Genomic DNA, 144179 nt, shown 5'->3' on the forward strand with positions numbered 1-144179 from the left:
TTGACAGAATGAAACTGGAAGTTTAGCCGGGCGGTGGTGGCACATGCCTTTAATCCCAGCACTTGGGAGGCAGAGGCAGGCGGATCTCTGTGAGTTTGAGACCAGCCTGGTCTAAAATAGCTAGTTCCAGGACAGGCTCCAAAACCACAGAGAAACCCTGTCTCAAAAAANNNAAAAAAAAAAAAAAAAGAAAAGAAAAGAAACTGGAAGTTTTATAAGGTTTATCACGTAAATAAAATAAAATTTACCCGATGCCTGTTTTTATAAAACCAGAGACAAATGCTCACAGTACAGTCATTTAATAATATGTAAGAAGAAATTGGTTCATAGCTAATTGAAAACGTTTTGTAAACTGATGAGCATATCTTTAGGTGGAAGTGCTCCTGACAATAGCCTTTTGATCACTTTCTTAGGCATCTGTTAATGTGTGGTAGTCAGAGGAAAAACTCGTGGAAGCAGATTCTCTCTGTTCTCATGTGGGCTCCTAGAGATCAAATTTAAATTGTGTGTTGTAAGGAAAAATGCTCTCACCTGATAAGCCATCTCTCCAGTCCAGCTTGAAAGTTTTAAGTGGGAAGTAATATATCAAGTTTTGTTTGTAACCACTTAACTTCTGAGTAAGCAAGGTTGTGGATTTTTATTGTTGGTCAGAAAAAGGTGTCTCCTCTTGGGATTCAGTGGTAGTTATATGTAATACAGTTTTTTTGTTTGTTTGTTTGTTTTCTTTTTAGAGACAGGGTTTCTCTGTAGCTTTGGAGACTGTCCTGGAACTAGCCCTTGTAGACCAGACTGCTCTCTCAAACTCACAGAAATTCCCCTGCCTCTGCCTCCTGAGTGCTGGGGTTAAAGGCACGCTCCTGGCTGTAATACAGTCTTAACTGCTTAACTTGAGAACAATATGTGTTCTTTACTTCAATGATATATTGTGATATATATGGAGTAATGAATGACCTTTGGTCAATTGAAAGTTGACAGTTGAAAGGAGTTTATGTTTCCACGGATACCGGACTCTTTCTGGCCTTTTCTTATCATTAAAACATCAATATTATAATGTTGTAGCTTGAACTTCCCCTGATAAAAGAATGAATTATAAATTATGTAACTATATAATAATTTCAAAACTTTAAGGCAGAAAAATGCTATTGTTCCTCTAAATCATTTCACTTTTGTATTAAAGCTCCCTGAAAATAAATTATTAGCTTTATATTCAGACACTTTCAAATATGCTTTGGGCTGCTTTGAAAAGAATTCCACAACATTGACTGACCCATTCTTTGACAGTTAGGCAGTTCTTTTGAAAATAGGCAAGTCCCCTATAGTGGAAGAAATAGGAAGCATATTTTCAGGTTGAGCCAACAGAATGCTGTATGAGTTGTAAGTTTATCACCTACTTATTTATTCACTTAGCTATCAGTCTCTAAAGACATTTGAAGTAGTAGATATAGATGAGGCAAAATGGAGAGAGATTAGGGAAGAAATGAACACTAGCCCAGAGTCAAGGAACATCATATAAGCAATGAATACACAGAGAGGGATTGTATAAGAACTTAACGGAGAGAGATGAAGTGGTACAAGAAACAAACTTAGAACTTTTAAATAATACTGAGTGGTAAATAACACCAAGTGCCCCAAAGAATTCCAGTGGGGTAAGTAAGAAAGAGCCTTGGATTTCTGCCAAGGACATCATAACCCTATAGACTTGAACTGTATAGTAATGGAAACATAAAACAAGGGAAAGAAAATACTAAGCAGTTCAGTGCTAGTAATTAAGCAGAAAATGGAAACGTTTCAGTCCCTGCAGTTTTGTGGAAAACATTTTTTTTTACTTAGACTGTTGGAAAGGTTTTGAGTCTTGTCATCAGAAGCATCAGAATATGGTACCAAAGAATTTCAGATTGAAGGATCTTCTTGGATTCCTAAAACTGTGAATTGGACTTATGTACTGTGTTCCTACTTCTATGTATGCATACCTATGAAAAAGTTCAACAGTGCAAAAGACTGGGGATGTGTTTCAATGGAAGGACCTTTACCAGGTAGACAGGAAGCCTTGGATTCAATCTTCACTGTAGGCTCAGAAAATGCAAAGAAAGTTTAATATTTAAATTAGTACAGGAAAAGATTTAGACATAATGAATAAAATAAAAGGATAGATGATTCTAAATTTACAACAAAGTGTTATAATAAACCATATGTGACTATTACCAAACAGCTTATTATATATATTCAACTTATACTTAAAAGACTTAGATCTTTGGAGCTATGACTTTGGCATACCAGATGGACACCACACTGCTCTTGTTCTTTGCTATAACCAGACAGGGGTCTTTGAGGAACAGGGCTGTGACACTGTGACTATTGATTTAAGATAGTGACTGGAAGACCGAAGGATGGCAAGCTCTTGCTGCATAAGGGCATGATCGTTCCTGGGGCTGGATAGACAAGATTTCCTCAGACTGCCCTGAAAAGTAACACTTTACAACTTGCAATTTGTTCCTATCTGGTAGCAAGCCATGGGAAGAGAAACTGCAAAGATGGTAGTGGCCCCCAGAGCCCTTGTCCAAAGAAATACTCAGGATAATGCCTTTGTTTTCAGATAATTTGTAGATTTTGAAAATGCCTTGACTTCAAATCTTAAGTCAAAAGATATGTTATTTTGGAGAAAAGGATTTGTTTTTGTTTCTACAGGAAGTGAGAGGCTGTAGATTCATTCTGGGTTAAGAAAAATAAGGTTTGATTAAGGAAGACCCCCTAAAAAATCTCCAATGGGAACAGATGGCCCAGATGATCCAATGTTTAAGAGCACCTCTGAGTTTTATAATCAGAACAGCCTCAAGACTGCCGACTGAGATGATTCAGCCTCACAGAATACTCTAGTCAGGGCTTGACCATAATTCTAAATTTTGTTTGGGTCCCCATAAGATTATCAGCACCCCAAGCCAGCAAGAAGTAGCCTAGAAAACTATGCCCACATTCCCCAAAAAATGGATTATAGATGTTTATCTTTGTTTAGTGTGTTGGTTACAAGTTGGTATGGATAATGGTCAGGAAAAAAGCTATATAAGAGAGATTAAATTCAGGGTCTTGTTTTGAAAAGAAAAAAGGGGAAATGCTATGGGATAATGCTCTTGTACTTTGTAAAAATTTGTTACTCTTATTGGTTTAATAAAACATTGATTAACCAGTAGCCTGGCAGGAAGAATAGGCAGGGTGACCAGACAAAAAGAATTCTGGGAAGAGGAAATGCAGAGACACAGTCATCAACCAGATGCAGAGGAAGCAAGATGAGAATGCCTTACTGAGAAAACATGTACCAAGCCACATGACTAAACATAGACAAGAATTATAGGTTAATTTAAATTGAAAGAACTAGTTAATAAAAAGCCTGAGCTAACAGGCCAAACAATTTACAATTAATATAAGCCTCTGTGTGTTCTTTGGAACTGAACTAAGACTGGGAGAGACAGAAACTCCTGTCTTCAAAAGCACAATTTAGTGTTCCAACATTAGATCACTTGAGGAAATTATGATTTATTTTTTAATGCAGAGTGCTCCGATGCAAAAAAATTTCTAGTCACTGGGACATTTGTTCCAAAATGTGCTGGGGTGATAAATATGAATAAGGTAGAAGAAAATGCTAGCGTTACTCCCAAATGTAGTATGTCTGCTTGCTAATAGTATCTAAAGTAGTCAACTAAGTTATCTCATGAAGAAAATTATTGTTTCTTTATTCATTGCCACTATTATTATTACAATTGAAATTCTTAATATGGCATAGATTGGGGTTAACATTATTATATATTATTATATATATGCTATTAAGCAAGTCACCTCAGGTCTTTTAATTGAGTTGGAAACATTATTAAAATGCTTTCAAAGAAAATAAACCTCATCCTGTCTGAATATTTGAGCAGGATTTCCTAGGAGAAAGGGGGCATATGCCCATCATGGTCTGTTGTGATTTTCTCTAGGACTTACAGATGAACTCTGATGAATACAGCACAGAAAAATATTGGCTGGATTATTTTTCTTCAGTGTTTTGATTGGGGCATTATAGTTAGCTAGAATGCTGTTGGTGAGGACAAATGGGCACAATTATTAAATTTTAGACTATGGAAGACAGAAATTGCAAAAAAATCAAAGAAGGTGTCTCAGATGCTTGCTTACACATGGGTAATTTTAAAATAAAAACTTGTTGGAGCAAGGGATATTAACTTATTATATGTGAAATTATGTAGCTTGCTTTTAGGTAAAATTCATGATTTTACATTAGTTTATAAGACCATGGATTACAATGTAGAGTTTCCCAAATGTGACCATAATTTCTCTTCTCTTAGCCATGCCAACAAATATTATGGTGGGAAAAAGAAAGACTTTATTTTGTTCCCTAAGAAAGGTTATGCAGATAAAGAAGACATTGGTGAGCAGAAAACATTAATGAGTGACTTCTTAGAGTGGAGACAATCTGCACAACCAATGCTTTTTATATTCATTCTATAGGTGCTCATTGACTGCTTACTCTGCAGCAGACGTGCAAGGCGTGTTACAGCAGAAAATTTCTAATTGAGTAATAAAAGCAAAGAAAGGGTAATATTTATGGTAATGAGTGCTATGTGAAAAGTTAGGCATAGCATGTAGAGGGATGGGTGGTAGGTGGTGGTGGTGATGGTGGTGGTGGCGGTGGTGGTGCACAGCATGCTATAGAAAGAGGGCTGCTGCTCCTAGGAGTGGATTTAGTCCTGAATGGAAAGATAATCCCAATTTGCTGCAGGGAACATTAATGGCACCATGGGACCCTGACGACCCAGATTCTGAGCAGGGAGAGAAAAACTGTGGAATCCATGTGGCCAAGAGCACTGAGCTAGGGACTCAGTGAAGCTGGAGAGGATGGGGTGTTGGGGTCTGGTCATGAAGACCATGGTTGAGAATCTGGAGTATTTTCTAGTCTCGAGAGAAACTACTGGCCTATCTCAAGCTGAAAAAAGTGACACGTTCTGGCTTAGAGTGAAGGTTCTCTTGGGGGTATGAGGTGAAGTACTCCATGTAGGAAAGTGTATGGAGATATGCAGGTCTGGAAAAAGAGATGCTTGTGTAGACCCAAAGGTGAGAAATGGCCATATCAGCATCTTTGGAGGCACAGCTGAAAAGTCTTCCTGAAGGATCTGATACAAAGTCAGAGACATAAAGAATGAGCAGGGACCTTGGCTCTAGGCCTGAGTAACTAGGTCAATGATGCAAAGATGGCAAAATTTAGGCTTGTTCCAAATGAGAAAGCAAGGACAATCCCATTAATAGAATTAGAACCCCTAAACTTCCTTAAGGTTGTTTTTATAAAGTTGCTTCACCTTGATAAAAAGAAAACATTAGCCTTTCAACATTTAATTATATAAATTCTTTCACTGGAAAAATGGGTGGCAGACAAGTATATTTGGACTAAAAGTTTCTCTTTTGCAAGGTTATTGAGAACATAAGTAAGAAAGACAAAAATAGTTCATAATGAGATATAGATTTATATATCTCTACTTCATAGCAACTGCAAAGCTTTTTGAGTATGTTCTCAACAAGCTGTTCTGGGCTAAATTAGACAGTGTTTTCAGTAAATACAAAGGAGTTTACTTATACTTTAGAGGAGAAGAAAACAACCATTTTTTTTCCCAAGGAGAAAACTAAACTAGCAAGGAGGGAGCCTTGCTTGCCCTTAAAAACAGAGCAAGCTATTGTCATGCTGAGTTATATGAGGGAAAAGAGCCTGCGACGCTCTCCCTTTACAGAAAACTTATGAGCAAATTATGAAGTAGTGACTGGAGTTAGGCACAGACAAATACGCTTTTGGCAATAAATATTGTGTTATGAATATATCGATGCTAACAAGAGACTGGACTTCGAAAATAATTCTGTATGGTATTATTCAGGCTGGTAAAGAAACAGTAAACATTGTTTTATTGCCGCAGAAATCTATTCTTGTAATGACTGTTACATAATAGGAGGATGGGGAATAATTATGAGTATCTAAAAATACAAGTAAATTTCCTTAGTGTGAAGCAGCTTCATGACATGCGGGCTGCAATAGTTGTTGAAATTATAATCTTGAATGTCATACAGGGACAGTTGACTATATTGTAGGTTTCTACACTGCTTCTTTATGATAGACATTGAACTGTTATGTCAGTAGATTGAAGTAGGGGATTTGAGCTGATAGATGAACTAACTATACAACCTTTTGTAATGTTTTCTAGGTCAGTGTTTACCTTTTTCTATATTTTATCGGTTTTAGATACATAATCACTTTTTACTCTAGGACACAATAAAATAACATGGGAATGGGGTTGTAGTTCAGCAGTATAGTCTTTGTCTAGTATGCACAGAGCCGTAAGTTCAACATTTGGGAATAAGTATAACCACTTAGCTATTCACAGGCATATGGATTTGTTTGGTTTTTGCTTTTGTTGAAGATAGGGTTTAGCCAGGATAGTTGAGATGGAGGAAGAACCGAAATGAGAGCAAGGAAAAAGATATTTTGGTTGAGGGAACCATTCTGGGGACAGCAAGAAATGTACACTAGAGAAATTCCCAGGAATCCAAAAGGATGACCACAGCTAAGACCTTAAGCAATAGAGAAGAGGGTGCCCGAATTGGTTTTGCCCTATAGTCAAATTAATGAATATCTTAAATGTTACCATAGAATCTTCAACAAGCAGCTGAAAGAAACAGAGGCAGAGACCCATAGCAGAGCACTGGACTGAGCCCCCAAAGTCCAGCTGAAGAGTGGGAGGAGTGAGATTATGAGCAAAGAGGTTAAGACCATGATGGAGACACCTACTGAAACAGTTTACCTGAGCTAATAGGAGCTCACCAACTCCAGCTGGACAAGGAAGGAACCAGCATAGGACCAAAATAGGCCCTTTGAATGTGGGTGACAGTTGTATAATTTGGGCAGATTGCAGGGCCACTAGAAGAGGCACCAGAATTTATCCCTACTGCTTGTACTGGCTTTTGGGGAACCCATTTTCTTTGAACGGATACCTTGCTCAGCCTAGATATAGTAGGGAAGGTCTTGGATCTTCCCCCAAAGCAATGTACTAAGCTTACTCTCTCTCAGGAGTGAATGGGGGTGCGGTGAGGGGGAAGGGGAAGGGGAAGAGAATGGAAGAAGGGAAGGTAGTGGGAGCTGATATTGGTATGTAAAATAAAAAGATAGTTTATTTTCTTTTCCAATGAAATAAAAATTAAAAAAGAAGATAGGGTTTAGGTATCTAGCCAATGATCCTCCTGCCTCAGTGCCTTGAGTCCTGGCATTTTCATTTTGTGCCCCCTAAATTTCTGATTTTATGAGCTGACTTTAAACATAAGCAAATAAACCCTGTATGATCACAGATTCTCAGTGAATCTACTATAGTTTGGTTGTCTTAAAGTTGTTATAAATGCAGCTGAAGAACTCAGTGCTCACCTTAAAAATGACAAGCAGATCCAGTGAGGTGGCTCAGAGACCAAAAACATTTGTTGACAGACCCGAGGACTCGAGTTCAGTACCTAGAACCCACAAAACGGAAGGGGAGAATCAACTCATGTAAATTGTGTTCTGATCTATAAACTTATGCCATGACCGGCATGCATCCTTACCCACCTCCAGCAAAGAAGCCAACAGACAATCAAATGACAAGGAGCAGAACTGTAAGCTTTGCCACAGTGGACTGTTAGCTACCGAAGAGGCAAGGCTTGGTCATCCCTAGACTAAATGCAGGCACTAGCATTTGTTTTGATCACCATTATTGGCTGTGGTCGGAATGTATCCACAGATTTAGAAGGCAGAGAGTGACTTCATATTACAGAGAGTGACTGTATATTATGAGAGTAACTAGTTCATTACGTGTCTGTTAACTGTTCTCCTCATCAGGAACTATTACCACGAATTGGGATTTCAGTTTTCATATATGCCCATTGACTAGGTTGGTACAGAAAGTAGAATTTGTATGTGAATTCAATGGACTTCTCAGGCAGGCAGAGGCCATCTTGGGTCTATTACAATAATGCTACTTGGGTTGAATTCTTACTCAAAAACTATTCCCATTTTTCAAATCGTAGGTGTGATTTATTCCTATCAATTTCATGTTTGTTTTCCTACCTTTTGATTCACTGTAAATATACAATAAAATGACTGACAATTCAGGAGAAAATACTGAATATAAGTTTTATTCAATTTCCTTCTCTAAGAAACCTTAGCAAGTTCAAGCTTCTTTGCATTCAGCTAAATTTACAATAGTGATAAATGTTTAATTAACTCACACATTTTATGCTTGCAAAAAGAAAGAAATTCTTAGCTGCCTTTCACCTTATAATATTATGTATATTCTAAAGCCAGAACTCAATAAATAGACACATTCAAATTCAACAGACAAAAATTTGTCCCCGTATCCTTTTTTCAAAGTAATCGTACATTTTCTCAAATACGAGGAATCAAATATTTCCATCTGGCCCGCCTCCTGGGCCAGGTTAGATGAGGGACTCACTTTGATCTGTCTCAGTCAGCAGCATTATCTGTTATACAGTAGCATCACCTGGGTGGAAAAGTAGGTCTGAGGTGAGGCGAGTCGCTCCTCCGAACACACAAATACAACCTGGCTGCTCTCTCTGTGCTTTGGGAGGACCTGATACAGTGGAGTAGTTTGCTTAAAAACAAGAACATTCTGATTTTCATTTGAGGGCCTCAAGTAGAAAACGTGCCGACCTCAATAATTACTGCCAAATAAGGAAATGCTGCCAAGCTTCAGAAGACGCCAAATGGCCAGGGCAGCCAGGGCACACCATACCAAAGTAAATCTTCAAGGCAGTGCTGACTTGAGAATAGAGCATGAATATGGATCGTTATAGCAATGTGCCCCTGCTTTCTGGTATTGGAAAAAGGGACCTTGGGGAAAGAGAGCCTGAGGATACTCATAGGAAATGTGGAGCAAATTTAGGAAAACCAATCACAATTGTAGTTCTAACGAATATGTGACTCCTCATAAAAGGCTTAACTAACTAATTGAAGGATATGATGGTCTCAGATCGGGAAGCTGTGAGCCAGCCTGTCTTACAGAGTTGCTAAGGCAACTTAGAAGGATTGAATCGGGTACTGTGGGGCAGATTTTAAAACAGACCTGGAGGAGGTAGAGAAGGAGGAGGAACAGAACGAACAAACAGCTGGTATTAAACGGTAGCTAAAGGCAAAAGGCTGGGGCTCAGCTTGTGAACAGTGCTGATTGGGCCCACTACATGCGGAGCCTTTGGCATTTACAAATGAGGGAATTTCAGCAAATTACTGGTTAGTCTTGCATATATTCTAGACGAAAGCATGTGAGAAGGCAACGTTGTCTATTGAATGTGGAAAGACGGTTCATCTCTGCATTATTGTTGCTATTCTCCATTGTGAATGACTCCACTAATTTCAACCATTTTTTCCTGGGCGCTCATAAGAACACTTGACTGCAAGCAGACATAAAGAATTTCCGTTTAGAAACTAGCTTGTACTGAAGCCACAAAGGCAATAAAAAGATAATTTAATAAGTGCATTGTGTTCTATCTCACCCCTCAAAAGTTGAAATCAACTGTTCCAATCGGCTAGCATAAATCTCTAACTTGTAACAACTTTTTTTTAAACAATTTCCATTGCCAAATTTTTTTTTAAAAAAGTCTTACTCAAATTCACTTCCTTTTTTCTCAGTTTCTGCAGGCTCCATGTACCTTTTGTATGGCACTCTGTATACAGAATATTTTTCTAAGGTTTTAATTTAAAATAGCTGATATTAAAGTTTGTTTATGAAATACTAGGCTGTGATTATTTCAAACATCAAGCATATTTTTTCTCGGGATCATTTGTAAACTGTTCCTCTTGGGTGTGTGTCGTATTTCAATTAGCTAGCATTGTAAAATGCTTGACTCTGAAGTGTACCTCCCCACGGACTCAGGAGAGAAGGTTTGACTCCCAGTGGGTAAATCTGATTAAGAGGCTACTGGATCATGAGGACTCAAACCAAATCAATAGCTTATTATACTTTTGGAGTAGCAATTTGATAGCATTATTGAATTTATAAATTTATAAATTATTCAATTTATTGAGAACTTCAGAGGTAGGATCTTGTTTAAAGTAGCTGGTTCCTGGGAGGCATATCGTTTGGACTAAATTTGGTGCAGGGTTTCTCTCTGTCTTGCTCTTTCTCCGCTTCTTAGCCACCATGAGTCGAGCAGTTTTGTTCTGCCACGCAATCTGCCAGGATAGTCTGCCTCCCCACAGGCTCATGGCGGAGAAGAAGCCAATTATAGACCGAAGTTTCTGACACCATGAACTGAGCTGCAGCAAAGCCATGATTGGAAGCTGTTTTCTCAGCTGCTCGCTTGCTGGGGCAGAAGCCTGACTACCTCTCTGTCTCCACGAGAAGGAACTGCAGCCGACACTGCTCAGGTGACCTTGAACCAGAAACTAGATAGCCCAGACACTCAGGGTAAAACCAAATACTATTGGTCTTTTAAAAAAAATCTATTTACTTATGTATCTCTCATATATTACACCCCTACTATAGTTTCCCCTGCCTTCTCTCCTCCCAGCCCCTTACCGCCACCTTCCTTCTACCCCAGATCCACCCCTCCTCCATGGGAATGTAAACTCTCAGCCGTTTTATACTGCCCAGATTTACGGTATAAGGTATGCATTTCCTTATTTGAATGGGTCTTAAATCTACTCAGAAAGCAGATGGTTATACCCATAACACTAGTGATAATATTGCACTCACAGACATGTCTTATAGGTCATTATTGTAATTCAGTGTTTCCAGCTTGATAAGACTGTTGACGACTTTTCTTCCTAACAGCCTACATAGCACCTTCCTGTACTATGAAAACTAGTTAGCAGGGAGGAGGCTTTATGATCAGTATCAACTTGAATTCTCCATGTCCTGTGGCCCAAGTGCATGGTTTCTTTAGCAAGAGAGTCTATCAAGTTTTGGTGGGCAACCAATAACAACGACATAACCTGTATGGTTTTGAGGGTCTACAGGACATGCCTGACCAACTTGAGGGGAAATTAGTCGCACATAGTACTGGGTTTCTATCTGTAAATCTGTGGTTGCTGGGAGGAGCATTTATCCCCTGTGTAAGATAACTCCAATAAACTTTTATAGGAATATGCACATATATATATCTAGAAAGCTTATATCATAATAGATTTTTGTATATTTGAAACATCCTTACTGTTATTTATCCTTCTCTAAGTCTCTACTATACCCTACTCTTCATTGCTTTTTTCACTTAAACTTCCCACCCGTTATCCCATTGCCCTACACATCGCTCGTGTTCTATTTCCCCTCCCTTGAGATTGTTTTCCTGCCCCTCTCCACCTGTGATCCTTCTCTAATTTCCTGGGGTTAGTAGGTCATTTAATCAAACACACAAATCTGAAAATCCAACGTAAAGAACCACACGTGAGTGGGAACATGCAATGCTTATCTTTCTGGGTCTGGGTTACCTCACTTGTAGTTTTATTTTTCTTTATAACTGAATAAAATTTCATTGTATATGGTAGCACATTGTTTATTCACTTAACAGTTGATGGATGTCTGGACTATTTCATTGCTTCAGCTATTGTTAATAGAGCAGATATGAACATGAATGAGCATTTGTCTCTATAGCAGGAAATAGTATCTTTTGAGTACAGTATAGTTGGGCCATATCAAAGATTTATTTTGCGATTTTTAGGAAACCACACGCACATTGATTTCCATAGTGGTTATGCCAATTTGCAATTCCAGAAACATTGCATGGAGGATCCCAACTCCTCACATCCTGGCCAGCATTTGCAATCTTTCTTAATCTTAGCCATTATGATGAGGAGGATAATAAGCCTGATAACAACTTTTTAAAACACTTCTTCTTCTGAGAACTCTAGTTCCATCACCACTTTTTAATTGAGATGTTTGTTTTCTTAGTATTTAGTTTCTTGCATTCTTTCTACATTCTAGACACTTTACACTAATCCTCTTTTAAGTGTGCAGCTGGTAAAGACAATTTTCCAGTTATGCAGGCTGCTTTATTGTTAAGTGCTTGAACTTTCCTTGGGAAAATGCAGCAGATAAGGAACTCATGGCAGACTATGCCGTCCAAGTCCAATTTAGTGAGCCAATGAGTTTTTCTGGGATTCCTTAGGGGAATGTGGGTGAGGTATTACTTGTAGGAGCAGAAATCATTCGAAACGCAACTCTGTCATTAAAGCCCATTCCAGTATGGGTGATGACTCACCCAGCTGGGAACCTGGAGCCCACTATGCAGTCTCGAGGCTCCTCAACAGTTTGGAGAGAGTCCTTTTCAGGGGCTTTGGCTGGTCTGAGTCTCTGGAGCCCTTTTTTTAAAAAAAAATTATAACTAGATGAATTTACCAATATTGTAGCAGGGTGATAGCCTTAGAGCCAAATGACGACATACCTCCCATAAGGGGTTGAAGGAAGGATTGTTAAAGGTAAAACCACAATTACTTAATTTTTCTGTGGATTTGCAACTCTGTGAGAAACTGCCTCACTCCCCTTGCATACACACATCAGTAAGTGAACTACAAAAACCAGAGTAAGCAATTAATCATTTCACAACAGTTACACCATTCTGGAAAGGACACAAGACGTCAGGAACTTATCTTTCAGGAATTTAAGTCAGAGGAAAAAGCCTACTATAATGGGTACCTGGTACAAAATGGAGTTTCCTTAGCCATCACATTCCCCACTGGCTCTAAATCATATGAGTCAAAACAGTGATTTGATCTGAGCTGGGCTGGTTTCTGCTTCTTCCAAGCACCTTATCTGTATCTGTTCTCAGCCTTCTTTGTAGATCACTTTTCTTCTCTCTGAAAGACATCCAGCTTCTTTTTGCTTATTCTGGCAGGGCGGGGCCTAGTGAATCTGGTCAGTTTTAGGAACTTCCTGAAGCTTTTTTGAGTTGTTTACCTTTATGCTTAAGGTGTTTCCTGCAGGATGGAATGTTTCGACCTTAAAGGAAGCTTTTATATAGCACTCTTTCATCAGCTTTCTCTGCAGCATAGACGTTACCTAATCTCTTGAAGTCCCACCTGTGGGCTGTTGGTATTATTTTCTGGGCAGCTAGGGTCCCAGTCAGCAAGTTCCTCCTTGAGTTTTTATCCCATAGCACGTTCCTTACTCTTTCTTCTTGTACTTGCAGAGTTTTGGGTCTGCAATGAGATCTTTGTCCAATTTGAATTGATTTGTGTGCAAGGGAAGAGAGGATGATCAAGTTTTGTTGTTTTATGTGTATATATTCAGTTTCCCCAACATCATTTGCTAAACATGCTGTCTGACCATTATTTTTAAGGAGCAAGCTTTTAGAGATCATGATTACTAACAAATCAGTGCGAATTTTAATATTTTGGAAGAGTGAACTGGATGACAGAGTAAATGATTTATTTGAGGCATAAGTTTTATGAAAGTGAAGACAAACCTTAAATTTTTCTTATGCAGCAGAAATGTCTTCTTGGGCTGGAATGTGTGACAGTGATATTTATAAACTATGAACGGATAGAGGTATATTAGTCTAGTGGAAATTTTCATAGGGGGAATCAAAACAGAGAATATTATATAATTTAAAATCAAAATTAGTGACAGAGACTGAAAAGGGTGAATTCTGAAGTCTTGGTGAATTTTATAAGGCCTCGAAACAGAAATTTGTCCATTTGAGCATACAAAATATTTTCATTACAAATATATTCCATGTTTCTTTTTATTAGATTCGTTGCTACTTCATTTTAAATCTAACTAAATTTGCAACATAAACTCATTTCATGTAAACTCACTGAGGTTATTCAATTACTTTAAATACATTGTAGTTTGTAATGAAACAGATTTCATTTGCTGCTTTCTTGAAATAATGATCAATAAAATCTAACTAAGTACAATATAAAACATCTTTGGAGTAAGACTGATGCATGTGTGAGTGTGTGTGTTCTATTCATAGATCTGCAAAAGCAAGTAAATAAATGACTAAATAAAATTCTATAAACTTTAAAAAGAAAATATGACTCTTCAAGTATCCTCCCTTGGAAAACAGGCCAGAATAACAACATTTAGCACCATTTAAGCAGCAGTGGTATGTTCATAAGTGAAATACTTATAATCTTTGGGTAATCAAAAAGAATTGCCCTTATCTTCCTAGGTCATAACCAACAAAAGCCCATTGCTTGTATTGACAGATTTGTCAACATCTTTCTTTGGATGGGGAATACCATGTGAGCATTAAAGAGATGTTTGAGTGAATCTAGCTTTGGAAAGAGAAGATACCAAAGAATGCAATTCTTTGACTGTTGCTCTAAGGTAAAAAAAAAATTACAGAAAAATAGTATACTAAGTAGATCAATTTAGACCCTTTATGATTTTCATAACTCCTTTGCCCTATAATGAAAATCTTGTGAAGTTACTGACAAGGATTGAAATTAGGAAATTTGATTTCAAAACTAAATAAACAGATGTGCAATGATTATAACACTGGAAAATTCTTTCTAGAATTCCATCCTTCTAGCTTTGCCTTAGATGTGGGACTTATGACAAACCAGAAATGGTTATGCCCCATAAAGGCTGCAACCTTGGAGCTCCCTGTCCAACTTGTAGGCACTCCACTGGAGAGTCTCCTCTTCTTTGACATTTAATGTTTTATAACATCAAGGAGTGGCCTTGTAATCTTGGAAATCCTTGATCCCTTTAAGTTTCCTTAGTTTCCCAAGTATTTTAAGGAGGAAATGATTTATTTATTTTTACTTTTAATATTTATATATTTTATGAGTATGAGAGTTTAGTCTGCATGTTTGGATGGACATGAACATCACATGGTGTATGTGGATGTCAGAATAGTGTGTCAGGTCCCTTGGAACTGGAGTTACAGATGGTTATGAGCCATCATGCAGATGCTGGTAACCGAACCAAGGTCTTCTGCAATAGTAAAGAACGCTCTTAACCATTGAGCCATCTTCAAGCTCCTAGGAAGAAATGCTTTACTTGGAAAAAAAAATAGCCATCCAACACCATGTCATGAGTAGGTCTAAAAAGATGCCCATACAAAGAGCTCATGCCTTTGGCCAAAGGTCACATGATGGACTTAAAAATAGGCCTCTCTAACTGAGTCTTAGCATATCTGAAGATCTGGATATTAAATTGATTGTACCCTCATTACAGATCTTGATGTAAAAGTACCCAGAGAAATAATATCTGGGTTCCTGGTTCACAAGAAACAAATGAGATGAAAAATATTCATGAGTCAAGTCACTATATTCTTTTGTAATTTGTTAATAAAACCAGCAACTAAAATGAAAGAATTATCTGTTGAACTGTTCACAAAATCTCCATTTACCTGCAGAACTGTAGGAAAACATTAATAGTAATTTATGACTAGGTCTTTTCCTTGCAACTTGTCTTAAATGTAAAGCCAAATTATTTAATACAAAGGTATAAGTTAACATTGTTAACATAGTGCTTTTGCTCTGGATTACTTCCTCAGATTAAAAATAGAAACATGTCGATCAATCTCATATTTTTAGGTGGATGGGCATCAGCTTCAGGTCAAAGTGAGCCATCAACTGTGTAGATTTTGTCATCTTTATGGGACTGTGCCTGCACTTTCAAATGCACTGAACAGCTGCTCTCAACATCAGAGAGTTTGAGCTTGACACCAACTTTGCTACTTCATAACTTGGCAGATTTGGGCAAGTCAACTGTCTGCACATTCCTTTTGTCACATACAATGAAAGGGGACTAAATCATACATTTAAATGAGATATACAAAGAAGAGTCAGCACGGGTGATGAAATCCATGGCCAGAAGAAAATAATACTTAATTTCATATTTTCAAGGAATTTTCTCAAGGAAATTTCATCTCCCTTGTTTTTGCAATTGTTTGATTCTCTGAAGGGTGATTGGGTGTCCTGCCAGGCACAGAGGGAGCATCTGTGCACTCATAACGAAGATGCACACAGTCCAGTCTAGTGCTCCCTCACGAAGATACACCAAAGTCACATGCACACTAAGTGTGGAAGCACCATGTCCAATGAGGAAGTGACAGTTTAGTGTAGCTATTGAGTGCTTGAAATGATGCCAGTCCTGATTGGGAGGAGCTGCAATTGCAGACCATTTCTTAGCTATCAGACAGCATTAAGAGAAGGCAAAATGTCTCCTTAAATATTTTTGTAATGTTAATACATGAAAAAATGGTTTTTCAACACATTGTGTTAAATAAAATGTGTTTTTAAAACTATCTTCATTAATTTTTTTTTATATTTTTTTTATTTTTTTTATTGAGAAAAGGAAAAAAAAAGTTTTCGCCTCCTCCCAGCCTCCCATTTCCCTCCCCCTCCTCCCACCCTTCTCCCCCACCCCCCACTCCACTCCCCCTCCCTCTCCAGTCCAAAGAGCAGTCAGGGTTCCCTGCCCTGTGGAAAGTCCAAGGTCCTCCCCCCTCCATCCATGTCTAGGAAGGTGAACATCCAAACTGGCTAGGCTCCCACCAAGCCGGAACATGAAGTAGGATCAAAACCCCGTGCCATTGTCCTTGGCTTCTCAGCAGCCCTCATTGTCCGCCATATTCAGAGAGTCCGGTTTTAGCCCATGCTTTTTCAGTCACAGTCAAGCTGGCCTTGGTGAGCTCCCAATAGATCAGCCCCACTGTCTCAGTGGGTGGGTGCACCCCTCGTGGTCCTGACTTCTTTGCTCATATTCTCCCTCCTTCTGCTCCTCATTGGGACCTTGGGAGCTCAGTCCAGTGCTCCAGTGTGGGTCTCTGTCTCTATCTCCATCCATCACCAGATGAAGGTTCATAGTTCATTATTTGCCTTCATTAAATTTTTAAAAGTGTGGTAACTAGAAGTTTTATACGTAAACATATGACTCACTTTATTATTTCAGAAAACCTTCCCGTGGCTCTAAAGTTGCTTAAGAAAAACAGCTGCGTGTCTTCCTCCTTTCCTTCTTCGCCTCCACCTGTAGTCAACCCCAGCCTTTTCACGTCTGTCAGTGTTTCGGTTAGAAGTAACTGTAAATTTATCTCCAGATAAAGTGAGGTTTTTGTTTGTTTGTTTGTTTGTTTTCTGTTTAAAGCACCGTGCGTTGACTTCATGTTCAGAGCCCCGCTTGAATGGATGACTTACGGTCAGGCTCTCTCTTCCGTCTTTACACTTTGTTGGGGGCTGGTTCCCACCTGACAAACGGTGGAACAGTGAAGCTCTTTCAGCACAAGCTTGGGTTTTTTTTTTTTTTAATATTTCTTTTCTGCTTTATTTTCTGTGTTTTTCACGCACAGTCACACCCCTGAGTAGTTTTCTGAAAGTCATCTAAGAACAGCAGGTGTGTCTGGTGCTTTTGTGGTTTCATCTCTTTTGGGAAGTCGCTCCATAGCCACGGGCTTTGTTTTCAGTCACACTGGGTGCCCTTTTCGTTCATCATGGTCTGGGAATCCCGTCTTGGGGCCTTCTGGGGTTCCCCTTCCCGTGCGGGCACTGTTTGAATCATCTCTTCTGAGCACCAGCTCGAGCCAGGACTTCCTCTTTCCAGGTTCGCGTATTCCTTGTGATGCTGCACTTTTCCCAATGGCTTCGAGAAGAGGCCAGGGACGGCAGGTGTTGGTCGTTATTGTTTGTTTTAAGATTCATTTTTATTCATGTGTAGATGACTTTTTTGGTATGCATCCGTGTGCATACTCATGAATATCAGAACAGGGCTTCTAATCTCTTGAAGCCTGGGTTGCAGACAATTGTAAATTATTAATGTTGATACTGGGGACCTGAACTCAGATTCCCCTGAAGAGCAACAAAAGCGCTTAACCTATGAGTCATCTCTGGCACCCTGAGGGGTATGGTTTTGAGACATGTTGCATTTGCAGATAGCTGTCATGCTTGTTGGAGCATGCCTGGATGAAATGACACTGAATTTCCTCTTTTTAATTTGAAGCATTTGTGTAGAATTTTTTTATAGTAATGATACTATTGAAACTTCCAATCATTGTGATTCCTTAGACTTTTTCTGATATTTCCCCCTTGCTCTGGAAGTTTCTGTTTTTCATTTTATTGCCAGTGTTAGAAAGCCCAATATGATGTGGATTGGGTCCACTTTCAAATGAAGGCCAGTCTTTATGTCTGATTATGATTTTTAAGCATTCCGTGCTTGTAATCTCCTTTCCTCTTATGACACCACCATGACTCTTCTCTGACCACTGCCCAGACTCCACACCACCCCCAGTTTTTCTTCCTAGGTCCAGTTTACATAGCAATGAGTATCTGATTATGTCCTCAAGCCCAGTTTATATAGTTTATTCTCCCTTCAGTTTGTCTTAATCTACTGATTGTCCCAGTTAATTTATTTCAATTGTTATTTACTTATTTTGGAAGACACTTCTTTAAAAAAAAAAGTCTGCTTAAAATATTTTGATAGTCTTTTTCCTAAACCATGATTTAAAATTTTATCTTTTATATACCCAATTTAGGTTTATATGTCAAATATATTTTATATTCAGTATCGAATGATTTCAACGTCTGAACTCATTGATGTGACCACTGACTTCTATGTACTTGTCTGTGGGTGATAGAAATCACAAAAGTTTAGATTCGTAAATTCCCTATGAGAACTCTGGGGACCAGACGGGGAGAGCATTTACAGGGACATTAACCTATCAGTAAAATGAGATTTTGTTGGGGGAGACATAAACATGATTCCAGGCTTGCATCACCTAGTTTGTTCTTATTAGGCCCCTTTCCTCCACGTTAGCTAAAACGTCAATTAGACACTTACTGCTTTAGTCACAAGTATTAAGAGGAAATTTTGGGATCCACGGGAGCCTTTCATGGAACGCTTTAACACAGTCATGATGCAGCAGGACACTGTTAGAAATGTCCAGTCTGTCCTGGATTTGTCTCATGATCTAGCACGTGTTGGAACTATCACAGTCCGTGTTTATCAGTGGTTTTCTTCATGGTTCTTTAAAACAGTAATGTTCGCTTCTCCTACATGGTTTTCCTGCTTGTCTTACCTCATTAGAGAAAACTTGTGAAGACCCAGCATAGATACGTGGGAATTTCTCGGTCAGTTCTGCATTTGCCCTCTTTATCTTAGTTGCTTCTTCATTGCCCTCTGACCTTTAGGCAAAGCTGATTTTCAGTTTCTGCTTTGTTCTTTCTGTGTCAGAGAAAGCTTGCAATCCTCACCTAGGTGGCAGAAATTCACAAGTATAATGAAACTGGGGATTCCCAGATTTAAAAAAGAAGAAACTTCAAAAAAAAAATGAAAGGAAAACTTACCAAAAGAAGTACGTTCAAGGCTACTCAACCTTTGCTGCCAAGGTGCTCAACAGAAAATCACTGTCATTAATAAGCCTTATTTAAATACCTAACTTATTTAGTTATTGCACAACAGCCTCCTAGAAATGATGACTTATAGCCTCTGAGTTGTAAATAATAGGATGTTTTTCATCTGCTTAGATGAATGCATAAAATATTTTCAATAATTTTAAAGACACCTAAAATTTTCTCAGTTTTGTATTTTCTTTTCATTGTTACCAGTTTGTTTTGGGACTATACCATTGACTATGTTGTAGATTCAAACTAAAAACAAAAAAAATGATATAGCGACTATTTCATTTCTTTATGTTTATTTAAAATATAGTAGCTAAAAACAAACTTTTTACTATTTGGGGGGTTCTTTGAAATTCTGTTTCAAAATTCTCAAATTTACAAAATTTTACTTTTAATATTTTATGAAATTTATATAAAATGTAGTAGATAAGAGTAATAATTTATTGTGCATTAGTATTCTGTAATTCTGTTTTTGATACCATCAGAGAAGTGCCGGAATGACTGGAAATTGGCACCACGCCATGTAGCTTGGGCCAAGTTGCTGCTAACCTCGAACAGAATGTAGTGTTACTGACCTTGGTGCTGACTGGGAGCCATGCGCAGGCTTGGGCTTCATTAAGCATAAAATATCCTCCCCCAAAATATTTCAAGTCTAGAAACAAAGCATCCAGTACTGCTAAGATCTTCATCAAAATTTCCCCAAAGCCATGTCTTCTGGTTTTTAAAGTTCATTTTTATTTATTTATTCTCATCAAAACCTGTTGTACAAACAGTCCCAATTCAAAGGCAGAGAAATAAAGTAGTTTACATAGGTGAAGAGAGGAATCACTGGGGGCTAACTTTGGAAAATGATGACAAGAAATATTTCAGTATTAAAGATCCAACAATGTGCATAAAATGGATGAATTTAAAATGAGAAACAAATCTCAGTGGCTCCGTGTTTAGTTATCACTCACTCTACTGTCAAGAAAAGAGATTCCTGTCATTTTTGCTTGATCCTGCTTGGGTCTAGGAGGGAGGCCTCCCCATAATTGGCCATTATTACTTCATTTGTGCAGCATATGGATCAGAAAATTGTCTTTCAAAATGTTTATCTCTATTATTTTCAATTATGTATATATGTGTGGCTATGGGTACGTGCACATGTATGCTGGTGCCTGGGGAGGCCAGAGATGTCAGATTCCTCTGGAGCTGAAACTGCACATGGTTGTGAGCCACCAACATGTGTGTGGTATCAAGAAAATTCTGTCCACCTGCTGCTATCACACCAGCCTTTTGTGCTTCGTGCAGTTGCTTAAACCATATAATATATTAAGATAGGAGCAAATGTGCATCTATTCTGAATTCATTATCCCCTCAAATGACAGACAGGGCTGCATAATCAACCGGGGGACATATTTAGTTCCTCCTGGGGTCCTACCAGATTGCTTGCAGCAATTCAGATGCAGTTTTTAGTGACCAAGATATGGCTTTATGAAAAGTTTAGCAGCAAAATCATCTCTAGAAGATGTGGGTTTTTTTTTTTTTCCACCTGCAAGATTCAGGAAAACCAAGTACGTACTCAGACAAAGACAATGCTGATTTTTGTACTAACACACATATTTAAGTTTAATGGGTTGTATTTATCATCTCAATAAATATTAAAGTTTATTGTTGAAAGGTAGATGAAGCATCATAATGGATTTATAAATATAAACCAAACACTACAATGTTTTTTTCCCAGTTGAAATTTTATATGTATGAAAAGAAAATTCAGTAGTAGCATTGAAGATTTCATGAAATATTTATGGGAGTCAGGTTTTGTGGAGACTATCAAAATGTTTGAGTTATGTAAATTAGGCATCACAATCGTTAAAAATATGTGTGTGCATTTAAACTTCCTGGAAAATTTTGGCTACAAATAAATATGAATTTTTCCAAAATTTAACCAAGAGTCGGTTCCAATATTTATGGTCTGTCGCTGTATTCAAAGTACAGTACCTATGCTTAGAACACAATAAAATGTGTTTAGCTTCAGTTAGATCTATAGCAAGCTTTACAACTTAACAAATTCAAGTGATCGCTAGATTTGTAACACAAGTACTTTAAGCCTTTGCATTAAGAATAAAACGGGAGCAAGGGAGGTGGTATTAAATACACAGACAGTTGCTCTGCCTGTGTGAGGACCTGAGTTTGAATCCATAGCATTCAAATAAAGAGCTGGGAGTAGCTGTGTGTGCCTCTAAGCCCAGAATTAGAAGACAAGAGACAGGTGGCAGTAACACACACCTCTAATCCCAGTACCCACACTAACTTGCCACAGAAACCAGGCAGTAGTGGTGCACTCCTTTAATCCCAGAACAGAGAGGATTATAAATGGGAGGAGACAGTTCTCAGTCTCAGTCTCATTCTGAGGTTTCCTGGAGGTAGGGTCAGATATGTTACTTTGGAGAAGAGGTTTGGCTTTTGTTTTCACAGGAAGTAAGAGCCTGTGAATTCATTCTGGGTTAAGAAAAATAAGATTCGATCAACGAAGACCCCCTGAAATATCTCCAATGGGAACAGATGGCCTAGATTATACAACATTTCAGATTACCTCTGTTGCAGTTTCTTCTGAGTTCTACATTCAGAAAAGCTTTAGGACTACTGACTGAGATGATCCAGCCTTACAGAACACTCCAGTCAGGATTTAACCGTAATCCTAAATTTTCTTTGGCTCCCCATAAGATTATCAGCAACCACAGTCAGCAGGAAGTAGCCTCAAAAACCATGTTCACATTCCCCCAAAATAAATTATTGATGTTTGTCTTTGCTTAAGTGTGTTGGTAACAGTTGTTATGGATAGGTTAGGGAAAAAGCTAAACAACAACAACAAAAAAAAAACTTTATTCAAGGCTCTTGTTTTGAAAAGAAATAAGGGAGATAAATATATCGTAGAATATAAGTGTAGATTATTGAATCTACTCTGAAAAGAAAATGTGAGGATACAGATATGATCCTGCTTTGAAAAGAAAAAAAGCACATAGATGTGACAGGATAAAAGGGTAGGTCATTGAACTTACCCTGAAAAGGAAAAACGGGAGGATATAGATACGATAAGATAAAAAGGTAGACTGTTGAATCTATTTTTTAAAAAGCAATTACCAGTTTTAAATGTTTTTTTTTACATTGGATTGGACTTTTGTGTATTGTATAGAAATTTTGTATGTTGATACAGATTTGAGATTAACTTTTTAGAACATATTGTATGTATTTTTTCTACTCTTGTTCAAGGTATTATACTTATATCGTTCCTTCAACAATGTAATGCAAATATCTAGTCCTTAAAATTATTATTATCAACTATTTACAATAATAAGGAAATATAGGGTTAATAATTAACCACCTATTACAATCAAACTTGTAGTCACGTTAGGTATGTTTTTAAGGTCAAACAGATGTATTTTAGATAGACAAGGCATCTTCAAATAATTCAAAGTTCTACTGAATATGGTATTTAATATGTTTTAGTAACATAGGCTCTTTTTTTCATGACAATGAGACATGTATGCTCCTGGCAGCACTAATCTACATCAGAGAATATAATGTAGCATGATTAATAAAAACCCAGAGACAGATATTGGGGTTCCCAACCTAAAGGTCAGAAAAACAAAACAGCCAGCCACTGAATCTTACTTCTACTTCAGTCTGAAATGAAGATCCTGCCTTCAGGAATATTTGAATAAGACCGTGTCTGACAGCTGTCTCCTCCCTTCTTATATTTCGCTCTAGGATTGGGATTAAAGCCATACACCACTACAGTACAGTTTATATGGTAAACTAGTGTGGCTGCTGAGATTAAAGGTGTGTGTCAACACTGTCTGGGCTATAAGGCTGACTAGTAGGGCTGTTTTACTCTCTGCTCTTCAGGCAAGCTTTATTAACTAAAAGACAAATGAAACATAACTGCATTTCTGCTTTTTGTCTGAAATGAAAGGAGGTTATGACTAATATAAGGTAACTATACACAAAAATTACAATAACTCTATGCACTATACATAGGCAATAAATACAACAGGAATGTCTAGTCCATTTGTATTTGACAAATTCAGAGAAAATACTCCATATCTATTCTTTCTTGGTGAGTATAAAGTCTTGCACTTAATATACTTTCTATCATAACTTGCTTTCTGTGCTAGTTAAACAAAAAAAACTCCTTTAACTATAACTATCTAGTCTTCAACTCCCTCAGAGATCCAGCATTTCCTTAACAGTGCATAAGGCTGGAGTCAGAAAATAACTCAAAATTCTGTAACAAAAAGCTTGTATTTGCACTGCTATCATGAAAGATATCAAATGTATCAAAGATTACAATGTAATACCTGAAATTTTGAAACAGGAAAAACACTTTAAGAGAAAGACATAGACTTGGATTTTCTGAATAGGATTCTAGATCTGCAGGAAATAAAGCCAACAAATCTGACAAATAGAACCTTATGGAAAAAAAGAAACAAACAAAAAACTTCTCCATGGAGAAGGAAAGTTAATCATGTAAAGTTCTACAAAATAAGAGTAACCTTTGCCAGATGCACAGCTGTCAGAGGGTGATATTTATAATATAAAAGAACTCACAAAACTGAACAAGAAATAAATATAATCTATATATAAGTGTTGTGAACAAGAATTCCTAAAAAGAAGCTGTATCTTCGGACTTCACTAATTAAAGCTATAGGGATTGTGGACTGTTTGGAATGCTGCAGGTCCAGAAGCCCAATTTCAATTTCTCTTGGTGTATCTTTCACCCCCACAAAGAGCCATTTCTTGTCCAGAGGCGCCATATATAACATCCTCATGAACAGACAAAAAGATTTAAAATAAATTGTTTTAACAAAACCATTCTGTTTGTCAATCAAAAGGCTAAGAATGAAATAGGATAGCATTTGAGGTGCATAGCTGGAGTTTCCCATCTTGTTAATATCACCTATATAACATTCCCACGAGTGTATTTTAAAAATGCCTTGATTCATAACTTTGTTTATTCTGTTACTATAAAACTCCATAAAATTACTTTCACACTGGAAAACATGGAAGTGGAATAGCCTAAATCTATTTTCCTGAACCAACATCATTTGAATTTTGGTTCTAGAATAAGCTATTTCAGAACCGCAAGTGGACTTTTTTATTTCCCAATAGTTCACATAACAAATTCTTCATTGTAGGACTGGAGAAATAATTTGAAAAGCAATAATACTTTTTTATGATTTCTCTTTGCCTTTATATTTGGGTATATTAAGTGTTACCGCTGGACTTCTGATGCATAGTTTACTGTTATGCTCAAATCTGTGAAGTTCCCGCAAAAGCCAACAAGGAGACTGAGTCCCATATGTAAAAGCAAGACCCTTTATTTTAATCAAGTTTGCAAACTCGATCTCTCCGCATGCCTAACATATTGGAATAACCGGAGAGCTCCGAGCTCAGTTAGAATTGGGTTTTTATAGCAGTGAAGGTTGGGGTGAGGGGTTTCTGAGATGTAGAACTCTTGATTGGCTGACATTTGTCTAGGTGTGTCCTGTTGAATGTGTGCTGGCAGGTGATTCTACCTACAGCAGTTGGAACGTTAGGCATTTCCTTTGAATGGTCTGTTCTTGGGCGGTGGTCGGGTAATCTCAGTTTGTGGTTCTTCCTGCGACCAGGTATTGTTTCAGGGTAAACTACTGAGACTCAGGTCTCTTATTAAATTTATGGATGGCTGAGTTCTACTCTGGGAGGTTGGAAGTAAAGAACTTCTTTTGGGTGATCTGCCCATATTTAGCTTATCATGGCTGGTCCCTACATTTACCGTTTAGTGTAGTGGTTTGCTAGACCTTGAATTAAATCTTTCTTTCCTTTCCATTTTTTCTCTCCCTCCCTCCCCCCTTCTTTCCTTCTTCTCCCTCTTTCTTCCTCCCTCCCTCCCTCCCTTTCTTTTGCAAAACCTCACAGAGGCTCTACCAAAACGTCCAGGCCCTCTACCATTGCAGCAAAAGCTAAAAATTTCACCAAAGTTCTATACTGTGGCTTAATATTTGTATCGCTTCATACTGCTGTGGAGGTTCACAACAAGCTGTGATCTGCATGAGATCCAATTAGGAAGCCAGTTCATTTTTTACAATTAAGAACCATTTGAGAGTTAGCTGATGAATACAAACGATTTGCTTAACCAAATAAAATACTCACAGGGCAACAGTCACTTACAGGATTTTTGTCCTTTCTGTTTAATATTCATGAGTGGTGATCCATGCAAATGTTTTCTTTGAAAGCTCAAGAAATACTAATTAAATGGAAGTTTGGGTCTTGCATCTGCAGAAACTGTTTTCTGACAGATTTCATTGTAAAGATGCTTACCCAGAATGAATGTTCCGACGCCTACTCAATGTACTAGCCAGCACTGCTTTCCCAGAAACTCAATCTCCGACTGCGTTTTCCATGCTGACAGGCAGAGTACCTTGAACAAATTCAACAAAGCCCATCTGGTATCAGAAAATATTTGCTTGTTCAGCGCAGAGATTTAATATCTATGAGGGGTTAGGATTTACAGTCTTGCAGCTGACGATTCTCCATCTCCAACCAAACTATGTATAAGATAAGCATATGTTTGGTCTCTGGCCCCAGTTTCTAACACAGAGGTTCTAAAGTCCTCATGAATTCTGAGATGAATAGGGTCCTAGGATCATTCCGTTGCTATAATGTTTTGTCTTGATCCTTGCTTCTTTACACGGAAGTTTCTAAGACTATCTGACTCTCTAGAGTGACATCTGTCTCGATGCCTGCTGGCTGAGAGCCACTAAAGTATTCTCAGCTTGTGGAATGATCACTGGAAAGATCAAGGATGAGTTAGAAGGCTAGAACTTTCAGTCCTATACAAAGATCTGTAGGGAGTGGAGAGGGCTGAAGACATACCACTTATAGCCAATTATTTAACCAGCCATGCCTCTATAAAAGCCGTAATTAAGCAAAGCCCTGAGATAGATTTATTAATCCACAAGGTTTGTACTGGGAGCCAGCGTTCTTTAATTACATAAGGACAAAAGCTTCTGTTTAAGACCCATCTTGACCTCATTCTATATATCTGTTTGCTTACTCATTTGATTGACTTATAATGTTCTTCTTGAGCCAATCAATGTAAGTAAAATATCTCCCTGAGTTCCATGAGCTGTTATAGCAAATTATCAAACAGGAAGTGGGGGTCATATGAATCCTTACTTTGCAGCCAAGTCAGACAGTTGTATAAATAACCCTGGGACTTGCTACTTTGTAACTGGGAAAGAAGTGGACTCCAGATTTGTGTTACCAAGCCTGTAATGTTAGAAGTCTCCAAAAACTTAAGAAGGCTACTATCAGAATTGAATTAAGTGATAGGACAATTTATTTATGGTCAACATGTTGTGGAACCAGTAGTTGTATGAAAGACCTAAATATTCAGTGTATCAGTGTCATAAGTGTGTGTCAATAAAGTTTTTTTCCTTAGTTGGTTATGTAGAAACAGATGAGGAGAGAGAGAGACAGAGAGAGAGAGAGAGAGAGAGAGAGAGAGAGAGAGAGAGAGAGAGAGAGACAGAGACAGAGAGACAGAGAGAGAGAGAGAGACAGAGAGACAGAGAGACAGAGACAGAGACAGAGACAGAGAGACAGAGAAGCCTAAAGCCTAAATAAGAGCAAATGAAAATCATAGAGACTGGAAGGATCCAGAATGTTTAATGCAGGTTGCCTAGTTTCAAAAATAATTTATTTTCCTAGGCAAAAATAGTCTCAATTATTGACTAAACACAAATATGAGTTTAGATGTTAGACAGTGTGGAATTTCTTAGATGAAGTGGGTAGCATGCTACAGAATGCTGATCAGAGATCTGGAGAGTGAGACATTTATTTTAAGAAAATAAAATTACTGGCCCCAGGCAAAATTTGAGGCAGCAATTCAGCAATTTTGAGATTGTATTGCAAAAAGAAATGGACTCTTGCAGATTTAAATTTTAGAGTCCTGGACGTCATTTAATCACCAGGCTTGGTTGGCAGTTAGATAAATGGGCTCAGTTTAATAGGAAGGTTTTAAGAACGTAAAGAAGAAAGTAGAGATGCTAAAGGAGCAGAAAGACAATATCAGGTAGAGACCAAAGAAGGCAGGGTGTAAGAAAGATGATCGACGCTTAGTCTAAGTCTCAGGAAGATCTTAGGAAGGTTTTTGTTAACAGCCTTTGAAGACACTCGTACACATAAAGAATCAGCACGAAGTGCAGAGGAGGGGTGGGCACCAGTTACAATCTCCAGGAGGCTACAGATTTAAAGATGTGCTGATATCTATCTGTAGGGACTTATTTCATTCCATCCACTCTTGATAGGCACAGCAGGTAAATTTCATATAAAAGATGATATGAATGGTGCCCATATTGCCATATTGTATGGATCTTTCTGGTGTCTTTTATGACCTGTATTTTCTAGTGTGTTGACAGCAATCCCTTTTTGCCCTCCCAGGGCATGTGGCATCTGATAAATGTTATGGTTTCAGACCTTGGAATTTTTGTAGTATTTAAGCCTGTTAGCCACCCATATAGACCCTGATTATTAGTCATCTTAAAAGCTGGGCCCCTTTCTCCACAAATAGTTGACTCTTGTTGGTCATTGTAACCGACTTCAGTCATCTTGGATAATTTGTTTTTGCAGTTTTCATCTGATAGGAGAGGCATTAAGTATGAAAACCTACTTCGTAGGCATCGGAAGTCTAGAAGAATGTTTCAATAAATGACCCGAGGAAATCAACAAATCTACAGGCAAAAGGAGCAGAGGAAAATGGGGTTCAAATAGGGGTAGAAATTGTTCTTTGGAGATCAGGCCCCACAAGCGTAATCAAAAGCAGTCTAGGCACAGAGGACCTGTCTTTAAATGCGTTTTTAGTGTGTTTCTGCCCTGCCTTCTCTTTACTCTTTACCTTTCAATGTATGTTTTGTTATTGTTGTTTTGTTTTTTAACAACTATCATGATTTGTCCTTTATTACGAGAGCTAACAGGATTCTGGCGTAGTTCAAAACTGGGCTGCTCAGTGTGGTAGTCACTAGTACCATGTAACTGCTAAGCACTTGAAATGTGGGTTAGTCTAAGAGGAGATGTGGAATTATATGACGCACACATTAGAGTTCCAGACCTCATACAAAAGGAATTTAAAAATCACATGTGTGAGAGTTTAAATTGAATATTTTGAGATAATACTTTGGTAGGTTGCATTAGATAAAACCTCATGAAACACCCCTTCCTCCTAACATGGCCTACTCTGTTGACTCTACTGGGCTAATCCTTGGATGTCTTTTTGTTTCTGAAGTTTTTTCTAGGTGCTCCAGTCTTTGCTGAAACCTCACTGTTATTTCCTAAATACGGAAATTGTGCTTAGAGAACTCATAGAAAGGGGGCATCTGGGTTTAGTCTTTAATGATTATAGAATGATAGGATGAAAGGGGAGGGGAGCAGGTCTTCCACTAAGTTCCTCACTCCTAGGTGTCAGAATCCACTTTCTCCCTTTCTGTACTCTCCATAAAACAGTATAGGGCATGATCTACCAATGTGTGTGGCTGATGAACCTAATGCTTTGACTGAGGGAAGAGCAGCTTTCATGTAAGTGGATGAAGCCATGGGACTTAGAAACAAGGCTTTCTTTAGGAAACACGTGCATTCATCTCACAGTGATGTAGAAAATCACCATACTAACATTTTTCTGTAACTTGATGACAGCAAATTTTGACATTTTGAGCTTCTGTGATGGTTACACCATGGTGACAAGATATCAGACATCTTATGATAGTTTCTAGAATGTCTTAAGCAATTTTGTTTTGTGTGTCCTTGGTTTTATCTTACATGTGATATGATTTTCCTTAATGGGCAGAAGAGAGATAAAAAGACTTCAAACAAATCCTCTTCTCTGCTCCAATGCTTATATTCCTTAAGGCAGACAGGTAGCAATCCCCTTTCTAGATTTTCTGATATCTAGATAACACTCCATCCCCCTTCCCAATCTTGTACTTTTCAGTTCCTTCTTATTTCCTGTCTCTAACTCCCATCAAGCAACATTAAGACAGACAGAAAAAAATGATGATATCCAGATATAAAAGTAGAACCTATAAAATTAAAAATAAATAGATTGTTAGAAAAATAAACAGTTAATAAATAAATAAACAAAAGAAACCATTCTGTTCTGCTCTGTTCTGTTCTCTCCATGCAACTTGTTGTCCTTCAGGCCACTTGAGTACACGAATTCACTTCACTCCTTCTCTAATAGAACATTTTTAGCATCTTAACATTTAAGATTTCCCAGAAAGGGCCGTTCAGCCACCAGATGCCCAGATGCTTGCACAGTTGCTCCAAGCACTTCAACAAGTTTTTGCATGAAAACACCATTTGATCTTTGAAGACTCCTCATGGGGACAAGCAGTGCCTGCTGAAGGATCAGAAGCTCCTGCTTCTAGAACACTTAATCCTTCTGAACAGGAAGAGGAGTGTCTACTTCTGAATACTTGTGGAGACTCAACAGTGATGTGTTAAATTCAGCTGATGTACAAATCTCAAGATAGCGAGGGACCTGAGAATGGCTCATTGTCAAAGCATAGATCAATAATTTCTCACGATGAAAAGTAAATAAAAAATGAAGTCTCAAAAAATGAAGTTTCTGCCAGGCAGTGGTGGCGCACGCCTTTAATCCCAGCACTCGGGAGGCAGAGGCAGGCGGATCTCTGTGAGTTCGAGGCCAGCCTGGACTACAAGAGCTAGTTCCAGGACAGGAACCAAAAGCTACGGAGAAACCCTGTCTCGAAAAGCCAAAAAAAAAAATGAAGTTTCTTACATATCAACCAATTAAATAATACAAGACAAACATGAGGTTGGGTCGAGACATCTTATTAGAATCCCTGCAGGTAACTGCAGGTGTCTTCAGTTTATCTACCGTGTGCTTTCTGATAGCTTCACTGAAGAGAAATCTTAAATTACATTTGTGATATATCCAATAGTATTTATGCATACATAAGTTTGTATTTTGTGGGAAATGTCAGTGTAATTGATATATAGTAATATGTTAGTTTTAAAATGCAGAGATCAATTTTAAATGGGTAGCAAAATACCTTTCCCCCACAAAACCTACATATTTTCACCATTATATTTTCCCCCATTGTCTTGGTTTAACGTTTTCTATGCATTTGTACTGTTGGCAAAGGCGTGTTCCTTATGTCACTTTTCAAGATCAAATTGGACTTTTCTTTAAAGACTAAATATTACGAATTCAGTTGATTAGGAATATATTTACAATGTAAAGGCTTTGTAGTTATAAGATATACCTGCACCTCTTGAGAAACCAATTGGGCATTAATAAAGAGAATTATACTTCATTTATTTTCAGTTGAAAACAAGATCAACTCCTTCATACATAGCAACTTTTGAGGCTACGGCTACAACCTAGCCACAGAGCCCTGGATTTGGACTGTTTGGGGGAGCAGCCATGTTGGAGACATAGTGCCCTAACCACTTGTCTGTTCTCATGTCCTAGTAGTCACGGAGTAGCCACAGTTCAAATATCTGAACTGAGTTCTCAGGTGGAGTTAATTGACCCAAAGTGATACCCAGTTAGCTTCCTATTAGGTCTGAGTTACAGGAGTTGCCTGGTCTGTTGCAATTTGGTAGTGTTAATTTTTATGACATTTCCTGCAGCATTTTCCCCCCATAGGTCAAATCCCTGCTCCAGTTGCATCTGCTCAGTACCTGCCTTGTATAGGTGATGCTCACTACCTGCTTTGTATAGGCGATGCTCAGTTTCTGCCTTGCATAGGTGATGCTCAGTACCTGTCTTATATAGAAGCTGCTCAGTACCTGCCTTGTTGATATGGCAGTGCCTATGTGTGCTAGCTACTTCCTGCCTATGAAAACTCTAGGTGGCCTCCCATCTCCTCTTTTCTGCTCCTCCATCAGTTAGTGCAGGATAATAAATGCGAGCTACTCTCTAGATCCTCTGATAGGGTAGATTTATGTATTTCGGATCCCCTGAAACCTCAAAAATGACCACCATCTCCAAGATTTGCCTCACAGAATATTCATTGCCAATGAGACTGTGCAGCTACAAAAACTGGCTGTCTTGTATCAGGAACAGGGCAGTCTTCTGATGCGTATTCTTTCCCTAATTCCTTTCCCCTGGGATTAAGCAAAATATTGGGCTTCACTTGAACCACATTCTTGCTTTATTCTTTTTGTCTATCCTGCTTTGCTTCTCTGGAAGACGTTCTCCTCAAGTGGAAGCAGTCAGATGTCCACAAATCCCTGCTCAAGCTGTCATTACGACGTGGGCTGTATAACCAAACCCAGAGTTTTTGCAAAGTCATCATTTTCTTGGCAGCGTCCCAGAAGATAGAGACTCTCAGCATCTTACTTCCTAGAAAACACAAGTGAACCACCACCACCACCATAGCAACACAAGTACAGTATCTGCTCTATCTTGGTAGAGATGTTATTTTCTTTTCCTTACCCATTTGACCATCTTAGGCATGCTCTGAGCTTCTCTCATTTTATCCATCCAAATCCAGTTCTTACTTTTTAAAGCCATCTAGCACAGTATATTCCTTTCTGCCTCTGATTAGTTTCCAAATATCTTCCTGGACTGAGGGCCAAATGTATTAGATGCCTTAGCTTCCAACAACTAATGTAGTACCTAACACTGGGTCCATAAAGATTTTGAGGCTCAAAAGACCGAGTCTTCTGTGAGCCTAATTTCTTCACATTATGAAGCAGGCAGGCAGCACATTATTTTAGAGGATGAATTCACACCATAGTGCAAGCCCTTTCAAGTTGCACTGCCGAGTCAGTCTTGTCTTGAGAAGTAAACAACCTGTACCTGATGCATATTGAGGGATAGTTCTGGCAGGAGCTGCAGAGCTCAACATGAAACTGGGCCTTTTCAAGGTAAAGAAAGTCTTCAGTCCTCAGCTCATGGGTGGTGGCCATTCTTCTGAGAGTAGTCAGTTCCTCCTCTGTATTCCAAACTGCATTTCCATTCTGTCAACTGGAAAAGGGTAGCCTCAGCTTTGTCACCTCCTCACCTGCTGGTGACTGTAGTTCTCTTAGTTCTCACACCGTAGGCTCCTTCTTTGAAATATTAAGGCTTGATAACTCTCCCTTAAACCACAGTGCCATGTCATTCGCCGGTTTCCTCCACCAGCCTCGTAAGAAGTTACGCCCAGTGACTGCTTCATTTTTTCCAGTTCATGACTTGTTTGTCATTTTGCTGTCTTCCTTACCTGGCTTGGGCTTTATGACACGTGGTGTTCAAGAATAGCAAGCATCATAACCTCGGAAGTGGAATGGCTCTTTTATTAAGAATCTCACCCCACATACCATTTTCTGTTTCTTTACTCCCACCGAGCTATCCTAATCCTCACATCTACCGGTCCTCGTCTCAGCTCCTTTTCCCGGGAGGCTGCTTATTATTTGAGAAATTCGATATTTACTAGCACCCCGTGAACGCCTAGGATTTCCTACTTCTCTTAGGCACACAAAACCATTAAATATACATCCTCACCTACAGAAAAAGCAACACACCTTAAAAACAAACTCTCCCATGATGCTCTGAGAAGAGGGGTCAGGATTAATACTTGTGATGTGGTAGTTAATGTACCTATTGCATGTTTGACTATTATATTATTCTGCATGTTGTATTACAATACCCATTTATACTACGAGATTGTGAGTTCCTTCAGTGCAAGAATGTTTTCTTAACTGCTTTGTGTTTCCTGCATGGGCAATGCTTGAAATACAGTCTGTAGCAATTTTTCTCTGTCCCCCCAGTCAACTCCCAAATAATGACACAGAGACATTATTAATTATGAAAGCTTGGCCTTAGCTTAAGATTGCACCACTAGCTCTTATAAGTTAAATTAACACGCTTATATTAATCGATATTTTAGCATGTGGTTTTTTACCTTTCTTTTATCTCGTCATGTTTATTTATTTTTTTAACCTTTCTGTATGTCTGACTACCTGCAACTCCACCAAGATAGAGAGACAGAGAATAAAACAGTACTTGGAGTACGTACTCCTAAAATCATATCTCCAATCCCCAACAACAACAAACCCAAGATTTGGGGCTGGTGAGTTAGTTCACCTGGCAAAGTACTTGCTCCGTAATTATGAAGAAGTGAGATAAATACCCAGAACCTTAAACTATTATTACTATTGTTAGAATACTAAGCTATGATGATGATGATGTATGTATGTACTTGCAATCCCAAAAATCGTGAGATAGGGATGGGGATCTTTCAGGCTCACTGGCTGGACAAGCCTTCTCTCTGAGTCTCAAGAGAATGAGAGACCCTGTCTCTGAAAACAAGGCTGCTGCTGAAGGATGAGATCTGAGGATGACCTCTGACCTCCACATGACTGTACACATACGTGCGTGCACACCTGCATACATATGTTTACCTAGGCAGACACACCACTCACACACACACACACACACACACACACACAGAGAGAGAGAGAGAGAGAGAGAGAGAGAGAGAGAGAGAGAGAGAGAGAGAGAGAGAGAATGAATCATATTTCAGTGATCAAGAGCTGCAAGCTTGAACCAGTCTCAGTAAAAAGTCATTTTTGCTGTTGTTCTTTGTTCTGGCATATTTTAAAACTGGATCCAGTTTTCTGGCTCAAAATGTATTGACTAAAGGAGAAACTGGTTGTTCATAAAGAAGAACCCTACAAGTAGATATGGTAAATGATTCTCTCGGTTATTCTTCAAAGCTGACTTAGGCAAATGTATACTTACAGAAAGGGAAAATATAGGCATTTTTATGATGCTTGAGCTTGGGATAGGAATTAACATTAACATCCGGGGACACAAATAGTACATTGGCCTTGATGGTAGAGCAGGGGCTTAAGGATGTTTAAACATTCCATCTGACCCCAGGCTTGATTCCAACCATAGGAACAAGTGCTCACTGGAATATTCATCAGGCCCTAAATGAACCATTTAGTAAATACACAAAGCACTTACACGAACTCCAGTACTGAGGGCCAGATCTGGGGAGAAAATGCTATTTAAGTGAAATGGTTGGAGATGCGGTGCACACCATCAGTACTGCATGTGGAAATATCACAACCAAGGGAGAAAGATGGAGATTCGTATTCTCTGGACAACAGCATTTTCGGTAGTGCAGAAACAGTCTAGTGAAGCCTGCTTACCACCACTCTCGAGCCTTGCAATAGGCTGCATGGTACCACTGGTTCCTCAGTTCAAATGATCATGTCTAAATCGGTTTAAAACATATCTTTCCTTTTGTTTGTGCTAACATTAATTTGAGGATTAAATTAAACTGCAGCATTTTTAAAAATTGCTTTTTGTTGTTGAATTCTCTTCCTGCAAGGGTTGGGAGGCTCTGAGGGACAGTTCATGCTGTTTTCATATCCACGTTGCTAAGGTGATTTTGCAGGATGAAAACACACTGGCAACTCTCCATGAATCTGTTTAGGAAGCATGAATGCATTTCCTGTGAAAGGAATGCCCTCCTCCATTTCCAAGTGGTTCAGCTTCAGCCTGTCTGCATCCATCTGGGGAGGGGGCACAGCCACTCTCCAGCGAACCACAAGGCCACTAGCAAATGACGTAAAAATGCTTGGAGCTATTGATACGAAATCACTCCCAGCAGCAACACCTACCATCTGTTCGATAGTCCCAATCAACTACTTAGAGAAAACGCATACGAATAGCCGTCAATCAAAGGAAGCATATGAGACTAAGATGAAGTCGTTAGAGCAAGCCTTAAATTCTTAACAAGTCAAATCGTTTAGAAAAACGCTCGGCTGTCTTTTGCACAAGTGAGGCGGTGAAAAGTGAACTCTTTTCTATTCAACAAAAAAATTCCTTATCTGCAATAACTGGGACTTCTTGGTGTTACTACGTGGAATGGGCTACAGAGGATAGCAGTCAGTGGGTATGAAGGAATAGCATGAGGAAATGGAAAAAGGCTAGAATACTCACTGGGCCACTGCTTCCCCCACACCGTTCGCAGAGCTCTTCTCAAATCCTCTGAATGACCTCTCTCTCTACCGCATCCAAAAGAGAAATCGCGATTCACCGCTATTATTTTATGGGACACCTGGAAAGAGAATAAAGAATACTACACTGTAAGGAAAACTCTTCTATCGTCGATATAAGAGGACTCAGTCTGGTGAAGGGCTTATGAGTGGCGGGCGACTCTGTGCTTAACTGTCTAAGAGTTTTCTTTCCAATAGCTAGACAGAGAAATAATAGCCTCTGTCTTCCCTCATGTCTATAATAGAACAATGAAAGTATGAACATCATAATCAACATACTTAATCTATTAATGTAGGTTCAGTAAATAATTAACATATTATTTTAGACATAAATATATTAGTTTCAATCCTTCAATGAATATGCAGAGAAAATTACCACATTAAATTTTGATGCCCTGCAATTTCTGTTTCTTGCTAATATCAAAAAACCTTGTTTTTGACAAAAAATTTCTAGCAAGAACGCATCCCCCGGCCTCAGTTCTTTAAATTAATTAAAGGAGCTCCATGTAGGTAAAAGAACTCTGACTTAACCAAAAATTTAGATTGCTTTCTTAAATTATTTGTTTTTGTTTTTGTTTTTTGAGACAGGGTTTCTCCGTAGCTTTGGAGCCTGTCCTGGAACTAGCTCTTGTAGACCAGGCTGGCCTCGAACTCCCAGAGATCCGCCTGTCTCTGCCTCCTGAGTGCTGGGATTAAAGGCTTAAATTATTATGTTTGCTAGAAGTTCATGAGTTTTATTGCTAGTTTACAATCTACAGAAATCCCAATTTTGACAGCCTTTATCCCCCACCTTTTTCCTCTTTAAATCACTCTCTCACTGATCCTCTTTCTTCTTTTTTTTTTTTTTGCTGTTGAAAATATCTTTTCTTGTAATATATTCTGACCACTGTTTCCTCTCCTCATCTTCCCACCCTCTCAACACCACACCTTCTTTCTTGCTTTAGAGGACAAACAGAAGAGTAAAAGCAAACATTCCAGAATTCAAACCAAACCTAACCAAATGAAACAAAGAAAAAAAAAACATAAGAATTGCATACATATGGACACAAAGGTCTTCAGAGAAACACCAGCAATCATCTTAAATCATGAAGCTTGACTCTGGATGCTTTTTGTCCCCCACACAATATTGAAACAGCTTCACAGGAGGCCTCAAATGCATCTTGCAGAATAGACTATAATTTGCAGTATAGATCAAGAAATCACTTTGCAAACTAAAAAGTCCTCTACAAATGGCCTTGTTGTCACAACTTTATGACTCTTTTCTATTCTTTACCTCAACTATATGCAAAGGGTTAAATGACTGCTCAGAGTCAATAACTCAGCTGTACCTATAATAAGAGAAGGCAGTCTTCGTTGTTTCTTAGTTAAGACTATTGTAGTGTAAGGAGTGCTGGGAAATTAATTTGGCAACCTAAATTAATGTGCATTGCTGCAACAATTACCTCCAATTTATTTTGGAGAAGCTAAGCAAGTACTGATTCATTTCTCCAGCCTCCTATGAGTAATCTCATTCAAAGTAAACAGCATAAATTATTCAGCCTATTTTGCATAGAAACTAACTTCTTGCTGAATGGCAAATGTCAAAGTACATTAATAGAGATGGTCTGAATTGATTTTCTGGTGACTTCAAGATCTCACAAAACATTACTTCAATATTGAGTTTCTTCCTGTATTATTTTTCAGGGAACTACCATGCATTTTAGTGTTACAAGGAAACTGGAGAGTCATCCAACCCAATCCGGACAGAATCACAGAGACAAGGGCAATTCTGTAATCATGAAGTGTTGGTATTTAGGACTTTCATTGACATTTGTATCAATCAATGTTTTTAAACATTCAACAGTTAAATCTCTTGATACTTAGACATCACTCAGTATAATCATGAGTAAGCTGTGGTTAAGGAATAAACCTTCCTGTAACAGAGGAAGAGGGGTTGAGGGACTGTAACAACAGGTAGTGGGCCATTTCCTCTATTGGTAATGTCCTGACATCTGCAGTGAATGTGACATTTGGCTACATTATATGTATATATTATATATTTTCCATCTATATGTGCCAGTTTTTGCAGGACCCAGGGCAGGTACACACCTGCCAAGACAGATTTTATAGACCAACTGGAAGGTAGGCCTGAGTCTCAGTTTACCCTGAAGCAATACCTGGTTCTAAGAAAGACCACAAACCAAGACTACCCATGCTGCACCCAGGAAGAGATGTCCCTTAGGCCAGCAAACACCCATCCCCTTTTCACGAGGGAGGAAATTCACAACATACCAACCATTATAGATAGGATCACCTGTCAGCACACACCCATCACTTTTCACCATGACACCTCTAGACAATCAGGTGTCCTAACCCTTAGGAAACCCTCACCCCTAACTTTGCTACTATAAAAACCCAGCCCAAACTGAGCTCAGGTCTCTCTGATCACTTCGATACATTGAACACACTGAGAGCCCGAGTTTCAGACTCGTGTAAGAATAAAGGTTCTTTGCTTTTACATACAGGACTCGGTCTTCTAGTTGATTTTGAGAGAATTCCATGATCTGGGCATGACAGTTTTTCCTTACATTATAAGCATATAGTTGAAAAGTCATGAAGAGAAGCTAAAGTGTATTTTCTCTTACTTGCATGAGTCTTTCAATTTAATTCTATTATCTGCATTGCAGAAGAGATGCAAGATTTTTAGATGTTAATATTAGTTATTTAGCTATGCTTATATGTAATAACAAGGAAACTGACTTAAAATAATTTTCATTAGATAATGAAGTTACTTGAAATGTTCAATAATTTAGTCTGTTGTATTCAGTCTTAAAAAGCTGCCGTAATTAAAAATGAAAATGGAACACTCAGTACCACTTAACATTTAAAAATAACGTGCAGTGCATGATGGGTTTACTTTTTTTCAAAAATAATAACAAAAATGTTCCTGTTTTTCTCCTTTTGAATAAACTCACATTAAAATGCATTGGAAGATCAGAATTTGCAATAGCAAAATGTCAGGAATAAAACTCCATTAACGAGCATGAAGCATTCACAAAAGCAAGACTAGATAGGAAAAATCTAAGAAATTAAACTTTCGAAAGAAACCAAATCAGCAGTCTATTTTGACTTATAAGCAATTATAAGCTTTTAAGATAGTTCAGTTGGATATACTTAAAACTATCAATTTGACAGTTAAGATTTGTCTTTTTATATATAGAATAATATTTACTGCTTATCATTAATTTAGAGGTCTATTTTGTTTGATTTCTTATTAAATGTCTTATTTTTGAGGGTTTTGTGCTTAGGAAAATGTGTATTTAGAATTATTACCTAATTTTATTACTTTCTCTTATTAATTTTAATAATTTTATGTCAAGTACTTTGTCAGCTTCAAATTATTTTTACCTACTGCTCTGAATTTTCTCACTTTAATTCCTGGCATTTTGTGTTAGTACACTGATTTTGACAGAGCGAAAGATGCTTTTTTTTTTTTTACTGTGCAGATTAGAAATAATATTTTATTTTAATAAAAACCAATTTAACATGATAAATACAGTTAATAAAGCAAATAACCATTGTTAACATGTGGAAAATATTTTACAGTTGTTTACTTACGCCTGAAAGATGCTTTTTATATACTAATTTCCCATAGTATCTACCTACTCAGCAGTCATAGATCTCTAATTATATATATCTAAGTCCTTATTGAGATCTTTTATTAGTTTCCTTAATTGTCTCTTTGTTAAATAAACTTTATCCTTCAGTAAATCCCTCTGTAAACACTCCTGCGTAGTCTTAATATTTGAAGAACAACTTATTGAATATGACCTCTCCCCACAACCTTCCTTTACTTTTGGAAAACGTTGCACTGGCTTCTTACTTTGAGTGCTGCTGACAAGAAGTCAGATGCCAGCTTGGCTTTCTTCCCTTGTAAACAACATTTTGTTTCTGCCTAGAAACCCAGAGGGATTTTGCTTCTAACTTTTAAAGTTCAATAATTTTACAGAAAAATGTCTCACAGTTGACTGTTATGGATTGACTCTTTCTTGTAAAAATAAAAGCTAGATCTACTCAATATATAGATACATTTTTTTTTTTACTTTCATGGAGTGTCACAAGCCGCCACAGTTTTGGGGTGACTCTTGCCGGACTCCTAGCTGAGGTGGGTTCGAATGTTCCAGGGTTGGGGCATGAGGACTAGGAAAGTTAGGTAGGAGGAACAGAGGTAAGAAAGAAGCACAGAGACGTAGGATAGTATTGGGAGGGCAGCTCAGTGCCTCCTGCATACTGAGTTCTGAGTCTCCCTGGGTTGATTTTCCATACACTTTTATGCCCTAATACCAAAAGAGAGAAGAAGGTGAAAAAAAAAAAAACTTCTTTAACATGATACAAAAAACAACCAGAACAGTTGCTTGCTTCAATACTTTGAGGCATCAAGTCGTTAATTCATGCATTCTGTTACTTAGGCAGTGAACCCACCCTAGACCAAGCATCCTGAAGGCAGTCACCCCTGGGTTAAACCTCCTAATTTTAAAAAAAGGAGCAGTAATATGCTTGAATTCTTTGAGCTTTGGTCAGTGCGGAGTGAATCTACCTGTACGAGCCATCTTAAAGTCCAAAACACCAAGTAGTCACACGCTAGGTCTGGGTGTGTGGTCACAGTTGTCAACAACTTGCTACAGGGGTTGTAGCTCAGTTGGTATACCAAATGCTGAGCAAATGCAAAGCCATGGATTTGATCTGCAGCATCATAGGAGCTGGATAAGGTAGTTCATATTCATAATATCAACCTGAAGTGTTGGGGACAGGAGGATATAAAGTTCAAGGTTATTTTTAGGCTATTATATTTATTTATCAAGCTGTAGACTAACCTGGACCACATGAAACTAAGTCTCAAAAGTCATAAACAGAGGTTATTTTGAGAAGAGAAATTACAATGATTTAACCATTGTTAAGTCTTATTATACAGGACTTTAACAACAATAAAATCTAAAAGGTTTGAACAACTAAAATAGATCTACAGAAGACCATGAGACTGAAGAAGTAATTAGAAGTCTCCCTACAAGGAAGAATTCAGAGCTGTGGCTGGAGAAATGTCTCAGTAATCCAGAGTACTTACGGCTTTTATGAAAAGTCTGCGTTTGGTTTCCAGCACTTTTCCACGGGATCCAACACCCCCTTCAGGACTCCATGGGCATGTCACACACATGGTGCACACAAAGACAGGCAGGCAAAACACTCATATACATAAAAGAATAATAAATAAATGTTTAAAAATAAAAAGGGACATCTGGGATGGGATAGACTTTACTGCTGAAGGAAAAGCAATCATCAAGAGTGTATTATAATGATACATGAGGTAATGGGATGGTCACGTTGAAGGAGGGATGGGATAGGAGAGCAAAAAAAGAGATTAATTTGATATATGTAGCCATCAGGGGTTAGGAAGAAACCTGTGCTAGGGAAATTTCCAGGAATCCACAAGAATGACCCCAGTTAAGAGGCAGGAGGAATTATATGTGCAAGGTGGGGGAGCCAAGACTTTCCCCTCTCTCCCCTTCACCCATGCTTCCCAATTTTCCCCATCCTCTGCTCTGAAAGGGTAAGGCCTTCCACTGGGAGTCCACAAAGTCTGGCATATCAAGTTGAGGCAGAACCAAGTCTCTTCCCCTATATCGAGGCCGAGCAAGGCATTTTACCATATGGAATGTGTTGTAATCTGCTGGCCTAGTCTGTTACCTGGGTACCCTGTCCCTTTAAGAGACAAGCCCCGCCCACTCCCCCTTCCACTGAGGCAAGCAGATCTCCCTTTGCCTTTCAAGTCTCTCTCTCTCTCTCTCTCTCTCTCCTTCTTCTGGAGAGGCACCTTCTACCTCTTTCTCTTCTCTCCTCCTTCTCCCCTTCCTTCTCTTCCCCCTCCAAAAATATAAACCAATGAAATGGAGAAGACAACCCAGACACAAAACTACAGCTAAAGTCACCAAACCTTTTTACAAAATGTAAAAATACAAAACAAAAGAAACAAATCACACACAAAATCTTTGACAACAAGGGATGCTGGTGATAAGTTTTGAATTCCCAGTTATTGAATATCTACCATCACTGATGTAATAAAGCAACCGAACCGAATTAATAAATACAGGTTTAACCTGAGCAAAGTGTTCCCAGGTGGCCCCAGGGGAAGAGGAGAAAACCAAGGGGAAAAGCCATTAGGTAGGGACTTTTAATGCCCTCTGGGGTTGAATCTGAGTCAGGAATGAGTTAACTCCAGGGGAGGGGCTGCACTTGACACTCTGAGGGCTGGGTTTGGAACAGGCAGCTCCAGGGTAGATGCTGCTTGGGGTGATGAGGGTGAGGTCTAGTATGCTCCCCACCCTCCATGCTGGAGATTGCAAACATCCCAGCCTTTTGGAGTACACTTGAATGCTGTAGGTCTTCCATTTAAACAGCTGCGAAACTGAGTATTCGCATGCAGAAGAGTAAGTGGGCTGGACTCTTACCTTCCTCTAGATTGGTCTTTCCTTAGAACAATGTGCCTTATCCTCTCTAGGAGTGGATGGGTAGTGGGGTGGCGGGAAGGTGGAAAAAATGGGAGGAGGGGAGAGAGTGGGAACTGGGATTGTTATGTAAAATGAAAACAGATAGCTTTTTTATTTAATACAAATTAAAATTAAGAATTATAAAGTTAAAAAAAAGCATTGCAAGTGCATGACAGGCTGGGAAAGTGGCCCCGTGGGTAAAGTACAGTTTTTAGAGGCACAAGGACCTGAATTTGGACTGACAACCACGAAATCAAGGCCAAGGGTAGCGGTATAGGGCATAACTCCAGCATGGGAAAGGCAGAGAAAGACAGATCGACAGTACTTGTTGGTCAGTCAGTCTTGCCGAAACAATCAGCTCAGGGTTCAGTGGGAGAACCTGTTTCATAATGTGAGGTGGAAAGTTAAAGATGAAGGCATCTGACATTGACCTCTGACCTCTACATATATAGGCACAGGAAAGTTCATCTTTACACACACACACACATACACACACACACACACACACACACACACACACGGAAATGGTTTAAGAAAACAATATAGAAAAAATCAACAAAATGTCAGGAATTAACACACACATTTTAATAATAACTCTGAGTATTAATGTTCTCATTTCTTCAATTAGGAGCCACAAATGCGTAGATTTGATCAGAAAGAAGGATCCATCTTTTTGCTGCTTCCAAGAAATTCTCTATACTATCATTAAGAGACAGATCTAAGAACAAAAGGATGGACAAGGTATTCTAAATAAATTGATCTAGGAAGCAAACAAATGTAGGTTTTCTAATATCTGACATAATGCACTTCAAACCAAAACTATTCAGAAGAAACAGGGAGATTGTATTTCTAACCATTTTTTCACCAATACCAGATGCATACAAGTTCAGAAAATAAATACTATTAGGTTGAAGGGCACAGACTGACCACAACATATTGATAGTGGGTGACCTCAATGCTACATCTTCACCCATAGACAAGTCAGACAAACAATAACTGGATACAGAAACTCTGGTGTTAAATAACAATCACAAATTAAATCTAAACATTAAAGAATATACTTTCTTCTTAGAATCCCAAGGAAAATTTTAAAACTTTAACTACATATTAGGACACAAAAAAGGTTTTAATGAGGGAATATTAAAATAACAACTTGTATTCTACATGACCACAATAGAACATACTTAGATATCAACAACAACAAAAACTACAGAACACAGTTAAAAATCACAGAGATTAAATAACATAGTATTAAATGATACTTGGGTCTTTGAAGACCCCAGAGGGATTTTTTTTTCAATTCTTAGAATTGAAAGAAAATGAAAATACAATATTCCCAAATCTACAGGACACAAAAGAGGCAGCTCTAAGAGGGAGGTTACAGCCCTTGGAACCTAGCCAAATCTTCTGAGACAGTTCTAATTAATAACTAATGATATGTCTGCAGGCCTGGGAAAATAAGAGGAAATGAAACCTGGAAACTATAGATAGGAAATAACCAAATTCAGAACTGAAACTAATAAAATAGTAACACACAAACATAGCAACAAGACAAATAATCAATCATTTAAGAATTAGTTCTTTGAAAAGATAAACCAAATTGACAAAACCACAGTTGAATCAACAAAAATAAATCCAGAGAAGATCCAAATCAATAAAAAGGAAATATTACAACAGGTACCAGAAAATTTCAGAAAATCATGAGAACATACTTTAAAAACCTGTTACACAAAATTCAAAAATCTAAAAAACACGGATGAGTTCTTAGGAGCATACAACATGCCACAACTAAATCAAGATGAAATAAACAATTTAAAATATCTTCAGCCAGTAATGATACTGAGGGAATTATACAAAATCTACCAATGACCAAAGCCCCAGAACCAGTTTGATTACTGAGGAAATCTACCAGAACTTAAAGAAAAGTTGACACCAATACTATTCAAATTATTCCATGAACTAGAATGAGAAGGCTTTCCAATTCTTTTTATGAAATATTATCCCAATATCAAAATTGGATAAAGACAAAATTTAAAAAAAGTTACAGACTGATTTCTCTGATGAACATAAATGTATAAATTTTCAATAAAGTGCTGACAAACAAAAAATGAAGTTCACATAAAAAAAGATCTATTTATCCTGCTCAAGTTGGTTTCATTGAGAAATGTGGGGATGTTTTGACATAGGTATATTCGTAAATGTCATTTAAAGTATAAGTAAACTAAAAGATGGCAATCATAAGACCGTTTCATTAGAGGCAGAAAAAGGTTTTAACAAAATCAACTTCCCTTCATAATAAAACTCATGGAAAGAATGGGATGGAGAGCACTTCCATATTAAAGGTTACATATAAACCTTGTAGCCAAAACCATGTTAAATGGAGAAAAAACTCAGATACCTGCTAAGAGGAGGAACAAGGTAAGAGTGTTTATTCTCTATACTCTTATTCAATATGATGTTTGATTGCTTATCAAGAGCAAGAAAATAAGAGAAGGCAATAAGAATTGGAGAGTTGGCTTGATGATAGAATGTTTGCTGTTGCTGAGGGCTCAGGTTTGGTTCCTAGCACACACATGGTTGCTCATAACTACCTATGGCTTTGGTTTTCAGGGACCCAACACTCTCTTCTCCCTTGCCTGCCCAACATACACACACATGTCAACCACTACATTTAAGATTCACAGAACTGCATGGAAAAAGGGGCCAGAAAGATTGATAGGGCCAGAAGACCAGGGCCCTGTTAAGAGAGAGTGGCTCGGAGTTGTACCTATGGAATCTTAATAATATCACCTAAATAAGACCTGTACAATGACGACACCAGTTGACAACCCAATGTGGGTGGCAAAATCTTTCAAGATCCCATTCTAGATGAAGAGCTTTTGAGAATTTTTGACTGTTAAGAGAGGGAGAAAATCAATTTTTGCCAGGGATGATCCCTGATAGGTTATCCCATCCCAAGTGATTAGTTCTAAATACAAATACATATGAGCAACACTAAATGGCCCAGAAAATTGTGTTTTTATATTCATATGTACATACATTTATATGTACTAACATACATATACATGTAACAATAATAAAAAAAAAGAAATTATCAAATGGAGAGGGAGTTGGGGGAACATGGGAGGAGTAGAGGAAGGAAAATATGGAGTGGACATTATGTAAAATAACATACTTACATATGAAATTCTTAAAAACTGAAATTAAAAACCATATAAAATTACATAGAATTTTAGATAAAATTTAGACTAAAATACAAACAATTATTGAGTCATTCACTCTTTTGCAAGTATGTTACAAAATTGCATACAGATAACTATTAGATCTTTATTTCACTCATTTTCTATTATGGCCTTTCAGTACACCAAACGTCTACATGAGAATGGGTAGGACCATGAGAAACATCTAAATTTCTAAAATGTGAAAAGAAAAAAAATAAAATGTGAAAAGATTTTTATGTTTGCTTTATGGCTTCCTTAGTGCAGAAAATTAGAATTTAAAAAAATTGTATGCAAAATATTTATTCAAACAGGAATTGTGGAAGAGCCTGATCACCATTTCTGTTGTAGTCTGTCTTCAGATTGATTTACTCAAACTGATTATTTTCCTTCAGAACAAACAGTAGTTAAAAGAAAAAATATTATTTGGATAGTACTTGTTTTTTTAACTCTTTTTTTTTAACTTATTAGATACATGACATTGAAAATTTTATTTTCTGCTGTTAAATTCAAATATTTTCACACAGAGGAACAAAGACTATCTTCATCTTTTGGTTGTCTTGGAGATTAATAAAATATGAAGAGTGATACACCAGTCAAATATATGCTTACCTTTTCTGCTCCTGCACTTTGGCTGTAGAGAATTTCAAAGGAAGCTTCTTTAGCCAACATGAGTCTCTGAGTCAGAGCCCTCAACAGTAACAGGACATCACCTCAAAGCTCTGAAATGGAGAAGCCGCCAGATGAATAGTCCCTAGTTCAGAGAGTTCGGTGCCTTAATGTTTATTCTTCAAAGTTAAAAGGAAACTATGCAGGGGAGACTGTACGTACACCAAGAAATGACACTATGATATGCATCCAGGCAGGATGAGTCAACCATCCAGTGACAATGTCATGCTGTGAAAATCACCTGACCTTTGGCAGACTTTTTTCTAAGACACACTGAATAAACACACTTTAGGGGCGGACAGGATTCTACCTCTGATATTAATGGTGTGTGCTTCTGGGTTCATGACACAACTTTGTCTCTGCATACCCCGACTGGCTGCATATCATTCTACATATCTCTTCTTTAACAAATCTATAAAATGGTAACAGGTTGTGGGTAGCTACCATGATTCTTCCTTCCTCAAGGAAACAATGTATTGGTCCTGGCTTTGTTTCACAAAAGTTTGAGTGACAGTCTCAAAACATGACACCCTCATATCTGTTTTGATGAAATCAGCATGACCTTTAAAAACATTTCCAAGCGTTTAAGAAACACTGATTTAGAGATGTCCAGTTAGAGCCGTTTCTTGTCCCTTTTGCCTCTTGTTTCTGGTTTGGCAATGAGACTTTACTTGGCTAATTACCTCTGAACTGTACTTTGACAAATGTGTATCAACAAAGTAACTTAAAACCTGATCGTGACACAGCATCTGCAAGAAAGCGGGGGATTTATTTAATGAATAAAAGGGAGTGCCTAATTGCAAAGTAAATGGAAACATGACCGGGATAAAGAAGGAGGAATTGTGGCGGAGCTGATCTGGGTAGACCTGAACACAGGACTTGACAGTTCATAGTAACTGATTCATATAAATCCCAATGTGTTCAATGAACTCCTAAATCGAGGACACAGAAAACAGAATGATGACCAGGAGAGAAAAGCCAGATGGATAATAAAGCCATTTCCTAAGAATTTCTGGGAATAACTACAGATTATAAACTAAATTCAAGCCAGGAATGCTGAATTGGACGCACAGTTTAAGACAGTTGGGGATATATTTGGCTAGTTGTCAGTATGTAGTCATGTTATAAATTATGATTCAATAAGCAACTCTCAAGATGGGATCCGGTACATAAGACACTGTAAACATTATCCATGAGGAAAATGACCGTAGAGCAGAGTGGGAAGTCCCTCAGAGCATCAGGGAGGTCTGGTACTTATAATATTAGAGGAGAAAGAGCAAGGGCATGAGAAATGTCTCACTGTAGTATAGGCCAAGGAACGACTCTTTAAAGATGAAAACCACTCAGCAGACAAGGCCTGTTCTTTACAAGATTGGTTCGCAGGGGAATTTCTCCTACCTTTAACCACCAGTTTAAAGAACTATTGGGCAATAAAGGCTTTCCTTGAGAGGTGCAGGCCTCTTAAGGATATATATTCGACTTGAAAATTTTTGTGGATCTTACAGCAACTGAAGTTATCTGTGTCTAATATAGAAGATAAATCAGTTATGAAAAATTATAAGTGATTAGGAGAATTTGGGCCAGGATTTAAGAGGGAAGACGTCAAGAAAAAAAGCTGTAGTCAAACATATTAAATGCTATAGAGATGATCAGTTGGATAAAAATGTGACATAAATGACTAGATTTGGCTCTTTCTAGCATACTGATGATCTCTAAAATAGTAAACGAAGCAGAAGGATGTGACTATTGCAGGTCATGAAGTTTATTAACGGAATATATGTGAAGCAACAGTAACACGAATACTAGCTTAAAAGGTCCCAGTGGAAGGAACAAGTTCATCATCAGACTAAGGGGAGACTTCAGCACTCTTGTTGAGGAAGAGAAATAATCAGTGAGGAGACATTAATAATGGACCAAGATCTGGAAGAGATGTTTGGAACCCAAACAAGACTGGTTGGGTGTAGTGGGTGCGGACCAGTGTCAATATGCATAATGATGATGTCTGGAGGAGGAAATCTGAATAAATTAATCACCTAGAGTGTTAATTTTGTTTGAATATAAAAGTGAAAGCTGGGTGGGAGTGTTAAAACATAAATTAGTTACCTTGGCAAAGGGAAAAAATGTCTGAGACGAGATAAAGGGACTGCCAACAGTACTAAGGATTGAATCAAGGTTGGAGACGTTCTGTGAATAAGCCCAAGCAGTACAGTTATGTAATTTTTCTCTGACTGTGTTTGGCAGCTTAGTGATTTCTGTTGAGCAAGCAGATGGTTGGATTAATCATAGGTTAGGGACTGGGACTCAGATGATCTGGAAGGAGAGGCGTTATGGTACTGAAGCACTCAGGCAAAAATTCGTTGATTGGTAATCTAGGCAATGTAGACAGATAAGAGATGGAGTTGCTAATTGGGGAGGTCACAGTAAAACCTATGAATGAAATACAAGGGTGGGTGGGATGGATGACATTTGTTCTTGAAGATCAGGTGTATAAATGCGTTTTTGAGAATAAATAGTAGAGAAAGATTGACTACAGTCTAATGTTAGTCCCTGTGTACTAGGCTAAATGGAACCACGGACTCTGTTATTAGTTTTCACTAGGCTAAGATTTATATCTATGGTTTATATAAATACACATTTACTTAAATGACAAATATGGAATGTGATGTCATATAAAAAGTGTTATTAAATGTTTCTTAAGAATCAGACTAACAAAAAATTCAGTGCTGGGCTGGGGCATGTGACACCTCCTCTTCAATTTTTGGTCAAGATGTCCAAGAGACTCTGAAAACAATGTAGGATATTGTTGTTGACCAAGGCACAATGTTATTGCCGAAGACATCATATACTTCAGAAAGAGTACTTGGAGGAATCAGGCGAGAACTAACCTGGAACCCTCCTCAGTGAGGACTAGGTCTCATTGAAGGAGGCTGGTAATATCCTGGAAGGAACTGTGCAAGCCGCTGAGGTAGAAAAGCTTGCATAGCTCTGTCCCAGAATACCCAGGTGTAATACCTTTGATTAACAACATGACCAAAATAGCAAGACATCCCTAAAGGTGCAAGACTTGACTCTAAAGTACTTATATACATAGAGAAGAGTAGCTCTACTGCTATCGAAGAAGTTTACTGCAAACTGAGATTGCTCATTTGGTTCTCAGCCACCCAGACCCAAATAATCATACAGAAACTATATTAATTACAACACTGCTTGACCAATGCTTTGGGCGTATTTCTAGACAGCTCTTATATCTTAAATTAATCCATTTTTACTAATTTGTATATCACCACGTGGCTTCCTGGAAAGGTTCCAGCGGCAGCATCTTTCTCCTTTGGTTGTTGTATGGAATCTCCCTGACTCCGCCTACTCTCTGTATACATCTCTTTCAGCCTGGCTATATTCTGCTCTGACATAGGCCAGAACAGATTTATTCATTCACCAATAAAAACAATACATATAGAGAAGGACATCCCACAGTAGTTTACTTTATCAGCATGTAGAAACCGATATAGAATATAGAACAACTGATCAAAATGCAAAGAACAACTGAAAGCAGAATGCTCAACTTCAACTGGTCCATCTACAACAACAACAACAGCCCTGTACCTGAGGCTCCGGGAGTGTCATGGGGGAGGGGCCAGAAAAACTGTAAAAGGCTAGGATAAGACTTCTTTCGAGAAAGTGCTTTTCTATATGACGGAGAAGCTGTATCCAGAAAATCTCAACAAAATGAATGTCTAAACGAGATCTACAAAACGACAGCAACTGACATGCTAACATAAATTGGAAGTGGTTTTCATAAGCCTTCAATTCTGGAAGAATTATTAAAGACAAGTAATGGCTGCTGAGAGAGAGAATATCAGTCTTCTTAGGGCACCAGATCCCTGACCTTAGACATTCCAAAGAGGTCAACCTTAAACTCATGTGAGTGACTCTAATGGACTCAGTAAATTACATTTATATACATATAAATACTATATATATATACATATATATATGCACACACTCATACACACACATATGAAGGACATGAGAGGAGCTGGATGGAGGGAGGCATGATTTAAAGTACATATCTATGAAATGCTCAGAAAGTAATATCACCTATTCCTTTTGACCATTTTAATGTACCTACAAGGAAACTAGTTTATATATATGACTTACATTATTATATAATATTTATATTATATATAAATTATATATAAATATACAGTATATATAATATTCATGTACATGCAATTAATTGGTATAATACTAGAAAAAAAGTATGTACTCAATTCATATATCTGTGGGACACAGTTGATCAGTTGGTTCTTACTGCCCCTCTGTGACTGTCTCACAGTGCCCCCTCATGCACGCAGAGGTGGACTGGGTAGGAAGGAGGTCTCGACGTGAAGTGGAGCAGAGCAGAGCAGAGAGAGGATGAGGTGACCATTGACCTCCATACCCACTACTTTCAGTGCTTCTGTGGTATTATTTTTGAGTGTGGAGATTTTCCTAGTACAATGAGCACTACCTCCTATAGCTTTAAGTCACAACACCGTAGGAAAGGGGCTTCTGAGAAATGTAGCTCACACATAAAAGAGTTCAGCATGGTTCCTAGGGGAGAATGCCTTGAATTAAAGTCGTGTAAGAAGTTGTTTTGAACAGAAGTCATTCTGAAGAGGAGCAAATTAAAAAAAAAAAAAAGACACATTGCCAAATGTTAGAAACCCTTTGGGCAGAAGAGGGCATATGCTTCTAAGTTCTCTGTTTTTTTTTTTTATAGCAATACATCAGTGTTATTACAGATATTGTTTTTTGAGTATAGGATGAAGTTTCCCAAATATTGGATCATCTGAGTTTTTAAGTGTCAACTAAAATTAGAAGGCAGTAATATTCCAAGTCTCATTCAGTAGTGCTCTGTCATTCCCATCTACTACCTGAGTAATCTTTGGCCCCACATTTGACATGTAGGAAGTCATCATTTCCTTTCCCCAACAATGGATGTAATCCATGATAACAAATCTAGACTTTCCTCTAAAGGCTAGCTCATTTCTAGGCATATAACTGCTGAGGTCTAAAGATGTTTCTTTAAATGCTACTAAATACAAATATCATGATGCTATTTGGAAACTGCAGAACTGTAGAAAATGAGAAACGGGAAAGAATTTCATGCTCACCTGATCAGGTTTTGTCCTTCACAAGTTACAATGAGCAGCTTTGAAGTTGCAGGAATTGGTAGCACTTGTACTCAAACTCAGTCTCAGGACCCATCAGGTGATTTAAATTTTGAGTGAAGACAACACGCTAGGAAATACTGTGATCTAACATGGGACACTCAGACTAGAAGACTGTAAGCATATTTGAACTGAGGAACGTGGTCCTTCTTTTTCTTGTTGATGGCTCAGACATGAAGAGGTGACGTGAATGCTGCCATTTTAGGAGAAATCTAATTGGTAGGTATCCTGGAGTGAAGGGAAGGTGACTTGTGCTTGAAGGACACAGTAGGCAAAGGAAGGAAAGATGAAGAGAAGCACAGAAGAGCAAGCTAGAGTGGATAAGGTTTCGAAGAAAACCTAATTATGGGAAACCCTGTAGAGGATTAAATCTCAAAAGACAGTACCACCATGACCATACACCATAGAAACTTCGCGGGAGTTTGATTTTTGTCCTGTAGAGAAAAGTGAAATATTTTAAGAATAATTAACTTGGTTTATGTAATAGAAAGATTTTTCTTGTTGTAGAGAATGAATTCAGGAAGGCCATCTTTGTCTCTAGGAAACATATTAGGAGCTATCAAAATAATAGGAAAGAAAGCAATCAGTGATGAGGGTGGAGAGGCAGAGAAATTTGGCATGGATTTCACATGTTAGGACAAAAACTTAAAAGCTAACCTCCGCATGTAAGAGAAAACATGCAACATTTATCATCTCTTATATGTGTTATCCCACAGAAGAGGACTTTTTCTAACTCCATGAACGGATAAATTGTTAAAAGGAGAGTATAAAAACACAAAGGAGATTGATCTATTTGTTACTTTTAAAATATCATCAATCACTTGCACAGTAGAGAAAGAAAGTATGGAAAAGAATTTTTTTATACCACCCACTTAAATCCTTATTAAATGTAGCTTTATGATACCCTAGGCCAGGAGTTCACAGAGTGTAAGGATGACATTACAATAATCCCTGTGTAGTCTTAATTGCATATTCACTACATCACTACATATAGTGGAATAGTAATTATTTAAAGTAGTTTCTGTCAGAAAAGTGTCTTTCTGACTCAATAGCATAATTGGTTCTATTCAAACATTAATTTCCACAAAGCTATAATGCTCATAATTAACACTATCAGGGCCAAGACAACATCATGGCTACGCATACCCAGCACTGCTGTTTCTTCTCATATTACTTATTTTTTTATAGCCATTGATTCTATCAACATTTAAAGTAGCAAAATTGATATTGTACTCCATAGAAAAACCAGTCCATTAGTGACATATTTAAATAATAGCATGTTGGCCATAAAGTTACTGTTTGACTAATTTTGAGATGACCTTTTGATTGTTTTAAGAAGCCATGAGTGTTGTGCATATATATGTATGTACATGTGGAGGCAGTACCATGTTGTAGAATATTCCCTCAATGCGCCTTCATTGATTTGAATAGGCTAGCTAGTCAATGAGCTTCAGGGACCTGTCTATCTCTACCTCTTTCATAATTATGGGGGTGGGAATGTTACAGAGATATGATGGGCATGTCTGGCTTTCCATGTAAGTTCTGAGGATTTGAACTTAGGTCTTTCTGCTGCACTTTGCCAAGTGAATCATAACCCCAGTCCCTAAATATCACGATTACGGTGGTTTTCGCTTTAACACTACCTAAATAGGTTCGTGTAAACAGGAACAGAAGAATGCGTTTGAGAGTTACCTTAAATCAGAATGGAATCAATTTATTTTTCAAATTATTTGAGTTACATTTGTATTTAAAACTGGCTAGTCACATGTCAGTGTAAAAGGAAGATACATTAGACATTTAAATGAATTCAGGAATCAAAATGTCACAGGACCTGTTTAGGCTCCTCATAACACATTGCTTAAAATTTGACCATGGACTGAAATCTTGCACATTTTACCACTTTATGGAAAAATATAAAAAGAAAATATGTACAATTTGATTTGGGTGGTTGGAAGAAGATAGCATTCAATCAAAGATGCTTTGACATATTACCAAGTCAAGATGCAACTAAAGCTAAAACCACACCAAAGCTATTTTAAGTAATAAATAAATCTTTTACTAGTATCAGTATATAACTAATTTTAATTTTCTAAATTAAAATTATCTAATTTTTCCTAAATTAAAATAATCTAAATTTTCTAAATTAAAATTATCTAAAGAAGAAAATTCAAAATATTTTAATCTAATTAAAATTTGCTTATAAAACCTTACTAGGTTTTACTAAATATCAACATTAGTAGAATAAGCAAGAGTCTGAAAAGACTGTTTAGAAAAAACTATATTATCATTCACAACATAAACACACAGGAATCATTATTTTTATTATCTCAGAAAGTCAAAAATGATTGGCAGGAGTTATTTTTTCTTCCCTTCTTTTTTTTTTTTAAATCAGAACAGAATCTTTTAGAACTAGAAATGAATGCTGCTCTCCACACACAAACTCTTCACAGCATAAAAGTATCCATGGAAACCCTTACCTGTTTGAAGTTCTAATATGCATATACAAGGTTATTTTCTTTTGCATTTTATTCCAGCAAGAAAACGTGAAGAGACTTAAAAGCACTGAACTGCTAGAGACATTTGAGGCTTTTGAGGACTTACATAAGAATTTTCAACACAAAGCCATTATATTTTAGTAGTTTCTATTTGGTGCAAGACCAAATGATTGCATAGAATATGTTCATTAGCAGTTATAACAAGAATTATTAAGTGTTCTATTGTATCTATGTGAATAATTTTATTACTTTGTTTAGATGCCATAGTGGATGTACATATAGGATAATTAAATTTTATATATTCTTAATACAACAAAATATCTATAATAAAGAAAACAAAATTCCTTCTTAAAGCTTCCTAAAAATTGAATTACCCCTGGATAAAGTATGAAACAAAAGTCAAAAACATAAATAAATAAAAGAATTAAGAACCCCAGCAAAGACAAGGGCACTGCTACAGTGTATTTGTTGTAAATTTAATTAGTTTTTAAGTAACCATGGAAACGCATCTCTACATTTCCAGAAAGTTTTAACTGAGGAGGGTAAACCCATTATGAATGTGGGTCCCACATAGGGTTGAATTCCTATACTGTGTGCACAGTAGAAAGCAAATTGAGTACTGGCATTGATCTCCCTCCCTCTCCCGCCTTCTCTCTCTCTCTCTCTCTCTCTCTCTCTCTCCTCTCTCTCCTCTCTCTCTTCCTCCCTCCCTCCTTCCCTCCCTCCCTTCCTCCCTCCCTCTCCCGCCTTCTCTCTCTCTCTCCTTCTCTCTCTCTCTCTCTCTCTCTCTCTCTCNGCGATCTCCCCTCTTTCCCTCCCCGCCCCCCTTCCCCCCCTCTCTCTCTCTCTCCCTCCCTCCCTCCCTCCCTTCCTCCCTCCCTCTCTTTTTTTTCCTGACTTTATAAACAATGTGGACATCTGATTTTCTGTTTTATTTTCATGTCTTCACCAAAACAAAGGACTGTAGATCCCTGCGCTTTAAACTAAAACAAGTCAGTAAACAACTTCTTGTCTAATGTTAGGTCACACCAAGAGGAAGAGGGACTACCATAGAAAACTGGCACCCATGAGTGCAGGTGTTGCTGTGGTAAACCTGACTTTGTGGCTCATAGTCATATGAAATGTGTTGGCAGGGGGAAAATGGAAGCATTTGAAGCTGTGAACCCTAAAAAGTCCTAAAGCGCTATAAACAGAGCATTAAGAAAAAAAGTCATGCTGGTAGTTGTCTGGAAAGTCAGCTGATAAAGTTTTAGAGGGAATAAAGTACTTTTCTGGGAATACAGTTAGAGGTTATTCATAGCATATTCTTGCAAAGAATATGTCTAATTTTGTTGTGTACTCATGACCTCGGTGAAACTGAATTTAAAACGTTTCAGTTAATTGTGTCTGGTAGATGAAATTCAATGACACAATAAAATGTGGTCCATTCTGTGGTTATTGCTGATTGTTCCTATTCACGTTTGCAGTGAGATAGACAGCAAGGAAAGCAGAAATGCAATAAAAATGCAATGTCTACTGAACAAAGGCGTCAGTTTAAAGTTGTGACAGTGTGCTGCAGTTGTTAAAGGGATCAAACCCATTAAACAGAAACATGCTGTTCTGAACCGGGAAAATAAGAAAGGATCCCCAGTAGCAAGGCAAGGACGCATCTTCAGGAGGCCCCCATCTACAGGAGGCTCCAACTTATGAAGACACAAACCCATGTATTAAGAGAGCCAGAACCGAGAATGCAGCTGAAGGAATTCTCTATTCAAAAATAGGCACATAGAACTAATTGTGCCTGTAATTCCAAGAGACCGGACTGTATCATGAGATGGAAGCAGAACTTGACAGCACCATTTGTGCCCTGATATTGGCTATGAAGTTAGGAAAGATGAGAGACAGAGAGGATAACAGAAGCTTGTACCGAAATTTTAGAGACCCTCAAAGGACAGTCAGTGTGTGGCAGGGTCGGAATCCCCCCAAAGCCATTGCAAAAAAAATAAAGTGAACCTTAATTTGTAATGGTAACCCTAAAATATCGTAGATGCAATGACTATGAAATGACAGTTAAGGAAAGATGCATGAGTAGAACTGAGCCACCCAAAGAGAGAGACTGTATGTGCTATAGGAGATAGAGCTGGAGAAATCAGAGTCCCCAAGCCCTCTGGAGCTCAGATTGTTCCATCATGAGCATCAAACATCTGACACAGAGCTGCAGGGTTTGATGCTAACCTTGTTGGATTAGGTTTTGCTTTGAGCTAATCTTTCTTTGCTATGCCTATTGTGTGAAGCTTTCCTAAAAATGCACGACACATATGTCTCCAGAGTCAGAAAGGAAACCTATGATAGCCCTAAGTAAAGAGTCTATTACTAAAGTCCAACTTGGCGAACTATTGAGTTTTACTGGATTACTTACAGAACTATAGGTGAAGATTACGCACAGGAACAAGGATGACTCAAGTGTAGCTCTATAACCACAAAGTTCACCCCAGCATCAGCAGTGACTCATGAAAGTCACGTCCCTGGAGCTCTCTGCACAACTGGCAAGCAGCTCAAAAGGTCCAAGGGTCTCCTCTCAGCTTGGCTTGTGCCTTCACCCAAAAGTTCTTTACTGTTTCTGTATCTTTGGAGCGAGGCCTTGTGAATCTTATAAATGTTTGATTTGCCAGGTATGTGAGCTTTGTTTACTCTGTGTCTAAAGGACCTCCCAATTCCTTCCTGGAGGGAATGTTTTAAGGTAGAGAAAATTGATACACAGCAATGCCTCCTCTACTTTTTTGTTTGTTGGTTTTCAGCACAAAAACATTTACTCTGTGCCACAATACATTGGAAGTATGTAACTTGCTTTATTATCTATTTATTGTGTGTATATGTATGTGTGATGGACTGAATTCATTCTACATTATGATGTGAAAATAAATCTCTAGGGGCTTGAAGTGGATAGTTATGATTTAAAGCAATGTTTCGGTTGTCAAGTAGATAACAGGTAGATATATGATTTCTTTTTATAGTCAAATTGACTGGATTCAGAATCACCATGGTAACACAATTTCCAAAAAGGTTTAACTAAGGACAGAGGACTCACTGCTCTTCCTTTAAATTGCTGGCAACTCAGTCACATCAAAATGAGAAATAACTAAAACATCCCTGGAATGTATTAATGATCTTCTATTTATGGTAAATTTATGGAATGAGAAAACCGATACATAATAAAGGACTACTCAAATGAAAAGGAATCAAGGATATTTGTTGAGTTTGCTTTAGTTGCTTTTAGTTTTGAGAGTCAAAGACAGACAGACGACTGGGGAAGCTTTAGTGGGAGCAGGCCAAGGCATTAAGTTCACATGAGCTGAGGCTGTAGGTGGAAATTTTTAAGGCTGGCTAACTACAAGTGCAGGTTCTTATGAGGACAGTTAGTGCAGCAAACTTGGCTTTTCTCGGTCACTCGCAGTTTAGAAGTAGAGTAGGTGCAGAAGCAGAAATCAAAGAAGCTATGATTATTCAGGTCCTGACCACTCGGGTCTGGTTGCCGCAGAGGCTGTGGCTTGGCTTCCTGGTCTGTATGATGATTGTGCCCAGGAGATCTGTTTTCATATATAGTGGTCTTCTGTTGTCCATTTTCATATCTGGACTCTCAGAATCAAAGGGTAGTTAAGTGATTTAATCCATTGGCTGCACAAGTTGAGGCCTACAACGAATTCAAAAGAGAAGCTCAACTTGGTGGACTGAGTCCAGGAAAATGACTATTAACGAATAGAAATTGCAACAGAAAGAAGAGAACATCTAAGAAATGTATGGATTACAGTTTAAGAATGACAATAGAGGTGAGGTAGACAAAACAAATTGATATTTAAGGTTTTCTTTTTTTCCTGTCTTTCTTTAGAAAATATGAGTTCCCATAAGAATCCATAGATTTATCACAGCATTTCCGACACGCTTGCTTCACTGTATTGAGAAATAGTCAAGGAGGTGGCAATGGGACTTTTACGTCTTGAGTGAGTGTTTGGGTAGCAGGGCTCTTCGCCTTGAACGCTGGCTTGGTAGATCAATGGCATATGGGTAAGGGAAGAAGCTTATCCACCATGGGACATGGAGCAGCATCCTTTCCTTTCCGGTGCATAGGACTCATCTGGAAGAGAATGAGACTGGTCCTGCAATCTGGATCCCCCTCCGTTCCCACGCCCATCTGTGTTCTGTTGGCAGCTGACAATTTGCATACTGTAATCTGTGTCTTGCCTATATATTTTTGAACAAACCATAGAGTGTCATGAAGATTTATTGATTTTACTTTTGTATAGGAAGAATCAAAAAGCTACAAGTGACAAGGGGGATCGGAAACTGAATGTGAGAAAGAAGGGTCTCCGGCTAAAGGCCACAGAGCTGTCTTCCCTGACTCCTCTCTGGCTCCAGCACCCTCTAAATAAAGAAGTTTCTGTGTGTGCTGGCCCAGCCCCACCCTCCACAGGGAAGCGGAGTGAACATTCTCTTAGTTGCACTTTATTTCCAAAGCAGCCCTTTTACTTTTCCCTTTTGGTGAAATCCTGTATGTGTGCATATACACAAGTGTGCACGTATGACTATTCTAACTAGTAGGAAATGATTGGAATTCCTGGCACACAGAAAGCACAAAGTATTGCTTGTTTATACAGTCACAGCATTTGTCCTCTTTCTATATCTCAGCTTAAGAATATTTTTATTAGACTTTCCTGGTCATATGTTCTAAACTCCAATAATTTTACTAGAGACTCTCTTTCTTGGTTCTGTTTTTCATCTAAGCGATAGGAAAGCTGTTCCGAACCTTTCTCTAACTGATCACATCATATTAAGGTGAAATTTCCTAGACCCACCCTACCTTTGATCACATTGCTAAAATAGCCAATAGAATGCACAAGAGATTTTTACACAGGTCATGATTTTGACATAACAACTCCCCATGCACACGGGAAGGGGGTGGTTCTTCCAGCGCTGATTTTTCAGTTGTCAAAGACCAGCCCCAACATAAATCATTTCTTACCATTGTGGAGGCGTGGGATAAATGAAGACACATTTCACACAACAGTATCGGGAGGGAGTTTTAGGGATCATTGAAATCCTGAAATCACCTGCGTTTATTTTTCAAACAGCTTTTATACCAGCGTTAACTGAGGGGGAAGGTAACAAAAGCATCATTTGCTTTCTGTTTCCTAGGCAGCGGGGAACGACTTAAGTCACTTCCTGCTTATGTCCATTTGGTCACTTAGGCTGAAAACACCTCTTTCCCAGGTGACCTCATCATTACAATAGAAGGAGCAGGGACATTAGCATATCCCGACCACTTTCAGGATGGAGTTGGGTTTGCTTACTATCATAAGGTCGGCAAGGTGACCACCTTTTATGACGAAGGTGCTAGATGTACCAGTTAGTCTCACAGCTCCTCCGATCACAGGCAAATGTGGAAAATGGCCTGCATTCTCGGCTCCCACATTCCATCCTCCTGTTAAACCTACTATAAAGAACTTTGCATCACAGTATTTAAGGGCACGGGGATATAATGACATAACAGAAAAGGTGATCAACAGCCATGTATCCTGTGTGCTTTGTGGAAACATGACCCATAGAGAGAAGTATTTAAATAATTGATCCATCAGTGGCTAGATACAAGGTATTAATGAAATCATGGAGATTTTTCTTCATTTGTAAAGTAGGAAAAATAATTCTTGCATCTCGACAGTTTTGTAAGGAGTTAATAGCCTGATAACGACAGTCAGTAAAGACTGAAATAGATATCTAAGGCAGAATATGTAAGGATGTTGTCATTCATTTACTTCTTAGTGTAGAAAAAAATAACTTCCTCAAATATGTTTTATCCCTTTAGGATTTTGTAGCTGTATTATTAATGCATCTGTGTGATGCACCACTCTAGGCATTACTACGAATGACTATAGGGTGACTTGTGTGCATGACTTTTGGTCTGTGGATAAATTTCAGTGAGTAAACCAGTTTGTGTAAACAGACTTCACAAATAACGGCAATTGATTTATTGTCTTAGTAAAGACATCAATACTGTTATGCCAAGTAAAGCTCCTTTTTACTTCTGAATATCCGTGAATATTGTCACCAACCGAAGATGCTTCTACCAAATGCTTGAGCATCCGTAACAGCATGCTGCTTTCTGCCATTCTGCTGGTTAGTCTGTGAGTCTCAGCGGGGTCATGAGAGGTTCCAGCTTCACGGAGGGCAATCAATAAAATTTCCCAAGACTCGTGTTCAAAATGGCTCCACGGTGGTTTAAACGCTCAGTTGACTCTTTCTTGAAATTCTAAACAGATTTTGAAGACTGTTCCCTAGATGCGCATTTTGAAGTGGGTCTTGCAAATTACTTAGCCATTTCTGCCTATAATTTTTCCCTTTTTTCTTTTCAATAGAGATAAGGCAGTCTTTTAAGATGAGAGTGTTAGGAAAAAGAGTTCTGAGGCCTGAAGAAAGCGATCGAATCCCCGGATACAAGTGAGCTCAGGTTGCTGATAATTTGCCTATATACACAGCTGATTGCAATGCACAGAGCAAATGTCTTGAGAACTAAATTATAGACCTCTGCCCTAGGTTTAAAGTTGGCTTCTGGGTGACATTTATAAGATGCCAACAGCAGTAGCCCCAGAAAAACTTTGAACACTCAACTGGTTTTGAAGTTACAACCCACAGATGGTGGGTCAATCCTTGAAGCTTTAATTTAACCAGGTTTATTACTTCCTAAGACAAAACAGTTTGGTGTTGTCTAGAACATTTTTAGACACTGTCTCATCATCCTATGTTCAATGTACCGTTAGGTTAATTATTTAAATTTTGATTTTTTCTGTGACATTCAAGAAAATGCACAAGTACTACTATGTATTTTAGGACTTTGATATTATAAAACAGTAAGCCATTCAGTAACACTTGCCAAATGTCTGGTAAACAGGATTATATACATTCTGTTCAGACTCTACATTTTCCTTGGCTAAGTTTTTCACTTTTTAGATTGTTATTCTCTGAGAAGTTTGGCACAACCTTAAGTTTTCTCTGCCTCCCCCCCAATCTCTTTACTGTCCAGCCCAGTTCAAACAGACATTTAGAGTCATTAAAAAAAATCCACATTCAGTTAAGGACTTCATATATGCAAGCTTCTTGATGCTGATGCACACGTCTGTGTCTTCGTCTTTGATGTCATCTTCTAATGAGCATGCTTTAATATCCCAATACCATTCCTCCTTTGACAACTATACTTTTTCCTCACTCATGACTATTTTTGTAGCTTGTTTTCCTTCTTTTCTACTGGTTTTCGATTTCCAGCTTGTGTCAAGTGGCTCAGTTTCCATCGCTATCATAACATAGGAAGCATGTTTTTCTTGCCACTGGGTTTCAATACCATGGAGGCTCACTTCCTGAGGGTCAGCACACTTTGGTGTGTCAAACAAACATTCCTATTCCCCTTTAGCATACAGCATTGCTGCCTCAGTCTGATCATCTATATTTTTTATTGGCTTCATCCTGAAAATGAGAGTTTTTGCGTGTTATTCTTTGTGAATTCGTAGGTTATGATTCTGAACTGTCGGAGACAGCAGCGTGGCATTGGCATGAGAGGTGCTGGACACTACAGATTTTTGTTAATAATGACAAAGCAATGTTTAGTTTAGAAATTCTAGCCTTAATGAAAGATGTTATTGAACTCAAACTGTCCTTATAATTAAATACTTGCTTAAATTTTTTATCTTCTTCATGTGAGTAATTGGAACACAGCGATAATACACCGAAGTACCAGTTCCCTGAGGCCCATCTACTTCTCCATTTTCCTTTTGCTTGAAGATAATTACAATAATCACTAGGACAAAGGTTATCTCATTTACACAGGGGTTCCTCCTGTTCTGTTAAATGACACGTTCCTATTAATAGGGATTACATTTTGCACAGAAGTGTGAACAAAATATGAAATAAGGGGAATTGTTTTGTAATATATTTTCTTGGATAAAAAGGTTATTAGTGTTCCTGTCATAGAAATGTAACATCATGAGGTGTCTGCAAAACTCTAATCTCTTTTATTCAGATCCCACTGATGGCAGTATATTGCTTGGCTAAACATCAAAACTTCAAATATTATCCAATACTGAATTGGAGTTATTGTGATTATTATGGACAAGTATTTAAAATGTTCTGATGTATTCTGACTTCCCATGCCGTTAACAGCTAAAGTTTTATCAAAATATAGAAGCCTGCTGATTTGTAGAGAAATTCTTTAAAGTGTGATTTTTGTTAAACTAATTTATAAGAGAGAGCTGAATGTAATTTCTAGTAGATACAAAAAGAATATTAGTAATCAATACAAAATTGAATTATATTCTCTTTAAATGTTAAATATTTTTGAAGATAGCACCAGATTCCTAGATTTCTCACTGCAAAAAGCCTATTGTGACAACAGTGTGGGTCTGTACCCCCAATGGTATGTGACGTTTGCTTTAACCAAGAAGACAGATGAGAAAGAGAAACAAGGGATGTTGAAAAAGTTAAAAGAAAACAGACAAACTTTAACCTTCTGCTTCAAAATCAAGCTGGCCAAATTTTAAAAAACAAGGGCATAATGGAAAATTAAACAAGGGAGAGCTGGATTTGTACATGGAACAAGCAAAACATTTTTCTTCTTTTTTGTGAGGTCCCCAAATAGCCTTACATATGCAATGAATCATGAAGTAGACAAGTAATCACTAATAAAAAGCAGTGCAGCTCTGGTTAGCAGAACTCCTGCAGTGAACCTGGATGTGGGAAGGGGTTTGCTTACTTAATTAGTAGTATATCGATTTGGCGTATATTGGCTTGTGGTTCACAGGACTGCTAGAAATTCAATTTAATTTTAATGTAATCATAGATTTGGCTCATGCTAGCCAATATCCAAGAAAGGAGCTAAAGCATCAATAACTAACATATTTGCGATTGCCTAGTAAACTCGAGCTTCCTGCTTACTGAGAAAAATCACAGAACACCAGGACAAAGGTTGTGGTCTAGTAGAGACTTGGTACCCCCACACGGAAAGTACTTTTATGTCTAAACCTTATGAACTTGCTAATTTGCAAAGTCCAAGGCTTCAACTCACAGTGTTCTAAGAAAATAGAAAAAAAAAAAAAAAACTAAAGAAGAGAAAAGACCAAAGTAGCAGTAAGAGCCTGGCCATGATAAATGCTAGAAAGGAGTTAGAGGGACTGACCTCTCTGAAGATATCCATACTGTGATTGGTATTTACTACTACAAAGTTTATCAATGTCTCAGAGAGTTAAACATGTGGGCCTAGGTACTTAGATATTTAAAAAGAGGAAGAAAGCACCTGTCTTATAAAAAAGCTTGCACATGAATATTGGTTAACTTTACTTTGAAAACATTATAATTTCATCCAACAAGAAAATGGATAAATAGATTATAGTTTATCCATGCAATTGAGGTGGAGCTAACAAAAAATTTTTCCCATTCTCTAGGCTGATAGTTCCCTCGCTGTGCAAAAACATGTTAATTATGTGATCCTGTTCATGAGTTCTGGGGCTACTTCCTGTGCTATTGGAATTTTATTCATACAGTTCTTGCCTATACTTATATTTTGAAATACATTACCTATGTTTTTCTCCAGAAGCTTCAGGTTTTAAATTGAGATCACTGATGAGCTTTGAACTGAGTTTTGTGCACCGTGAGAGTTATGTTCAATTCTAAATATGTTGAGCATCTTTGTGACTGTTGTAAGTAGAATAGCTTTTCTGATTAATCTGATTTCCTCCTTTCTTGATTGTATGCCTTATATTTATTTTTTTTCTCGACTAATTATTCTGCCTAAAATTCCTAGTATTACATTAAAGAATAGTAGAGGGAATGAACACACATGCCTTCATTTTTGAGGAAAATTTGTTGTTTTCCCCATTCAGAATATGGTTGGCCACAGGATGGCTACAGGAATTACAGAAGGTTTTAAGGCCCAGGGTCTGACAACTTCGGCTCTAGTTGTACTGAAGTTCACAACTTCAGAGTCTAGGCTCAAGAACCTTAGCAATTGTCACTACAGACTGAGGTACTAGACACACAAAACCTGTGTAAGAACCACTATTGGTGGAAACTAAGACCCATTATTATGCCTGCTAGCTGCTGGGTTATAGGTAATTGAAGTCCAAAGGGAGAGATACACTATCAAGTACCTAGTGCCATGCCTCTAGCTTGTAAATCCCGAAACAACAGATATTTAACAATTCATTATGAATTTTCTTCTTGGTTTTCAAGTCATCAATTTAGGTTTTCTATCTTTCACTTTTAAATCATTTTATGTTGTATTTTCAGCGTAAAATGTTAATTTGAGTCAGAAGCTTTATAATTCAGCCATTTAACCATTTTAATTTTGTGTTTATTTACTTTGAATGACATGGATTAGGTGCCCCTGTGTATGCACACACGTGTATGTTGAGTACCAGCAGGGCTGGAAGGGGATGCAAGACACTGGAGCTCCAGTTATAGGTCTATGTTGGTTTTGTTTGACTTCTCCTGTAGCTTTCTGAGAATCCCCGTAATAATGTACAGGGATTTTAAATAAATTATGTGGAAAAGGTTTCTATTTTAGAGCAAGAATTCTATTTGTTCATTGTCTTGAGAACTAAAGAATAAAACTCTGGGTGTTTTCAGGATTTAGTTTAGAAAAATACAAAATATTTCTATAAGAATTATTCATTTTTTAAGTTTAGATAATTAGTATATCTAATTATAATATCTGTTCACTAATTTTTTTAGATTTCTTGAAATAAGTTCAGAAAGTAGGGTATTTTAGCGAATACTACTTTCATTACCGAATTTACAGCTTGTACTTTAGTATAACCAAAAGCTTGATTTTTAATAAGTTTCACGATGTCTCTATCTAGAAGAGAACACACAGTCCATGCTGACAAATTCTACTAGTAATTTAACTTATTATTACAAAACTAATGGATTTTTGTACTTTGCATTTTTTTTTTTACTACTCTGGGACAAAAAGTCACACAGTTTAATCAAGCTTTATGTTGTTTATTAGAAACACATTAGCCTGGCTAACACTGTAATCAGCCATTTTATGGTCATTCTCCTTGAGTTTCAGAATTCCTGCTTAAGATAATGCCAGCTTTCCATTGTCAGATCCTCATCAAGATCTTGTTTCCTTCTCTCAAATGAAATATGTCTAAAAGGTTCACCTTTGGATCAGAAGTTCTCTTGAGAAGTCAACTGCAGCATCACTTAGCATTTCCCTTTCAATAGATGTTAACCATAGTCTGTCATGGTAACATTATAGACAATTTTTACTAACATTGTCCCCCTTAATTCCAATGAACCAGGAGGTTTTGTTATTGTTGCTCATGTTCATGTGTTCATGGATCTTGAGGAATGTAAACGTCTTCTGAATTCTTTCTTTTAACCAAACATTAATAGGTTTTGCAGACTCTTTGTTTTATAAGTCGGCTGGTTCTATGTTTTCATAGCATCTGATTCTCCACAGACCTTAGCACAGCTTACATTAACAACTTACCATTGCAGTTGTTGAATCCACATATGAATTTGAATATGGTAGACAAGAGTCACATGAGGGAAGAGCTTAGTTATTAGAACTCAGTTGCACCTCTCACATAGGGGCAATATCTGGCATCTGGCAGTCAAAGAATGACTCTTTGTGCTCAATTTATCTTCCAAAGGAGCGTTTGCATCATTAGCATGAACTGTCCTTGGAAGCCATAGCATATTTCCCCTTGTGCTTTTTGGTGCCAGTCTTTTATCAGTTTACCTTCTTCTGACATATTGTTGTCATCTCTTTAGTGTGTTGTGAATGTCACTGTCATTTTCTACTTTCAATGTACAGAAAATAATTTCCGGGCAAGAATTTATGTATCTCATGGAAAATAATATAATCATATGATTTTGTTCCCTATTTTAAGTGAAATTTAGGTTCTGATCTCTTAACTATATATTTTCCAGTCTTAATTTCTTTCTATATGACATTTTCAACAAGCAAAACTAAAAACCAAGCAAGCTAAACCTCTCTTGTAATTAAGAGTTAATAAATGAGATACATAGTTATGTTAACTAGATTATAATTTAAAAGGCCTACACATAAGATATGTGAAACATAGATCCATGTGTTACAATAGATAAAATATATTCCATTTTTTGTAACAATCCTGATAGAAACAGTGAAGAATAACTTTGATTTAAATTAAAATATTTCTTTCCTCCAGTTTTATCCTCACGTAATTAAAATTACCATAGACGATGTTAGTTCATGGAAAGACTTTCTTAGACAGTGGGCATTAAATTTAATGTTTTTCTGCATTTTTATGAAATTTTCAATATTTGACTTTTTCATTTGACAGTCTGTTCAGAAGGATTTAACTTTTATGTCAAGTCATCATCACCAATAGAAGAAACAGTTCTCACTGCCTTCTAGGAAATTGTCTGAGAGACTATGACTTGCACATACATTTTAGTCCTACAGAAACGTTAACTTCTGTTACGAGATTCTGCCTGCTTAGGCTGATTTCCAGATTCCTTGGAGACACTGTAGTACAGCTGCAAAGAGGACCTTACCCATGACTGCTGCTGAGACACCTTCTCAAGAGCTTGAGCTCCAGTAGTAGCCACTCCAGAGAATTAGTGCTGTCAACAAGCCTAAGAGAACTCCAGGTGAACCCACCATTCAGGAGCTATTCTCAGTCAGTAGAAGAGGAGGATCCTGTGCCCAGTTACTGAACAGAATCCTGTAATTTAGACTAACAGAATCATATGACTGGTTCACATTAAAGACTTGAGAAGTGCATATATGTAAGACTTGGGATTGGAGGAAGTAGGAGCCCTGAACGTGTTGGGCTGTGACTGGCAGAATTGTGATCCATGCACAATTATGTCCTTCCCTCTTGTGGCTATAGAAACAAATATAGAAAACTATAGAAAGAATTCATTCAATTTTGAGTTAGTTTAGACGGCTTGTCTATCATACTTGCCCGTGGTGCTTCAAAACCAAGCCTAATACTCAATTTGCCATTTTTATCATTAATAGAGCAGACTGAACTTGTATTAAAGACAGACAAAACTCAGGGACTTCAGCAATGGCAACAGCAGCTAAGAAATGACTGAAGAAGTCCAGAGGGATAGAACTGACAGGGTTAGCAGGGACAGCAACTGTCAAACGGTGACGCTGTGAAGGACCATAGACATTTTGAGAAGGCAAGAAATGGCAGAGAAACTTGGCTTGCAGAAGAAAAGAATCTAAAAAGCAGCAAAAGGTGAGGGCAGAGAACACCTGTCTGCACATTCCAGTCACTAAGAGACTCTGAGTGAGCTGCCATAGTTAAATAGCCTAGGCTGAAGAGTTTTACATTTAGACACTAGATATTGAGACTCTGAGTCATGAGCCACCAATTTCTGCCTTCAGTAACTAGAATAAGTCTCTGGCTTTGAAATTGTGAAGAGTTAATGGTATAGTCATGAGGGACTCGACTTATAAGCCAGTGGTATCATGTGATACCCTGAAGCTCAGATCAGTCAATCCTCATCTGCCTGCAATCTCCATCTGGACTTCATAAAGGAACTCCAACTGATATTTATGATAATATGAACATGTAAGAAATACTTAGTCAATCCTTAGCAAGGTTTCCCAAACATACAAAGAAAATTCCAGATAGAAAGAACATACTCAATGTTATAAAACAGTTATACCTTCTCTCTGTGGGGTGGAGATGTAGGTGTGTGTGTGCTCTAGTAGCCATGTGGAAATCAGAGGACAATTTACTGGAGTTGGCTTCCTCCTTCAACCATTTGAGTCCTGGGGATAGAACTCAGGCTACCAGGCTTGCAGCAAGATTCTTGACTTTCTGAGTTCTCCTACGCATTGCTAGGGAAGGTTCAGGATCTTCTTAGAGAACTTTTAGAGACAATGAGATCTGAGAGTTGGCTCCTCTGCTTAAGTAGAAATATATTTTTCACAGAAGAATCATTGCAAACTGATGCCACGTTATAACCACCCAGGGAGTCTTAAAAAGTCCTAAGGTCCAGGTTCCATTATAGCCTAAATAAATCATCATCCTTTGGACTGAGGCTCAGACATTAGTATTTTATAAAAGCTCTCCAAGGTACTGTCTAGATTGAGAGTAATGCTTGGAACAATAATCAAAGGACAGAAATTTCATGTAGCAAAACCAGAGGATGACTAAGAACATCTGTCTCTCGTATCTCCTAAGTCTTTTTGAAAATAGAAAAAAGTAGATGATGACAGTGATGATGATAAAGTACGTCAGTTATGAAAAAGAATTAACATCACAGCTCCATATATTTTAAAGCACTTACAAAAGAGTAGATGTAGTTAATGGACCATGGAATCATCCCAGGGAAAATTACAGTGTAAGATATTAAATAACTACAAGTTCAAGTTTAGTCAATAGAAGCATGAAATGTCACATTCTGAAAATATGGGATGAAGAATTTATTCCTAGATTCCATTTATTAAATAGTGACTGTGAGCAAACACTTCAAGACAAGGGCCGGGTTTGAGCTACCCCAGAACTATACTAAATACACAGAGAGAAGCACAGAGGAAGGAGGAGATCAGGATTTGATCTACACCAGAAAAATGAATCTAAGGCACCAGGCTCACCATAATTTTCCTTGGCATGATTTCATCCGAGACCTTGGTGTTATGAGCCACAGGGCAAAGCAACCCACCAGTTTCACTTTCGTTCATCATGCTCTCTGTTCTTGCCTCTGTTGCCTAATGATCATAAGCAAACCATTAGGACATTTTTTTGTCCCTTGATGAATATGGTCAGTTCTTCTCCCCTGCTTTAAACTTATTCAAGATTCAAAGAACCTTTGATTTAGGAAGCTTAGAACTGAACAAAAATCACCATAAAAACCAAAACACATTACTGACAAAATTAAAAATACCGTTTACAGAATGATTAACCTCATAGAGAATAAATTAACCAGAGAGAGAATCAGTTGGAGACTCAGGTATAACTTAGCACATTTATTAGGACCTGTAATTTTAAGAATCTAGAAATACATTTAAGAAAAGACAGCATCTTCAACAAACGGTGCTGGTCAAGTTGGATGGTTGCATGTAGATGAATCCAAATAGACCCATACTTATTACTTGGCACAAAACTCAAGTCCAAGTGGATCAAGGGACTAGCTTAAAGCAGGATACACTGAACCTGGTAGAAGAGAAAGTAAGAAATAGCCTTGAAATTATTGGTATAGGAAGACTTACTGAAGAGACTATCATCACAATCGCTAAGATCAACATTTAATAAATACTACCTCCTGAAACTTAAGAGTTTCTGTGTGGCAAAGGAAACCATCATTTGGACAGATGGTAGGTTACAGAATGGCAAGGGTTTTTTTTTTCAACTACTTATCAGATAGAGGCCTAATATAAAAATATGTAAAAAAAAAGCTTAAAAAAACTTGACATAAAAGGCTGTGATCTAAAATGATGTACAGATATAAACAGAGTTTCTCAAGGAAACACAAAGGGTTGAGAAACACTCAAAGAAATGGGCACCATCTTACATCATTAGAAAAATTTCAGACAAAACTGCAGATTATTATATGGAAAAAGATCTCACTAACCCCACATCAGACAGAGAACTGATCTCTAAAATATATAAAGAACTCAAGAAACTATATATTAAATTACCAAATAATCCAATCAAAAAATAGGGTACGGATCTAAACAGAGAATTCTCAACAGAAGACTCAAATGTCCAAACGACACTTTAGGAAATGCTCAGCATACTTAGCCATCAGGGAAATGCAAATCAAAATTACTCTGGGATACCACCTTACAGAGTCAGAATGGATAAAATTAGAAACACCAAGGATAGCTTGAGAAAATGTGGAGTAAGAGGAACACTCCTCCATTCCAGTGGGAATACACTGTCGTACAGCCACTTTGGAAATCAGCATGGCAGTTTCTCAGAAAACTGGAAATCAATCTACCCTCAAGACCCAGCAATACCTCTCTTGGGCACATACCCAAAGGATGCAGAGTCAAACCACAAGGACATTTGCTCAACTGTCCTCATAGCACCATTATCTATAACAGCCAGAACCTGGAAGCAGCCTAGATGCCCCTCAACTGAAGAATGGATAAAGAAAATGTGGTACATTTACACAATAGAGTAATATTCAGCAGTAAAAAAAAAAAAACAATGACATCTTGAAATTTGCATGCAAATGGATGGAACTAGAAAACAAACCATCCTCAATGATGTAACCCAGACCCAGATAGACAAATATGATATGTACTAACTCATAAGTGGATATTAAACTTAAAGCAAAGAATAACTAACCTATGTTCCACAACCCCAGAGAAGCAAGGTAGCCAGGAGAACCCTAAGAGAGATACATGGATCCCCCATTCCTAACTCAGAAGCTATTTTAACAACTGCTTGCCAAGAAAAATTTATTTTTATTCTACTGAGTCTCACTGAATAAACAAACCACACTTAAAGGCAGGTCCTGAACCCAAAAGTAGGTAGTAAACACAAAACGAACTAAACTCGGTGTGTTTTGGAAGTTTTTTTTCCCCTCACAATTCTTTGTCTGGGTATTTTTCCTCATCCTCTTTTTATTTTTGGGGGGCTTTCTGTATGTGCCTCTGTCTATGTATCAGTATGGGTTTTTGTTTTTGTTTTCTTTTATTCTGGGATGAGTATTTTCTCTTTTCATTTTTGCTAGATCAGTAGTATCCATTTGGGATGATTTTGTTTCCAGAGCATATGTGACAATGTCTATAGACAGTTTTGTGTTCTCAAGTAGGGGACAAGGTACTACTGACATCTCGTGGGTCCAGATCAGAGATGCTACTACTAAACATCTAAACGTTGATATGGCATTCCCCCCGCAAAAAAAAATTACACATCCCCAAATCTTGCCAATTTGAGGTTGAGAAACCCTCATTTACAGTGAAAATGATCACCACCTTGAGATAGGAAAGTGGATTTGAACGTCCCCACTAAAGCAGAGAGTGAAAGTGCCCAGCAACCCTATTTTGCCATGTCCACGTTCGTAAGAATTAGTCACAAGTTCAAGTATCTTGAACAAGGTTCAATTCAAGCAGATTTTAGAATCATTTATTTTCTAATTATAAAGCAGTCTGAACTAAACACTTACACCCCAGCAAATAGGAATACAGAAAATGGGCTCATGAACACAGCCCTGAGATTTTTCTCTGAGGTCAGTTATACACCACACCGTCCTTGTACTTAGCATGTGCAAACAGGTGAACCAAAAGTTCCTAACCATGACTAGAGGAGGAAAGTGCTGGGAGAGCAGTGAGACCCCAGATCCTGAACTTCTTGTAATCCCCTGATCTGAGTGCCTACAGCTGCTCTGAGCGCGAGACCTTCAGGAGTTCCTGATGGCAGGAGAGTGGTTTCTGGTGGATTTGGCTGGGGCGAGGCTATCTCTATATAATCTGCCCCTGAACACAATAAAGGGGGCATTCTTGGGGAATTCAAGGATGGCCCGTGTCGCTGTCTCTCTGTGTGTGTCTGTGTATTTTAACCTCCAGCCCCCTTGCCCGAAGCTCCCGAACTGGGTGCCAGCGCACCGAAAGCAGACATGGGGGCGCGGTGCGCGGCAGGAGAGAATGATACTTCATCTTATATATTTATAAATTGCATCAAGTGTTAACTGTTGAATTATTAGTAACTAGTATTTGTTTAGGACTAACTAAATGTATTTGGGCATTTTATATAGATCATTACATCCTGTGTGTGGTTATATAAAATAGGAACTGATCTACCTGCTTTATTAGTCTTTAGAACTGAGATCTTAAAGGATTAACCCATGCACACCCATACTTGGCAAATGATCTTCACAGTGGATAATCCTTAATATGGCACTTCACTGTTGTGGGAGAAGATGACCAACTCTTATTGCACTTAGGAGCTGTTCTTTGAGGAAAAAAATGAGATTGATAACCAAAAACCCAAGTATTCAGGGATATATTAAAAAGATTATTTTTTCCTTCAGAGATTTATTTATTTTTATCTTATGTGCATGGGTTTTTTTTTCCCTGCATGTTTGTTGCACCACATAAGTAGAGTGCTTGGAAAAATCCAGAAGAGGGATGGTGATTAGCCACCACATGGGTTCTGAGAACCAAACTCAGGTCCTCTGTGGGAACAACAGGGGTTCTTAACCACGGAGTGACCTGTCTAGTTCCCTAAAACAGGGCGTTGCTCACCTGTTTGCACAGATCTGAAAACATGGTGCAAGCCGTGGCAATACGGTGCAGAGCAGCGCGTACCAGATTCTTTTAGTTAGGAATGCAACCTGGCAAGACAGGTCACACATACCCCAACATCACAAGAATTTAGACAGGATTGGAGTATCCTTCTAGCATATATCTCCATACTATGGAGATAAGTGAAATCCAGAAGAAAAAAAAAAAAAACAAGGGAAGAATTGTTGAAGACTTGACAATGAGCTACTGTGTAAGCTTCAGAGCTTAGAATCAAGGCTGTACTTATTATCAGACATTTCTGACGTTCTTATGTATATCTTTACAAAGATTACACGCTGCTAGCAATAAATTCCACCTTATGCTTGCAGAAATCTACACATTTTCAAATTGCTTAAACCTGTCATGTTTCCTATCAACCTCATATTCACTCTTATATCTGTTTATTGATACAGAATTGTGAACGTCACAGAGCCTAGGTGACTTACTAAAAATCTTACATCTATGAGTGGGATGAAAACTTTCTTGTTTGAATTCCTGTTTCAGTAAATGTCGAAACAATATCCTCAGCTTTATTTGACTCGGGGAAAACAGTGCAGAAGGCGAAAAACAAATGCTGGCTGGAGGCCCCTGGAGCATGATTTCCAGGCCATGCTGGTCCACGCTTATCTGAGAAACAGATACCTTCACTCCTTTGATGTTTGTTTTTTTTTTTTTTTTTATCTACAAAAGGAGGGAATTGGATTAGGTGGAATCTATACTCTCGTCTAGCTTGAATATCAGTCTTACTAACATTAAGTCATGCGACTTAGGAATATGTTACAAGTCAGAGTCCAACAAAGGTAAAACTATTTTGTAATCTTAGAATGTTTTTTTAAGTAATATTAGCAAATTTAGACCTTGCTTGTGTTCGGATTTTGTATGGGAAGGGCAAACAAATTGACTTGCAGCTCTGGTCTGTGCTTTGGTATTTTGGGTGCGATTGTATTGTGGCTCTTGTCTGTTGAGAGATGGGTAGAGGCTGGAATGGAAGATGCAGCAAGGATGAAGGTGGGCTCTGCAACCCAGTAAGTGAACCTAAAAGTAAATAATTAACTTAGCTGAAAGTAGGCAAAGACTAAGAATAGACATTTCTTTACAGAGAGCATACATACACCAACAACCAAAGGAAAAGGTGCCCAACATAACTAACCACTGAGAAAACCTAAATCAAGTGTAAAAATAAGTTATGAGCTCATGCCCATTGGGATACTACTGTTTAAAGGTGACAACAAGATAGAAAATAACAAGTATTGGCACAATTATTAAAAAAAAACGGGAGAAACCAAGTACATTGTGTTGAGGATGTAAAAATGGAGAGCAGCACTGAATGGTGTTATGATGATTTCTCAAAAATTAAAAATGCAATTAATTCATTATCCAGCAAGTCCACTTCTGAATATTAACCAAAAAATGACTGGTAACATTTTTTTTGTAGAGGTTCTCTGTGCACCTCTGTTCTTTTAATTTAAGTGTCACACAAAGGAAAGGAGAAGGATGTGTAGGAGGAGGAAAGGAAGTAACTAAAAGGGGAAGAAAGAAGGAGGAGGTAGAGGAAGAAAGAAAGAGAATAAAGGGAATAAATTTGGGCACATGTTGGGCTGTATATAAACCTTGAGGAGTTTATGCTAAGTGAAATATGCTGATCACAAAAATCAAAACTATTTAGTTTCTTTTATATGGGTCCTCTGTATCCTGAGGGTGGCCATTAGACTGTAGTATTTCTACCCATCAAAAGATTGATTGTAATATATACAATAGCTTTATGTACTTATATTTTGTTTGAAAAGGAATTTCTAGCTTTCACTGGCATGCCTTCATAAAGCTTTAGTTTTCATCGAATTAATAATTCCAGGTCTTTCATATAGGAAATACTGACAGAATACAATAAGCAAAGTTTGTAAATTGGGTAGCCTATACTCAATCTTGTTTACTTCAGTCTCTTGCTCTGAAACTGTGGATCAACCAAGTTTTCCAAGGCTTTCTCAGGGGTGAATGGACATGCTAACACTGCCTGGTGACACTCTTAGGAAGAAATAAGACAACATCTACAAGGTGATTTCCAGGACAACCCTGAGAAAACAGGGTTTTTCTGACAAAAATACTGCTATTATTAATATTAGATGAGTCAAGGTGTTAATGCATAATACTTTTCATAGCTTCATAACTACATAAAATCTCCTCTGTGTAATATAATCTCCTCTAGATAGGTTAAAGTTCTGAGGAAATGAATGAGAAAATAATCAAAATGAATGATTTTGACACACTCTGTCATGACAGACCTAATGATAAGCAGATCATTGTCAATAATGATATTAAGAACTATTGAGCAGAACTCACCAGATGAAATACTTGGGAACTGGACTGTAGCAACATCAGATGAGAGCAATATACATTGTTACTCTTGATGGAGCAGTTTGGTTCCTCCTTCCCTCATTATAAGCTTCCAGGTTCCAAATATTAATGAGATTTTTTTTGTGTATCTTCAACTTGTTAAAGTCCTTGACCTTTGATATTTTGGGACTTGCAACCCTGTAGTTCATGCTAAAGATATATAGTAAATAATAGGAAGTAGAAAAAACTTTATGAAACATAACAAAGTTTTAGGATGAAATACTATGCAGGTTCTGGATCTAAGTGAGAGGCAGACATTTCACAGAGGAGTTAGGAAACGTGTAGTCATGAGCAGTTGAAAAATCTGAATTTGGGGCATGGTAGCAATTTAAGATCTATCATCTAGTGAGTAAGAACAGAGTACCATCAAAACAAAAGGCACTGTTCCACACATGTTAAATCTCTTTACTGAAATATCTATGCACAGGAGTGGGTAGTGACATTTTTTTAAGAATAAGATAAATTATTTAATATTTTTTTATTTATATAAGGCAAGTCCTTCCATAAATAGAGAGGATAAATGACCTTTTCTGGTTCCTCCTAATCCCATGTTTCTATAACTCAAAAAAGTTATTGCCGACATTCTGCCAATAGTAATGCTAAATTCATGAATCTTTTAAACATAGGTAGGTTTTTAGGCAATAATATAGACATGGTTGAAAGCCTTAGGCCTTATGTACTCAAGAGAAAATTGTGTTCCATGAATTTTTAATAAACTAAACGGTGCTATTTCTTTGTAGAAATAAGGTATGCTAAATAAGAGTGACAGGAATTCCAAGGGGAAGCCCTGGAAAGAGACAACGTTTGGCATGTTGATCTTCCAGCAGAGTTGGTGGAGAAAGTGTGGTGACTTATTATAAGAGGAGAGATTTTTTTATCATCCCCAAACTAAAGCAGCTTATATTTTACTATATCTTGCAAAAATTTACGTCAGAATTTGCAAGTCCTAACTGTGCATGCTTTTAAAGGTTTAATTAACTAACCATTGTTTTGCTATTGTATCTCTTCCTAATAGTCAAATACAGAAAATACAGATCATACTTAAAAGAAAGAGTTTACCTTGTATCAGATATGCTAAATTGTTGTGGTCACATTCTAAATGTGATCCTAAAGGTGAAATTCTAAGAGGAGAAGGGACGGAGATTCAGAGACTTGTACAAATGGGAAGGACAAGACAGCTTCGCCTTTCCCCATCCAATCTTGTTTCTGCCTCTGCCTCCCTTGCCCTCCCTCTGCCTCCTCCTAGCTTCCTCCTGCTTGTATAATCCCTGTCTGATTAGCTGATTCTCTCAAATTCATCTCTACAGCGGATATTTTGTTTTGCATTTTAAATGTTTAAAAGCAAACTGCCCTTTTAATTTAAATGTTTAATATATTTGAAAGAGAGAAAAAGAAGGGAGAAATAGGAACAGGAACAGGAGGAGGATGGGGGGTGAGAAAGACACACTTCCCTGTGAAAGCTTCACAAGGACTTGCAGGAGTCTGGCAAGGGGTGGGGGAGAAGCAAGAGGAGCTGCAGAGGGGTATTTATGGCACATATATATGAATAATCCACAAGTATTTTCAACTATGGAATCTTGAGGGAGAAGTTGCTGTGCTAGAATCACTGCTGCTAACCTGGGGAAATATGAGCAAAAGAAGACATGGACCTATTCTTTGTCGAAAACGTTAAGCTTAAGGCCTAAGTGACAATCTATAGGAAGAGAGTCCACTTAGAAAAGCACCTCCAGATTCTGGTAATGTGAGACTATGAGGGTGGGTGGGGCATGTTTACCAGAAGGGATAAGTAAGAAAGATTTCATTTTATTCATAGAGCTATTATAACGTGTATGTGTGTGTGTGTGTGAACACATACCTCACCATCTATCTATCTATCTATCTATCTATCTATCTATCTATCTATCTATCTAAACACATACCCCCCCATTATATATAATTCCAGATTATACAAAGTTCCATAGTGAGCTCAATGCAATTTTCATCTGTAGAAAACCTGATCTCAAACAAACAAACAAACAATCAAACAAATAAAACAACAAAGATATGATACCTGAGATATACTAACATCATTATTTATTGTTTTCTAAGTCTCCTCAGAGAAATATTCTGATTTTACCAATGTATTGCCATTATTTAAGTGTTTTTGTTACATCAGAAAATTAAAAATATAGATTATTAAGGTCTTGCTGTTATTTTAATGTAATATTTTTTGGACGGGGAAATTGGCTCATCAAATACAGTCAGCTATTCTCATTTGTCCAGGACTGACGAATTTCTCGGAAGGCAGAAGTTTCTGTACTAAAACCAAGACAGGTGGTTTCTTTGACATCTAATGTGAGAGAGAAACGATTTTTTAATTTTCTAACTCATCTAATATTTATTGAATGTCTTTCAATTTAAACATTCTGTATGACACATGAATATGTAATGGGTTGTTTCCAGGAAACAGGAAGATGAGGATACATTGAAGTAGCTATCAAGAGCACCCTTCTACATACACATCCACCTGCAGAGTTAGAGGTGGTGGCATATGGTCCATGATGGTCCTGTACTCTGAAGTCTTACTACATGGCCACTGTGCTTTTTAGATACCAGGATTGGCATAAAGCAGGTGCTAATGCTTGATGGTCTCTGTCCTTTGGCATACAAGGAAATAAGGAAACATCAGAATGATCACAGTTTCTATGGGCACATTCTCAACTGAGCTTCAAAGGGGGTAGTTTTAGGCTTCACACTGAGCTGGTATGTGATGCTCTTTTTTGTTCTCTGGGTCACAGATATGTAACTTCTTATTTTGTACATGAACTCACTTCTTCATATACACTTGGATATACTTCTCAGTATATACAGTTTTTACATGGTATTATGTCTTTTAACCCATTGTCACAATTAAACAATTAATCCCCTAACTGTCATTTGTGATTCTATGGCACAAACTGGTGCTTAACACAATGTCTTAAAAGAAAAAAAAAAGCTTTTTTTTTTTTTTGGAAATTAAGCTCTATATGATTTGAGGATACAAGTTTCAAAAAAGTTAAAAGAAGATAGCATGGCACATAAAAGTTGTTTCTATGTGCTTATTCAATTACAGTGTTCTTATTTAAATTACAATGTACTCTGAACTCATTCCCTCACACACACTAGGCAAGATCTCTACCACTGAGCTATTCTTCTAGTTCATACTCCATACTTCAATGCAGCTGTTTCTCATAGATTACTAGATTAGATTAAAGACTCCACATACCATTGCAGTGAACAGTTTCTTAGTTGGGCACTGTGGCGTCTTGGAATAGATGATTCTGTGGTGTGTGGAACGGTTCGATGTATTGCAAGATGTTTAGTAGCAACTTAGTCTTTATATATCTGGAGCAATGAATACCCTAGGAGCACAGCCTGAAAAGTGTTTCTGAATCCTATTACTAGTTCTTAAGAGATAGCAGCAAAATCACTTCTCATTGTTAATCACTATTTTAGTTTGCTTCTCTGCCTAGGGAAATAAAACTGTGGTAAAATGAAGGTCTATTGCTTTTCCCTCCAATCTGGTGCTGGCACCAGAGTCTGGAGGACAAGATTATAATGACATGTCCAGTACCTTAGTAAATATGAGCTTTAGTGACATGACAATAGTTCCACTTCCTGCCTCTTTTAGGATAAAACTAATCTTGACAAGAAGAAAGTAAATCTATGTAAGACATAGGACATCACTGTGCCTTAGGAATGATACTAAAACTACAAACAAATGAGAACATTAGAAGACGAATATTCCTTCTCTAGCTGTAGGTACAAAACAGAACTTGGTAAAGCAAACCCAGAGGGATTCTCAATACTTCCTACACACTAACAACCCTCTAGGCAAAGACGGTAACTGCTGCCTTGATATCTTTTGTATCTTCTCAATAGAAATTGATGTTAAAAGTTACCAGTGATGATTCTTTCTTTCTTCCTTTGTCAGAATTCCATTGCTTTTATTACTCAGAATCTCCTAAAACTATTATTGCTACGCAAGTCATTTCCTTTCTACTGGGATGAGACTCTCGGCTCCTGCTCTCAGTTGCTTAACAACTCAGTTGCTCACATTGTCACGACACTTCCTTCAGTATGTTCTGACAAGTGCATTTGTAGTTTGGGCCCCTCTTCCCACGATGCCCGCCTGCTTTTATGACACGACTAATTGCCCTATTTGGGGTTAATCTGTTAGTAGGGTCTTGAAGATGTTATTAATTTTGACAAATATGGATGAGCATGTTGAAACACTAAGATGTAAGTAACCTGCACATGTTACAGAATTGGGGCACAATTGGCAATCAGACCCAAACTTTGATCCAAAATTCATGTTCTGTTGTTCTACATTGTCACTATTTCATTGTCCTCTTAGTTATGAAAGTAACAAGAGTCTTTCACTCACATCTGTGTACTTATATATTTAGGCAACAACTTTTCATATAGCACACAAATGCACACCCATATGCATTTTCTGCAATAGTCTGCTCACTAGTTGGTAGGCAGTACAACAATATTGAATTTTAATGCATAAAGGGAAAGCGGGAACTAAAAGAATTCAAACTGTCAGATAATATTTGGAAAGCAAATCCATTCATTATTTATTCATGCATCCATATATCTACTCATTAATTCAACACAAGCATATTAAGCCAAGTATGTGGTAATTGAAGTGTTACTGACTGGTGTAGCCTCTTGTTTTTATTGTAAAACTATGCAGAGTGGGCTTATGAGAAAACCCAGGAGGAGCTTCAAACGGGTCATGAAACTACCTGTTGCTTAGCAACAGGATTTAGTCTGAGAAATATGTCTTTAGATGATTTTTTTCATTGTGTGAGCATCTTATAGTATACTTACACAAGGAGGATTGATATAGCCTACTCTGCACCTAAGCGATGTATGTGGCAGGATGCATATATGTATATGTGTGTATACGTGTGGGCATGTGCATGTTGGGAGGTATGCTATCATCTATTGCTGCAAGGGAAATGTAGATTAAGACAACATGAGATTAAATCAAATGATGCAGTTTCACAGTGGGATAAACAAAAGCTGGGTAGCTGCTGTGGGTTTGTCATTGCATTCTATTTTATAAGAAATATTTCTCGTATGAGTGGGAGTAAACTCTAAAATTTCGATGCAGGACTCAGTATAGTAAGTGCATAAAGATGTCACAAGCCCATTTATTATCAAGTGTTATGTGCTGTACATAATGAACACATGCTACAGATTTATAGGCCAGGAGCACAGTAAGCTTGTTTTCTATCAGCGTTATCACACACAAAAGTAACATGAGTTAAGATGTTAGGATAGCCACAAGGTCACTAGGCAATAGGAAGCTTTTAGCTCCCTTTTAATTTTATGGGACCATCATTGTGTCTGCAGCACATTGGCAGATCCCTATTGGATGGAACGTGGGAGGAAAATGAAAGATAAGCAAACCTTGCTATCACTCGGGAGAAGAGGGAGAGACATTTTGTAACACCTTAGAGATATACATAGGGGTAGGATTGTTGCACGAATTCAGTTACTATGTCCAGCATAGCCATCTCTATGACTCTGAGAGTAGTTAGATGGCCATTGAGGAATGTTTTTAGCTACAGTATCACATGTTCTCTGCTTGGTTCAGGTTATTTTGTTATAGGTAAAGAAAATCAGATCTAGATTAAGAGTCAACCAGAAACATCCACTTTTCTTATTTGCCCTTTATTTAACATCATTGGCTTTCATGATGAGTCCACGTAACTTTATAAGAGATCTGACTTAATATAAAACAGTTAGAATGAAAGAGAAAATGCTCCAAGATAATGCTGCTGACACGAGAAATCTAGACAGGATTCAAAACACATGGGAAATAAAAGTTGAAAACAATTGAAAAATAAGATTATATATAATAAAATGTATACTCAAAGCAAAGCAATCTTCAGTGGAGAGAGAAGCCACACTAAGGCAGAAAACACTTGCCAATAGTTTTCCTGATGGCAGATGAATATTCAGAATATACAAATAACCCAAAATAAGTAATATCAGAAAATAATAATTGAATTAAAAGTAGGTAAATGGAGCTTTGGAAACTGCAGATTTTCACATCTCCCTCCTTTCCTCTGATTCCCCAGTCTCATTCCTAGCTGAGTGGCAGAACACCGCTGCATTCTCCCTTTTCCCAATATTGCCCCCATCGTTGGTGGATTTATTAGTTCTTATCCTCCAACCTTCCTTCCCCCAACTCATGCCATTCTCCCAGCCCTCAATACCAACAGAATTCCCTGGGAATTTCCAAGTCGCTACCTGAGAAACAGGTAAGCTATTTGCAGATCTTACCTTTCCCTCCTATCTTCCAAGGTTCACAGGTTTGGGCCTCCTCAGAGAAGCAAGGAGGCCAGCAAAAAAGGCAGGTGAACTTTGTAACTTCATTTTCCCTGCCTTTCCTCCAAATCCAATACCGAGTCTCATCCCCACCTGTAGCTGTTCTTTCCAGTGGGACTTTCTTTAGATCACTAGCCTCCAAATAATGACATCCACCACAATCAAGTAGGCTTCATCTCAGAGAGACAGTAATTATTCAGCGTCTGTAAATCAACAAAAGTAATATAGCCTATACATAAAATGAGACACAAACACATGCACACACAGAGAAACAGACACACAACAACAACATCAACACACGATCATCTCATTAAATTCAGAATAAGCCTTTAACAAAATCTGACACCCCTTCATGATTAAAATCCTGGGACTCTTAGTGGTATAAAGAACACACCTAAATATAATAAAGGCCATTTACAGCAAGCCTGTAGCAAACATCAACTTAAATGGAGAAAAATTGCAAAGTCACGAATGAGCAAGGTTTTCCACCTTCCGTGTAGTATTTTAAATCTTAGGTAGAGAAACTAAACAACCTAAGGGGATCCAGGAGACAGAGATTGGAAAGGAAGAAGTCAAACAATTTTTATTTGTTGATTGAGTGGTAGTATACAGATGCAACTCTAAAAATTCCACTGGGGAACTTCTACAGATGACAAAAACTTTCAGTGAAATAGTTGGATAAAAATTAACTCAGAAAAAATCAGTAACCCACCTAAATATAAATGATAAATTAAAATAAGTCAGGGAAACAGCACCTTTCAAAGTGGCCTCAAATAATATAAAATATCTTGGGATAGCTCTAACCAAGCATGTGAAACACTTGTATGATAAAATCTTTAAGAAATTAAAGAAAGAAATCAAAGAAGATATAAGAAGATGGAATGATCTCCCATGTCTGTGGGTTGTTAGAATTAATACAGTAAAAAATGGCTATTCCACTGAAAGAGATCTACATATTCAATGCATCTAAATTTTAAAATAATTCTCAGATCTTGAAATAATTTTCAGCATCATATAGAAAAATTAAAAAATCTCGAACAGCTAAAACAATCCTGAAAAATAAAGACTACTAGAGATCTTCAATTTTACTATGGAGATGTAGTAATAAAAACAACATGATACTAGAACAAAATATGCATGCTCATCAATGGAATCTAATGAAGACACAGACATAAATGCACACACCTGACTTTTAATGAAGAAACCAGAGGAAATATACACAGGAAAAAAGGATAGCACCTTCAACAAATGGTAGTAATCAAACTGCTTGGCTGCATGGGAAAGAGCTCAAATAGATCAATACATACACCCTGCACAAAACAAAACTCCAATGAATCAAAGTCCCCCATATATAAGTACATACACTGAACATGAAATAAGAAAAAGTAGAATTTAACCTAGAACTCAGTGGCACAGGAAAAGACTTTCTGAACAGAACACAATGAACACATCAGATCAACTATTAATAAGTTGGACCTCGTGAAACTAAGAACTAACAAAACTAGATTTCAAGAAAATAAAAATCCCTATTAAAACATGGGGTACAGATCTAAACAAAGAATTCTGAATAGAGAAAACTCAAATGCCAGGGAAACGCTTAAGAAATGTCCAACACTTTTAGACACCAGGGAAACGCAGTTGAAAAGTACTTTGATATTTTATCTTACACTCTCCAGAGTGGCTAAGATGAGTTAAACAAGGCACAGATCATCCTGTTGAGGATGTGGGGTAAGGTGAATGAAACCCATGCATTGCTGGTTGGAGTGCAAAGTTGTACATCTATTTTGGAAATTAATGTGGTGGGTCCTCAGGAAAGTGGGAAATGATTTACTTCAAGATGCACTTGTATCATTCTTGGGCATACCCAAAGGGCACTTCACCCTCCCAAAGAGACACCCGTTCACTTGTTCAACCATGTTTATTGTGCGCTATTCATGATAGAAAGAAATTGAAAACAGCTTAGATGTTTCTCAAAAGATGAATGAGTAAAGAAATGTGGTACATTTATACAATGGGATATTCTTCAACTATTAAAAACAAAACTCATAAATTCTCAGGTAAATGGGTAGAACTATTTAAAAAAACATCTTGAATGAAGTAATTCAAACCCAGAAAGACAGATGTGTTCACTTTCATGTAGATATTAATTATGTCTATGATAACCAAGCTGTAGCCCATAGAACCACAGAAGTAAGGTATAGAGTAAGTGACTAGGGTGTCCAGGTAGATCTTTCTAAAAAGGGGATATAGAATAGGTAATTATGTAGTTAGGGGCTGGGAACTGTAAAAGAAGGATTGATTGAGTTGGGAAGGGAAGATGATGGGGATGAGGAAAGGAATACAAGGAGAGACAGCTAGAATTAAGAATCATTTTGTATTAAGAAAGCCTAACACAGGAGGAGCTTCTTAAAACATATTCATATATGAAAGCATCTAAAGGAAATAGTCAAATAAAAGAAGAGAAGCCCCAGCTGGAATTCTTTTGTCACCAAATGAAGCTTCCAAAATTGGCAATGGTTAAAGCTAATTGTGTTTTTAACCAAAGGATTCCCATGGGAATTCCCACACAACCCAGGCTGTTGCCAAGATTATAGCTGCTCTCCACATACTGATAGCAAGCCCCCCCCTCCTGAACACAGCACCTATCAACTCATTGAACATGGAGGAGTCTAGCTGGTGCCTACTTAGAGCCTTTTCCATCACTTGATTGTGTCTTTGGTACAGGAATATACTCTGCACACTATTAAAGCAGAAGCAATACCAACCAAATCATAAAAGCCTCCATCTGCAATGTGTTTGAAAGAACCAGGTCTTACTTGCTTAAGGTTACCTGATAGGGTCAGTGAGAAATTTATCTTAACCACGCTTAGGTTGGAGGGGTCACAGCAAGATTGAGGCTGTGACAAATTTATTGCAAATAAATTTAGTCGAAACAGAATACAATGGAGGTTGCTAGGTTCGATATCATTTTAATTGCCAGGATCCAATGACACTTGCAAGCTGTACAGGGTATACAAGATTAATGTCCAGGACTAATTGTCCTGTCAAACTTCTATATGCTTTAATGACTTCTAGAGAATTCAGAGAAACACAGGAAGCCTGAAAGCTTTACTGTCTGAAGTAGTGCCTGGGTTTCTCAGGAACTGAAAGACATACAGTAGCCCAGAAATCATGGATTTTAACCTGAAAATCCTATGACATGCATACTTCCCAAGGCAGCTAGAACAGGCCGACCGCATGATTCCCTGCAGGTCTTCTAGCTGCAGGATATGCTAGGACAACAGTAGGGCAAAGCTTGTGGCGGTAATGAACCAATATCAGATTTGACTTAAGGTTCCCCGAGATGGAACCCATACATGACACTGCGTGGGTGACCAAGAACCTGACACTAGGTAGCCCAGAGACCTAGGGCAAAAACCTAATATTATTGTTTTACTTAACAATTAAAAAAATAGCAAGAAAATGACTCCCAGTGGCATTCTACTCTACTCATAGATCAGTGACTTCTCAGCCACCATCAGAGAAGCTTCCTCCTAGGGCAGATGGGAACAAATACAGAGACACATATCCAGACATCAGCTGAGAATGAGAGACCTAGTCACACTCCTCCAGAAATGGATTGTCTCCATTACTGTAGAAGAGGAGGCAAAAAGCATATAAGAGGCAGAGGGGATAGAGGAGGATACCAAGGAAGCATGACCCTCTAAGCTAACAGGATTGATGCACGTATAAACTCGTAGAGACTGAGGAAGCATTCACAGGGCCTGCTCAGGTCTGCACTAGGTAGGTTTCTAGAGGTGAAAAGAGAAGTGGATCCATAACCCCATCCCTAACCCAGACGCTCTCTCTCTTGGAGAGCCACTTGAAAATGAAAATTAAGTTTTATCCAGGTTGTTTCACTGGGGAAAACAAACTGCTCTTAAGGATTGGTCTCATGCCCAGCAGTAGTGGCCAACAGAAAATGAGTTCAGTGATATCTTTGGGCTTCCTTGTCTTATAGTGTTGTGTCAGGGCTTTTTAAAATGCTTTTATCTTATTTTTTAATTTTAATTTTATTTATCTATATATTTTCTCTCTTTTTACCCTGTATGTACTTTGGGTATATAATATGGCTTCCAGTTTAATGTTTTATGGGATTCTTGCGTGTAAAATGAGTGTGTCTTTGCATCTATATCTGCTTCTTGTGCATTTTCTTGGGCTCTTTCCCTTCTTTTTGTCTGATTTGTCCTATTCCAACGTGTAAGTTTGTGTTTTAATGAGACGGAAAACAGGGTGGATGCAAATGAGAGAGAGGGTGAGGAGGCTGTGGGAGGTGTAGAGAGAGGAGAATCTATAACCAGGATGAATTATATGAGGGAGAACGTATTTTAAAGGAAAGGAAAAAAAGAATAAAAAAAGCAAAAAATAGGCAGATAGACATCTGTCAAATGAAGAAATACTAATAGCCAATAAGAATATAAAATAAATATTATTATTTGTGAAGTCAGATCTGCAATGGATATGATCACATCTCAGAATCATGATTTTGGTCATGATCAAAAATGATAGTAATAAGTACTAGAGGAGGATGTGAAGATAAATAATAAATACATGCTATTGATGGGACTATAAGTTAGAGCATCTATTAGCTACCAAGGGGGACAAAGGTGAAAAATAAAAGTACCATTTGATCCACATTTTCCACTGATAAGTACCATCCGAAGGACAAGAGATATCTGTGTGCCTCTGTCCATTGGGCTGTCTTCGTTATTTTATGCTGAGATGAGACACATGACCAAGGCCAACTTATAAAGGAAGGCATTTAAGCATTTAATTGCAGCTTACTTACAGTTTCAAATGGAGAGAGAGAGAAAGAGAGAGAGAATCAGTCATGGGTTTTTGAAACTTCAAAGCCCACCCCCAATGACACACCTCCTCCAACAATGCCATACATCTTAATCCTTCCTAGACACTTTCACCAACTGGAGATCAAGCATTTAAATACATGAGCCTACTGCAACTACCATAGTAACCAAGAGAGAGAATCAGCCTAGGCACCCATCAGCTTCTGGCAGAAGACTAATGAAATACATATATATATATAATCCTTTAAGGAAATATTTGTAGCAATATGGAGGGAACTGCTGAAGGGCTTTGTGCTTAACAAAATCAACCAGATACAGAATAAAGGTTCTCTCTTATGTTTTGAAACCAAAATAAGTTGACTTGAAAATTAGATAGTGATTAGTAGGGTTGGGATGGATGGTATAAGGTGGGTGCAAAAACTGTAATTGACTGATCCTGGCTTATGTGTGTATGGAAATTGCACACTAAGCCTATTAATATGAAATTATAATAACATATTAATATTTTAAAGGGGAGAATTTGAGTTATTATTTAGACTATTATTTAAGAGACATGTAGAGATGAAATTCACATTCTGAACTGTTATTTTCGGAGCTATTTGGACAAATGGAAATATTTATAGCTCATAAAACAAAGAGTCACTGATTCTTGTGGTGTGCTATTAAAATAAGCCGCAACATGGCATACATGAGACCTTTATTGCAATGATATAAAAAAATAGCTCGCATGACTAATATCTAACATTTTTGTAAGTCTTAAATATTCATGGAGTCTATATGCATGTGACTACCATAAAGTCAATGGGGCAATATGATCTACTTACTTTGGCCTGGGATTTAATTATAAAATACAACCAACAATTCACATTTTTTTCAGTAGCACATTAATGATGCTTAAGCAATTATCTCTAAGTTTTATAAAATAATGAAACATCTGCAAAGTTTTGTGATTTAGGAGACCTCTTTCACTTATAATTTCATCCTTCGAAAACGACGGCATGTTTGTGTATTGGCATAAGGTATTGTGACCATTTCTAAGACATATGTAGCTATCACGTGAAGGTATTGTAATTTACCATTTTTGACTGGCTGTTACCATTGGAAGCCAGAGTCGTAATTATCGATAAAGTCTAGGTGATGTTCTGAGTCCATTGGCCAGATACTATCATCTTAGGCCAGGTACTGGTCCTCACATTAGAGGATCGCGTGGGTCAGATTTTGCAGCCTCTCTTCAGTGACGCTGCACCTCTCTACAAACAAAGATGTCAGAATGTATTTTGTAGGGTAAGGCATTGGCTTTGCCTCAACCTGAACATTGAGATTTTCTGACCTCTTTTGCCTTATCAGGAGCAGAAGGAGAGAGAGCACAAGAAAGGAACTCAGGACCGCGAGGGGTGCACCCATACACTGAGACAATGGAGATGTTCTATCGGGAACTCACCAAGGCCAGCTGGCCTGGATCTGAAAAAGCCAGGGTTAAAACCGGTCTCGCTGAACATAGTGGACAATGAGGACTACTGAGACCTCAAGAACAATGGCAACGGGTTTTTGATTCTACTGGACCTATTGGTTTCGTGGGAGCCTAGGCAGTTTCGTGGATGCTCACCTTACTAGACCTGGATGGAGGTGGGTGGTCCTAGGACTTCCCACAGGGCAGAGAACCCTGATTGCTTTTTGGGCTGACGAGGGAGGGGGACTTGATTGGGGGAGGGGAAGGGAAAGGGGAGGCGGCGGTGGGGAAGAGACAGAAACCTTTAATAAATAAATTTAAAAAAAAAAAAGAAGATATAAAAGGAAGTCTAGATGGGAGATAGAATAGGTGAGAAGACACGAAGTTGATGCATCAATACATGGTCTCCACAGAAGACAGGTGAGCCTTTCAAATCAAGGCTAGATGACTTAGCTTATCTGGACTCAACATGCTAGGATCATTTTGGAAATGAATTTCCCCCCAGATTTCATAAATCGATTAATGCAAATGAGGCCTCATTGCTGCAAACAGTCCAGTTTTCATTGGTAAAACATTTCAGGTGTTGGTGACCACCCAATACCGACTACCACACAGGCTCTCTGGTCCCTGCAAAATACTCCTTGCTTAAGGATTCCCAGGAGTCCCTGAACAGGTTCTATATGAGGTCTCCTGCAGGGAAACCCTGTTTGCTCCCAACCTGCCTGACTGGGTTCTGTGTGTCTGCTACCCTCCTCCTATGCAAGCCACCTGTTACAAGAGACATCATTTTTTTTTCTGATGCTATTAACACATTGCCATCCACTTGGTTGTCTAAAATCACAGAGTTTTCTTTTCTGTTTTTTGTTCTGCTTTGTTTTGTTTTTCGAGACAGGGTTTCTCTGTAGTTTTGGAGCCTGTCCTGGAACTAGCTCTTGTAGACTAGTCTGGCCTTGAACTCACAGAGATCTGCCTGCCTCTGCCTCCCTAGTGCTGGAATTAAAGGCGTGCACCAGCACCGCCCAGCCAGAGTTTTCATTTCTTCATAATTTTTTAGAAGTGAAGTGTATAAGGCTGGCTAAACCTAAACTCAGTGTTGGCAGAGACAGTTCCTTCTGGAGTTCTGAGGGGAGACTGTTGCTTTGTCTTTTACAGTTGCGGTCACATGCATACCTTGGCTCTGAGACCCTTCCTCCGTATTTCATGTAGATCACTGCACCCTCCACTTTCATTATGCCATTACCAAAGGTTTTTCTGATTCGAATATTTTTACTTTAACCATTCAAAGGTCCTTTTGGTCACATAGATCCTTTCGGAAAAGTCAGGTCATCTCCCTGACTCAAGAAGCTGAACACCTGCAGAGAACCTTTACTGTTTAAGATAACACTTAAGATAAACTTCAGCTTCTAGGGGTTACAGTGTGGAAATATTTGAAGGGCTGTTAATCAACATGAAGCTGCTGACCTATCAGTACAAACTACCATTTGCCAGAATTCTCACAACATATAAGAACCCTAGAGGTGGAGAGAGAGAGAAAGAGAGAGAGAGAGAGAGAGAGAGAGAGAGAGAGAGAGAGAGAGAGAGAGAGAGNAGAGAGAGAGAGAGAGAGAGAGAGAGAGAGAGAGAGAGAGAGAGAGAGAGAGAGAGCCATAAATCCACTACATCATATCTCAGAAACACTACCTGCTCAGTCACCGTGAGAACTGCAGCTGCTATGTTTGTTCCTCTAGGCAAGAATTCTAATGCCACTGCAGGAATGGGGCGGGGTGGATCATGTACCATCTTCTCCATCTACGGCACTGTATTTCTGAATTGGAGAGTCCCACATAAAACTTCCCCCTTTTAGGATCTCTGTTCTGTAGGGGATTCCAGCTACATATTGGTACAGTCAATCTTTCAGTAGTTGTATGCCCAACTTAGGTTTTCCAGTGACTTTCAGATTTAATTCACTAATTCAAGAGTTTATTCATTTATCTTAATCTATTCCTGGGGGAAAAAACGAGTATAAGTGAAAAGCCATGGAATTGCATTAAGATAGTGTTGTGAAACTTAATGGAATACATTCTAATGTTTTCCATCCAAACAACCTAACTCTTCAGCTACAGAAAGAATAGGACACTCACAGCCTTCTTGTTTATATGTACAATGTAGGAGGAAACAGTCCTGCAGCTGGGATGGAATTTGGATGCACAGAAGGAAGCCCCTACAAAATGGCAAATAGCACTATAAGGGTAATTCTTATAAGTCCTCAAAAGAGCATATTGCACTCCAATCTAGAAGATATTTTAAATATAATTAGTCAATAAAACAATAGATATGCATTAATTTATTTATTAATTATGATTAATTTGATTGGTGTGCCTACTGGGTCTGTTGTAGGATCATTTAAGTAGTGTAATTGGAACCCAAATGTGGTAAAATCACATCTGAACCCTAAAGATTAATATCAGTTTTTATATTTATATATGGTAGAATTTATTTTAGGAGAAAACTGGCAATATTAAAATATATCAAAACTTTTCAAAAATCAATACCTTGTTACATGTGAAACACTACATCTACTGAGTACTTATGCCAAGTCAATGCATGCAGAAGTCTATAATCATACCCCTCACTTATATCAAGCTCAGCAAATCAAGACAAAGAATCCAAAGTCCCTTCAAGAGAGTATTCACTGTTCTAGTAGAGAAATCAGAAAACATTAATACTAAAGAGAAAATTCAAAAAATTATGTTTGTCAGAAGATACTGCTGAATAATTTATTTTTTTACCCCAATATGGGTTTTAAACATTGTAATATTACAAATAGAAGCATTTGTAATGTCTCTTTATGGCCCTGCTTAGGCCATCCCAGGCCTAACTATTCTTCTAACAAACACCTCAGCAGTGCTAAAGACATTCTAGACTTGTGCTTAAATATATTTAAGTTCAATGCTTAAATATATTTACCCACATTGTTACTGGGGAAATGGTGCCTGGGTCAGGGATCTGTGTGATTGCTAATCTTGATTGCCAACTTCATATGCCGGGGAAGAGGGAACCTCAACTGAGAAATTGCCTCTATCAGATCGATCCATTGGTCTGCTTGTGGGTCAATTTCTTGACTGCTGATTGTGTGAGGACCCAGCCCAATAAGGGCAGTGCCATCTCTGTTCAAGTGGACCTGGGTTGCAGGAGAAAAGCAGCGGAGCCACTAAATGGTTCAAGGGAGTGTGCCAGAAAGCAGTGCTTTCCTGGGGTTTCTGGTTCTGCTCCATGTCAGGTTCCAGCTTGATTTCCTTCCCTGACTTCCCTCAACAAAGGACTTTGTGGTGTGAAAGTGTAAGCCAAAGAAACCCTTTCTTTGCACACATTGGTTATTTTATCATAGCAACCAAGAGGAACAAGCAAGCTGGAAGAAGAGGGTCGGAAGTAATGTGTTGTTGGCCTTAAGACTGGACAGAAATCCCTATGTGTTTCTCTAAAATAAGAAAACAACATGGGCTTAAAAAAAAAAAAAAAAAACACTGCAGGAAATTCCTAGTGCTTTCTAGACTGGAATCTGAAAGAACATAACAACCAAAATAATATCTTCCTGTGCCCTTCCTATCTGACCCAAACTCTGCTGCCAGGGCATTCGGGACTGCACCCTATCTCCAGGGCACAGAGCTGCAGGGAAGGTCCTTAGAAGGCTAGCTTTGATGGTGACCACATCTCCTTAATTTTACTAAGAATGAAAGGTAGCTAAATTTAAACTGGCATCCTTCCCGTTACCTTTCCTGAAAGTCCTCCAAAAATATTTTCATAGTCTATCTCAATACTTTTAAAATCTGTTTTCTGGACACATAAATATTAACTTTTGTTTTAATAAAACATGATATCAAAAGTTACCTGGGTCTCAAGAACAAATATGCAATATTTGCTATTTATTTTATTTAAGGTAGATGACAAAACTGACTTTTCCCCTTTCTTTTTGTTTTTAGTCTTGAAAAGTCTCCCACAGGCTTTGAACATTTTAAAGCTTTCTGGCTGAAATGAAATGACTTGAGTTCTGTTTAAACGGTATTAAAATTTTAAATAATTTTTATGCTGTTTCCCAGGTTACAGAATAAAATGCTGCTGTGATTTTGTTCCCCTTTCCTGAAAGAGACTCAACTGCTAGCCTCATTTCTAGTTCTATTTACTTGACTAGTCTGTTCTATTGAGAGACAACCTATCACCAACTGCAGAATGCCGGAGCAAGATAACTGGTCTTGAACAATGCAAATGGAAGGAATATAGAATTTCTGACATCTTAAATTAATTTCTGAGAAAAGAAATATGACTAAAGTGTTTTATGGCCCAAAACAGCATCAATTCTTAGAAAATTAGTAGGAGAACCATCTGTGCTGAGGAGAATAATATTGTTTGGCTTTTATGATGGCGTAGGTGAGCAATTCAGAGTCCTTTTAAGATTATTGGACAATCTAGGCTTTTACATTTTTTTTTTTTACTGACATTAACTTTGACGGAAAATGCAATCATTTGCCTGGATTTCTCAATTGCCTGGTGTAACATTAAAAGCAACCTATTCTGAGGTTCACTCATGCATAAAATGTTTCCTGAGTCCGGTTACATCTTCTGTTTGTTTGTTTGTTTGTTTGTTTTTGTTTTTCGAGACAGGGTTTCTCTGTGGCTTTGGAGCCTGTCCTGGCACTAGCTCTGTAGACCAGGCTGGTCTCGAGCTCACAGAGATCTGCCTGCCTTTACCTCCCGAGTGCTGGGATTAAAGGCGTGCGCAACCATCGCCCGGCATCTGTTACATCTTCTGATACATTCTGCTTGTCCAGGGCACTGATGCTGGACGGTGAGCTTTCCCTGCATGGGCCCATGGTTTCTTTACCTCCTGCTTCTGAAACCCTCATTTGCTTTACTTTTCTTTGTTGCTGTTTTTTTTTTTCCCTGTCACCTTGTGCAGGAAAGGTCGTTGCTAACTCTATTCAGTGGCTCTTGTTGCCATGGTGAGGAAAATAGTACAATTCCACAGTTAATATAGAGTATCAGGATAAGGAGAATATTTCTTCCAAGCTTACATGATTTCCATTTCATTGCAGTGGCACTAAAGAGCAACGACAGACCTGCAGAAGCAAAATCTTAAGTTAGATGTAGTTCATAAGGCCATGCTATTCACTCAGAATCCACTGCTTCCCTTTGAGGAATTATTTAAAATGCTTACATTGGAGGAATGTTTTAAAGGGGATTCATACAGTCTTTTTTTTCTGAAATTAAAAGAAACTGACATTCTGTAGATTTCCATCTTCAAACCAGAACAGTCACAGAAAAAAAAAATAGTGTTGCAAAGAACCTCATTAAATCATGTTTTGGAAACAGTGTGAATTGCGGTTTTTCTAAAGGAAAATGTCTTCATCTAGCTGTCCTGTGCAGCCCCTCTATTTCACTACTACAACAGGTAATGCACATGTCCTTCCTCCCCTATCTATTACGCTTAACTGTGCTCAGTCTTCCTAGTCACCGGCTTCCCTTCACTTGCACGTCAAGGAATTCGGAAGAGCAAGTGTGCCAAGAATTTTCACAGACAGAGGGAAAAGCCCACCCATGGAGCGGAGAGTCTTTGCCACATGATAGGTTTTTCTCAGGAGGAACTGCATTGAAAATGGGCCAGGTGCTTCAAAACACCACAGTTTTGAAATGCCGTCATCTTTCACCAAAATAGAAACAAATGAAATGCCTTCTTAGGAGACAGAATTTTTTTTTTCTGTATCCCAGGCTAGGCTCTTACTATCCTTCCACCCCAGACTCTCAAGTGCTAGGATGCCACCTCACTTGGCCTCAATGCTTTCTTTGACTGAATTCTCTACTTACCGCTGTGAATTTAGTGTGGCATAATTCAATGAGCATTCGACTGTTTCAGTTACAGCTAAACATGTTGCTAAAAGGCCTAGACTGAAGAAAAAATATTTGAAAATGACAAATATCTAACGTTATACTTTAACTCCCTTTTAGGATGCAAGATCCTTTGTGAACACCAAGATTGTTAGGATTACAAATAAAGTATAATGAAAAGTTTAAGTGATGCGACCTATGCTGGAATCTGCATGCTATGTAAGGAGTCTTCTGTCCAACTCTAGTTCACTAATAAAAACAAGAGAGAAAGTCCAATGCATGCAAGGGTGTCTGCAAGAAAGGAAGTTGCCTTTCAAAATGAACAGTAGATATTCTGGCAAGCGTTGTTTTAGAAACAATATTATTAAGATGAATATGTGGGAGAAATAATAATTGCAGAGGGACCCTGATACGGATTTTCCACTTTCTACAATTTATCTTGTATAATCCTTAAATCAGCCAGAGGTGGGTGAAAAAACACGCACTTATTTTGTTTACAAATAAGGACAGAAGATAAATGTTTTGATTAAGTTCTTAGAAAAGTACTTTCAATTTCATTCGTTCTATAGGATCTCAAGGTTTATTTGCTTGCTGCGGATAAGAGAAGCAGACATTTCCCAGTAGTTTGGAAAAATAGCCTTTGGGAGAAGCAAGTTACTAATTGGGGGTGGTAGTAAATAACTTATTGCTTGGTTTTGTTTTTATGAATAATTCTTTGACTACAGAATTTTATTTTCTCAGGTGGCTGTTGTTTAAGTATGTGTCCATTCCATGTCAGGATCCCATAACATTCCAAGTATTTAACTTTTGTAGACAGTTACAGCATTTATTTGCATCTCTTAATACAAATCTGGCCCTGTTAATAAATTATATCAAATTAAGTGAGCAAACAGACTAGAGAGAGGAGAAAGGGGAGAGAGGACACTCCTCCTTAATTGCATAAAGCCTAAGGGTTGTGCACACTCAGAGTGGTCAAGGTAACCATAGGAAAGGTTGCTGTAAGAGAGGTTCAACACCAACCCAGCTCAATTCAGAAACTCTGTAGATGAGCCCAAAGACTTGCGCTGGTCCCAAGCAGGTGAAGATGGCCACTGTTGGACTCTGTGTCTGAAGTCTGGGGATTTCACTGACTTTATGAGATTATGGGCTTGCTATTGGTTCCTTTTTTCAGACCAGCATATATTCCAACAAAAGTAGACAGTTTACAGTGTGAAGTCACACTCCAGAATAAATAGAAGCAGAATCTTACAAATTTCATCACCACCTTCTAGAGAAATTTTGTAATCGTCAACCCTTTGCTCTCTAGTCTTTCATTGAGGAATCTGTGTGTGCAGATACTATTTAGAGTATGCATCAAGTGGCAAAGTAGGAAAGTTTTTAAATTTATTTTGTATGATTTGATCATTAGCATGAAAAATTAACAACCAAAAGTTTATCAAAATCATAAGTCAAGAAAATCCAGAAACATTTTCCAGATTTCAAAGTACTAATCCTTTCCAATGCGCCCCACTCTTGGAGTGTTGTATGGTTGAATGGACTTAGTTAACACCTAAGCACACCTTACAGTAAGGTCTGGAGTGAATCCCTATTGCATGTGGCAGAGGCAAGAAATGCTACGAGAAAGGAGTTTCTTTGACTCCATCAAACCCAATATACTTAAATAAAGAATTTTAGTAATATCCATTAATGTTCTGGTTTTTTGGAGCATTCTTGAGTCCATGTTAGAGCAAGGCCTCTTCTACTTACTCTCCTGACTCACCAATCAAAGATCTGAGCACAGCACTTGAGCAGAGAGGAAGTTCCAAAATGTCTAGCAGAAGAGAAGGAAAGACTCAAGGGGGGAAAAAAAAAAAAAAACCTTTGCCAGAGAGAGCTCAGCCAGGTAGACTTGGAGCAAAATCAAGTACAGTAGAAGATGCTGCTATGTAGGTGTGCTCAGAAGATAACAGTAACCAGTTTTCCTACTATCTACATAGTACTCGCTTCGGCAGCACATATACTAAAATCCTACTACGTACATACCTTCTACCTACCCTCATACTTCCTTCCTTCTTCTTTTCCTCCTCCCTCCCTCCCCACTTCCTTCTCTCCTCCCTCTTTCCCCATTTTCCACCTTTTCTTCTTCCCACCCTTCCTTTCTTTGACAGACTCCCATAGGGAGTCATGAACTAGTTACTTATCAGATATTTTTTTAATTTATTTATTTATTTATTAAAGATTTCTGTCTCTTCCCCACCGCCGCCTCCCCTTTCCCTCCCCCTCCCCCAATCAAGTCCCCCTCCCTCGTCAGCCCAAAAAGCAATCAGGGTTCTCTGCCCTGTGGGAAGTCCAAGGACCACCCACCTCCATCCAGGTCTAGTAAGGTGAGCATCCACGAAACTGCCTAGGCTCCCACGAAACCAATAGGTCCAGTAGAATCAAAAACCCGTTGCCATTGTTCTTGAGGTCTCAGTAGTCCTCCTTGTCCGCTATGTTCAGCGAGACCAGTTTTGACCCAGGCTTATCAGATATTTTTAAAAGAGATTTGTGAACTTGCTTTCAGATTTCTCTATGCTTGCAAATATCTTTCTATCTCTACATTTAAATGGCAATCGACAATAAAGGTAATCTAGGTAAATTTTAATCAAAACATAGAATTGTATATTCTAGTTAATTTAGTGATGTGTACAGGAAATCTGAAGTCAGTTTCTTTGTCTCTTTTTTTTTGATAATATCTTTTCTGTGGGGAATCTTTTCATTAGTGTGTGGTAGTGCATACAGATGGGTTTCCTCATGAGTCTCATACAAGACTAGAATATTCTTTGATGTTATTCTCCTTCTCTCTGTCTCCCAGGTTCTCTCCCTTTGTCTCCTTTATTTGCTCTAATATCATTCCCTTTATTGTCATTTCTTTTGGAATTTATTTGCTCTACCTTGTTTAATTTTGAGACAGGGTTTCATTTTATAGCCCTGGCTGCCCTGGAACTAACTTTGGAGACCAAGGTGTCATGCCACTCAGAAATCTGTCTGCTTCTGATTCTGAGAGCTGGGACTAATGTTTGTGCCACCAAGGTCACCAAAATTGGCACCAGTTTATTTTGTTTGATGTGGTGATTTTTGTTTCATCCATTTTCTCATAAGAGGTAGTGTTTTCTTCTTCATGGCTCAATGATACTTCACTATGTGTATGTGTGCGTGTGCGTGTGTGTGTGTGTGTGATACCTTATTATCTAGTAATATGTTGACAGACAACTCAGATGATTCCATAAGATGGTCATTGGGAATAATAGTCATATGAGAAATATGGATACTCAGGTGTCCTAATCACATGCTGGCTTGGATTCTCGGATTCCTTCTGCTATATACTGACAAACAGTAGGTCACAGCATAGCTCTTTTTTTTAAAGATATTATACAGAGCCTGCTTGAGCATTTCCATCAGGACTGACTAATTTATGTTTCCATTGGCCACAAATAAGGGCTCCTTGTTCTTCATGTAGCTGTGTATAAGGGCTCCGTTTTTTTTTTTCTTCACTTCTCTTATGCCGTACTTAAAATCGTGTTTTGCCCCTTGTGCTTGCAGCCCAGACCACCTTTAAATTTCGAGACAGGTACCACTCAGTTCTTCCGACTGCCTTAACCTCACTTGGCAGATCAGGCAGGCCTGGAACTGTGTCGGCTGCCCACAGGTGTCTTCTAAGAAGCTGGGAATTAGAGGCTTGCACTGCCGGGCCTAGCTATTTTCTAACCTCCCCAGGGTGAGAGAGAATGTCAGTGGGGTTTCTATTTTAATTTCCTTAGTAGATAGAGATGTATAATATCTTAAAATTTTAATTATTAGCTCATTGTGATTCTTCATATTTGCTCCTATTCTTTTCATTTCAGATTACTTTGGATATTTGGGGTGGGGTGGGGTCTTTGGTCCTCCATATGAATTTTACGGTTATATTTTGTTATAACCTAAAGAACCTCATAAGTTACCTAAAGAACAGCATAAGTACTTGAATAAGGATTGCAGTAATTTGTAATTTTTTTATGTGAATATTTTCTCAGTATAAATTTATTTAAACCATGAACAAAAAGAGCCGCTCCATATTCTGTTGTGTTCTTCAGTGTTTCATGGTTGTAGGTGTCATAGGAGAGATATTTTTCCTCTGTGGAGACTCCTTTCTTGGGCTTATTCTTAGCTTGGTTTGTTGACTGCTCAGCTTCTGTGTGCGATTGTATTGGTGGATGGGTTTAGTGTTTTCCTTCTCAGTGTTCTGTGTTAGTGTACTGAAAATCCTATGACTTTTGTACTTAGATTTTGTAGGTTTGGTTGCTGGTTTTATAAACTAAATGTACGTATTTTGTGTGGGGACCTCAGAGTTTTCCCAAGAAGACCACATGCCAATATGAATCAATTGGCTTCTTTCTTTCCTTTTTCTGCCATATTAATTTTCTCTTCCTTTACAGAACTGGCTAAGATTTCAAGTACTTCATTGAATGAGTGATTGCTGTAGCCACTCTTTTTTTACCCGTGGGTCTGAGAATGGGGAAAATGGGAAGTTAAAATTTACATTGCTCTATTTGGACACAGCTGCTACACCATATCTTCCAACTTTTCAATATGAGGTATTGGTGAAAATGAAGGTGACTGAAGCTCAAAACACTCCCGATGGGCACGGAGCCTGTGTGATCCTCTGGGGACCAGACTGACACTGAGCAAATGGGGGTAACATGCATGTCCACATGATCCCACAGGTCTGCCTTTAGGTGTAAACCTCCCCATACCTTTAAGAGATACCTACTGGTGGATATATACATATATGAGAGAATCCACAGTAGATTCTAGGATGTTTGTGCAGGAGAGTGACTACAGGTCAAATTGATTTCACACTTCTAGGATATGAAAAATATACTTATAATTGATCAGTGTAGTTACAGTAGTAGATATGCATAAGAAGAAACAAACATTGCAGAGCTCCCACGGACTTGAACATAGCATGGTGCATCAAGTTGAGGTAAGCCCCGGTTCCTCGCCCTGTATAAAGGCGAGGCAAGGTAATCCAGTATAAGGGAAAAAGTTCCCCAAAGCTAGCAAGATCCTTTTATCTTTTCCTCCTGTGTCCTGGGATTACAAGTGTGTGTCACCACACATCTTTTCATTGCGTTTATTAAGGTTATTTGACTTATAATTCTAAATAACAGTAAAAGATTTGCTATATTACGCTTTGAAAATAGCTAGGTTCCCGTTAAAATGACCAAGTTCCCAAGTATGTTGAGAATTGACCAATTATTTAAGAAGCCACGTTTTAGGCCCAATGCGTCAGTTTCGGTTGTGCCATGGTGGTTGATGACCAGCACAATGTCGCAAGCGACAATATGTCACTTGTGAGAGGCAGAAGCAACTGGCTTCCATTTTAGGTGTGATCCTGTGCTCCCTCCTCTGGATTCCTTCTGCTTACTCTGAGAGAACACAGCTGTGGTGGAGAGCAAACCTTAGGACAGGTATGTGGGGCAAAAAAAATCATAGCTTCTGGGCTTCAGCTGTGTTAGGCATCTTGGCAACCTGGTCTCAGCCTGATCGGTGGCAAGAGTTCTCAATCAATAAGGCATGACCTCTTTGGGGGTCAAATGACTCTTTCACTGAGGCCACTTAAGACCATCTTATATATCAGATATTTACATTATGATTCATAAAATTGGCAAAATTACACTTATGGAGTAGCAACAAAAATAACGTTATGGTTGAAGGTTACCACACTAATGAGCTAAGTACACAGAAAATAAAAGCTGCCCTAATGCCAGAATACACAGTTTGAAATTAAATTGGGAAAATGAGTAGCTCATTAAAGTAAGTACTAACAATAACAATAAAGACATTGGCATTATGCAATAAAATTACATAAATAATTAGGCAGTAAAACTAACAAGAAAAGTGAAAACCAACATAAATGTAAGTCCCGTATCAATACTGAAGGACATAGACTTAAAGGGGGAATTTTATACTATAGTTTTATGAGGGCATGCTAATATAAGGATATAGCTTTTCCAAATTATATAGCTTATACCTTCCTTCAAAAATCAGAATGAAATAGATTCATAATGGGATTTTATTGGGTATATTGAAATAGAATACAAATAAATAAGAAAGAAAAATGGTTGAAGGACAGATGAGAAAGTCTTAAGAAAAGAATGGTAGTAAGTAGAGGGGACAAGTCCTCCGTTGGGAAATATGAAATGAACTGCCATCTGTGAAGAATCAGCCAGGTAAACCAGTGGTATGGAACAGAAAGTGTGATGTGGAGTCCTCTGAATGAAATGTTTAGTTTGTAGTGAAGTCAACTTCAAACAAGTAGGAAAAGAACAACCCACTTGTTAAGCTGTTTTCAACAATTTTAGAGAATGTGGATACACTGTTTCAAACAATATCAAATTTTATTGGTGGAAAAACATTTTTAACTTTATTATGTTTCTGTGACAAAAGTCTTCTCATAAGGGATAGAAAACACAGAAGATGGTAAAGGATGATGGATCAATTTTTAATTTATATTCAACACATACAAGACCCAAATCCACAAGACATTAACAACTCTAATACATTATTCAGAAAACACTCAACAGAAAAATATTCCCAGTGCGTTCTCTGTTGGATAAAGCAAATGAGAGGGCACTTGAGAAAAGTATGTGAGCATACATATTTACATTGGAAATATGAGAAACGCAAGGTGTCTTTCAAAAGGGTAGACAGTGATTTATATTGTTGCATGTCGCCGAGATATGCATAAATATTAGGAGACTTGGCGGTATTTTGAAGGGCAGCATGACAGTGTGTGTAAAATCTAAACGACTTCCAATGTTTTCAACATTTACATTTGCAGAAGGCAATCTCACAGAATTATCATGTCCTCAAGGATGTTTATGCAATGGTCCTTTCTATAATATTTGTTTGCTGCAGGGAAAAATAACAAACACCCTCATTGCCCAGCCACAAGAAATGGACTTAATGAAGTAGCTGTCAGTAAGTGAAAAAATAAAATGTGACCCAAGTTCCACCAGAAAGTGAAAAAGCATGGTGTAAGAATGTTCTTGTATATAATTGTACTTTTAATATTTACAAATGCATACAATGTTAGCTGGTTCATGAAAAGTTCAGGTCTAGAATATGTCTTCATAACACAGTCTACTGAGGAGAGATCTTCAGTCATTCACCCATAGTCATACCATTGTTAAGAATCAGAATTATTATTTAAGCCCCTGTCTAAAATACCTAGAGAAATGCTTTTTATGTTCATTAGGCCCATCCATATGAGCCACCTCAATGGCATTACTTGCTTGTTTATTCTCTAATATAGTGGAGCTATTTGTGCCGTGTGCATATTTGGACTCTACAGATGCTTTACAGATGAATGGTTCATAAGACAAGTGTCTTTTTATTTTTTTTTTATTTTTTGGTTTTTCGAGACAGGGTTTCTCTGTGGCTTTGGAGCCTGTCCTGGAACTAGCTCTGTAGACCAGGCTGGTGTCAACTTCACAGAGATCTACCTGCCTCTGCCTCCCGAGTGCTGTGATTAAAGGCATGCACCACCATCACCCGGCTTTTATTTATTTATTTATTTATTTATTTATTTATTTATTTATTGGCATAAAATTACTACCTCGTTGAGCCATAGTTTTTGGGGAAACCAAAATATGTGTTTTCAGACCATGGTCATTCATTTTTGCCACCAGGATCAAACACCTCTCTCTCTCTCTCTCTCTCTCTCTCTCTCTCTCTCTCTCTCTCTCTCTCTCTCTCTCTCGTTTTTTGAGACAGGGTCTCTCTGTTGCTCTGGAGTCTGTCCTGTATCTAGCTCTTGTAGAGCAGGTTGGACTTCGACTCATAGAGATCCTCCTGCCTCTTATCTCTTTAAATCCCTTGAAGTAGAGCAGTTCATCCATTTGGCAGACAAACACCCTTCCAAGGCTCAGCTTGCCTTTTTTATGCTATGCAAATCCTTACCTGCACTTAAAATAAGCAGAGGTTGCAGGCATTTTCTTGCCAATATTTGTATTTTCCACAAAATTTATTAAAGTTAAAAATTTTTTTCCAACTATTTTCACTGTCTCAGCATTATTTTATCTCAAGACACTTCAGGGATTTCCTTTCCCTTGCGGATCTACGCAATGTCTACCTTTGCCTTTTTTAAAAACTTCACATGCTTGCACATCAGGAAGCATTCCCCTAGGACTCTGAGCTTTCTTCTTGACAGGAACTGTGGCATAATCAGAAAAAAATAGAGGAAGCTCCTCCATGCATGTCTGAAATGAATCTGACAAAGCTTTCTAATACCTGAAGCCCACTGGCCATTTTAAAATCCATTTTTTTCTTATTGGCAGTAAAACTTATTTCTTCTTGATTTGTTTTTAAGTAAATAGCCCACTGAGCATTTGAAATGCTTGCTGGCTATCAAGTTCAGAAATAATTCCACTATGTTCATCCAGGCAGACTAATAAGGTACTTCTTTTAGAAGAATGTGCTCCTAATGGATTTTTTTATAAAAAATATTGTTGGAAATAATATTGAACATAAGTGAAATAAAGATTTTGTTTTAAGCATGACTAGTTTCTGGTCATGTTAATCAATGGATAATTGATTTTAATTTTGAATCTTTAAAACCCATCATGTTTTTTATTAAAAATGACATATTCTGATTGCTTTTAAATAAATATAAAATTAGGACACATATGCTGTGTCAAAAATCACTTTTCTAAATCATTTTATTATATAAATTTCATACATAGTCTGCTAATTTGATTGTATGTAATTTTACAATTTGATAGAAGGGAAGAGATTGAATATTATAGCACAGCATACTTGGCATTGGTGTTCAAATATAACAGATGATGTTAATCCTGGACTCTACTGGCCTTGGCTATTTTGATATCATTGGTAAGTTTTGTCATTGTAAAATGATGTTTTTATAATACAGATTTCTATTGAGTTTAATTAGCAGAAAAGGCTTGACACCCATGATTAATAACTACACAACTATGTTGGTGCACTTAGGTTTCTGAACCAGTTCTGATTTGCTAGAATAATTGAAGCAATAAATGCTTGTTTTAATCCAATGAATTTTTTTCAGCAGGAGCAATCTAAGTGAGCTTTAGTTTTATATAAGACAGTGGTATCATTTGCTTCTGAATAATGTTCACCTACCAGTATATTATTCCAGGAAATTACCATAAAGACATTTCCAGAATCATTGACACTATAGCCAGACACTTCCTGCATCTTACGTTATTTACTTCAAAAGTCTTTATTCTTGCAGTCTACTAATTTTCATAAAAAAACATAAATAAAAGCCTAAGACAAGGATATATATGTATATGGTTTTGTTAGTTTATTTTGATTTGATTGGGCTTTGGACACACAAAAATGAAGAAAAATTAAATTAATTTTTGGTAACCAGAATTGTCCTGAGCAATGGTTCCTTTTATAACATGTTCATGATTTTACTTACATTAAAGACATGTTTTAGAGACATTGCTTTACTCTGGGATCATGTTTTCTTCTGTTCTGGATCGAAATGGTTCCAGAGTTAGCAATAAAGTATTCCACCTAATAGATGTGTAGATCTCTGTTGAGTGAAGACAACAGGCTGAAAATCAGAGGATTTGGGTCTTAGGTCCACGAACCATGGAAAATTCTCCTTTGTAGTAAATGGAGTAGAGAAAGAGTGCTCTTCCTGTTTTGTTTCTCCCCGTTTGCCTACAAAAGTATTCAGTGCATTAGATATGCTAAGTACTGAATGAACTATTGAGTGGAAGACACAAAATAATGGTTTGTGTGGTTCTACTATGGGGACAATGCTGCACATCATACTTCATAAACAGTGACACAACTTTTCCTTTTTAACCTTTTATTTATTATATACGGATGAACAGTAGAGCTTCTCCTATTGAATTCTAGGAGTATTAACTGCTTGAAATGCACAAAAATGTTTGCAAAGTTAAAAGCACAGCATTGGTGAGAGTTGATACTAGGGCACCCAAATGGATATATAATTCTTGATCATCCTATATTTCCTAGCATTTGGAGACATTGGTGAAGGAGATTTTGCTAAAGAAAGATGACTAGAGATGATAGTCTGGGAGAGCAGATGCTTGAAGGGCTAAAAATGCAAATACAATGGTGACAAATTTACTTTGTTGTGATCAGATGAAAACATTTGTTCACTGAGCAAATCTGTGCAAGAGCTTCCAGTGTCAACACTGAAACGTATATACAGCAAACAAATGTTTTAGGCTGGCAGGAGAAGGTGTCAAAAACACTTCAATGAGTAGAAATGCCAGTTCTACTACTAATGTTCCCAGCAAGAGTCATCACAAACAGAAACTAAGAAACAAATGACAGAAACTCTGGCTTCTGTCTCCCAGAAGTGAAGGTTCTAACTTGGGATTCTATTTTGTCGCAGTCCAGAATTTATATTTGAATTATGGACTTGAGATTTATCTCGCAGGCAAAATCTTTTCACAGTCCCTTTGGCTGGTGACCCTTGCCATTCTCTAAGTTATACCACACTTGATGACCCAGAACAGTGTTTGATAGAAGGAGCCAAACCATTTGTGTGAAGCAATTGCTAGGTTGTTTCCATGTCAACTGAAGAACCAGGTCTTTACAAGTCATGTTTTCTATTTCCTTTTATTTTTATTTTTATTTTTTTGCTAAATTCTACACTTCAAAAGCAGAAGTCATTTCTCATATACTTATGTTGTCTCTCTCAAGTTGTGACAGGTTCTTTTGTTGTTGTTTTGTAGGTATCAAATAATACATGTTGATTTTGAGAGCTCAAGAACATAGAATGTGGAAGCTAAAAAGGATCAGGCAGTTAATTATCATGTTTAATGTTCTGAGACAAAAATGCCTCCCAGCCTCTGCCACGTTTTATGGATATGGCTATCTGACTCCTTAGTGTTTATGGCCTTTTGTAGATATGAATCTCGACTGAGACCCTGAGGTATATGGTCCAGGGCACTTCAGTGAAAGTCCAAGACAAGGCCAGAGCTACCATGGGATTATTTGAGAAACACTTTATCTACATATATTGTTCACATGATCATATATTGTTTATAGCAAACCAAATAGATGCATTTTGGCATTCAAAACCTCCAAAAATTATCATGGGAAGACAGGAATGCATATATATTGTATAATATTCACATATAAGCAATAATGACCTCACTAAAAGGCTAACAAGAATGCAAAGGGTTTAGTGTGAAGCTTCAAAGCATCATAACCAAATGTGATCATTACTTCAGTGTGAAACATTTCCAAATCATCCTTCAAAACAGACCTAAGAGCTGACAAATCTAAGAAAATGATTTCTAAGCTAAACCTTTGTCTCTTTTCTTGATGCTCATAATTCACATAACTTATGCTTGGTGGGTGGAGACAATTAATAGAAAGCAGGGAAAGAGGGGGTGCATGAATGCACAAGAAATAAGGAGACAAAGGGAGAGTCAGAAAAAGGAGACTGAAATAAGTCTCATTTGAAAACATGAATTTGTCAACCTCACTCACCAGCTTCTCCGAACGACTAGCCACACTCTGTCCCCAAATCTGCCTACTATAACTCTGAAACACTGCTTGCTCCAATACTGAGGGAACTTAAGAGGTGAGTGAATAGCCACACTGTGAGACATCCCCCTCTCTAGGACCTCCATAGTGGGAAAAAATCCCAGACCCCTCCCCCAACTCCTTAAACATATCTTGCCAGCCAGCATTAGAGTTTCCTACAGGCAGGCTCCCCTCAAAACCCAAGCCCATCCACGGGACCCTCCAAGCTACTAACTGCACCCCGCCTAAGAGCTGAGAGCTTGCAACAATAATGAGGGGATAAAGAACTTGCTACAATACTGAGGGTTTCAAGAGCTTGCTACAATACTGAGGGGTACAAGAGAGAGGAACAAGAGAGCGAACCAGGAGAGAAGACCAAAAGAACCAGGCTGAGAGAGACCTCAGAGGCTTCCTTAGATGCAGACATTGACAGTACAGAGCAGACCAAGAAAAACTCCCAAACACTCAGCCACCGCAAGAATTGGACCAAGACACAAAGACACTGCTGGGCTCATCTGAAGGAAGAGATGGGTAGGCACTAAGGCAAGAATTCATCCAACAACCTAAAAAGCAACATGATAACACCAGAACCCAGTGGTCACACAACAGGAAGATCTGACCATCCTAACCCAGAAAAATAAGAAGAAAACTACTTGAAACATAACTTTATGAAAATAATAGACACCTTTAAAGAGGAAATAAAAATCTCCCTTAAAGAAATGGAGGAAAAGACAAAAACTTGGAAGATAGTAATAAATCCCCCTAAGAAACCCAAGAAAACCAAGAAAAAAAATAATCAAACAGGTGAAGGAAACAGTTCAAGACTTGAAGACTGAAGTAGAGGTAATAAAGAAAACACAAACTGGGTATTTAAACAAAATTCTGGGAGGAAGAAAGCAGAGTCAGAGGACACCATGGATCTGCCACCAGAGATAGACATGCTTTGCCAGTAAGCCATTGCCACGTGGAGATACACAGATTAATAAAAATGGGTTAAATTAAGCCAAGAAGAGGCTCGAGCTAATGGGCCAAGCAGTAATTTAAATGGTTCGGTTTCTGTGTCATTATTTCCAAGCTTAGCTAGCCAGGTGGCCAGGACAAACAAGCAGGCCCTTCTCCTTGCAACTGTGTGTATTTCTGATAGGTCTATCTTTATATGATTAGGTGCTCAGCACTGAATAAAGTATAGAACAAGGCATCTACTTTTATGAATTTACCGCATAGCAACAACAGCTTTTGTAAAATCCTGTGGTCAAGTGCTCCTGTCCCTTGTAGACATTGTTCTAATAAGTAATAGCTTCACCTGTTCTTCAGGTGATTGTAGAGAAAACAACTTTTTGTTCTCTTTTATGTGTTTCCAGTTATTATATGGGGCCAGCTTCAGACTGTTATGATTTGTTGGTATCAATTTCTGTCAGTGAGTAAATGAGAAAATCACTGCCGCTCACTGGTTTACCAATTAAACAATTTTGGGCAAAGTCCCAGTAGGAGATCAAAGGCCTGTTTATAGAAACTTCGTATAGATGATGAAAAACCTAATTAAAAATTTTAGTTTCAGTTATTTAAGTTGATTTTAAAAAACCACTAACTTTAAGGGCCACGTGATGAGCAATGTATTCCTCGTCTCCCATTTTCCAAAGATGTAGATGATACCTTGGACTGAATCTGTGAAACATATTGTCTCCCTCTTTCCTGGCGAATCCATGTTTCACTGCCAACCTTGTTACGTTGGGAAAGATGCAGCTTTTGACCACTGGCAGTAGAGCCGGCGCTATCTGTATGATTAGCAAGTATTCCGCCTCTGAGCTGTATCCCCTGAGCAAAAGAGGTTCTCCGAATATTAACCAATAACCACAAAATTAGTCCTAGGAAAGGGACCATCCTAACCAAATTTTTAACTGTTTAGAAATGAAGACATCTGATAGTCAAGAGCTACCATCAATCACATGTCATAAAGACAGACAGCCCCAAATTTCTAACTAACTTGGCTCATCAGGCTCCCTCTTAGTTTCCATATTAGTAAGGCTTTCTCCTTCAAATCCTGAACAAGTCAGTTTTTTTTAATAGCCTCTGCCTTCTTTCCAAATAAATGTCTTGCTTTTCCCAGCATTTACTCCGTGAGACTGTGGCTGGATTTCAAGAGGAAAGTAACAAATACGAGTTAGATGCATTCCATTGTGAGTTGATGGTTGCTAGAAATGTCCATGTTAATGTTGCTGAACTCACAGGTACCCCCCTGCTTTTTGCCTCCTAAGTGCTGGTTTTAAAGGAATGTGACGCCATCATCAGGATTAATTATAAATCATGATGAACCTAGTTTTGTCATTACCAGTAGTTTATCATGTTCAGATAAGCAGATAATATTTTCAAGTTGAAGTGGTGGTACTTTTTAGTTACTGTCTTCTTGTTCAACTCTGGTATTAGTATCCAAAACAAACGTGGAAAATACCAGTTATGTGTGTGAGCTCTCTGCTGCTTCCCACTAAACATATTTTCTTTGTGTGATATGTAGAAAAACCATGCATTCAAAAAAACTATTGAGAATTTTGCTTAAATTGATGTCAACTGCATTATCTCATTTTTCACGAACTATTTGCTTATGTTATGACTGTTGCTTAGTAACAATAGAATTAATTCCAATGTCATTATTTTTTACCATGAAGAATTCAGCATTCAAATGTATCTTTTCACGTTTTTACAATTTTCTTCAGGGCGGCATTTCATATTCATGAAATACAGGCTATTCGTTATGGTGATGCTTTGTTTGCTCCAGAGTTACAAAAGTCCTCCAAGCTATCCTACGTGACCAAAAATAGTGTAAAAAGGAGTGATTAGGACACAGGAGAAATCATCATCAACAGCAGAATATCTGTGAAGCACCAGGCAGTGACCACTTTGCTCAACATGTATTTTCTTTCCATCTCAAGACAGGTACTATGTAGAGCAAAAGCCTTTCTTTGTATGACAACCACTGGCATAGGATGTGTGTGACTAACATATTGACTGGACTTTAAAAAAACTTAAGGGTCAAAGAAAACTATTCAATTCTGCTGTACACAGGTTGATCTCTAACTATCCTCTCACAGTCCAAATTCTGCTTCTCATTTCCTGGCTTTCACACTGGGGAAAACGAGGAATGGGTGTGTATCAAAATGGTTAGGATAGGCTTCACTAAAGTTTTTTTCTTTTTTTCAAAATTTCAAGATGATTACAAAATTATCCATACAGTAACTGAAAGACTAGGTTCTCAGAAAAGACAGCTGTATCAAGGATGTTTTATTGAGATGTCACAGGGAAGCCAGTGTAGTTGAAATAGAGAAAGTAACATATACCAACCACTATACAAAACCGTAGCGGGAAGGACTGACCATGCAGGTGTCCTTACACAACTAGGAAATCAGTTCTCACTCTGAGTTCCATGGAAGGCATTGCTGTGCTGTGCACAAAATGAGGTTTGACTTAATTCACTTTTCATGCATTTCTTCTGTCTGCTGCACTGAGGATAAAATGAAGGAACAGGCCTGGAGACAAGAGGTGATGGAACAAAGCGGAAGTCAGTGACAGTGGTGGTTAAGATGCTCCTCCTTCGTGCAAAGTTAATTCCAATCACTCAGCTAAAAATCACCATGTTGCTGTCTGTCTTGAATGCAGTCACATTTCTGAGTCCGTGGCTTAAGAGTAGATACACAGGAAATGTTCCATAAGTGTGCTGGCTATTCTTGGTTGTCAACTTCATTACATCTGAAATTAACTAAAACCCAAAAATGGAGGGCACCCCTGTCTGGGATGTGTACTTAGTTTGAAGAGGGAAGATCTACTTCTAATCCAGATTTTTGAGGTGGGAAGACACACCTTTAATCTGGATCTTGACATGGGTAGACATACTTGTAACTCAGAGTTTTTGAGCTGGAAAAACCCACCTCTAATCAAGGCCACACCTTCTGCTGTAAGCCCATGGAAGGACATGAAAGAAGAAAGCTTATGCTTTTTCCCCTCTTTGCTCTTGCCATACTAGCAAGTTCATTCCTTCACTGGCATTAAATCTACTCCTTTGGTCTTCCAGCATATACTGCAGACCAGCTGAGACACTGAGCCTCTCGGACTAAACAAACTACTGGATTCTTGGACCTTCCATGCCTAGGCAGCTACTGTTGGACTAGCTGAACCCCAGCCTATAAGTCACTCTAATAAATCTCCTTACTAGAGAGATCCATTCTATAACTTTTCATACTCTAAAGAACCTTGAATAATACTGTAAGTATATTTTTCTGTGAATGGATCATTAGGAATGATATTAGCTAATTTTTACCTATTCTGTGATCTTACAGTTGTATCCATATAGCATATGTAACCATCACTATGGTCCTATAACATCTCCTGATCTTACTAATGAAGATACCTAGGTATCTTCATTAGTAATTGATACATAGGTATTTGCCTGGCCAGTGGTAGAGCCTAACTGAGAATCTGAGCAGTGTAATTTCAAAGGGTCTGCTCCCAACACTGCAAAGCTGCCTTGAAGAAATGTGAATCATAATTTACTGTAATTTGGGGCTTCGTGCTTGTGAGGTTCTGTACTTGGCATCTGATCCTTTCACAGCCGAGAAACATGATGAGCAAGGTGTATACGGCAATGAGATAAAACGGACTTTCTTTGTGAAATTAAATCACCTATATAAAGAAAATCTAAAAGAGCCCATAAAAAGAATTAAATTGCTAGTGATAGCAGTCAGAATTGTGTCTTTTATTTTCCTTCAGTTCCAGGATATGCTCGAGCAGAAAATGTTCCCTGAGCAATTTATCTAAAGCACTGAAGTGACTTTCTGGCAAAGAAAGATAAAACATCTCCTGTGTATTCCGTTTGAACGCATAGGATTGTTACACTTAAGCTTAGCGATGTCGTAGTTTTTCCAACTTAGTTGGCCATGCATATTTTGAGATATGTGACTGAAAAATCCAATTATACACCTCGGGGAAAGTGCACACAGAATAGCAAAGGAAGGGCTTTATTTAGAAGTGCAGAACTACATATCTTTACCCAGAAGAATGAAGAAAAAGTAATACAATAGGACTGAGGATTAATGAGCCATGGCAAAACTTAGTAAATGCTAGACGTGACAAAATAGACAGAGCATAGGAAAGGAGGATGTGAAAATTATCAGTGCTGTTTCTGGGCTGTGTAAAACTGTCATCAAATTAAAGACCGAGAGATAACGCAGATACGGCTAACATAGAGCACTGCAGCAGGAGCACGGATAATCGGCACATGCCGGTGTGCTCTGGTGTCACAGGTCTGCCATCATTTTCCTAGGGTTTACAGGCTAGCCAATTTTATGAACTCCCTAGAAAGAAAGCATTTTGCTCAAAGCTAATGGATACTGGCACAAAGAGACATGCAGAGTGTTTGAGAATTTTGATATTTTAAAAAATTTCAAATACACGTGTAATATACCTCCTGTTACCATTTAAATTAAACCCTGAAGGTATGTCTCGAGAACACATTGTTGCTCATTGTTTTGTCTTGTCCGACTTGCATCTAAAATGGGAGAAATGAATAGCTCACAATGCTTTTCTGCGTTGTTTTACATCCTCCCAAATGACTCAGCAAAACAGTAATGAAGAGAGTCTAATATCACATTCTTTTTTGACTTATCAGAGGAAAGCAAGTCTTTCTTAAGAAGCCCACCATCAGCAGCAATCTGGAGCGATCAAATCACAACAACATTCATGACAATGGATCTCAGAACCATTGCTACCTAGGAATTATGAAGTGATGGTCACAAGCTGCCTGATTAAAGGGTTTCATCAAGAGAAGATGTTTTCAGCAGGTTTTAGGTATGGCTTTCAGACATGATTATAAAACCCAAATATTCTTGAGTATGTGATGATCTGTACTAATAAATATTCAAAGTTGTAGATGGAGTAATTTGAGCTCAACCCAGGATTACAATATGGAAGAGATAGAAAAGCTTGTTTGTAAATTTGCCTGGAAGGCAAAACCTCGCTGCAATCCTTGTGTTCTCTTAAGATGTGGATGCCCCATGGAGAACGGAGTAGGGAGAGAACACAGCTTTAAAGCAGGCCCATCTGAGGCCACCTGGGCCTAGGGAGAAGGTCAAGCGATAAGAACAGGGTGACTTAGGATGGAGATGGAGAATCTGGGAACTGAGAAGGGTACCACACGCTGAGCGGTGGGATGGATTTTAGGCGTTGTTAGCGGCATATTGAAAAACCATTAACAGATGCCGTTACTGAGTGACGAGGTGAGACTTGTATTTGTAAGATCTCTCAGCTTTTAATGTATTGTATTGTAGAAGTGCGGCTTACTTACTGATGGCGAGAAGTGAGAAGACAGAAACCAGGGTAATTGTGTCAAGTTTCTCTACTCTGGATTGAAATGGTTTACCAGGACCAAGAGTTGCTACCCTAGTGGCAGAGATTAGGGGTTCAATTTCAGTTTGATTCTTGGGATGCAGGTCAGACATTGAAAGGAAGTCATCTAGAAGGACACCTTAAGTTTGGATTTCCCCATAGAACTACAGATGCAAATCAGGGATCATGAGCCAAAGAACTGTGTTTAGTATGTATGTGTGTATGTATGTATGTACGTATGCATGTGTGTATATATGTGTGCATGTATATATGTATGTATTTGGTAGTACTCTAGGCACTGTACATACTAGACAGTTGCTGTACCACTGAGCTACATTCTCAGCTTCTAAAAAAATTGACAGGCAGAAATTTTTCCCGGAAGTGAATTCTTCAGGTGAAAACTTGTAAGTCTGAGCCCTTGATGTCTAGAAAATGGGAAGGAAATGTGAGTCTGTAGCAGGTAATGAAACAGGAGGAGAGCTAAGAAAATATCTATAAACACTTAGACCAGTGGCTCTCAACCTGTGGGTCGTGACCCCTTTGGGGGTTGAATGACCCTTTCACAGGGCTCACCCAAGACTGTACTGCATATCAGGTATTTACATTACGATTCACAATGGTAGAAAAATTACCGTTATGAAGTAGCAATGATATAACTTTATGGTTGGAGATCAACACAACATGTATTTTAATAAATAAAGCTTTCCCAAAGATCAGAGAGTAAAACAGCCCCGCTGGTCAGCTTTACAGACCAGGCAGTGGTGACACACACCTTTAATTCCAGTAGAAACCCTAGCTTGTCATAGAAAGCATACAGTACTGATGCATGCCTTTAATCCAAACCCTAGAGAGGATATAAGACTGGAGAAGACAGCTCTCAGACATAGTCTCATTCCAAGCATTCCTGGAGGCAGAATCACAATTTCAGACTGAGGTAAATGTCAGAGCCAGTGGTTGGCTGTTCAGCTTTTCTGATTTTTTTTATCATGTTTAATTGAATTATTTTGCATTTTGATGTCAAGTTTCTTGAGTTCTTTACATATTTTAGATTCAGCCCTATGTCAGATGTGGGTTTGGTGAGAATTTTTATCCATTCTGTAGGTTGTTGTTTTATCTTATTTAACCTGTCCTTTGACTTACAGAAGCTTTTCAGTTTCAGAAAGTCTCATTTATTGATTGTTGCTCTCAGTGTCTGTGCTACTGGTGTTATATTTAAGAAGTGGTCTCTTGTGCCAATGAATTCAAGCCTACTTCCCACTTTCTTTTCTATCAGGTTCAATGAAACTGGATGTATGTTGAGGTTCTTGATACATTTGTACTTGAGTTTTGTGCATAGAAATAGATTACTTTAGATTCTTTTGGTTAGAATTTTATTATTTTTAAAAATTGGGCATATGAAATAATGTTTTCATTATGACATTTTCATACAGATATATTATTGTACAATGCATATATAAGTTCCTACCAAAAACCCTCCTGGAACCTTCTTCATCTAGCATTTCTTTTGAGTTCATATTACATACACTTGATATTGGATCTATATTCTGCTCATGAGAGAAAATGTATAACATTTTATCTTTTTCCACACCCATTATCTTCTTTTCCCTTGTGGATGTGTTCCTTCATTCTCATATTTCTGTTTTAATTTCATGCCTCATATATGTGTGTATTTATTCATAAATCTATAGTCTATATTTGCAAGTAAATGTGAAATATAGCTTTCTGAGACTGACTCACTTCCTCTCATTTTCCCAGTAATTATGTAATTGCCTTCCTTATAGTTAGACATAACTCTCCTGTGTGCAAATACTGCCTTTTCTTTATCTGTGTATTATGGATGGATAGCGTTGGTTTGCAGTTTTATGGCTGTTGTGGCTCATGCATCAAAAGCATGGATTTTTCCAGTATCTCTGAGGATTGTTGACTTAGCTTCTTGGGGGCATAGTACTCAGAGGCAGTACATCTGGATTATATGATAATTCAAGTTTTAGCTTTTGAAGGAACTACACTGGTTTACTGTGAAATATTATCTAAAGGTGTGTTACATTTGTTTATGATGTGGGACATTTGTCTAACGATGCAAAGATGATTTGCACTCTTTTATGTTGCATTTGTTTAACTTGTGAAGCTGTGCTACTTTGCCTGTCTAAAACACCTGATTGGTCGAGTAAAGAGCTGAATGGCCAATAATAAAGCAGGAGAATGGACAGGCGGGGCTGGCAGACAGAATAAATAGAAGGAAAAATCTGGAAGGAAGGATCTAGGAATAAGAAAACAAGGAGGAGGATGCCAGGAGTCAGCCATCCAGCAACAGTCAGCCACTGAGTAAGAGTGAAAGTAAGACATACAGAAGAAAAGAGAAAAAAAAAAAAAGCTCAGAGACAAAAGGTAGATGGGATAATTTAAGTTAAGGAAAGCTGGACAGAAATAAGCCAAGTTAAGGCCAGGCATGCATAAGTAAAAATAAGGCTCTGTGTGTGACTATTTGGGAGCTGGGTGACAGGTCCCCCAAAGAGCCAAAGAGTGAAAACAACGAACAGTGGTTTCTATATGCGCTGTGTAATGATCTCTTTCTCTCTGCATCTTTGCCTGCCTTTGTTTATATGTGTTTTCTTGATGATAAAGTGATTCTGACTTCAGAGAATTGTTATCTTAATGTAGTTTTAATTTGTATTATCCTGATGGCTAAAAATGCTGACTACTTTTTAAATATTCAATGGCCATCTGCACATTTTCTTTTGTGAACTGTTTATACATTTTCTGATTTGATGACATTCGTAATGTTTAATTTTTGAGTTATTCTAGGTTCTAGCTATTTATTACTTGTTAGTATGAAGGGATGGAGAGATTTGTTCCCATTTTTATAGTTTCCTTATATGTGCAGAAACTTTTAAATCTATTTAAAATCATTAGTATACCATGGTTCTATGTTACACCTGTGTATAAATTTAATATTTATTTATGCAAATGAGATCCTTTCTATGTGGATTTTCCAATTTATTTACCCTTAGAATTTTCCCCTTTAAGACTATTTTAGGTCATCTGTGGGTACACACCTTGACATAAAGTATCCTGAGGGAACTCCTCACAGGGCTTGTAATTAGCCAAAGTTCTTACTTTGTGGTTTAGCAGATCAACCCTCTGTGACATTTAAGTGGAACTTTAGTGTGTGAATGTACACCACTATTTATGTGTGATTTTATTCCATTTATTTATTTTTGCATGTGTATTTGCATATAGAGGCCAGAGTTAGTTCTCTTCTTTTACCAGATGAGTTTCAGAAACCAAACTCAGGTTGTCAGGCTTGGTAGCAAGCACCTTTACTGTTTAACCATCTTGCTTGCCCCCTTAGTTGTATTTTTTAACATACACAGAATATTCCAAAAGAATCTATCATTCTTTTTTATTAGCTCATTATTATTAGCTCTTTTAAAGGGATAAAACCGCTTTTTGGAAGGCATGGATTAAGCAAATTGAAACCAATAACTTTAGAATATCCTACACATAAATATTAAGCCCATATATGGAGTGTCTAGCTCATGTTAACATGCATGTATTCACAACTACATTAGCCAAACACCTACTCCTCACTTGGTTTAAATAGCCCAATTGACAGGATTATGACCTTATGTTGTGAACTGTATTGTGAAATCTGACTTTTAATATAATGTAAATTTTATGTTACATTATACCGTGGTACTTTCTAATATTCCCTAGAGCAGACAAAAAAAATAAATGTAAGCTTTCACTGGCATTTCATTTGTTTTCATAGAGTTATGAATATTTCACCAACTGAATCCCTGAGCTATTCTATAACCTCAGAGTCTTCTTAATTAAATCACATTAGAATTAGAGGGTTTGGAACATTGTGGGAGATAGAGGTTGGTAGTGAGAGACTTACTAATACACAGAAATGTTTTGTCTGGTCTGCCTGTTAAAATATAAATTTCAAAAAATATACACAGTACTAGAGCCTTCAACAGCGAGTGAGCTGGCTCTACTGGGCTCAGTGTGCCCAGTGACTCTTCATCATCATATCTTGTCCTTATTCATTGCTAGGACCATTGGCACATGCTCCACCGTTACTGCTGTCACGTTGGCTTGAAGTGATTTCAGAGGTGTCAGATTGGAAATTCAGTCATCTCTCCTCTGGTTTCCCTGGGTGATGGTGCTTAAGAGATGCTGTGAGACATAGGGTCCAATCCAGTTTAGTTTCTATCACCTTGACCTTCAAGATGTCCAGAGATGGTGAGCGCAAGCAGACACTCTCTGATTACTGTATAACTCTTCAACTCCCTCCTTTACCATTCACTTGAGACCATGGTCTCAAGATTAGCTAAAAACAGAAAAAGAAGAAAGAAAGAAAGAAAGAAAGAAAGAAAGAAAGAAAGAAAGAAAGAAAGAAAGGAAAGAAGGAGAGAGAGAGAGAGAGAGAGAGAGAGAGAGAGAGAGAGAGAGAGGCGCTTGGGTAACTCATGCATTTCTTTCACATTCTTCTATTTATCTTCTCTGTCATTGGTGTTTTAGACTCAAAAGTCAAGACTTCGCTTGACCTGATATCACTTCTCCTGCAACATCCATTTCCAGTGGGACGTTGAGTACTCTGTGTCCTATTGCTTCTTATTGCTTGACTGAGGAATACAATTAAAAACACAGAAAGAAAATAGTGGGCACTATGTAAAAACAGCCCTGCAATGCATGCAGTTCCATTTTTGGTTGTTTCTATTATAGTTTTAATCTTTGTTAATCAAAGCTGCAGTGAAAATAATTCTGGTTAATTAAAACTAATCCTTTTAGTATTTGGAAGGCATTAAAAGCATCCATTTAAAAGCTTTCTGCCTTCTCCCACCTGCAGTCAAAGCTGCCCAGTACTGAGGACAGATTTCCTGTATGTGGCCGAGTTGATTTTATCTTATATTTCTTGCATGCAAAAATGACAAGTATTTGTAATTAGCACATCAGGAATTCAGGCTGTGCAGAAGCCTAATATTATGTATACATTTAATTTTTTTTCATTACTCATTGACTTTAATAACTTAAATCTGTCCCTGTAATTTGCTGTAGTTTCAATGAGTACACTGCTAACTTAGTGAGAATGTATTCAACTCTACAGTAGAATAAAATGTCAAAGCATATCCGCAAACAGCAATTTCATTGGCCAAAAGTGTTTTTACTTTGAAGTTTTAGAGTTTTTCAGACCCTGCCTTGGAATTTATAACATTCAGCTAAGAAAAGAAAATGTAATCAGAAGAGAGTGTGAGAGGTGATATTATTTTCATGTGGCTTTTGAAATCAGTTAATCAAGTTCTTGGTACGTTCTTCCCTCTTCCCGTTCAAGCAGAGAGTAGCGGCACATCAACTATTTATAAATACTGATAACATATTTCTTTAGGAGGATCGTCGTGAGAATTCATTAGGAAAATTCACTAACAGAGAGGCATAAAAAATGTGCTGCCATAGAATGTGAGCCCACCATACTGGGGCATCGTTAGAAGCCTGGGTGGGAACAGATGCCACCAGGTACAGAGTTTTCACAGGCAGGGAAGGTCCTTCAGAAAGCACAGGGAGAGTAAGCATGGTGTGTGAACCAGGTACAGAAGACTTGAACATAAGCAGAGAATCTACAGCCCAGGCTACAGCCAGAAATGGACAGGCCAGAAGAGCTTACAGAGGCAAAAGCAGGATACAGGAAAGCAAACTTAGATGGTATTACAGGGAGGGAAGGGAAGCCCCAGAGTAAGCCAGGACTGTGGAGTGAATGACAAGCATCCAGCTGCATACTTCCCTCTGTAGATCCAGAGTGGGACCACATTGTCACAAATATGCTCTGTTGCTGGAATCCATGAAGAATTAGTGACAAAATTAAATGCGTTTTGGTACTTCAATAATCAATAACCTCATTATAATTATAATGCACAAATTTTTGAATATACATTTTTTTAAAGTTCTACCTAAAATTTCTGATAGCTTTTTTTTTTTTTTAATGAACCGTTGAGTAATAGGAGAAGCAAGGAAGAAAGAGTATCTAATTCAAAATGAAAGTTTCGGGTATCTTATGAATCACCTGAGATTAATTTCCATCACAATTCTGTTAAATATTTTGAGTCATTTAAAGTGATAAAACATATATTATTAATATACCTTTTTGAAGTATACATTAGTACGTTTGTGGTGATTATTATTGAGACTATAGTGGGAGCCACATAAATTAACTTATTTGTTTGAGAAGTCTGTGGAGAGTGATGAGGTGAGGCCCACACGCCACACAGAAGGTGGTGGTGGTTCTCTCAGTCTTTGCTTCTTTCTATGAGCCTCTCTCTTCCCTTCACATTGCGTCGTTTGGGATTCCCTTCTGATAATCATAACCTTGTATTTATTGCTTTCCTTTCTAAGATGGCATGCTAAGGAACCAAGAGGATAAGTGTCAGAAAACCCAAGCCTGTTTTATTACAATCGTGTTATTTAAAAGAAGAGATTAATTTGGGTTTTCTTTTCTTGGATACCTGTTAACACTTCTGATAAACCTGGTTGTTTATTTTTGATTGGTCATGTGGCATCTTTTACTTTTGGGTTTCTGTCGGGAGGAGGTCCATGTGGGCAGGGTCTGCCTTCTTTGAGGGTCCATGCTCAGTTCTTGTCACTGCATCTAGATAGTAATGGGCTTACGCATGCGTGTGGACAGAAAGCTGTCTTAGGTATGTATTAACCACCTATTCATTCACGGCCTCTTCATGGAAGGCAGTGCTCGGGCCGTGGGCTAAGAGCTGTGCATGAGGTGATATTTTACCATCATAAAATTTACGTTCTAGAACCAGTTACAGACAGAACAATATATATTTCAGACCCTGGTGAGTGTTGTATTTCACAGGTGTAATGCCTTTGGTTTGATTGCACAAACAAATAAATGAAATGTTCTAAAAATGTGTTGCAAGACATCCAAACTCTAATTGAAACTACTACTGAATTCTCTTAGAAACACAGAGATTATAAGCTTCACGGGAAGTTTTTTTACTCCATTTTTACTTTCATTTTCCCCTTTCTCTGGTGTGATTAATCAGCTACTCCATCACATCAACTCTGCTAGTTTGGCCTGCATCAGCTCATCAGTTCCTATTTTCTCTTGCAAGGTAAGCTGCATCCCCATCACCGTCTTGCTGTCTTGAGACACTCACTCTGAGCTTCTTGAAGGTAGTCAAGATACCTTATCAGCTCCCTTTCATTTCTTCTCTATGTCTATCACCTGTCCCCACAACAGCTGCTTTGATAGTCCTCACCAGAGGAGCCAGACCACCTTGGCCTCAGAGGCTGAAGACTGAGAAGAGGGCTTGAAGAATCATTCATTAATTCCTGTTCTCTCTTCAACAGTCAGTTTTCACTAAGAACCCCCTAATTATCTGGAGATCAATCAGATCAACTTAAATTCAAATTGGAAATACCAAGAGATCAACTGGATGATGGTATCTGCAGAGACCTCTTGTCATAAATATTTTTCTTCATGCCAAAACATTTTGAAAATCAAATTAATATTGTTATGGCATTAACTGTGCGAAACAATACTTAGGTGTGAAATTGTTGAGTTTTCAGCTGATAGGGAAGTCATCATTCTAGAGAACCTATACCTCTTATTCTGAGTGTCTTCATTCTTCATTTCCTGATGATCTTATTTAAACACTTTTGTTGTTTTAAAGTCTTGTTTTCCTCTATTTTAAATTTTATTTTAATCCACTTACCTTTCATAAAATAGTTGTTATCCTAGTATTTAATTTGTATTTTATTTTTGATTTTGAGACACAGTCTTACTATATAGCCCCTGGTTGTCTGGACATGAGATGTGTAGACCAGGCTGGCTTTTAACTCTGGGATCCATCTGCTTCTGCTTGTGAGTTTTGAGATTAAAGGCATGTATCACAATGTCGGGTCTGATTAGTTTTTTTTTAAGTATAAATGCAATTCTTTGCTTTCAAACAGCCACATTTCAATAAGGCATATATTTCTGGAACCAAAGACAGCAAGAAGAAGTATTAAATAAACTGAATGTTTTAATCATTCATGCAATCACATTTCTGTTCTTCATAATATACACCAAACTGCTAGCTGAACTTTAAATTCAGTGCTATAATTGTGCCTTTTAAACCTCTTATTTGTTAAAAAAAAAAATAGTAGTTGTTTGAATCAGATTTTGTTTTTCTCATACTCTCACTCTATTCGAAGATGCAACTCATTACAGGCTTGCTAAGTTTTGTTCAATATGAGCACACCTGTGAGAAAGGTCATATTAACAAACCAAGTCTTAAAAAAACTTAAATTAACTGCTTTGCTAATAACTTTAGTTTAGTATAAAATATAAATATATGAAAAACATAATTGCCAGAAACATCTCCATAGAGATGAAATATCTATTTTATGGTTATTTCACGCTGTATTTATGTACATACAGAAATTAGCTGTCATTGACTAATCAGAATCACACTTTGCGTGACCTCTGGCATCAGGCTTTCACGCTTAGAATCTTGTGATTGGCATTTCCTACATCAATATAATTTAAAGCATTAGTTTGGAAATGCAATAAGAGATCTGGAAAATAACAGCTTTGGAGTCTGATTTAAAAGTGCTATAAAGGAAGAAGATGGGCACAAATTACAGGGAGAATAAAGATTTCCCAGAATGGGTGTTTGACCTAAGATGTTGTGATGGTTAACTTTGTGTCTTGGTTTTGGGAATCCAGGCATTTGGAAGAACATTGGTGAGTGACGTTGAGGGTCTGGACAATGTTTGAATCTGGACAATGAGTGAATCAAATTTTCATCTTTACTGTGTGTGGCTGTAAGCAGAATTGCTCTGTGTCATGCTCCCAAACATCCATTCAGAGGCTTACTATTAATTACAAATGTCCAGTTGATAACTCAGGCTGGTTACTAGCTAACTCTTACATTTTAAATTAACCCACATTTCATCTATACCCTCCTCTACATGACTGTACCTTCTTTCAGCAAGGAATGTTCATTTTGCTTCTCTTTGTATCTCTCATGACTCCTGAGTCTTTGCCCTTCTTCCTTCCAGTGTCCCCTGTCGGGCTGTATAGCCTATACCTCTTGCTACTTGTCAGTCAGCTCTTTTAATAAACCAATAAGAAGGGGCCTTGACAAAGACACATCTTCACAATGTACAAAACATATTCCATAACAGGTGACCTCATCTAACCAAAATGCAGACAAAAATAGAAGAGAAAGCAATAGTAGCATTATGCTCTTACTTGTAGAGTTGAACATACCTGCTTTCCTGGTCTTAGAATCAACCTGAACATTGACTCTTCTTGGGATTAAGCACATTATTTCTCCTATTCACACTTTCTCTGATGGCTTTTGGGTTTACAGACCTCAGACTTGAACTAGAATCATACTTAGAACCCTTATGGGTCCCAATTTGCTGCTGGGGAATCAGTATTTTCCAGCTCAAAGATCAGATGACTACATAAGCAAACTCACACACTTGAGCACACGCACACATCCCCTCCAGAGTTGTTTTCATCTTGGTGAGGGACCCCAACTGATAAAAACATACTTACAAATGAAAAACAAAAATGAATGAGTTATCTGTGCATCAAGGTAGCGGGTAAAATGATCATAGAGGAGAGCAAGGTCTATCTGTCTGAATAAATATACCCAATAAAATCCCATTATGAATCTATTTCATTCTGATTCTTTTATTAATTTTTATTAGGTCTACATTTTCCTCTGCTCACCTCTTTGACTCTCCCCTCCCTCAAGGTCCCCATGCTCCCAATTTACTCAGGAGATCTTGTCTTTTTCTACTTCCCATGTAGATTGGATCTATGTAAGTCTCTCTTAGTGTCCTCATTGTTGTCTAAGTTCTCTTGGATTATGATTTGTAGCCTGGTTTTCTTTGTTTTATGTTTAAAAACCACTTATGAGTGAGTACATGTGATAATTGTCTTTCTGTGTCTGGGTTACCTCACTCAAAATAATGTTTTCTAGCTCCATCCATTTTCCTGCAAAATTCAAGATGTTGTTTCTTTTTTCTGCTGTGTAGTACTCTATTGTGTAAATGTACCAGATTTTCCTTATATATAAGAGAAAGTGAGAAGTACACTTGAACGCACTGGCACAGGAGACCACTTCCTAAATATAACCCTAGCAGCACAGACACTGAGAGAAACAATTAATAAATGGGACCTCCTGAAACTGAGAAGCTTCTGTAAAGCAAAGGACACGGTCAACAAGACAAAACGACAGCCTACAGAATGGGAAAAGATCTTCACTAACCCCACATCAGACAGAGGTCTGATCTCCAAAAGATAAAAGTATTTATTCAGGAAGACATAGTTATTTAACAATGAAGCAAAAATGACAGCTTATTCAGAAGGATTAAAAACTCTCTGAATTTATTTGTCACAGCAGAGTTTATTCGCTGCACCATTGGTCTAATGATATAAACTGCACCTTGCTTCAGAGCCACTGTGAAATCATCTGTTACTCTTTGCTGTTTCTAGTGGGAGGTGAAAACAGAGCTTTAAAAAGGTACCTCGTGATAAATGAAAGACAAAAAGTGAAAGAACTAAAACGAAACCTAGATATTTTTTAACTCCAGAGCCTCCAAAAATTGTTGAAACTTTTTGCTAATTTTATATGTTTCATATTCTCTACAGTTGCTACTTTCCATATTTGATGCCAGTGATTTCTTATAATAATGAGGTTTTGAGAATGACAAGATGAAAACGTCTCTGCAAAAACAGTCATTCTGAATTTGTTCTCTTAAATTCTGAATAAAACACTCTTTTTTTTGTAGATTTAAAATGTATTTCATTCAAGTACACCCGTGTTTATCCTGAATCTAGCATGAGCAGATCACTAAGCAAGAGCTGGTATCTAAAGGCAGGCTGGAAATCCTTACCTCAACGCAAGGGCTTCTTCTCTGTCCTTCTGATGTGTGAAAAGACAAGTTGTTGAACATGCTGGAAAAAGAAAACAGGAAAATGACTTAAAAAGAGAGCAGGTTCAAAAAGCAAATATGTTTTGAATGCAAGTCGTTTGGAGACTTCACAGAATAAAAGGTCTTGTTGATGATTTGGAACAAATGAACTATGTTTTCCGATGCCAAGTTACATCGTGGACCTGAAGGAAAAAGCTGAATGTGATCATTTTTGCTTGTGCAAAAAAAAATATATAAAAGGTTAAAACAAGTTTCTTACTTATGTGATCTTTAAACATAATGACGTTGTTAATGGAACTAAACTCCAGGTGGCCTGCACTCTGCTGTAGAGATCCAAGAATTTGCACCGTGTGCTGTCCTCACAATCCATTCATAGGCTAGCTTGCTAAGAGAACTGGCAACCATAGGGGACTAAAAATGATGACACTGGCAGATGGCACCCCAGTATCACACAATATGTGCCCAACACTTCTCTTCATTGTTTGTAGCTATCCACACAGACATCTAGGATACCGCTGTTTATGCTTGAAGATCACAGGTGGTGTAAAGTTCTTGTTTCTTCGTGATTTAATTTGCTGTGGCTAAAGGATTCTCCTCTTATTTTTTTTTCCTTTCTTGCTTCTTACTGAGAATTGTAGCATCTGTCTCTAGGGATATAATATACTTTATCTTAGTTTACTGCTCCTGAGTCAAAATATCTTAGGAAAACACATTTGGAAGAGAAAAGATGGATATCAGCTCATGGTTTGAAGATTTTCAGTATGTGATTAGTTGGCTCCATTTCTGAGCCGCTGGCGTCTGATAGAAGAGAGCTGCTTTTATCATGGCTGAGGAGGGAGGGAAGGGGGGGATGCGTGAATGAAGAAGGGCGTGGAGAGAGGGAGAGGTAAGGACAAGATACAGTTCTTAAGGGCATTCTCCTAAGATTATCACTTCATTGAACAAAACCCTACCTCCTAAGTTTCTATCACTCCAACATACACTATCAAATTATAAAGACAACACTTACCACACCCTTTATCTGTCAACCAAGCCTTTGTCACGTGGCAGAGAGGAATACAGCATCAAGGATGACAACAGAGTAAAAATTCTTTCTCCTACCATCTAGTTTAAGAAATCAGATAATACAAGTGGCGCAAACCCCCAGAAGATCACTGTCCTGAAGCTATGATAATTATCTTTTCCTTTATAGTGTTGCCAATACCATGGACCATACATATAAGCAGGAGTTTAACTGCCAGTACTATAGCATTTCAAAGTCACTTTTTGTCTCTTATTATACATAGTTGTCTGATGTGGTATGTCCTTCTATAAATGTTGTTTGGGCCAATGGCTTAGCAGAGTAAAGCCAGATGGAAAATCACAACACACACACACACACACACACACACACACACACACACACACACACAGAGAGAGAGAGAGAGAGAGAGAGAGAGAGAGAGAGAGAGAGAGAGAGGGCACAATCAAGGAGACACCATTTAGCTCCTGAAGGAGGATGCCAGCCAGACCCTTTCCAGCAGACCACAGCCTCATGACAATACACAGATTAATAGAAAAAGGTTAATTTAAGATGTAAGAGTTAGTCAGTAAGAAGCCTGAGCTAATAGGCCAAACAGTGTTGGAATTAATATAGTTTCTATATGATTATTCAGATCTGGGCTGCCGGGAAAGAATATGCAGTCTCTGTTTACAGTTGTCCTTCTTTGTAAATACTGTTTTAAAAACAGAGTGTTTTTAGGAAAATATTCACAAAACAATTTAATATTAGCAACATAATTAGCTCCACAACATCCAAACCTAGTACAGTTGTGCTTTACTCTCAGACTCACCCGACAAAAACACATCTTTCTTTAATGCGACCGTTTATTTAAACATAAGCTAAAATGTCTTCATGTCTTTCGTTACATATTTCTATAAAATAGCTACTTATAAAAAGAACAATCCAGGTTGAGATGCAATACTTGAAGCCCCATCAAAGGTCATAAAAGAATAAACTTACCTTTTTTATGGTTAAATGATGGAAATCTTTTCATCCCCCTACTTGCACCCCACCTACTGAAACCCTGCCCTGGTATCCTTGAGGTATGAATGCTTGTCATTTGTTTTCGAAGCCTAGCTCTCAACAGCTGTGTGTGTCCACATGCAGCTTGAGAAGGCTTCATCAAGGGTATACCTCTGAGAGCTTTTCCTCCCAAGCTTACCATTTATTTAAGCCCACAAGGTCAGAGGGGTCTACACATTTGTTTAATATGAATACACAGAAAAAGGAGTCAGTGCTTCCCAATTTTCCTCCATAGCATCTTCAAGGGATGCTTATATAGCTAAGTATGGTTATCCCAATTATATGTTTTATATCTAAAATTCTCTATAAGAAGCACAAAATCAGAATTGTTACTCACTTCTTTCTCACTTCTGAGCCCTCATTCAGATGGAGTGTAGTAATCAAATGTATATGCTCAAGATGATTTTACATAAAAATATAATTTGATAATCATGACATCTATTGTTAAAAGCAGTAACTAAGAGGGTCTAGTGAGATAGTTAAGGAAATAGGAGTACCAGATGCTCTTCCAAAGGACCTGGCTTCAATTTCCAGCCCTCATATGGTGGTTCACAACCATTTTTTAATCCACCCTAGGAGATCTCATACTCTCTTCTGACATCTGTGGGCATTAGGCAGGCATATGGTACACAGACATACGTACAAGCAAAACACCCATAAATGCAAAATAAAACCAAACCTATTTTTAAAACCGTGACTGATAATATCATAGAGGTAGATGTTTGTCTTCTGTCCTACTTCAAATATGAAGAATTAACAGAGGCTGTTAATGTATGGACTGGCATGCAGGACTAGTTAAACAGGAGAGATAAGCTCTGGAAGACAGAAATTCTTCTTGTACATCATGTTTTGTAAGGGAATAATCTGAAGGCATTGAGTACTTCATATTTGGTATGCATCCCATAAAACATTAATGGTAGAATCTTACATGATCGGCTAGCTTGATAATTTGATTATCATTCACCTATAATTTAACTTAACCATCAGCTACATAACAACCTTTGTTCTTTTACTGGAGATAGAAGATGACCAGTGTTCTCAGAGGAAGAAAGGAGAGAATCCAATACATGGCAGAAAATCTACCTAAGTGATGCAAACCCACTGTAGATAACCGTGTGTGTGTGTGTGTGCATGCATGTGTGTGTGTGCGCATATGAAATAAAAAGACAACTATGATTAAGAATAATGGAAAGTTCATGATGATAAAATACTGCTCTGAGGAAGCAATGCTGATCATGATGTTACTTTTTCAGGACAATGTCTATGGTTTCACCTATCTGCACCCTTGTTCTGAGATCTCATTACTAGAGATCAAGAGAGCGAATTAAAGACTCTTTATACACCACACATCCTATTTGAACATCTGTTTACCAACTTGTCAACTGTAAGTCTCAGATTGCATAATCTAAGACTGTTCAGTTCAGAATTTCATAGTCTGTGGTGAAGAGAATACTCACTCCTGCATATTTTACTGTGAACCAGTTCCTTTAAGGCGTCCATTTGGGCTTTGCTTATTCCCAATTGTAGATTGTCAGCTCTGTGAAGAAAGAAGCACCTATAACTCCATCTAACTACACTGCCTCAAGCAAGGCTTCTAGAAGAGGGCTTCACACAAGTCATGCACTTCTTTTAATGAGTTCGTCAAAAGAAGTTTCTAACATGAGTGCTAACATCACCACAGATTAGCATCTCATAATTCCTATGAGTACATTTTTATTGCATCCTAACGCTTTGGGTATTAAGTTCTTTTTTCTTTTGACTCACAGTGTTCGTTTTGTTTTAAAACTGAGAAGTTGGGAAATCTCCAAATGAAACAAGAAAAAAACGTCTCGGAACTTTCCCAGCCACAAAGTTGGTGATGAATAATAACACTAGCGCCAAGAATCAAGATGCATGCATCATTTGTTCTAGGCTTTTCATTTTTCTGTAACATCATCAAGGTGGCTTCTTTTATACTAAACAGAAGAGAAGACTCCGGGAGGAGAGAAACTCCACAAATCAGATCATACTGTTGGAGGCATACTGGAAACAGCTGCCCTGGTGTAAATTTAGCATAATGAGAGGTCGGGGCAACCCAGAGCAATCTGTCAACAGGAACAGGTAAAGTCACTAGTGATTAATAAGAATACCGTTAAATTTAGAAAAAGTATTGTGTGCTCCAATTGCATCATATTTTAAACAATTATGTTAGTTATGGGATCTAAGGATGAATACTTATTTGGTGTTTTATAGAAAATAAAAGCAAGCTATTTTGAATACTTAACTTGCTGTGCTTTGAGATGGAAAACTGATTTATACAATGAGTATTTTATGAGTTGTTTTCTCATGTGAAAAAAAGGTGATATAAAAATACATATTCCTGGAGATAATTTTGTGGTAAGGACATTGTCACTGCTATTAAAAGTGTAAATTCATTAATTAATTCAATAAACAGCTAAGAGGGATGTTCTAGGCACTGGGAATAGAGAAATGCTTTGAATAATTTCCTTTAATAAGGAGACAGAAGCAAATACACAGGCAGCAGGTAGTAGTTGACATGATGGAGAAAATGAAGTAAACTGAGGCAGGTGAGCATTATCAGAGTTGGGAGCGGAGGAGTGCTTGTGCTAGGCAAATCCTGACATGTTGGCAGAGCAGCGAGGCTGAAGAAATCCAGACATGTAGCTCCTTAGAGAAAGAACATTTAAGATAGAAGCCATCAGTCTGGAGCACAGAAAAGACACACATTAAATAGGGTAGAGGGAGGGAAGATTTGGTACCAAAGTCCACATCTGCATCAGAGAGAAAATGTACAGTCAAAGGGATTTTCCTGGTTGTAGATAACCTCCCTAGGAGTTTTCCTTCTAGTACCATCTGGTAGGGCTGGATTCATAGATATTTTTGAAATTTTCACTTTCTCATGGATATCTTATTTTCTATATCTATCATGATTGAACAATTTGCTGGGTATAATCTGGCTGGCATCTGTGATTTCATAGAGTCTGCAACATATCTCTCCAGGCTCTTCTGGCTTTTAAAGCCTTTACTGAGGAGTTGGGTGTAGTTCTAATATGTCTGCCTTTATATTATTCAGTCTGTTTTTCCCTTGTAGCCTTTAATATTGTTTCTTTTTTGTATATATAGTGTTTTGATTGCTATGTACTAAGGGGATTTTCTCTTCTGGACCATTCTATATGCTTTTTGTACTTTATAGCCATGTTCTTCTTTAGGAAAATTTTCTTCCATGACTTTATTGAAAATATTTTCTGTGCCTCTGACCTGTGTTTCTTCCCCTTCCTCTATTCCTATTATTCTTAGATCTGGTATTTTCATAGTGTCACATATTTCCTTGATATTTCATGTCAGGAGTTTTTTTAGGCTTAACATTCTAATTGACCAATGTATTCATTTCTTCTATCATATCTTCAATGCCTGAGATTCTTCCTTCTCTTGTATTCTGTTGTTGAAGCTTGTCTTTGTGGTTCTTGTTCAAATTTCTAAATTTTTCATTTCCAGAATCATTCAGTTTGGGTTTTCTTTATTATTTATTAATTTAGCCTTGAACAGTTTTATTCATTTCCTTCTATTGTTTCCGTCTTCCTGGATTTTTATAAGGATTTATTCATTTCCTCCAATTATTTATATGAGTTTTCCTGGTTTTCTTTAGGGGTTTATTTTTTTCTTCTTTAAGGACGTCTGTTATCTTTATTACAGGTAGTTTTTAGGTTATTTTCTTAGTTTTCAGCTATGTTGGAATACTCAGGACCTGCTGTGATGGGCTTTCTATGCTCTAGCAGAGACAGGCGGCCCTGAGCATCATCGGCTGTATTTTTATACTGGTGTCTAAGAATCTGGAATTGGGATAATTGTGGATCTAGGTGTTGATTTCTGGTTTTGTCTTTATTGTATAAGTATTTTGTTCCTTGGTTTCTACTTCCTCTGCATTTTGGGAGAATGTGATAGTTGTATGTTGTCTGATAGAAATTTTTGTGGGGACCCGATAAATGTGGCTAAAGGGAATTACAGGTAAAATGTGTTTCTGGAACTTGGGAACTGACTCTTGGGAATGAGGGTTGTCTAGGGGCTGGAAGGGGTTCACTGGAGGGAGGAGAGCAGAGTGTACAACCAGTATCTCCTTATTTAGTTTCTTTGGAATTGGGGGAGAGAACGAAGAGAGATCAATCCAAAAAGTCTACTATTGCACTGTGGAAGAGACAATGGAGTTGGATCTGGAGGAAGAGATGGTGAAAGGAAGAGCTATAGTCTATATACTGTGCTTCCATAGCCGGAATGGTAAGTTTTGGCTGATTGTATTGAGGAGTGAGATACAGAGATACAGCAATAAGTGGAGGATAGGAGTTAGGGAATTAGATCCCTGGGATCTACAGGAGACATGAGGGGAGGGGGGGAAGCTGAAGCAGGTACTGTTGCAGAGCTCGAGACCAGCAAAATCAAAAGAAGAAACACACACACACGAGCAGTCCCACCAACAATAATGAAATAACAGAAATCGATTCTCTTTGGTTATTGGTATCTCTTACTATCGATGGCCTCAATTTCCTACTAAAAGACACAGACTAACAGAATGATTTGAACGCAAGATCTATCCTTCTACTTCATCCAAGAAACACACACCAACATCAACAATAGACATTACCTCAGGGTCAATAGATGAAGAAAGATATTCCAAGCAAATGGACCTAAGATGCAAGCTCAAGTAGCCATTTTAATATGTAATAAAATAGATTTTATGCAAAACCTAGTTACAATAGGGAAGGGCACTATATACTCAAAGAAAAAAATAGACAAAGAAGACATTTCAACTCTTAACTTCCTTTTTCTCTTTTTTAATCAATTTTATTGAGCTCTACATTTTTTTTCTGCTCCCCTACCTGCCTCTCCCCTCCCCTTCAACCCTCTCCCTATACATAAATACATAAATCTAATCTACATGGGAAGTAGAAAAAGACAATTCTTAACTTCTATAACCAAAACAAAATGCCAGCTAAGTTTATAAAAGAAACACTGCTAAAGCTTAAACCACATGTAGAGCTTCACACACTGGTAATGGGAGTCTTCAATACCTTACTCTCAGCAGTAGACTGGTCATGAAGACAAAAACTAAACAGAAAAATGCTTGTAGCTAACAAACTCATAAAACAAAGGGACCTAACAGATAGTTACAGACCACTTCAGCGAAACATAAAATAATAGACCTTCTTCTCTCCATCTCAAAGAACTTTCTCAAACTGACCACATACTTTATCACAAAGCAGTTGAGCCCAGGACCTCAACACTTACAATAATTGTTATCTGAATTAACTGCACACAAATTTGGTGCCTATATGTTTAGAATTATACAGTTTTCTTGGTAAATTGTCTCTTTTTTTTTGATAAATTGTCTCTTGATCAGAATGAAATGACATACTTTATCTGATTAGTTTTAAAGTCTAATTTATCTTATATTATACTATTGACATCTGCTTGTTTTCTGGTCTGCATTTGCTTAGAATATTTTTTTCTATGCTTTCACTTTAAGGTGGGTAATGTTTAGTTTTCGAAGTAAAGTGTTTTTTCTTGTAGAAACAAAAAAGATGTATTTTATTTTCCAATCTAATTGATTATCAATTGTCTTCTGCCAGGGGAATGAGACTATTGACATCCAGATTTATTATTGAAAACTATATAGTAATTTCTGTCACTTATAAACTTTATAGTAATTTTTCCTTAGTCTTATTTAGTATAGCAGCTATCCTAACATCACTAACTTTTCCTCTGTACTGTCTTATACATGCTTCTCTTCTTTTTCATTTAGAAATATTCTGTTAGTACTGCTTGTAGGGCTGACTTGATTTTCATTAATTCTGTTAGCCTGATTTTATCATAGAAAGTATTCTACTCTTCCTCAATTATGATGTGCAATTTCACCAACTTCCAAATATATTTTCAAATATATTTGAAGCATAGCTTTTTGTTGAGGTAAGACTAGAAGAGAGACTCCATTTACATAATTAGTTCAAGAATTTTTTTCAGTCGCATTTTCATTGGTTTGCTAATCTTCTCATTACTTGTCTTGCTTAGTTTTTTATTTTTTGTTAATTAATTTATATTTTAAATGATCTCTTCTCATTTTACATACCTATCCCAGTTACCACTCCCTCCCCTCCTCCCCCTCTCCCTACTTTGTCTCTCCCTCCATCCACTCCTCAAAAAGAGTAAGACTTCCCATAGGGAGTCAATGAAGTCTGGCACATCACTTTGAGTCAGTACCAAGGCCCTTCCCACTATATTTAGGCTGAGTAAGGTATCCCTTCAAAACGCCAGTTCAAGCACTAGGGATAAAACCTGCTCCCACTGCCAGTGGCCCCACAGACTGTTCAAGCCACACAACTGTCACTCACTTTGAGAGGGTCTAGTTTGGTCCTAGGCGGGTTCCCTTGCTGTCAGTCTGGGAAAAGTGAGCTTGTACTAGCTCAGGTCAACTGTTGTATGCTCCGTTTCAGTCCTGCCACTTTGCTAAACGTATTATCAGTTCCTAGAGAGGTAGAATCTTTGGGACCTTTAATGTGTAAATGATTCTTTCTGATTATTTATCTAAAAAAAAAAGGAAACCTACTTTTTAATTCTAGGTGACTAATATAAAGTTTGTATTTTCTGTATCACATACAACTTCTTGGGTTTTCATCAACAAACTGAGTGATTGATCAACAAACCAAGTGATTGATCTGTTTTTTGTAACATTTATAAGAATTGACTTAAAACATAGATTTTATGTTTACCAAGATAATTATCCGATTTTCTACTAAATTTGTTAGATTTTAATTACTTAGGGAACTAGTTTTTTTATAGTCAAGGTTTATTTTAAAATATGCTTTTGTAAAGCATATATTATTCAGCAGCAAAATTTCAAACCAGAATTCAGGTTGTTGAGCAGCTATCAGTTTTCCCAGTTGTCCTGTCCTATTCATCTTACTATCTCCTTCTTGAAATATTTCACAGGCATTTACAAAGTGGTGGTATAAAGACTTCCTTTCTCCTAATTTTTCCCATATAGAAACAAACAAACTGCCTACTTTTTGTTTGTGTGTTTGTTTATTTTGTGTTTTGGGGTCAGGGTCTCATGTGTCCCGTATGGTCTTGAAGGTGTTGAGCATGACATGACTTTGACCTTCTCAGCTTCCCGGCTGAGCATCCCAAGTGCTGGGGCTACAGATGTGTGTCACCACCCCTGGTTTCATTTACTGAGCCGCCAACACACACCTGTTTACTCACAGCTCTTTCTAGGTCATGCTAAGAAAGACACAGAATCGTGCTTGTCTGAAGCCATCAAGACCTCACCGGCTGTGTGTAGTTGAGCTCACATCAATCAAATGAAAATTTCCCAGGCTGTCCTGCCAATTGCAGCTTAGGATGTTAATGTTTAGAAAGATATTTCAAATATAAATTGGAAAAGTTCCCTTGGTCTGCCTGAATATTTTTCTGTAGTTCTCCAGATGCCAAACACTTTGTCACTAGCAGGAACCTAGTTTCACTGTTTGAATTTTACCCTCTTTTATTTTGTTCTCACTAACAGTGAGATTTTGACATTTTCTTTGCACAGTCTTTATTCACGTCTCTACTACAACGTGGATTATCTCCTTTTACAAGCATACTATGCCTAGATGATTTATTTTCTTACGTTATTGTGAGTGATAGTTTATAAATTATGAAGGTAAATATTCTTAATTTCAAAATAAAATTGCATTTTGGCTTACCATAAAGTGCACTTGAATTTTTGCTCCATTTGCTAATTATTTATATATTCAACGTGGTGCTGCAAAATTGGAAAACAAGTGAATCACATTTTAATGGATTAGACTGTATTCCAATCATTATTATTTAAATGCCCTCAAATCATATACCTGACAAGAAAGACAAAGAAAATACCCCTTTCACTGAGTTATGATTCTGTTCTGTAACTGTTATTAATATGATGTACTTGTGTTCAGATGAGGCATTTTCAGTCACAAATTCTCTATCAACTAATAGTGTGTGTGTGTGTTATATGTATGTATGAGAGGAAGAGAGAGAGAGAGAGAGAGAGAGAGAGAGAGAGAGAGCGAGCGAGCGCTATTTGTTTGGTTGAGAACAGTCTCCAGACTCCTTTTACCAAGAGTAACTATAGCAACCTGTTTGTCACATCCCACTCATTTCTGCAAAAGAAATAACAACAAAAGATTCCGAGTTAAAGCTAGCCCTGGGCTGGCACATGATGCCAATTGATTTTTTAAATATTCCTTTAAATTCTCTGTACAATTTTCTTTTCAGTAATTGTTGTTATGAGCTTTTCCCTTTTTCTTTTCATTGTTTTGATGCACACTGTTTTTAAAAATCTTGCAGACTTCTTTGCATACTGTGCTGGCTCACTGTCTCTTAAACTCCTGGGGGGGGGGGGTGATCTCAGGCGAAAGCTGCCGTTTATTAACTACCTGGTGTATCGCAGCAATCTTGATTCAAGGGAGGTCAAGAGACTCCTAGGGCTCAAAGACAGGATGATCACAAAGCTTAAACCATTCATGTCATTCTGGTCCTCATAAATTTAAACCCACAAAAGACCCAGGCAATAGACGATTCTTCTCATTTTCAAGATTAATGTGACATTTTCCCATCTTGCATGAGGATTGGGAACTTTCTTCTTGTCAAATATCACCACAGTTTACTATATAAGACTTATTCTTGGCCAAACTCCATAAACCCTCAAGCCACTTTTCAGCACATCAGGTCTGTTTTACATCTGTGACCACTTGTACTAGACAAATGCCTCATTTCCTCGGATCTATGAGCCTGTTTTACTATAAGATATTAAAAGAGGGTCTCTATGTACATATATGTCCACTGGGTCAGTGATTCTAGATTTCCTAAAATTAAGCGCCATTCCTTAAGACAGTTTAGGCACTTTAAATGTTAACTTGCCCGTGCTGAACATGTTTCCTTTGAAACAGAAAAGGATAAAAGTAGATATCATATGGTCTACCCACACCACTGTGAGAAGATGGTTTCCATCTTCATAAGTAATCACAGATTCTTTAGAAATTTATCTTAAAAACAAACTGGGTTAGAGGTTGGATTAGAGATCTGAATGGTCATCTCCTAAAACAGGTGTTTATCATGTTCTAAATTGCTACTTGGCTTTTTCAGACCCAGGTCAGCTGGCCTTGGTGAGTTCCCGATAGAACATCCCCATTATCTCAGTGTGTAGGTGTACCCCTCGCGGTCCTGAGTTCCTTGCTCGTGCTCTCTCTCCTTCTGCTCCTGATTTGGACCTTGAGGTCTCACTGAACATAGCGGACAAGGAGGACTACTGAGACCCCAAGAACAATGGCAATGGGTTTTTGATCCTACTGCACCTATTGGTTTTGTGGGAGCCTAGGCATTTTGGATGCTCACCTTACTAGACCTGGATGGAGGTGGGTGGTCCTTGGACTTCCCACAGGGCAGGGAACCCGGATTGCTCTTTGGGCTGACGAAGGAGGGGGACTTGATTGGGGGAGGGGGAGAGAAAGGGGAGGCAGCGGTGGGGAAGAGACAGAAATCTTTAATAAATAAATAAATTAAAAAAAATAAATTGCTACTTGGTAGAGACTTTTACATGGGGTGTCATTACCTGGACATCACTTGCCTACAAGCTGAGATCTGAGACCCTCTGAAAAACTTTAAATCTGCTTCACCATAAGGTAAATTGTCCTCTTGTATCTGATATATCATCCTTAGATAGTCATTCTGTAAGCTAACACTTGTCATCTTCAGAAGTTCCCCATCAAAATGCAAATTGGATTCACAGAGCCATGAAACACAGGTTTAGAATCTTATTTATTAGGCAGAATCCTAGGCCACTGGAGCTCACGATTTCATTACCTTCTAAGAGTACTTTGATGCAGATTCAAAAGTCTCCTTGCTTGCAGGCAAGCAAAGAATGACAAAGTGTTCTCTACGGCTGGAGCAGGGAGGAGATGAACAAGACCTGGAGCAAAACACGGAGGCGGATTGCAAGGCTTAGTAACTGTGTTCTGATGCCGACCGCATTAATGAGTCATCTGTCAGCTGAAAATGCTTCTTCTCATTCATGACTAAAGAGAAGTGTAGCTCGATGGAAAAATAGAGCCCTTGATTTCAAATGCCCTAAACTGGAGGCACTGGACTGAAAGAGCAACTTGTGTCAATGTGGAGCTTGAGACTGGGATGTTTTAAAGTCAGCCTCATATGCATGAGCTGCCAGACTTTGGGCAAGATGGTCACGCATCTTGTCAGGCTCTCTACCACAACATGGAGGCAACAGTTGTGTCCATCTGAATAGATTACTTGGGATATTGATTTAGGGAAGCAGATGTTCTAGGTGCTATCAAAATATGAACAGGCAAGCACCTTACTCATGCTGTTGTACTATACAAGAGGCATTGGCCCCTGCAACACTTTTATCTAGGAATTTTATTTGATCTTATTCATTCAATCCTCAATTCAAGGTACTTTGGAAATCTCTATTACTGTTAAAAACACAATACTATTAAGTACACAAAGATAATATTATATTTCAACATTAAACACTTAGAAATAATAATAAGTACTGAATTAAATATTAAAAATACAAAAATAATATTAAAACTCAAAGATATTAAGCAACTTGACCAAACTTAGCCTTGGAGTTGAGATTAGGTTGTGTGATCCAAGAGTTACAAGTTTTTAAAAACAAATTGTTATACACTTATTTATTCATTTTGTTTGCATGTAAGTGTGTGTGTGTGTGCATGCACACACATACGGACACACTCCTGGGTGTGCACACAGAAGGGCACAGATATAGCTGTCACAGGATGGCTTGTGTCACTTCTTTGCTTGCACTGTTTGTTCTAGGGACTAAAATCATGGCAATAGGCTTGGTGCTAAGTGGCTTGAGTTAGTTAGGGTTTCTATTGCTGTGATAAACGTCATTCACGACCAAAAGCAACTTGAGAGGGAAAGAGTTTATTTCACATTACACGCCCACATCCCAGTACACCATTGAAGGAAGCTGGGGCAGTCACTCAAGGCAGGAACTTGGAAACAGGATGAAGTAGAAGCCATGGAGGACTGCTTACTGGCTCATTATGAGAGCCTTTGGGGTCATCACAAGACCCTCTTCAGGGTTCAGACTGGATACTACAGCAGGTGAGAGGGACTTTTTCCTTAGGTTATCTGAGGGTTGATCAAATGAATTCTGACACACTATGCTTTTCTGAATAAGTCAATTGTTCTGTTCTATTCTAATTCTCCTGTTCTATTTTTTTTCTTCTTGTTTCCTCTCCTCTAACCTAAGAACTCTTCTTCTTATAGGAACCTTGAAGCAATAAAAACAATTACAAGAGTTACTTGTCATTGGTCAAAAATACATTCTTAGGGTAAATGATAAGAAGCTACGCCATTACCATGGCAACACAAGGTTCCAAGCTTACAAAAGTAAGACTGTGAGCAGATGGGGAGCACAGGTGCCCGCTGACAAACTTTGAGACATAGGTCTATTGCCAGCAGACTGGCAAGCAAGGAATAGGCATGCTTTTGTTAGGGTGCTTTTTGTGGAGCAACCTTGGTTGGATATCTGTGACTCTAACCTTGGGCTTAGCTGTAAAGTTTTAAGCTTATGAGCAATTTGCAAAAAGCCTTTAGTCTAGTTTGAACTTGGTTTGAGGTAAAATTGAGCGAATTGTGTGTAGTTAGTCTTATCAAACGGAGCAAGGCTCTTAAGTGTCTATAGTCCTCATGGGACAAGTAGATCTAGTTATGAAGCATATCTAGTCCATTTTCTATATATCAAAATTATACAGCCAAATGAAAAGTAAACTTCATGACCACTAACAGTAACAGTTTTATGTGCCCATAAGATTGCGATGCAATCATGAGATTACATATACACATTGCCTGAAAATGTATCGTAATGGGGAGATAACGTAGCTGTTATTGCACAAGTGAAATTACAGATTAAAGCAACTGTTTTCAGAGTCAGTGGCCCTGCAGGCCCTGCCTGGAAAGCCTCCTCCATCTGAAAATAATTTCTCTAATGGGTTGACATCTGAATTATCAATTGCTATGCACTGTAATTGTGTCATGGTCCGCAACAGATCATGAAAAATTTTCCTGACAGGCTCACTCCCTATGGCTTGCACAGACTGCTTTCTTATTATACCCAGTACCACTAGCCCATTGTAGCTGCCTACAATGAACTGAGCCCTCCCACATCAACCTTCAATCAAGAAAACGAATCACAGGCAATCAAGAAAACGAATCACAGGCTTGCTCACCAGCTAATAAGGTAGGGTTATGCTTGCAATTGAGGTTCCCTTTTCTGAAATGACTTTAGCTCATGTGACATCATCATACCTGTATCTAGCACAAGCCTTAGCTGAGACAACTGGACAGCCTCACAGTGAGGGTTATTAACTGTGTATGTTGTACACATATAATTTTCCTTAATAATTATTGTATAATTGTGATTATTATTAACAAATGCTATTCTCATAAGGACTTGTCATAGAGGCTTTATTGAGTCTGATAAGAGGGGGCAGCAGGTTAATGTATTTTCCACACAAGCCTGTTGACCTGAGCTGGATCCCTAAACCTACACTGAAAGGAAACAGGTGACTGTGGCAAGTTGTTCTCTGACGTCCACGTGAACACCGTGGTATGCACACGTCTGAACCCTCTCCTTCACACACATACACACCCTATGCACATTCTATACCTCCCCACAGACACCCTCACATGCCACACTACACATAACACTGATCAAAGGACAACTTTAATTTTCAGTCTCATCTCAATGACTTTGATTACTTTTAACCTTACTAAAGCTGAATCCTATTTACTAAATCTAAGGAGTACCCTGGAGGCGTGGCATTGGTGGTCGAGTGGTGAACGTCGCTTTCTTCTAGTCGTAGCCTTTAAATTGACTGCCAAGCTCAGGTTGTTTTACGTAGGCAACACTTCTCATAATGTTATTTGCTTTATGAGTCACCTGGGGGTGTTGTTAAAATGCAGTTAGTGATTCAGAAGATCTGTGTGAGATGATTCTAGTAAGAAGCCTGCTTTTCTAACAGGTCTCTGGTTGCGGACATCACTGTGACTGTTGATGTCACTATGGCTGCTGCCCCTTCTGAAAACACACTCTATTGCTCGAGGAAATTCATGGACATTTTATTAATTAAATTAGCTCTTTATCAACTTTATGCATGTATGATGCATTCCTATTGATCTTTCCTTCCTACCCTGTCTTGTCTCTCTCACTCCTGTTACCTTCTATCCTCCTGATGAGTCCAGTTTTCCTATTTCCGTTTGGGGTGATTTGGGGCTGTAAGGCATTTTTTTTTCAAATTTTGATAAGGGAGCTCAATAAATATCACTAGTGCATCATAGAAGTGTTCTGCCTAAACTTGGCCACTATGTTGCTAGATATAGTTTATTGATTACAAGTAAAAGGAGTGGATGTTTGCTATTTTATCTACCTTTTAATTTATTTATTTATCATTGTTTGTGTTGAGAAATCAAGAACTTCCCTGCAGTTCCCCTGTAAGAGAATAAAGGATGCCACTTTTAATAACTTACAAGTGAAAAAAATTATGAATGAATATAGTTCCTATCAGTAGTCTAAGAGGAAATTTTGCCACCTCATCAGTTGAGATAGTGACCAGATGTGTTCAGCTGAAATAAGTTTGCTCAAATACTGTTTCTAAGCTCAGGTGCTTAAAGTATGGACCAAACTGGTTGTAGTAGATAAAAAAACTACATTCTAACTTGATGCGTAAACAAATCATAACATAAGCTCAGAGTACATGTTTGTAATTGAGAACTGGCTCTTAGCCCATTGCAACAGTTAATCTTCAACCAATTATGATGTACCAACTGTAGCCAATCAGGATTACTCTGGATTTCTACCATATTCCAAGACCTTGAATTGCCTCAGATTTACCTGATTTGCTTTTAACAAGTGTCATCAGAGGGAACATACTGGCAGCATGCTTCCTGGTGTTTCACTCGCTTGGCTCTCCCCTCCCCAATGAGAGAGGAGGGCTTTATACTGTTCATGCTGCTGGAACGTTCACAGCAACCCAACACAGGTTGAAGGATGTCTGTTATTCACAATATAATCTCAGGGGAGATGAAAACATTTTCAATCATTTCAAATTGTCATGTGGCCCAATGAAATCCAGAGGTTTTCATACCCTGCCTCACTCAAAACCAAAGATATCAATAGAGTAAAGAACACATGATGGGAAGGCAGTTTTTTTTTCCTTTGAGGGGTTTGGCTGATGTTTCGTCAAAAGATATATTATCAATATCTTGAATCACAACATTTAAAACCAATAGTAAATATCATGGTCACTATCACTGCCATGGGATATCTTCAAATAGAAATACAATTAAAAAAATGAACGTGAAAAATCCAAAGAGATCCACTAATATTTTGAGAATGAATTTTTGAACATCAGGTTTTCAAAGGTGACCTATAATAATTATTGTGCTGGAAAGTTTATGTTAACTTGACACAAGCTAAAGTAATCTGAGAGGAGAGAACTTCAATTAAGAAAATGCCTCGAAAAGATGAGGCTGTGGGGAAGTCTATAGGACATTTTCTTAACTAGTGATTGGTGTGGGTGGGCCAAGCCCATTTTGGATGGGCCCATACCTGGGCTCCTTATCCTGGATTCTTTAAGAAAGCAGGCTGAGCAAGCCATGGGGAGCAAGCCTGTAAGAAGCACCTCTCCGTGGCCTCTGCATCAACTCCTGCCTCCAGGACCCTGCGCTGTTTGAGTTCCTGTCCCGACTTCCTTCAATGATGAACAGTGCTGTGGAAGTTTAAGCAAATAAACTCTTTCCTTTGTAACTTGATTTCAGTTATGTTGTTTAATCACATCAATAGCAGCCTGATGAAGATAACGACGAATATTTGGGTCGTCCCCTTTGGTTTATCTTAGACAGTTGTTAAAGCTAAGAAATACATATATTATTAGTTATTGTTTGGTGACTGATTTAGAGTCTCTGTAGTAACCAACTGATTTCTCAGATATGTGCTTTATACATTCTCCTTTCATATTCCAGAAAGTGTTGGTGAAGACAAACAAGATCAAGCAGGTGTGGGAAGATTCAGTTAATAGAAGCTGTTTTACTTTTGTGGGGAGAAGTCGCCCTCACTTCTTCACGTGCAGGATGCTGGAGCTGACTTGAGGGCACTACACAAGCTACTTATTTCCCCAAAATTTTATATATTTAAAAATTTTTCCCATTACTTAGAAAATAAATGGCTTCCTTTGATTTACAACTACATTTTGCCCAATTAATGCAACATGAAAAAGGCAATTATGTGATACAAAGTAATGCTGAAAAAACATATTGCTAAACTGATGTTCCTACTTACAGGAGCGATTTCTTTAAATAAAAGAACAGAACATAACGTTCATTTGTAACTCTGTCGTTCTAAGAGAAAGTTCCAAATGGTGTAAGAGGCATGGTTTATATTTAGAATAATGTGTGATGTGGAAGGGTGACCAGAAATGTCTCTCAAGTGTAAATACCAGCATGCTTTTAGGGTGTGTCATATCCATCCGTACTACTAAGATAATGTATCAATCTGGTGCTTTAAATACAAATAATACACTTTTAAAAGGAAGGCTTTGAGAGTAGATTTAAAAATATACATTTTAAAAACACAAAGTAGCAGAATTGGAAAGATAGCCTAGGAGTCTCAAGCATATGCTGCTCTTTCAGAAAACCAGAGTTTGTTCTGAGCACCCACGCCAATGGCAAACAATCACCCATAACTCCAGCTTCAGAAGTGTCTGCTGTCTCTGCTTCCACAGGGACTTTCACTCATGTGCACGTAATACGACATAAAAAAGAAATAATGTAATTTTTACATAAACATTATTTTCATATGTCACAATTAAATACACGAGAAGTAGAGGGCACGCTTCCTTAGAATAAGAGATAACTTTTATAATTAAAAAGTGTTTAGCCATATAGTTTGGATTTGCCATACTAATAAGTGGGCATCCATTTGTGAAATTTGTTGAATCCAGAACATAGCTCCTTAAATCCTTAAATGCACTTTTTTTACTTTGCTTTTTTTGCTGTTATTAGTTTGTGCACACATACTCATGCATTAAAAATGACTGTATTAAAATAGTGCCCCAGATAAACAGGAAGAGAATCCAAATTCTCAAAGAGATATTCCATTAGCCCACAAAATATATAGTGCATGGAATTACACTGCGGGAGCGTAGCAGCCCCTGCACTGTCTGCAGAGGATGCAGAACCGACTGTTGTCCCTCAGTATGGGATTGCTTTGGAATGTTGTTTTCTTGTTTGGAAACTGATTTAATGAGCAATTCATTCTACTACCTCTAGGACAAGTTACACAAATGTCTAAGAAGTGTAGTTGCCAGATTTAGCAAATGAATAAGGCAAGACTGTTGACTGAGGTTTCTGTCCCGCATGGTCCCACAGTCATTCAGTACACATAGAGGTCTACACTAATTATAAACTGGTTGGCCTATTAGCTTAAACTTCTTATTAACTAATTCTTCTAACTTATATTAGCCCATAGTTCTTGTCTGTGTTAGCCACGTGGCTTGGTACCTTTTTATCAATGAGGCAGTCTCATCTTGCTTCTTCTATGGCTAGGTTACAACTGCCCATTGCATGTTTCCTCTTCCCAGAATTCCCCTATTCTTGTTGCCCTGCCTCTACTTCCTGCCTAGTCACCCTGCCTATACTTCCTGCCTGGTTACTGGCCAATCAGTATTTTATTTAAAGACAAGTGGCAGGGTACAGACCATTGCCCCACAGCACAAGACAGATGAAATAAGTTGCGATGAAGTTTTAGTTTAGACATATCCTGTTTAACCATGCCACATCTCTAACACAATGCTCTCAAAATTATTCTTCATTGAGCTCAAATTTATATGAACTAGATGTCCTGCTTGTACAGCTGTCAAATTTATATGAACTAAAAGAGTGACTTGGAGTTAGAATAATTATTTAGATCAGTAATAGCAGCATTGGCAATGACACCAATGACAGGTAAGAGTAGAGAAAGTAAATATTATTAGAGGCCCCGTGTTCTACTGTATTCATGCTTTGTTTGAATCTTTCCAACTCACCTTGAAGACATGACTTTCCAACTATGGATCACAAGTTCATAGGCTGGATGTGGGGTCATGAAAAAATTAGAGTCTGTAGAAAATTTTGAACACAAAATAAAATCAATTCAAATTCAAACACAATAAATCTGAGATGTTTCTAATAGACCTTATCTATCACAGGACTTTAATATGGTGTAGCTTTTGGGCAGGGCACACACCATGAACATTTGATATTGTGCATTCCATTATACCATGAAGTACAAATAAATACTGCTTGAAACATGTTGGCTAATATTCTAGATTATGAAATTTTATGTATTAGTACATTTTATGGATGTGTTTTACTCAATAAGCAATGCTTTCTGCTCATATAAAAATAATAGTTTAATTATAGAAAACAAAGACTTTTAAAATATTTTGAAATTAAAATATAATTACATACTTCTCATTTTCTTTTTCTCTCTCCAGCTTGTACCCTACACTATTTATCAAATTCATGCCCTTGATTCTTTTAATTTTTGTATATGTATATATGTGTGTGTGTATGTGTGTTCATGTATGTGTGTTTTTAAATATACAAATACAACCTGCTCAGTTCATAATATGTTACTTGTATCTAAAATGACTTCTTATTTTACTATCATTTCTCATATGATGGATTGTGTTGTATTAGACTGTTTGACTTAAATATTATTGTTTTTTATTTTTTTAGAACTTTAAAAAATAACTTATTTTAACTTTATTTTATGTGCATTGGTGTGAAGGTGTCAGATCCGAAGGAAGTAGAGTTACAGACAGTTGTGAGCTGCTATGTGGGACTGGGAATTGAACCCAGGTCCTCTAGAAGAGCAGCCAGTGCTTGTAACCATTGAGCCATCTCTCCAGCCCCAAATATTATCGTTTGAGTTGTTAACAAATGTCATAAAATTGTATTAATTTTGACTTGAGATTAGAGTATAATTAGAGTATAATTTTCAAAAAGTTTTGACCCCACACATATTTCTGCCAGTTTGTGCCATGTGCCACGTATTTGTTGAAAGCAACATTCTCAGCCTTGATAACTTATAATTGAAACTATTGATCAGTTCTCAAAATTTTGATGCTACATTTACCACAATGTCAAATAATCACCCAAAATTTTCATTCATTATGTAAAATAACAAGTAAACTTGTCTCATTATTATGCACAATTGTTTTAATTTGAACTCAGTGATAAAAGTATTTATCAGGGTATTATCTTAAAATACATTTTTAATTATTTATTTTTACTCAATGTTTAGTTTATATCTCAATTTTATATACATATATATCTGGGTTCACAAAAATTTTCTTGGACAAAAGGTGGTCATGAGAAAGAAAGCTTCAGGAGTCTTGCTCTGAGGTAGATACTTAATGGAACAATGTTTCCACTCATTTAAGCACATCATTAGCCACTGAGTATTCAATTGTATCACTTTTCTCTCACTTTCTTCGTAATTCCCCTTAAAGAGTGCGGTAGTTTGAAAGAAAATGACCCCCAAGGGGAGTGGTACTATTAAATGTGGCCTTGCTGGAGGAAACATGTCCCTGTGGGTGCAGGCTTTGAGGTCTGTTTTGCTCTAGCTTCCCTCAGTGTGACAGGCAGTCGACTTCCTGTTGTGTGCAAGAAGAAACACTCTCAGCTCCAGCACCACATCTGCCTGCATGCTGCCATGCTCCCCATCATGAAGATAATGGACTGAACCTCTGAACCGTAAGTGAGTCTCCCCAATTGGATGTTTTTCTTTATTAGACTTGCCACAATCATGGTGTCTCTTCACAGTCATAGTAAACCCTAACCAAGACGAAGAGGAATAAACTGAGACTACATGACCCCATGTCCAGGTAGTTTGAAAGACGACACCTTTGGATCTAAGCTATGTGCAGCTTGTATATATCCAGAACACAAAGCGTTAGTGTCCTAGGTATATTTTAGACTTTGGATATTTGAACTATGACTGGAGCTTTGAATTTCCCTTTGTTTCCACTTAATCTCAATCCATGGTTATTTACAGCAAATAAGCAAAGAAGCAAGAGCGCTGCACATTTATGGGGACAAAAATGTCTAACCTGAGAAATCAGGACTCCTGGAAATGGCTTATACTAAAAGGCATAAATAGAATGTTTTCAATATGTAACAGCTGTGTAAAAAAAAACTGGGGAGCAACTGAGGAAATAAGCGCCTATAGAATAATTCCAACCCATGTCTGTGGCTTCCAGGTTTGATCTCCTGTGACATCATTATCTTCATCTTGTGTAATGAATACACTAATCAGTAAAACAGCCACTTAAAATTCATTACCTTTCTTTCAAAAAGCAAGTAAATGCAAAATTCCAATGTGAAAATCATCTATTATACCTTTATTCAATAAATGTATCCAGATTACTAAGACTGAGATTAATTTATTAGTAAATGCTTTAAAAATATTCATTAATTATGAATTTATCTGTCCTTCCTTCTATATATTTTAATTTTAGGTATATTATTTTTGAGAAATATCTATTATTAATTCTATGTCAATATAATCTAGATTTTATGAATAATAACTTAGAAAACTGTTTTTAATAACTAATAACTTATACCATAATCCTGTCACAGCCTATATAGCAGCAGAATTGAGAAAGTGAAGAAAGATTAGAAATTATATTGATGACTTTAAATTTTCATCTAGCTCAATATTTAGCTAATGGAATAGAAGAAAAAATGGTATGAGGTTTTGCCTAACTGTATTATAAACATCAAGAGTAAATACTCAAACTTTTTGAGACTGTCCCAAGTAGGATGAATATATAAAATTAACTTATGTCTTATTTCTCATAATAAATACAGCCATGTTCTTTCCTATCATTCTGACAGCATTTCATTCCTGCCAACAGCAGATAATTTGAACAAGACATCCCTAAAGTCCTGTGAAAATCACCACACCACACTTTCTGAAACCGTACAGATATAACTGCCTCTGTCCCAGAGGAAGCAGTGATTTATGCTTCCTGTCTAATGAAAAGGCAGAGGTGATTGCTTTAGGCACTGGGGACTTCATTGTTCCAAATAATTCTATAGAGCGTAGAAAAATGAGTATATTGGGTAGTTTTTGTTCAGGAAAAAAAAGGTATTTGTATGCAGAATATTTTCCTCAAGAACTTAGAAGTCATTCTGAGAGACAGAGTTGACATTTTATGGACTGTGTTTTTAAAAAAAAAAAACAGAATGGATTCTAAATTTTATCTAATACTCTTAAGCAAATGTCTTAAAAATAATAGCAGTTTGGGGCCAGAAAGTTCACTGAGCAATTAAGAGCACTTGCTACTTTTCCAGGGGACCTGAGTTCAGTTCTCAGCATTCATGTTAGGTGGCTCACAATCAACCTATAATTCCAGCTCCAAAGGATCCAATACCCTCTTTTTGGAC

This window comes from Alexandromys fortis, unplaced genomic scaffold, assembly GCF_014885135.2.
Source record: "Alexandromys fortis isolate MF-2015 unplaced genomic scaffold, M_Fortis_MF-2015_v1.1 scaffold_53, whole genome shotgun sequence".
Lineage (NCBI taxonomy): Eukaryota > Metazoa > Chordata > Mammalia > Rodentia > Cricetidae > Alexandromys > Alexandromys fortis.